This window comes from Salvelinus fontinalis, chromosome 6, assembly GCF_029448725.1.
Source record: "Salvelinus fontinalis isolate EN_2023a chromosome 6, ASM2944872v1, whole genome shotgun sequence".
NCBI lineage: Eukaryota > Metazoa > Chordata > Actinopteri > Salmoniformes > Salmonidae > Salvelinus > Salvelinus fontinalis.
The window spans coordinates 34,557,084-34,701,262 of NC_074670.1; the positions used below are offsets into that span (position 1 = coordinate 34,557,084).

General features: G+C 41.9%; 5 protein-coding genes, 1 long non-coding RNA gene and 1 pseudogene across 12 annotated transcripts; 5 read left to right on the forward strand and 2 right to left on the reverse strand.

Annotated features, from left to right (window-relative positions):
• Positions 1 to 3,711: 3,711 nt before the first annotated feature.
• Positions 3,712 to 38,024, forward strand: LOC129857727 (type II inositol 1,4,5-trisphosphate 5-phosphatase-like). Of its 3 annotated transcripts, XM_055926240.1 has the most exons (23): positions 3,712 to 4,065; positions 5,072 to 5,151; positions 5,257 to 5,354; positions 5,458 to 5,487; positions 5,577 to 5,687; positions 8,569 to 8,712; positions 18,503 to 18,599; positions 19,208 to 19,402; positions 20,618 to 20,719; positions 21,896 to 22,010; positions 28,103 to 28,219; positions 28,995 to 29,182; positions 29,749 to 29,860; positions 30,281 to 30,390; positions 30,767 to 30,902; positions 31,239 to 31,349; positions 32,127 to 32,292; positions 33,407 to 33,642; positions 34,733 to 34,840; positions 36,109 to 36,193; positions 36,435 to 36,562; positions 36,787 to 36,898; positions 37,488 to 38,024. In XM_055926240.1, the coding sequence occupies exons 1-23, from the start codon at positions 4,009 to 4,011 to the stop codon at positions 37,595 to 37,597; spliced, it is 2,748 nt and encodes a 915-aa protein (XP_055782215.1). In that variant the 5' UTR covers positions 3,712 to 4,008; the 3' UTR covers positions 37,598 to 38,024. The 3 variants fall into 3 exon arrangements, with proteins under 3 accessions (XP_055782215.1, XP_055782216.1, XP_055782217.1); XM_055926241.1 differs by lacking the exon at positions 34,733 to 34,840; XM_055926242.1 differs by lacking the exons at positions 3,712 to 4,065; positions 5,072 to 5,151; positions 5,257 to 5,354; ... (1 more) ...; positions 5,577 to 5,687; positions 8,569 to 8,712 and adding an exon at positions 9,650 to 9,782.
• A 102-nt stretch (positions 38,025 to 38,126) lies between these two features.
• Positions 38,127 to 62,826, forward strand: LOC129857728 (metal regulatory transcription factor 1-like). Of its 3 annotated transcripts, none has more exons than XM_055926243.1 (11): positions 38,127 to 38,251; positions 41,172 to 41,708; positions 45,303 to 45,541; positions 51,510 to 51,641; positions 52,047 to 52,120; positions 53,927 to 54,063; positions 54,484 to 54,561; positions 54,778 to 54,880; positions 54,983 to 55,617; positions 55,711 to 55,777; positions 57,188 to 62,826. In XM_055926243.1, exons 2-11 carry the CDS (start codon positions 41,238 to 41,240, stop codon positions 57,712 to 57,714), a joined length of 2,463 nt encoding a protein of 820 aa, XP_055782218.1. In that variant the 5' UTR covers positions 38,127 to 38,251; positions 41,172 to 41,237; the 3' UTR covers positions 57,715 to 62,826. The 3 variants fall into 3 exon arrangements, with proteins under 3 accessions (XP_055782218.1, XP_055782220.1, XP_055782219.1); XM_055926245.1 differs by having other exon boundaries at positions 54,784 to 54,880; XM_055926244.1 differs by having other exon boundaries at positions 38,127 to 41,708.
• Positions 62,827 to 62,891: 65 nt separating this feature from the next.
• Positions 62,892 to 66,146, reverse strand: LOC129857732 (uncharacterized). The gene is made up of 4 exons (XR_008759940.1): positions 66,087 to 66,146; positions 63,381 to 63,433; positions 63,078 to 63,179; positions 62,892 to 63,002 (listed from the first exon to the last, which is right to left on the reverse strand). It is a non-coding gene; the product is annotated as an uncharacterized LOC129857732 (long non-coding RNA).
• A 259-nt stretch (positions 66,147 to 66,405) lies between these two features.
• Positions 66,406 to 69,563, forward strand: LOC129857731 (threonylcarbamoyl-AMP synthase-like; annotated as a pseudogene).
• A 1,360-nt stretch (positions 69,564 to 70,923) lies between these two features.
• LOC129857729 (glycoprotein endo-alpha-1,2-mannosidase-like protein) lies at positions 70,924 to 96,625 on the reverse strand. The gene is made up of 4 exons (XM_055926246.1): positions 95,168 to 96,625; positions 91,212 to 91,321; positions 79,085 to 79,161; positions 70,924 to 72,028 (listed from the first exon to the last, which is right to left on the reverse strand). The coding sequence occupies exons 1-4, from the start codon at positions 95,661 to 95,663 to the stop codon at positions 71,392 to 71,394; spliced, it is 1,320 nt and encodes a 439-aa protein (XP_055782221.1). The 5' UTR covers positions 95,664 to 96,625; the 3' UTR covers positions 70,924 to 71,391.
• Positions 96,626 to 103,180: 6,555 nt separating this feature from the next.
• Positions 103,181 to 118,786, forward strand: LOC129858604 (protein lin-28 homolog A-like). The gene is made up of 4 exons (XM_055927924.1): positions 103,181 to 103,190; positions 104,424 to 104,596; positions 111,331 to 111,515; positions 117,205 to 118,786. Exons 1-4 carry the CDS (start codon positions 103,181 to 103,183, stop codon positions 117,422 to 117,424), a joined length of 588 nt encoding a protein of 195 aa, XP_055783899.1. The 3' UTR covers positions 117,425 to 118,786.
• A 7,792-nt stretch (positions 118,787 to 126,578) lies between these two features.
• mecr (mitochondrial trans-2-enoyl-CoA reductase) lies at positions 126,579 to 134,320 on the forward strand. Of its 3 annotated transcripts, none has more exons than XM_055926247.1 (10): positions 126,579 to 126,924; positions 127,075 to 127,172; positions 127,331 to 127,462; positions 129,912 to 130,055; positions 130,378 to 130,480; positions 131,009 to 131,111; positions 131,199 to 131,272; positions 131,390 to 131,450; positions 131,636 to 131,708; positions 131,996 to 134,320. In XM_055926247.1, exons 1-10 carry the CDS (start codon positions 126,674 to 126,676, stop codon positions 132,157 to 132,159), a joined length of 1,203 nt encoding a protein of 400 aa, XP_055782222.1. In that variant the 5' UTR covers positions 126,579 to 126,673; the 3' UTR covers positions 132,160 to 134,320. The 3 variants fall into 3 exon arrangements, with proteins under 3 accessions (XP_055782222.1, XP_055782224.1, XP_055782225.1); XM_055926249.1 differs by having other exon boundaries at positions 126,579 to 126,846; XM_055926250.1 differs by having other exon boundaries at positions 126,754 to 126,842.
• The last annotated feature ends 9,859 nt before the right edge of the window (positions 134,321 to 144,179 follow it).

Sequence of the window (144,179 nt, forward strand, 5' to 3'; positions counted from 1 at the left end):
ATTAAAAGATTTAAATTATGGCAAAACATTATGTATTCCGTGCCTCTATGCACCATGCATTATAATTTGATTACCATGGAGATGGCTGTTTAAACCACGTATAAATAAATCAATAAAAATTTGTAGCTGTGGCTAATACCATAGATATAAAACACTAATGGTATATTGTCTATGGTTATAGCAATATTGTTGAAATATCATTACAATTGTAAAGTTTGCATCATCTTACCAAGCATCAATGATGTCAATGATGTCAATGATGTCATAATGAAACATTATCACCAACATAAACAATTTAACACAATGAATTCAGAACAGACATCTTGCTCATGCAGTTGTGTGACTATGGATGCAACTATGAATGCAAATGATCACCCATCCTTTTCAACACCAGCCTTGCATCCCAATAGAACCCCTGGAGATCTTGTTAATAAGTTCATAGATGACTCCATTCCCTCCAACCCTGGTGTTGATGAGGATGACAATGATGTGATCCATTCAACCAACTTTGTGAACCACTTCTCGGGTAGGAGCTAATAAAAATCGAAGAAACTAAACAAATAATTCTACCATAGATAGAGATCTTTGCTAATCTGTTAATATTGGTAAATTATTTTTTCCGGTAGGTTCCTCCATTTTATTTTGATTCATGACATTATGATTGTTTATGAAATGACATTTTACAGGTCAATCATCCTTTTAATTTGTAGGCTTAAGTCATCAGAGTACCCCTGAAGATTTGCTTCAGTTTGTTGCATAATCAATTGTTGATGAGGATGTCAATTATGTCGTCATCTGCTTGGGAGAGTTATGGGCCAACCTCCTTCCTGGACATGTCTCAGGACAGCTTATCCAATAGAGACCAGTCCTCTCAGTCAGAAGACCTTGACTACCTAACAGGTGTCTAGTATGGTAGTTGATCTAATTTGCTGAATTTGGCATTGAATTGCTTTGTTTCGGTGTGTTGTTCCACTCTCTTTACCATCTTCCACTTTGTCCCTGTTGATCCACAGACCCACCCTGCTTCTGGAGACCCAGGTGGGGCCAAAGGAGCTCCAAAGTAGCTCAAACCAGCTCTCGGGTAAGATCTTACTCTACCATGCTGCTTAATCTGCTAAACTTTGATTATTGGTCAATTCATTTACCCGATCCACTCTTTACGAGCAACATTTTTTCCCTCTTGATCTACAGATTGGGGCATGCCTCATTCGAATGCCTGGAGCCAATCGTTTTAGTCTGGTTATGATTACTATGACAAGCCTGGCTACCTGTCAGTTACGAGTTCTACCTCTGTCTCGTGTGCTAGTTTGCCTAATTTGTCTAATTTGCTTGATTTTGCATTGGATTGTTTTGTTTGAGTATTGTTCAACTCTCTTTACCATCTGCCACATTGTCTGTGTTGATCCACAAAGCCACCCTGTGTCTGGACTCCTGACTCCAGCGGAGCAAGGAACCCTGAAGCAGCCGAACAGCCCCTGGGAGTCTCTTATCGCTTAACCAGAGGGTTTGGACTCCCCAGACAGTCTTTTTTACTCCTGAGGATGATGTGGTGTACATGTGAACAACCACCAGGTTCTTCCTGGAGTCCCGGGACATTCCCTGCCGCTCTGCAACTCATGTTGACGATGAAGAGGTTATGTACATTACAACAACCACCAGATCCGTCCTAGACGCCCAGGATATTTCGCCATACTCTGGCTCCACCCACAGCAAGCACTCTGAGAAAGCCACCTCAAATGCATGCTCTACTATTACTAAGGAGGAACTATGGAGTATGTGGATCTCAGATACACACACGTAAGGGGTCTTAGGGTGTAGTGTAGAATGATTTAGTTTATTATTATAGTGTCTTGCATCTTCAGGATGCCCAGCCCACATATGCTTATAAGACTCTGCAGTAGAAAATAATATCATATATGTACACAATAGGCCACATGCTGTCCATTCACATATAGTACTTTGTTTACAGATCATTACGTTTGTATACTGCTTCGTTTTCTTTGTTTTCATCATCTATCACTTTGTCCCTCTTGATCCTCAGCCCAGGACTTCAGACGGGCTTTGCCTTTCCAGTTGAGATCTCTGCATTCTTACAAGAGACCTCTGAAGGTTGAGTCTCAGTCCAACAATAGGAAGAGGTGCCACTGCCTGGGGTGTGACGCAGAGGACTGCCCTGTCAGCAAGAGAGCCAGGAATTAATCTCCAATTGGCTCTCATGGGGCCATGAGGCACATTAATAGAACACAAAATAGGCACCAGAATAGAGCTGTGCCACAGTACAACAAGACATTCATAATAAGATATTGTGACATTTTGTTCCTTAGATTTCTTCCTGAGAAATGCCATCCAATACAATAACTACAACACTTCAATCCAATGCAGTATTATCTTAATAAAAAGGTCCAGGGCCTATGTTTTTTCCTATTAAACTACAAAAATTATTGATGGCTAGACATGGCTACACAATACTGTCCAAATAATATAATAATGTAACTTTCTTTTGCCTGATGAATAAGGGTTTGATATGTGTGTGTATCAGGATTGGGGAGTACCGTAACTAATTTCATGTAATCCAGTTACATTTAATCTGATTACATTTTTTTTATACCTGTAATCAATTACATTAACAGCAAATAATATTGTAATCATATTAGAAACACTTTTGAAAAACTAGATGATTAGTACTTTTAAATTCAGAAAGGATGTTTGCGAACAAATACATTATAACACCTTTATGTTTTCTCAATGACATTCAATTTAGGATTGAAGAAAGGTGCAAGTTTGAGTTTGTTCCACCTTAGCCAATCTGACATCAAGTCAGAGACCACTACTATGATAACACACCAAATGCGTTCGATCATCCTTCTTGTCTTCTTCTAATGCCTCTTAAATGAAAGTAATCCAACAGCAACTGAAAGTAATGACATGACATTAGTGAATTTGGGTAATCCAAAAATGACATTACTAATTGCAATTTTGGACAGGTAACTAGTAGGTAATTTAACAGAACATTTAGAAAGTAACCTATCCAATCCTGGTGTGTATGAAGTAGATAGCACATCTACAATTTAATATTACACCTGCATCTGTCCGATTTAACAGTATTTATTCATGCTGCAATAGTTTATGTGTTGGGGGCTAGGGTCAGTCTGTTATATTTGGAGTATTTCTCCTGTATTATCTGGTGTCCTGTGTGAATTTAAGTATGCTCCCTCTAATTCTCTCTCTCTCCCTCTCCTCCCGGAGGACCTGAGCCCTGGGACCAGGCCTCGGGACTTTTTCTCTCTACCGCACCTGAAGTCTCTAACTCTGAATTCTCAGCTATGAAAGCCAATTGACATTTACTCCTGAGGTGCTGACCTGTTGCACCCTCTACAACCACTGTGATTATTATTATTTGACCCTGCTGGTCATCTATGAAAGTTTGAACATCTTGGCCATGTCCTGCTATAATATCCACCGGCAAAGCCAGAAGAGAACTGGCCAATCCACAGAGCCTGGTTCCTCTCTAGTTTTCTTCCTAGATTCCTGCCTTTCTTGGGAGTTTTTCCCAGCCATCGTGCTTCTACATCTGTATTGCTTGCTGTTTGGGGTTTTAGGCTGGGTTTCTGTATAGCACTTTGTGACATCGGCTGATGTACAAAAGGCTTTATAAATATATTTGATTGACTGAAACAGTGAGTAATCCGATTAATATTTCCTCGAACGACAGCCAAAACATGACGTCACTCTTATTCGCTGAAATCTCTGCGTGGCAGGTCCACAAGTATCTAAGGGAAAGGGAATAAGGACATCTAGAAGAATACGGAATCATGTCGGGAACACTGCAATACAGTTTTACGCACTGTGAAAGCAAAAATGTAGTCGGTTTTGTTGTTTTGTGTTCTCGATAAGTAGGTGGTCTAGCCCAACTTCGTAAGAGAGAAACGATTGGCCTGTGTCTATTCTCGCTTCAATCTGTATTTTGAGAGCGTGAGAGAGTTCGCACGAAAGTAACGGTTTTAAGTAATGGATCAATCCTTCGTAATTCAAGAGATTTTGGCAGAAGACGAACATTGCGTCATAGTATCCTTTATAGCATGTACTAAATGTTTTTTGTATCACTCGGATGTTACGAGTGCGTTATCTAAAGGCTGATGTTTGTCTTCCTTTGGAAGAAGAACACAATGTTTCATTCCGGCGTAGCCTACGGGCAGTTCACTAAAGGCGAGGCCGTGGAGTTTGTTTGTCAAGGCCTAATAGGCTATACTTGTGTGTACCTGAATGTAGTGATATTTTATATATATATTTAATTCAATAGTACAATTATTTGGATTTAATAGGCTTTGAGTGTGAAGAAGCAGAATGCAAGTTGCTCAATGAGGACATTTGTGCTGCTTTTCGACCGTAACACCAGTGTTACACTAGTATACGCCCTTATGTTATACTATGGACATTGTGTTTAAATAGCTAGGGCTAACAGCGAAGATGCGTGAAGAGCAGAATCAACGACCTCTGCATAAGAAGGTGTGAAAGTTCACAGTTAGCCAGTGTTATGTACATGACAACTGAAAAGTACCAGTGGCCTGGCTTCGGCTCCAAGCGAGAGCAGGTCCGCTGAAGCCATGGCCAATGAGACACGAGTGCCGGGGCTGCGTAGATGGAAACAGAAAAGTTTGAGCCTTTTGGGTGAAGCACTGGTGTAAATCCTGTATGGATATGGGTGTGACATGTAGAGGCTACTGTCCAATTTTTGCAATATGATAGGTCCTCCACTGGGTGGCAATCTTATACAAGCTACTCAAATAAATTTTATTTGTCACATACGCCTAATACAACGGCTGTAGATAGACCTTACCGTGAATACAAGCCCCTAACCGTAGGCTACTGTAGGTCTACATATTTCCCAGACGTTTGATTTTTTTTATAGCAATGACTAGGCCTCTCCTCTTTGAGGATACTTGATGCATAATGTTTTTCCCAATATAAAAAAAGCATTTCATTTTTATATCAACAATTTTGTAGACCTTTTTTCAAATGTAACATTGTGCAAAAATCTTTGCAATTCCCTTAACTAGATTGTTGTAAACATGCTGTTCAATGTCTTGTCTTGGTGGACAATGTCACTGAAAGCAGACTATTGGGTTTGGTGGAGCGCACCAAGGAACATGCGTGAGTTGAAATTGGTGCTATTCCACCAGACTTATGAAATATAAATGCTCTGAAAAAAATGCGTTACACCTGCCCATAGTAATGTCCTACCTTTGTATCCTATAGGCTGTTTGTTTTTACCCATAGAAGAATGGCGATAACTGGTGAAGATGTCACATTGGATGACATTTGTCCCATCTCAAATGACTTTGCAGTTGTGGAAGGTATGCAATAGTTAATGGATTGGTTTTAACTTGCTTATTATAATATGCATAATGGAGGTGGAGGCTTATAATGCATTGTAATAACATGTTATTCTTTCCTCAGTGTCCACGGCAGATGAACTTTCTGTTGTGGGTGAGTTTTCTTTTTTCCCTGGGTCAATTTCCCCCTGGTATGGTCATAGGGCCAAGTTATTAAATGTCTATTACATGATATTTATATAGGTGCAGACACTAGAGTGAGGCTGAACTTCCAGGATGGGGATCTGGAGGTGAGGCTCCCCTTTGGCTCGCACTCTCGCCTTTTCCTCAGTGAGGTCAACAAAGCCTGGAGGGGTAAGACATGGCCTACTTTTCCTTCAAATTATCACAAGTGTTGCATTCCAAATTATTTATCCTGAAGTGTACACCTGGTCGCTACTTACCACAAATCTATAAGCATTGGATCGGTGGAGGCATGGGCAAGAGGGGATGTCCACCATATTTCTTAAACCAGTCATTTCCTTTCATTGACATTCAATTCAGCATTGACAAAAAAAGTTTGTTCCACCAGAGCAAGTCTGACCACAAGTCAGAGACCACTATGATGACACACCAAATGTGTTTGATGGAGTGCGGGAAAAGAGCAGGAATAGGCTTTTATAGGCTACAGACTTAAAGGGGCAATCTGTAGTTGCTACATCCATTCTTGGATTTATAAATGATATATATACATATATATCCATTGATTCTTGAAGAATATAACTTATAAATGCCTCAAGAGCTTAGTTCAACTATCATACTCCTTGAGAACTCAAAATATATGTATGCCTGTTATTCTCAAATGTTTGTAAACATCGCAAATGTTAACAAACACTGTATACCCTCATAACATGGTTAAAACAATCATTTGGATTTCATGATTGGTCAGTCCTTGCATCCTTAGCACTGTCTATTAATCTGAGAGTGGTTACATATCTCCAGGCCCAACCCTCAGCTTTTTTACCAAAAGATCTGTGGATTTGCCCTTAAACAGCTACATATTATCAAGATATTAAAGTGTCACCAACAAAAAGGTAAACAATAGGCCTATAGCAAATGCAGCATATGGCATTCATTTTTCACATGTACTGTAAATAGCACTTTTCAGTAGTGCTCAAAGCATGCCATTCCATGAGTGTAGCATTTATTTTTCAACTCGATTCAATGAGCCCAATCAGTCCTACATGACAACAAAATCATAAACAACAGAGTAGGGCTGGCTAATAAGTCCTTAGTTTTGGGGTTATGCTCAGGTAAAATAATTTGACTAATCTATACTTTCATATTTCCAAGTCCTATTCTTGAAGATCGAGGGGTATAACATTTATTGGAATGACTGATATTCTGATAGACTTTGGTTTTTAATGTAAATATATAATTTAATCATATTATATGTAGTAGAAAGCGATGGATTAGAAGAAGCCTACATAACCAACCCATAGAGTAAAATTTAACATCCATATATTTTTTATTTTTTTATTTCACCTTTATTTAACCAGGTCGGCCTGTTGAGAACAAGTTCTCATTTACAACTGCGACCTGGCCAAGATAAAGCAAAGCAGTGCGACACAAACAACAACACAGGGTTACAGATGGAATAAACAAACATACAGTCAATAACATATGGCCAGCAATGTAAACTTTAACATTGATTTATCCTGCGATAGATGTTGTTCAATTGGTAACATACATTTTTGTCTTCTTCTAATGCCTCTTAAGGAGAAACTAATCTAAAAGTAACGGAATGTAATCAGATTACATAACTGAGTTTGGGTAATCCAAAAGTTACATTACTGATTACAATTTTGGACAGGTAACTAGTAACTGCAACGGATTAAATTTAGAAAGTAACCTACCCAACCCTGACAATCACATATTTTTGAACCATAAGTCTATTGTGTTCTGTATGAACTTGTTGCTACTCAGAAAAATGGCAGATGGTTCAGAAAATGTTCAGTTGACAACAATAGGATTAATTCAAGTTGGTAAAAGTACAAATGATGTAATAGATGAGCAAAGAAACAGTAGCTACTCACCACAAGTTACACAAAACTCTAAAAAGAGGGGAACCAGTTGTCACTTATAAGTCAACAGCCAAATATGATGCATACTTGAGAGAGAGAGATAGCAATAGAGAGAGAGAGAGAGAAATGGCATCAGAGAAAGAGAGAGAGTGAAAGAAGGAAAATAGACTGGGGAGGCGCATAGTTTTAGTGCTGTGTGCTCATCCTGAGTAGTTTATGTCTGTTGCTTAACTAAGCATTTGTAACTATGTAAGTGTAGGATAAATATAATATTTCCTTCCATCTGAATTATATATTTGAATTCGGCTTTTACGTGTTTTTTTCCTGTTTATCTCAATCGGATGAGCCACTGGATTCGTTGAGACACAGAGTCTACTTTGCTATGTATGTGTCATTTTTGGCATTAGCTCACTACTTTACACAATGGAGCTCTTAAATTTAAGATGTAGGACTAAAGTTCTTTTTTAAAAAGGGCCACACTCACTTTTACTCTGTGAGAGGAAACAGTGATGGAAAGGTTTGGTAACCTGGCAGGTTTTGTTGTGAACAGGAAGAATGTGAGAAACTCACAAGGTAAGCAGAAAAGTGACATCTTTGTACGAGCGTGTGGTCTTATTGAAAATAAAATAGCAGCATGAGTGATTTTGGTGCGGTAATATTCTCAAGGTAGCGCAAATGTACGTGTAATAGGAAGTGTGTGTTTGTGTGTGTGTTTGTGTGTGTGTGTGTGTGAACCATGTGAAAGAGGGAACATAACTGAATACCTTTTTCAGCCACACAGTAACAAAAGATTTTGATTCAACATACGAGGCAACTAGCTTGTGAGAATGTGAAGTAACCTGCCTCTGAATCACTTTCTACTTTGAGTACCTATTTGAATGAAGCAAATGCTGTGTCATTTTCAGTTCACTGTATTACTGATGATTATCCTCATTGTGTGTTCTGTGAATCACTGCTGAGGATCTCTTGGAATTGTTTCCTTGTCATTGATGCTCCTCCAGCTTTTCCACTTCCGTGGGATATTGGAGCAACAAATATAAACTATTTGAATAACAAATAGGCAACAATTGTGTTTATAGCCTACAATTGTGTGTTTATAGCCTACAATTGAAATGGCATGTTTTGGGATTTGTGTAAGTGCCTTTTTCATGTTTTCCTTTTTCCTCCTTCAGATGTTTGCAAGTCTCCCAAGGAAGCACCGAAGTTTGAGTGGCTCCACAAGTACCGCAAAGCCTCCAAAGGCCAAGGTGGCGTTAAACAGACCCTTGCACCTTTGGGAACGACACACACCAAGATCTGCCAGCATAAGAAAACAGGTAAGCCAACAGCCCTCTTCATGTCCCTCTCAGTCAGTACCCTTCCTGAACTGCTACCCTTATCACACAGAGACCATTGTGTGGTAATATCTAGCAAGTATGTGTAGCTGACAGCTGAATTAAATTACAGGTCTACACTAAGAAAGCACATGATTGATAATTAACCATGATTCTTGGATCATGATAACTGTATCTGATCCAAAGCCTAGGAGGTGCCCTCCAAAGTGACGTCACAAAGCTATGTCATTCCTTATGGTTTTGTGACATGTCTCTTGTTGATGTTAGTTGGTCTTGTTAAACTTTGGGGAGATTGACAACATTATCTTCCATATTGGCTTTAACTCTAGAAAAACTGTTTCACAATGGATCTATCTTCACACTGTGAGCAAACTATCGCACATGTGTGCCTGTCAGTGTCAGCCACTGCCAAAGGAAGCTATTTGCTCTGGCACTCCGATTGATAAGCAAAGTGCCCGAACCTGTACATCTAGATGCTATTTGCAATGTTGATTTGTTGTTGTTGATTTGTTGTTGTTGTTGTATCTTCTCAAATTTTCTCCTGCCACTGAAATATACTTTTCATTATTTCATGCAATTTCTTTATGCATGTACAATGCATATCAATTCACATTAGTTAAAAAAATGGTTGACATGGAAATAATTGTAAGACTGCATTTGGCGGACATAAACGCTTCATAGTTGTGTAAACATTTGTACTGACGTTTTTTTTTTTTTGCCACCTGCCAGAGACCGCCCAGTGTTTTCTTTTCTTTTACATTTTTTAAATGTATATTTTTTTTTTACCCCCTTTTTCTCCCCAATTTCGTGGTATCCAATTGTTAGTAGTTACTATCTTGTCTCATCGCTACAACTCCCGTACGGGCTCCGGAGAGACGAAGTGTTTTCTTGGTTGATTAGTTTGGTTTGTGACACCGCCGTCGTCACTTGCGCAAGTGCGGGTGAAAAAAACATGTATCAACATTCCTTGCACGAACAGGTCCTTGGACATTGCACTGCACATCATGCGTGGAAGCACTGCTTGGATATGTCTAGAGTGAATAAAGACACTGGTAGGGGGAAATGTTTATGATTTTCTGTTGTATTTAGATTGTCTATTTGCTAGCGCAGTCTGAAACGCAAGTAACTTTTTTTTCTGTGCATTAGTGCTTGTTCAAATTAGCTAGCTTTGCTAAGAATATAACTTCTACCTAGCTAAGTGGCTTTCTTTATTGGATGTTTTGAGCAGAGTAATGGTTTGGAACGAGCGCGCTAGTTAGGTAATTAGCTAACTATCCATATACAGCATGTCAATATTATGTTTTTTTTTAAGGTTCGCCATCTATATTTCTAAGATAGTCCATATTCTGTAGGTTTGCGACATTTCATCAGTCATTGTGTCCTGATTTGGGTTTGGTAATGCACCATGCAAACCTGACGTTCAGCAGCTTTGGGATTTTCACAGTTTTAGCTATCTCAGTATCTGTCAACTGAAGGTGTAAAGCTAGACAGGCAATTAGTAGCCACTCATTTCAATTGAAAATGGATGGACGCTGTAGTTTGATTGTCTTGGGTTCTCTTTATTTTTGTATCTTGGAAAATGTCCATATTAGTAGATTGCAGATAAGAACATATGTCTCTGCCCATTTTATTACTCCTAGATACAAATGGTTATTTTATGCAATGCTGAACTTTGTGATGAGCACGGACTTTTGTGCACCCACACTGTAGTATGCTACAGTAAAGTGGTTGACTCACACTTTTCTTTATTGAACCAAGACAGGGCAGCCTTTCATGTTTCTATTTTTAGACTGTAATTAGTGATGATCGCAATACTAACTTTGCCTTTACAGTGGACTGTTTTTTGGCGTAGCCTTTAACAGGTTTAACGAGCCTTACCATGACCACAGATTAATGTAAAACATGTAAAAGTCCTGCTAACAAGACACTTTATAGGCTAGCTCATCTTCTGTTCTCTGTGGACAGTAGGAGGGTAAAATGCTGTAAATCATTCTTCTGAAATAGGCCTACTGAAAGCCAATGTAGGCCTAGATGTTTACTTTCAATATTAAGTTAGGTCAGGGACTGGGAAGCTCCGTTGGGGTCTTGTGGTGTATTATTTAGGACTTAGGTGAAATGCAGTAAGTCATCCTTCGGAAATAGCTGAGATCCAATGTAGTCCTAGGTCTAGATGTTGACTTTCAACATGACTTTCAAAAATGGACAATTGCGCTACAGCCCCACTACGCTGTAATTGATACTGTCATTTTGTTTACTCAAAATAGCACTCTGGTTCTCCAATGCCCCTGTTTTGTACATCAGTATGCCTAAAGACAGCATTCAATAGCCTAGACTTCACCCTCCCTCTTGGTTAGCCTTTGAAACAATATATTTCATTCTTAATGCAGTCTTTATCAGGTTTTGTATCTGTGGTGAACTATTAGACTTTTTCTTTTGGGTAGCTGTAGCCTCTGATTATAAGCGATTCCATTGCACTACAGAAATGTGAGTTCTTCCTCTTGTATTGTTTTGCAATCGCTTTCCATAAACAATAGATAAAGCTAACATTTACCTTGACTGTCTTGTGAGAGTGTATAGTATGCAAGGAATATCCCCCGAGATGGTAAGAACTTGTGTGTGATGTGATTTGAAGTACATGCTGACCCGACCGGACACATTGCGTGCACGAGCGTTGCAAAATAAATGTAGAAATCCATGTTATTCAATTATTGCACACCAACGAGCGTCTGCGTTGCCACGGGCTAAAATAGAAGTCATTCCTATTTCTGACGCATATCGCGCTGCAAGTCCTGCCTCTCCCATCGGTTTATAGAAGCAGGTACCCACGTTCCATCTCCTCATTGGTTATACCAACGTGGGTGATTGAAAGACGAACTGTTTTGCCGGTCGTCGTGGTAATACTATGACAGTTTAGATGCCAATCACCATATAAGTTCAAAGATGAAAAAGCCTGGAAGGAGGAGAGATGACTAGAAACGATTCAGTTGACCGTTTTGTGTGTGGATTAATTGTCAGCGTAGAGGACCTTGTGTATTTCAGGTAAAATAACAACTCAATGTTTATATCCCAGGACAAATTAGCTAGCAACAGCAAGCTAGCTAAATAGGACAAATTAGCTAGCATGTGCAAGCTAACTAGCTAAATTGCATACATTTTTAATGCTTTTCGACCTGTCCCCAAATTAATGTAATTGGTTCAGAGTTTGTTTTGATATTTTAACCTGCGTGTCGTGATCGCGTTTCGTGTGGGGGGACAAAATACATTTATGCATGATGGCGCACGATGGCACACGCGCGCAGACGGTTTGGGTTCCGTGGTAGGCTTTGCTAAAGGATGAGCCTATGTTTACGTTGTATTAGCCTATGTTAACTTCTAACTGTTTTTCTCCCAAGTCCTGTCCAATTTGCAGTAAGCTATTGGTTCCTGAAGTTATCCCTGCCTAGTTCACGAAGCAACTCAATACATCTTGTGCTTAGCCTGGGGTGTAATCATTAGTCCAAACAGTTGCAAATGGAAAACATTTATCAACAAACAAGAGTTTCTATTGGATAAATTCAAGTATGTCTCCCCGTTATCATTCCGTTTGCTTCAGTTTCATTCCTAGTGAATACATCCCTGGTCCCAGATTGTTTTTTGCTATCTTGTCCTCATACTGGACAACAAATCTCAAAAGCTTGTAGGCCTAGGTCTATTGCATGAAAACCTGTTGGCTAATTTCTTGCACAGCTGCTTGTATTGAGTTGATTCTCTAAAACAGAATGCAATAAACGATGAACTCGCAATCAGATACTGCTACAGTATATGCTGGTTAAACAACAACAAAAACGATGCACCCTCAAAAGCAATTTCCTCTATTACACTTGCCATGTTCGTAGAGTTTGTTCTGCCAAGCAGTAGGAGACAGTGGCCATATTGTCTTAGACTCAGGCTTTGACTCTTCCATTGATTTGAACAACTTAAAATGCAATGTATTGTCTCGGGTATCTTGCAATAGAGAGTTGATGTCAATGAGATTAACCTGGATAAATAAAGGTTATGCCTGAACAACAATATACATGCAACAATTTCAAAGATTTTACTGAGTTACAGTTCAAATAACGAAATCAGTCAATTGAAATAAATTCATTAGGCCCTAATCTATGGATTTCACATGACTGGGAATACAGATATGCATCTGTTGGACACATACCTTAAAAAAAATAAAACCAGTCAGTATCTGGTGTGACAACCATTTGCCTCATGCAGTGCTACATCTCCTTCGCATAGAGTTGATCAGGCTGTTGATTGTTGCCTGTGGAATGTTGTTCCACTCCTCTTGAATGGCTGTGCAAAGTTGGTGGATATCGGCGGGAACTGGAACAAACTGTCGTACAGCGTGTTCCACATGCTCAATAGGTGACATGTCTGAGTATGCCGGCCATGGAAGAACTGGGACATTTTCAGCTTCCAGGAATTGTGTACAGATCCTTGCGACATGGGGCCAAGCATTATCATGCTGAAACATGAGGTGATGGCGGCGGATGACTGGCTCGACAATGGGCCTCAGAGCCTCGTCGTGGTAGCTCTGTGCATTTAAATTGCCCATGACAAAATGCAGTTGTGTTTGTTTTCCGTAGCTTATGCCTGCCCATACCATAACCCCACCCCCACCATGGGGTACTCTGTTCACAACGTTGACATCAGCAAACCGCTCGCCCACACAACACCATACACGCTGTCTGCCAAACCGCCATTTATCTGTAAAGCGCGCACTTCTCAAGTGTACCAGTGGCCATCAAAGGTGAGCATTCGCCCGCTGAAGGCGGTTACTACCCCGAACTGCAGTCCGGTCAATACCCTGGTGAGGATGACGAGCACGAAGATGAGCTTCCCTGAGTCGGTTTCTGACAGTTTGTGCAGAAATGATTTGATTGTGCAAACCTGCTGTTTCATCATCTGTCCGGGTGGCTGGTCTCAGAAGATCCCGCAGGTGAAGAAGCCAGATGTGGAGGTCCTGGGCTGGCGTGGTTACACGTGGTCTGCGGTTGTAAGGCCGGTTGGACGTACTGCCAAATTCTCTAAAACAATGTTTGGAGGTGGCTTATGGTAGAGAAATGAACATTCAATGCTCTGGTGGACATTCCTGCAGTCAGCATGTCATTTGCGCGTTCCCTCAACTTGAGACATCTGTGGCATGGTGTTGTGACACCTGCACATTTTAGTGGCCTTATATTGTCCCCAGCATGAGGTGCACCTGTGTAATGATCATGCTGTTTAATCAGCTTCTTGATGTGTCAAACTGTCAAGGGGTTGGATTATCCTGGCAAATAAGAAGTTCCAAATTAAGCAGCAGCAGCTGAAAAGATGAGCTCCTACAAATATTGAAATTTAAATGTTTTTTTAGAGTAAAGTACATCGAAAAAAAATCAAAAGAAAACTGCAGACTGAATAGGAGAGCAAACAAGCAGCAAACAAAGAAGAAAGGCTTTTGAAAAAGTAACAATTTTTTCATAAAATTATACCGTTTTCTTAGCTAGCTAAGTTGTTTACCTGTTGCTAGGCAGTTGCTAGGGACATTCCTGGAAGAAGCTAGCTAGCTAACAAGGAGTGTCTAGTTGGCAGAAGAGAAGAAGGGACAAAGAAGGGACAAAGTGGGACAAAATAAGGACAGAAGAAAAGGGAAAGGGGGGAAAGGGGACATTAAGGTGAAGCAGTCCTCTAAAGACACAAAAGACAATAATACAAGAAACAACACTTCTATTGCCTCTCCCTCTACGATACGCACTTCCGGGTTGGAGCGAGTAGTTGCATTCCGCTTTGCTCCACAGGTAGTATTACATTTCATTTCATTACAGTACAACAGTTTGATTTGTTTGATCTTAGCTGGCTACATAGCCGTCTTTGTATCCAAGATAATTGTGTAGTCTAGAGTAATTGTCGAGGTTACCTAGCGAGCTACACTTTCAAACAAAGTCAACAACGCAGCCACTGCTAGCTAGCCTATTTTCCAGCCAGCAGTACTATATCATTTTAGTCAATAAGATTTTTTGCAACGTAAGCTTAACTTTCTGAACATTCAAGACGTGTAGTCCACTTGTCATTCCAATCTCCTTTGCATTAGCGTAGCCTCTTCTGTAGCCTGTCAACTATGTGTCTGTCTATCCCTGTTCTCTCCTCTCTGCACAGACCATACAAACGCTTCACACCGCGTGGCCGCTGCTACTCTAACCTGGTGGTCCCAGCGCGCACGACCCACGTGGAGTTCCAGGTCTCAGGCAGCCTCTGGAACTGCCGATCTGCGGCCAACAAGGCAGAGTTCATCTCAGCCTATGCTTCCCTCCAGTCCCTCGACTTCTTGGCACTGACGGAAACATGGATTACCACTGATAACACTGCTACTCCTACTGCTCTCTCCTCGTCTGCCCACGTGTTCTCGCACACCCCGAGAGCTTCTGGTCAGCGGGGTGGTGGCACTGGGATCCTCATCTCTCCCAAGTGGACATTCTCTCTTTCTCCCCTGACCCATCTGTCTATCGCCTCCTTTGAATTCCATGCTGTCACAGTTACCAGCCCTTTCAAGCTTAACATCCTTATCATTTATCGCCCTCCAGGTTCCCTTGGAGAGTTCATCAATGAGCTTGACGCCCTGATAAGTTCCTTTCCTGAGGATGGCTCACCTCTCACAGTTCTGGGTGACTTTAACCTCCCCACGTCTACCTTTGACTCATTCCTCTCTGCCTCCTTCTTTCCACTCCTCTCCTCTTTTGACCTCACCCTCTCACCTTCCCCCCCTACTCACAAGGCAGGCAATACGCTTGACCTCATCTTTACTAGATGCTGTTCTTCCACTAATCTCATTGCAACTCTCCTCCAAGTCTCCGACCACTACCTTGTATCCTTTTCCCTCTCGCTCTCATCCAACACTTCCCACACTGCCCCTACTCGGATGGTATCGCGCCGTCCCAACCTTCGCTCTCTCTCCCCCGCTACTCTCTCCTCATCCATCCTATCATCTCTTCCCTCTGCTCAAACCTTCTCCAACCTATCTCCTGATTCTGCCTCCTCAACCCTCCTCTCCTCCCTTTCTGCATCCTTTGACTCTCTATGTCCCCTATCCTCCAGGCCGGCTCGGTCCTCCCCTCCTGCTCCGTGGCTCGACGACTCATTGCGAGCTCACAGAACAGGGCTCCGGGCAGCCGAGCGGAAATGGAGGAAAACTCGCCTCCCTGCGGACCTAGCATCCTTTCACTCCCTCCTCTCTACATTCTCCTCTTCTGTCTCTGCTGCTAAAGCCAATTTCTACCACTCTAAATTCCAAGCATCTGCCTCTAACCCTAGGAAGCTCTTTGCCACCTTCTCCTCCCTCCTGAATCCTCCTCCCCCTCCTCCCCCCTCCTCCCTCTCTGCTGATGACTTCGTCAACCATTTTGAAAAGAAGGTCGACGACATCCGATCCTCGTTTGCTAAGTCAAACGACACCGCTGGTTCTGCTCACACTGCCCTACCCTGTGCTTTGACCTCTTTCTCCCCTCTCTCTCCAGATGAAATCTCGCGTCTTGTGACGGCCGGCCGCCCAACAACCTGCCCGCTTGACCCTATTCCCTCCTCTCTTCTCCAGACCATTTCCGGAGACCTTCTCCCTTACCTCACCTCGCTCATCAACTCATCCTTGACCGCTGGCTACGTCCCTTCCGTCTTCAAGAGAGCGAGAGTTGCACCCCTTCTGAAAAAACCTACACTCGATCCCTCCGATGTCAACAACTACAGACCAGTATCCCTTCTTTCTTTTCTCTCCAAAACTCTTGAACGTGCCGTCCTTGGCCAGCTCTCCTGCTATCTCTCTCAGAATGACCTTCTTGATCCAAATCAGTCAGGTTTCAAGACTAGTCATTTAACTGAGACTGCTCTTCTCTGTGTCACGGAGGCGCTCCGCACTGCTAAAGCTAACTCTCTCTCCTCTGCTCTCATCCTTCTAGACCTATCGGCTGCCTTTGATACTGTGAACCATCAGATCCTCCTCTCCACCCTCTCCGAGCTGGGCATCTCCGGCGCGGCCCACGCTTGGATTGCGTCCTACCTGACAGGTCGCTCCTACCAGGTGGCGTGGCGAGAATCTGTCTCCGCACCACGTGCTCTCACCACTGGTGTCCCCCAGGGCTCTGTTCTAGGCCCTCTCCTATTCTCGCTATACACCAAGTCACTTGGCTCTGTCATATCCTCACATGGTCTCTCCTATCATTGCTATGCAGACGACACACAATTAATCTTCTCCTTTCCCCCCTCCGATAACCAGGTGGTGAATCGCATCTCTGCATGTCTGGCAGACATATCAGTGTGGATGACGGATCACCACCTCAAGCTGAACCTCGGCAAGACGGAGCTGCTCTTCCTCCCGGGGAAGGACTGCCCGTTCCATGATCTCGCCATCACGGTTGACAACTCCATTGTGTCCTCCTCCCAGAGTGCTAAGAACCTTGGCGTGATCCTGGACAACACCCTGTCGTTCTCAACTAACATCAAGGCGGTGACCCGTTCCTGTAGGTTCATGCTCTACAACATTCGCAGAGTACGACCCTGCCTCACGCAGGAAGCGGCGCAGGTCCTAATCCAGGCACTTGTCATCTCCCGTCTGGATTACTGCAACTCGCTGTTGGCTGGGCTCCCTGCCTGTGCCATTAAACCCCTACAACTCATCCAGAACGCCGCAGCCCGTCTGGTGTTCAACTTTCCCAAGTTCTCTCACGTCACCCCGCTCCTCCGCTCTCTCCACTGGCTTCCAGTTGAAGCTCGCATCCGCTACAAGACCATGGTGCTTGCCTACGGAGCTGTGAGGGGAACGGCACCTCCGTACCTTCAGGCTCTGATCAGGCCCTACACCCAAACAAGGGCACTGCGTTCATCCACCTCTGGCCTGCTCGCCTCCCTACCTCTGAGGAAGTACAGTTCCCGCTCAGCCCAGTCAAAACTGTTCGCTGCTCTGGCACCCCAATGGTGGAACAAACTCCCTCACGACGCCAGGACAGCGGAGTCAATCACCACCTTCCGGAGACACCTGAAACCCCACCTCTTTAAGGAATACCTAGGATAGGATAAAGTAATCCTTCTAACCCCCCCCCCCCCCCTTAAAAGAGTTAGATGCACTATTGTAAAGTGGTTGTTCCACTGGATATCATAAGGTGAATGCACCAATTTGTAAGTCGCTCTGGATAAGAGCGTCTGCTAAATGACTTAAATGTAATGTAAATGTAAGAAGTCCTCACTAACAGGAATGTAAACAAGTTTGTACACATTTGTGAGAAAATAAGCTTTTTGTGTGTTTGGAACATTTCAGGGATCTTTTATTTCAGCTCATGAAACATGGGACAAACACTTTACATGTTGTGTTTTCCTTTTGTTCACTATAGAATATAATACAATGCTATATCTAATGCAATGCTTTTGAAAACAGCCTCAGTCCATTTTCCGTACTTCCGAGTAAGCAAGGACCAAATCGACTTCACTATTGACTAGTGTGGTCAATTTCACTATTGACTAGTGTGGTCTATTGATTCTTCACAGGTGAAGCATTTGCATTGCTAGCTCCAGGGGCATTATAGGATTAGTGTTGGCACATGGCAATGTATTTACTTGGTTTACAACTCCTTTTGGCTCGCTCTTTCTCGCACTCTCTTTTGTTGTCTTTCTCTCTTTCAACTCCCTCCCGCTCTCTCATTCTTGCTTTGTCACTCACTCACTCACTCACTCACTCACTCACTCACTCACTCACTCACTCACTCACTCACTCACTCAACAGGGAACTCATTGAACGCAGCAAGCAGATCCCCAGTAGAAGGGAACAAGAGGGTGAACACTGGAGTGGAGCACCCCAGAGTGGAGTCCGGCACAGAGAGGTAAGTACTGAACACCACTCTCCTCTCTCTGACAGTGGTATGCAAATGGCTTGGTGCTTGAAGAAGGATAAAAGGACCAGTGTGCCATATTGGATTTCTCATCTCGCCCCTCTAACCCCTGTCCTGTATTGATGACGACATTGAAATGTTTGTGTTGTGGGTATATTAGGCCCTTGACTCTATTACAGAATCACTATATAATGTCTCTCACGGCATTAGCTTCCAGCCAGGCTAATGAACATCATGACTTAAGAAAAAAAACACCCACAACACACATCATCCTGGACATTAAATAATGATAGCCTAACTGTAGCTCTGCATAAGAACGAACTTGGTGCCAAGTGCAAACACACTCTTGTGATACCTTTAGTTGGTTTAGTCTGAAACGAGATATGTAGTGGGAGATGTTATACAGTAGTAAAGGGGTGTAACTACATTTCTGACACTCCTGTCCCCCCACCCCGACCATCTTATATACACACATTTGGTCCTTTAGAAGGTGTTCTTATCTAGAGCGACCTACCGTCAGTGCATTCAACCAAGGTAGCTGAAACCTCCACATAGCACAATCATTGCAACTAAAAACTTGGATCTTGTGGGCCCTGCAGCCAAGGGAAAGTGAAGCGTGAGGGCTGGGATGAGCTGAAGCGCGAGGGCAGGCATGACCTGGTACGCCAGTCCAGCCACACAGCATCCAACAAAGCCACAATGCTAGCCATGCCGCAGTTTGGCCTGCGCGACAACCTCATCCGCTGTGAGCTGCTCAAGAACGAGGACATCTACACCTACCTGGAGAATTTCAGGTAACCCCCCTGCCTCTGTCCCTATCAACATCACTGAACATGTATTCTTATATCCTTTTTATGTTGCTGAGCTATACTGTGCTGGGCTGGTTAGGCATCCACCATTGCTGGACCAGTGACTAGCCCGCTACTATATTGCTTGATTTACAAGCCAAGCCGACTTGTACTGTGCTGTTCTGTTTACACATCTGGAAAGGACCATGTTAATATAATTATCCCAGCTACCACAATTTGCTCTGGGTTGGCACAATAGTGTGAAAAGGGTATATTTCAGCAAAAAGGCCAGAGGGGGTGTGGTATATGTCCATTATACCACGGCTAATGGCTGTTCTTAGGCACTACGCAACGCTGTGGTATATTGGCCATATATCACAAACCCCTGAGATGCCTTATTGCTATTAAAAACTGATTACCAATGTAATTAGAGCAGTAATTTCTTTTTTAATTGTCGTACCTGTGGTATACGTTCTGATATCAAGACTGTTAGCCAATCAGCTTTCAGGGCTCGAACCACCCAGTTTTTGTATTTGTAGCAATCCAACTTGTACTATGCAAACTAACATCGATGACTCATCACAAATATCAAGAACAACAGTCAGTACCGCAAGCTACAGGGTTGACACATTTTGCATTAAACAGGATGTCAGTGTTGAGTTGTGAAAAAGCAAGTCATGGTTATAACTGACGAATTGTCCATTTCCATGTAATGTTGAAGGAAATTGTTGCTTTTGAATTACTACTATCCAACCTCATAGTAATTAATTTCTAATGCAGTTTTTAAGCAAAAGGGTTTTACAAATGTCTTGGTGATAACAAGCTTTGGTTCTGTCCCAATCTCTCCACCCACTTGTACAATTCCCTTCACGAACATGAAAGTAAATGATTGGTATATGGTAGTGAAAAAGTACACATTTCAGGAGGAAGAAAATATGATTAGGACGCAGAAGGTTTGTACAGAACATGGACAGTGTCATGGCGACAAGTGATTTATACTACAATGCCCTCTGGTGGTGGACACACACACAGCTCTGTGAAGTGTTTAGGTTCTTGCTGCCCATTGCACCATATGAAGGGGCTTGCTAAGGTCATGTCTGCCATACACCCGCACAGTTCACCAGTTACGCCTATATTAGGCAGTGTTAGGCTTTGCTCCCACTCTCTGACTTTGTACTTACCACTTCCCCCTCTCTCACTCTCTACCCCCCCATCTCTCAGTTTCTTCATAGGCACATACAATGTGAACGGCCAAACCCCCAAAGAAAGCCTCCGTCCCTGGCTGGGCTCCACATCCACTCCCCCTGACATGTACTGCGTGGGGTAAGTCCCATCCACCCAGGCATTACAAATCATTTCCCCTCTAAATCCATAGCCCACATAGACGGTACAGTCGGTGTCTGAGACCCCACAACAAGAGGATGAATTAAGTCATAGATTGTGTTGAGTGGGAAGACTGTCGTAGTTGCTACAGCAGCAACTGAGCCAATTCAGCCAAACCTCTATGAATCGCGTCTCCTTTCCAGTGTGCACGACTAGTCTTGTGGTGTTTCAGATGAAATAACATTTATCTAATCTGCGAATTAGGATCTTTAACACAAGGTTTTCAATTGTAGAAGAGTGCATTTGAATTTAAAATATTGATGGGAGACTGTTACAGAGGAGTGTAAATGTTGTTGTTTTTTAGGCTGGATTATATTGTTGTATGTTTTAATTCTGTAATGTATTGTTTTTTTGTTTTTTTATTTATTTTTTTATAAATTTTATCCCATTTTCTCCCCAATTTTCGTGGTATCCAATCGCTAGTAATTACTACCTTGTCGCATCGCTACAACTCCCGTACGGGCTCGGGAGAGACGAAGGTCGAAAGCCATGCGTCCTCCGAAGCACAACCCAACCAGCCGTACTGCTTCTTAACACAGCGCGCCTCCAACCCGGAAGCCAGCCGCACCAATGTGTCGGAGGAAACACCGTGTACCTGGCCCCCTTGGTTGGCGCGCACTGCGCCCGGCCCGCCACAGGAGTCGCTGGAGCGCGATGAGACAAGGATATCCCTACCGGCCAAACCCTCCCTACCCCGGACGACGCTATGCCAATTGTGCGTCGCCTCACGGACCTCCCGGTCGCGGCCGGCTGCGACAGAGCCTGGGCGCGAACCCAGAGACTCTGGTGGCGCAGTTAGCACTGCGATGCAGTGCCCTAGACCACTGCTCCACCCGGGAGGCCATGTATTGATTGTTGCTGCTGCCTTGGCCAGGTCTCCCTTGAAAAATATACTCTGGGTCTCAATGGGCTTTTCCTGGTTAAATAAAGGTTAAATAAATAAAGAGTCAGTTGAGAAGAGAGGACTTATGCTCTCCTTGATCGTGTTAATCAGGGTGCACTGTCGCAAAACGTTTAGCAACAGAAAACCAAAATGATTATCAATTGTTTACCTTCGGATAGTACCTCCCCGTTTTCTTCCGTTCCGTGCCTACTGAACATGACCCTGTGTTGCAGGTTCCAGGAGCTGGACCTGAGCAAGGAGGCCTTCTTCTTCAACGACACGCCCAAGGAGACCGAGTGGATGAGGGCTGTGTCTGAGGGGCTGCATCCAGACGCCAAGTACGCCTTAGTAAGAACCTCCCTCTCCTTCAGTTAACCACTGGCCACTTGTCATGCCCAGTCTTGCTACTGCCACAAGGTTGTGTGTCCTAATACTAATGTAAAAAATGTCTTGCTGTAGATGCCCTCATCTGCTAGTGGCTTAATGCTGACTCTACTTTAGTCTGACCCACTACAGGCGGTCCAGCAAGAACCAGGCAGATGTGGCCATATTCAGAGTTGTATTCTTTAGTTCACTACCACACACAAATTATCTTGTGGTTCTATGAAAGAAAGGAAATTAACAACGGGTAATATTGTCAGGTCTGTACATAGCGTAGCATTACACACACATTAGGCATGCTAACACAGTAGGCCTACTACAGGATACATATCAGAGAGGAGCTAATCATTGATGAGGCTAGCTGACAGTCAGGATTTATGGCCATGTCTCTCCAACCAGATAGAGATCTTCTCTGATTTTAAGGGGCACCTTTGCTTAATTACTAGGCCAAGGCTGTAAATCAAGTGAACATGCTTGGGTGCACCAGGCTTTCTAGACTCTTCCACAACTTTAGTTTGAATATAACATACTCTCTCACAGTAGTTGAAACATGCACTTAATACTTAATAGCCTCAAACATGCAATAGTTAGTGGCTGGCAGTTCTGTAATTAGACAACATGCAGGAGGTGATGTTACCAGCTGGCGACAGAACAAATGTACATATATAACAAGATAACCAACACTAGCAAGATTTCAGTAACATGCATTTAACATCGGCAAAAATATAAGGCCCCAACTTTCATTGTTGATGCATGCACAAACACTTCTAGAAAACACACTGTAAACTTGTTCCCCAGCCAAACTTGGCGTCCTCTTCGGCTGAAGATGATAACCACTCTGAGCTAGAGTGGGAGGGGCCAGAGTCCAAATGTCAAATCAAATTTGAATAGTCACATGTGCCGAATACAACAGGTGTAGACCTGCTTACTTACGAGCCCCTAGCCAACAATGCCGTTTAAAAAAATACGGATAAGAATAAGAAATTAAAGTAAGTAAAGAGCAGCAGTAAAATAACAATAGCGAGACTATATACAGGGGGTAACCGGTTTAGAGTCAATGTGTGGGGGAACCGGTTAGTTGAGGTAATATGAACATATAGGTAGAGTAATTAAAGTGACTGCATAGATGATAAGAGCGTAGCAGCGGTGTAAAGGGGTGGGCAATGCAAATAGTCTGGGGAGCCATTTGATTAGGTGTTCAGGAGTCTTATGGCTTGGGGGTAGAAGCTGTTTAGAAGCCTCTTGGACCTAGACTCGGTGCTCCGGTACCGCTTGCCGTGCGGTAGCAGAGAGAACAGTTTATGACTAGGGTGGCTGGAGTCTGACAATTTTTTGGGCCTTCCTCTGACACCGCCTGGCATAGAGCTCCTGGATGGCAGGAAGCTTGGCCCCAGTGATGTACTGGGCCGTTCGCACTACCCTCTGTAGTGCCTTGCGGTCGGAGGCCGAGCAGTTGCCTTACCAAGCAGTGATGCAACCTATCAGGATGCTCTCGATGGTGCAGCTGTTGAATCTTTTTTGAGGATCTGAGGACCCATGCCAAATCTTTTCAGTCTCCTGAGGGGGAATAGGTTTTGACATGCCCTCTGCACGACTGTCTTGCTGTGCTTGGACCATGTTATTGTGTTGGTGATGTGGACACCAAGGAACTTGAAGCTCTCAACCTGCTCCACTACAGCCCTGTCGATGAGAATGGGGGCGTGCTCGGGCCCTCTTTTTCCTGTCGTCCACAATCTTCTCCTTTGTCTTGATCACGTTGGGAGAGAGGTTGTTGTCCTGGCACCACACGGCCATGTCTCTGACCTTCTCCCTATAGGCTGTCTCGTCGTTGTTGGTGAACAGGCCTACCACTGTTGTGTCATTGGTGAACTTAATGATGGTGTTTGGAGTTGTGCCTGGCTGTGCAGTCATCAGTGAACAGGGAGTACAGGAGGGGACTGACCACGCACCCATGAGGGGCCCCTGTGTTGAGGATCAGCGTGGCGGATGTGTTGTTACCTACCTTTACCACCTGGGGGCGGCCCGTCAGGACATCCAGGATCCAGAGGGAGGTGTTTAGTCCCAGGGTCCTTAGCTTATTGATGAGCTTTGAGGGCACTATGGTGTTGAACGCTGAGCTGTAGTCAATGAATATCATTCTCACATCGGTGTTCCTTTTGTCCAGGTGAGAAAGGGCAGTGTGGAGTGCAATAGAGATTGCGTCATCTGTGGATTTGTAGGGGCGGTATGCATATTGGAGTGGGTCTAGGGTTTCTGGTATAATGGGGTTGATGTGATCCATGACCAGCCTTTCGAAGCACTTCATGGCTACAGATGTGAGTGCTACGTGTCGGTTGTCATTTAGGCAGGTTTCCATAGTGTTCTTGGGCACAGGCACTATGGTGGTCTGCTTAAAAAATGTTGGTATTACATACTTGGACAGGGAGAGTTGGTCTGCGCATGCTCGCATTGCACATCCTGGTAATCCGTCTGGCTCTGCGGCCTTGTGAATGTTGACCTGTTTAAAGGTCTTACATCGGCTGTGGAGAGCGTGATCACACAGTCTTCCAGAACAGCTGGTGCTCTCATGCATGTTTCAGTGTTATTTTCCTCGAAGCGAGCATAGAAGTAGTTAAGCTCGTCTGGTAGGCTTGTGTCACTGGGAAGCTCTCGGCTGTGCTTCCCTTTTGTAGTCTGTAATGGTTTGCAAGCCCTGCCACATCCGACGAACGTCGGAGCCTGTGTAGTACGATTCGATCTTAGTCCTGTATTGACACTTTGCCTGTTTGATGGCTTGTCGGAGGCCATAGTGTGATTTCTTATTAGCTTCCGGGTTAGAGTCCCGCTCCTTAAAAGCGGCAGCTCTACCCTTTAGCTCAGTGCGGATGTTGCCTGTAATCCATGGCTTCTGGTTGGGGTATGTACGTATGGTCACTGTGGGGACGACGTCATCAATGCACTTATTGATGAAGCCAATGACTGATGTGGTGTACTCCTCAATGCCATCGGAGGAATCCCGGAAGATATTCCAGTCTGTGCTAGCAAAACAGTCCTGTAGCTTAGCATCTGTTTCATCTGACTCTCACCTTTTTTTATTGATCTAGTCACTGGTGATTCCTGCTTTAATTTGAGCTTGTAAGCAGGAATCAGGAGGATAGAATTATGGTCAGATTTGCCAAATGAGGGCGAGGTCGAGTTTTCATAACAATCGGTAATTGGCCTTTTTGGATGCCGATTATGACCAATTACAATCCAATCCACGAGGAAACTGCGTGGCAGGCTGACCACCTGTTATGCGAGTGCAGCGTCAAAAGGACCTTGTGGCTGCTAGGAGCCAAGGTAAGTTGCTAGCTAGCGTTAAACTTCATTTTTTTATAAGATATCTTCACGTAATCACTAGTTAAGCTAGTAATATCATCAGCCATGTGTAGTTACGTAGTTTGTCCTGTGTTGCATATAATCAATGTTAATGTTAATGCCTGTTAATTTATCATCGATTCACAGCCTACTTCAACTTCGCCAAACGGGTGATGATTTCACAAAAGCACAATCATTTCACAAATGTACCTAACCATAAACATCAATGCCTTTCTTAAAATCAATACAGAGAAGTATATTTTTTTTAAACCTGCATATTTAGTTAAAAGAAATTCATGTTAGCAGGCAATATTAACTAGGGAAATTGTGTCACTTCTTTTGCGTTCAGTTTGGGCCACCTGACTCGTTGCGAACTGTTAACTAATTTGCCAGAATTTTACATAATTATGACATAACATTAAATATTGCTGTTACATTGCACAACCTTCAGACTTAGGGTTGCCACCCGTTCGATAAAATGCGGAACAGTTCCGTATTTCACTGAAAGAATAAACTTTTTGTTTTCAAAGTGATAGTTTCCGGATTTGACCATATTAATTACCAAAGGCTCGTATTTCTGTTTATTATAATTAAGTCTATGATTTTATAGAGAAGTCTGACTGACCGGTGGTAGGCAGCAGCAGGCTCGTAAGCATTCATTCAAACAGCGCTTTACTGCGTATGCCATTAGCTCTTAGCAATGGTTGAGGCACAGCTCTGTTTATGACTTCAAGCCTATCAACTCCCGAGATTAGGCTGGCAATACTAAAGTGCCTATAAGAACATCCAATAGTCAAAGGTATATGAAATACAAATGGTATAGAGAGAAGTAGTCGGCGCGTCATAATTCCTATAATAACTACAACCTAAAACCACCAGCTTTCATATGTTCTCATGTTCTGAGCAAGGAACTTAAACGTTAGCTTTTTTACATGGCACATATTGCACTTTTACTTTCTTCTCCAACACTGTGTTTTTGCATTATTTAAACCAAATTGAACATGTTTCATTATTTATTTGAGACTAAATAGATTTTATTTACGTATTATATTAAGTTAAAATACAAGTTTTCATTCAGTATTGTTGTAATTGTCATTATTACAAATATATATAAATAAATAAATTATTAATCGATATCGTTTTTTGGGGGGGTACACCAATAATCGGTATCGGCTTTGAAAAATCATAATCGGTTGACCTCTACTTTGTATGCGTCTCTGTGTGGAGTAAAGATAGTCCAGATTTTATTGTATTTTTTATGGTTGCACATTTAACATGCTGGTAGAAATTTGGTAAAACAGATTTAAGTTTCCCTGCATTAAAGTCCCCGGCACTAGGAGCGCCACTTCTGGGTGAGCGTTTTCTTGCTTATGGCGGAATACAGCTTATTCAATGCTGTCTTAGTGCCAGCCTCTGACTATGGTGGTATGTAAACAGCTACGAAAAATACAGATGAAAACACTCTAGGTAGGTAGTGTGGTCTACAGTTTATCATGAGATACTCTACCTCAGGCGAGACAATAGCTTGAGACTTAGATATCGTGCATCAGCTGTTATTTACAAAAATACATAGTCCGCCGCCCCTTGTCTTACCAGACGCCGCTGTTCTATCCTGCTGGTGCAGCGTATAACCAGCCAGCTGTATATTGATGGTGTCGTCGTTCAGCCACTTCTCCGTGAAGCATAAGAGATTACAGTTTTGAATAAGTCATTACAACATCATACCACTTTGCTTTGTCCATTCGGGCACACTGATTGGCTGAAACCCAGGAGGCTGTGATAGACAGCAGAGAAAGGGAGAAATCACCCTAAAGTGACTGTGGGGAAGGTTACATGCATGTTTCTTTTTTATAACTAAGGCCCTGTTTGAATACGCCAAAAACGCATCCTTCCTTCCTTTAAATAAAATAATAAAATAAACCGATATGGGAGGGTTGGATTGGTAAAAGAAGTGGGGTGCTAATATTCCTTTCACTTATCCGAGCACATGCATGTCAGTGATTACCTCAAGTCAGTGAGGAAGGAAGGATGCATGTAGTCACAGTTGGTACAATTGAGTGTCGCTGTACTACAGATGTTTCCAAAGCAAAGTGGTACAATGTTGTAATGACTTATTTGCTTCCCTTTATATTGTAAAGTCTGGATTTGTTAACCTGGTGAAAGCTTGTACATGAGCTTCTCTTTTTCAATCTTCTTTTTATCTAGACCTATTTCCCCTTTTTTATAAATTGCCGACTCAAGCTAAACTGCTTCTTCCTCTTTTAAAAGGCTTGTAAAGATTTTCTCCCTCAACCACCCAGTATTTGTCAGTCCTCTGTCACTGGTGTGAATTTAGCTCACTTGGTTGCTTTGTAATTGACATGGCATAGGGCAAGAATCTGTGAAATGGCTGGTTTCACATTAATATTAATATGGTAATGTTGGGTTATATCCTACTTCGGTTTATATCCTTGACAGGATTGAATGTGGAACAATCTGACTGCTAGCAATTTAGCATTTTTGCTCCTGCAGTATTGGCATGAACAATATTGCATTGTCCTGTATGCCACTTCACTGCGGTCCTCCTGACCAGATCTCTATTGTTTACCCCTTCCGCTAACACTACCTGAACAACCTTAGGTGTTTCGTAAACAGCACAAACACATCCAGGATCAGGCTAATAGCAAATGCTTGACCAGTGTATTGTTCTGTCTGTGACCTATGACCCCTGTGTATCCCTACAGGTGAAACTGGTTCGTCTGGTGGGCATCATGCTGCTGTTTTACGTGAGGAATGAGCACGCCAAGCACATCTCTGAGATGGAGGCAGAGACCGTGGGCACCGGCATCATGGGTAGAATGGTAGGTGGTGGTGTGTGTGTGTCCAGTGAGGGTATAGTAGGAGTACATATCCTTGGCCGCTAAGCGGGCTGAAATCAATTGCTTAGCAGTTTAGAGCAGGAGGTTGGCTGGCGTCCACTAGTTTCATTTAGCTTCCATTTTACAGTTGGACAAGGAGTTATATTGCACCCTTCCACCTCCAAACTCGGCTTTTACCAGGGTTTAGAAAACCAGTGTTTCTCACATTTGTAGCCTCAAATACACCAGACTTGGAACCCAGGTATGTTTGGAAAACACATTGGAATTCCTATTGTTCATAGAGCTATTTTTTTGTATACAAACAGATGTCAAGTTCGGGTGATGCGAGCGCATCCCGGTACCAACAGGCTCTGTAGCAGGATAGACGCTAAAGTCTGACCTTGACAAACTCAACAGTGAGTGAGTGATGACCGTGAAAACACACAAGACTGATGGCTATAGCTATGTTCTATAAGTTGATTATTCTTCTGGCTTTATCTAGCTTTATCTATTTGTGATATTTTACCTTGCCTCACAGGCTTGCTAGCTAACCAATCCTCTGACATCTGTAATGTTGTTGACAATAACCATCTGATTCCGTGTTTGTTAATAACTTGCACTAGTTGTATTTGAAGTTGCATGTGATCGTATCCACTGCTAGATAACAAAGCTTGTTCTGAAACCGTACTGCTTGTACTACTTTTCATGACGCAGCAGGGAAATGGTTTGTTCTATAAGGGCACATAATATAAAATGTTTTACAAACCTCTCTCCACAGGGAAACAAAGGTGCTGTGGCCATCCGCTTCCGCTTCCACAACTCTGACATCTGTGTGGTCAACTCCCACCTGGCCGCCCACATCGAGGAGTACGAAAGGCGCAACCAGGACTACAAGGACATCTGCAGTAGGCTGCTTTTCCGCCAGCACGACCCCGCGCTGGCCCCACTCACCATCATGAAGCACGAGTATGAACAAGTCTTTAATACAAAGCAGTATTTCCACTATTACAGGGTTGTGTTCATTAGGGCCAAAACATTTAAATGAGCGTTTCTTATTGGATATGTTTTGGGTCGTATTCATTAGGGCACACATTGATAATATTTTGCAAACGAAAACAAAAATGAGGTTCTTATTGGACGAGTCCAGATAATCCCTGCCTTTTCAGTCTGTTGTTTTTGTTTGTTATTTTGTGCCTAATGAACAGGACCCTGGATTTGGTAGTTGTGGTGGTACACCATGCTTTATATTTATTCCGGCATGGTGACATTTTCTCAAGGGAACAAAATAGCGAATGTATTATGTAAACCTTTGATCACAAGACCAGTGCACCTTGCCAATTTTACATAACTTTATAATGGCTTAGGTGAACATTTGAAATGAATGCAGTGTTTTGATGCAGTTGTAGAGTGGGATGAGTTCTAGAACCACATGCAAAGCCACCGTTTTCCGTATTGAAATATAATTATAGAAGAGTAGTTATATTTCTATGATTTTCCATATTCTCAATGCATCATCTTTTCCTTGCTTACAGTGTGGTCCTATGGCTGGGAGATCTCAACTACAGGCTAAGTGACCTTGACATCGACAATGTGAAGGACTTAATTGCCAAGAAGGATTTTGAAACGCTGCACAGTTATGACCAGGTAGGTAATCTCAAGCCGCTTAACTTCAAGCCATTTAAATGTCTACTTCTAGGGTGCGTTCAATAGGCAAATGTTGTAGAACATTGCAGATAGAAATGTTATGAATATAGCTGACATGATTCCTTACTCTACTTGTCAGACAGGCAGGTTTGTTCTTTGTAATATCTGAATGTTCCACAACATTGTTCCCATGGTCTTATTTATTAGGCTCCTAACTGAGGACAACTGATCTGAAACAGGGAGGTACTACCGTACCTGAAATTGTCCAATCACAAACACAAATTTTCCGTTGCAAAACGTTTTGCTACAATATGCCCTAATGAATAAGACTGCTAATCTCTGTGTTCAGTGCCAGTCACATTACACCCTGATGAGTGTGGTAATTGTCACGATGTCTTGTTGTGGCTCTGTGGTCCTCAGCTGAAGAGGCAGATCGATGAGGAGGCAGTTTTCGTGGGCTTTGTGGAGGGAGAAATCGGCTTCCTGCCCACTTACAAATACGACACTGGCTCTGACCAATGGGACACAAGGTAACTTCTCCTCTCTAAATGTCTAGTATTATCTATAAAGGTAATGGAGAAAACAATAACACTTTACTAAAAGCCTGCAGACATATTGCATTATAATGCCATTTATAATGCATCGTAAGAACATGTATGAACCCCTTATAATGTCTTATGGTTGTCGCATAATGAGCCTAAGACGTTTTGAGTTGGAATATTGATACATAGGGAGACAGAATATATTATAAGCCTGATTTATAATGCATTGCAAAGGCTCATACATTCTTATAATATGTTTTAAAGCGTTATAGCTGCAGAATAAAGTGTTACAAAACTCTTAAATATCTTATTGCGTGGAATCTGTCTCCGAAATGTCTTAAAGTTTCATGTTTCACGCCCTCAGTGAAAAGTGTCGCGTGCCGGCGTGGTGCGATCGGATCCTGTGGCGAGGCAAGAATGTGCGGCAGCTGCACTACCAGAGTCACATGGACCTGAAGACCAGCGACCACAAGCCAGTCAGCTCCCTGCTGGAGATGGGGGTGAGAATTAGTTTCCACCATCTGTCCTTTGACCTCTTAGAGACCATGAGGTTTTGGTTGGTTTAGCCTGGTGGTCATAACCAAAGATTCTTGTAGATAACCCAAGATTGTAAAAGGCCCATCTGAACAATCTTAGTCACACTATGGGGCAGAGCAAGCAAGGTGGTGTGAAGAGTTTCCTCTTGAGAATTTAATTTATCCATTCATGACAAGTATTTGGATTCTAATTCTAGATGTTCTGTTGCATGGCATTTTTTAAAATGTTAAACTAATGATATGCATCTAGTTTCCCCTATTCATCTGTGTTTTAACCTCCCTTCTCTGCTGTTTCTTCAGATCAAGCTGGTGAACGAAGAGTCTTACAAAAAGACATTTGAGGAAATTGTGCGCTCGCTGGACAAGATGGAGAACGAGTGCATTCCGTCCGTAACGCTGTCCAGGCGAGAGGTGAGTGGTCAAGAGTTCAGTGATTCTACTGTGAATTGTTATTGATGAAGAATATGTTAACATTTCTCTGGTCTTTCACAATGCACAATACAACATTATCAGTGAACATTGACAGCAGCAGAACCTTGTGAACAACGCTTATTACAACGCTTACGAACAGGAGTCAAATTGAGGGAAAACGTCTGTGCTACATGTACAAATTGACACTTTTTTCCTTAACATTTAAACTTCAAATGACGTGATTTCACAATTCAGATGTGGTTCTGTGTATAACCGCTAGGGGTAGGGGTCAATGCAGTTCAATCTGCTGCAGGCCTGGGATTCCTACATAATGGTCGTCACTAGTTACCACAGCCACAAAGTCATAAAGCATGCCTATTTCTACAATTGATCTTCTTAAAATGTGATTTTAAACCTAACCCTAACCACATTGCTAACCTTAGTCTAATCCTAACCAGACGGCGATGTATGACAGCGTGTTCATACATGTCCAACAATCTGTTGTTAATGCCACGTATGGTGTTTGAGAGCATGCGCTTTGTACTTGCACTTGCAGAGCAATTATTGTGCAATTTCTCCATCAGGGCCGTCACGGTTTTTCGACATGACATCTTATAGCCTGATCCTAGATATGCCATTTAGGATATTGAAGCCGACATCCCCTACCATTGACAATGGCTGCATATCAACTGTAATCATTTCTGTAATCAACGCTGTGATTTTCACACCCCTACTCCCTACCTGTGAAACCTAATCCAAATCACTCTCCCTCCCCAGTTTCACTTCAAAGATGTGAAGTTCATGCAGCACCAGGCAGAGACTCTGACCCTCCACAACGACGGGCAGGTCCCGTGCCAGTTTGAGTTCATCCAGAAGCTGGATGAGCCCACCTACTGCAAGCCCTGGCTCACCGCCAACCCGGCCAAGGGCTTCATCGCCCAGGGTGAGTATAGCAGGACTTATGGCCCTATTCTTTCTTCCGCGTTTTCTTGAGGTAAGCACTTGTATCAAGGTGTGTATCAAATATGTCAGAGTAGAAGTGCTCATCTAGGATCCGGTACCCCCCCTGTCCTTGTAATCCAATTCATTGTGATCTCAAATGTAAAACTGATCCTACATTATCACTCCTACTCTAAAACATCTGATACATACAGCCCCAGATCTAGAGTTTGGCTGGGTGAAAGCAAGGTTGCCACCCCATTACGTTCTTCAACCTAACTAATTCAGATCAGTGAGTACTTCAAGGAAGGTCGGAAGGCATTTCTGAAGTATTGGAACAGGGCCTAAGACTTATATTAAGGAATGGATATGAATTTATATAAACACCTGGCCTCCCCGCTATGTTAGACATAATGTCATGAGCTCTATGACATATGAAGCGAGAGACCACATCATAGCTCTGTTCTGAGTGAATGACAGATTTGAGTTTTCCCTGTGACTGCAATTGATAGAGGAATTTTCTCAACTCAGTGTTTGATGGAAGGGAAGCTATTTCAGATCTGTCTAGCACGAGAGACTTGTAAATAATGGCGATATCTCAAGGCTTAGGATGAAAGGAGTGGTGGATGTGCCTCAATGCTCTTTGCCTCGTTGCTGATAGTTTGTTTTTTACCGTTTGTCTCATTTAGTTCTGAGATTGTCAATGTAGTGATGCAGCTATAAATGAATAGGATTCCCTTCACACATTCACGTGCAGTTAGTAATGCTTAGTGTACAGTACATCCTTTGCTTGTGGTTCGTCAACACCGTTCCTCAACAAGTTTCCACACAGCATATTTACATAGAGCATGATCATGTTCATTAGGTCACGCAACAGAAAACATTTTCAAACGTTTTGAAACTGAATAATTTGTGTTTCTTATTGGACATGTCCAAGTAGTCCCTCCTTCAGTTTGTCAGTGGAGTTTTCTTTCATTTGATCCCAAATGAACACAACCCTGTTCTTCTGTGTCTCAGGGAATTGATAATCAGGAATTGGTGCTTTTCTGAAATGTTCCTCCATTCCTCCATATAATCATTGAAATATACCTGATCCCGTCCATGCATTGTTCACCAAGGCGGCAACGTGGACATCGACCTGGAGGTGTTTGTGAACCGCTCCACCGCCACGGAGCTCAACGCAGGCCGCCAGCAAATCGAGGACATCCTGGTGCTCCACCTGGAGCGGGGAAAGGACTACTTTCTCTCTGTGTCGGGCAACTACCTGCCCAGCTGCTTCGGCTCGTCCATCCATACCCTGTGCCAACTGAGGGACCCCATCCAGGAAATGCCCCTGGAGACCATCCGGGAGCTGGTGAGTTCAGTATAGCCAGCAAGAAGTGTGTTCATTATTGTATATATAGTTTGCACTGGAAAGCAAAAATGTGTGTTTCTTATTGAACAAATTCATGGTATGAGTGAATACGATCCAGGTGCAGTCTGACTCTGAAGGCTTCTCCACTTCTCCAAAAGTGTGCAGTGGTCTGGTACATTCTCCATCGTGGATTTAAAAGTATTATATTGGTGTAACCTAAGCATTGGCTGAAGGGAGTTTCCACCATTGTGAAATATGGAGTATGCAAGTGCACACGTTGGGAGAAGGGTGAAGAATCAGCTGACTGTGGCCTGGAAATGTCCCCCTCTTCAAGGCTGTTTCATATGAAAAGCCTTGCCAGAATAAAAACAATTAAAAGTGAAAGTGCTCTTGGGGGATTCTGTCCTGCTCATAATTTTTGTATGATTTTGTTTTCAGTTATCTAAAAATGACCAGGAAGTGCAAATCTTGAACTAGCTGCAGTCAAAATTCCCCCAATTCATTGAGACAAGAGACTAGACACATTTGCACTAAACATAGAAGCTAAAGTGAAATTCTGTTCGTAAGCTTTTCGCTATAGCCCCCACCATTTCCTTTTTGTCTTAAGAAGCCTACATCTTTTGTAAAAACAGAAACTGTTTTTTGCGCTGTGTGAACCAAATAGGAGATTTTGTGTCTGAAGTGGGTTTCCAAACATGGAATCAAATCACCCATTGGCCCAGAACACACTGTTGCCAGGGGGGAATATCCACAGGGTCATTAGTGTTGCAAAACAGCATGCTGTTGTGTACGCTAGAGCAACCCTCTCCAGAAACCTCTGCTTTTTTGTTTGATCTTCAATCAGTGTTATACTAAAATTGACCAGATGAAAAGATGATAGATTCTGAGAATAAAGAAGACCAAAGATGTCTCACCCTTTTAAAAATATTTGTATTTTTTTAAATCTATGGCTCGCTAGTTATTAATACAGGCAGCATAAATAGCTACAACACATTGTCCTCTAAGGACATGTTGTTCAAGAAAGGTTAGGTCCAGGATTTAAACCCATTTCACTAAAATGTCTTTTTTTGTTTTTGTCTTCTTTCTAAAGACGTCGTCAGGTGATGAGACCAGAAACTTAATCATCGATAAGCCCCTGGATATCCCTAAAGAGATATGGCAGATGGTGGACCACCTATATCGTAATGCTCCTAAACAGGTCAGGACTCACCGAAATCTTTTACCATTTTCGCACTACTGAGCCAAACCTAGAACAGCTAGGTGCGTCATTGGATGCTTTTTTTGCCCCTCACTTTATACACAGATCTCCGCTACACATTGAATCAAGCTGTTTATCTGTCTCTCTGTGACCGCCGATAATTTCAGAACGAAGTTGACTACAAATACAAAGTTGCCAATGTCTTTACAATTGAACAAGAAAAAGATAAAAAGATGCTTCAAATGAAAACTGAGATTGCATTAAATAATAAATAGGCCTACAGTAGACCTATAGGCTATATAGCCCTTAATATTTCAAACATATTGAAATCAATTGAATGTTCAGTCAATTGAGTTCTATTGATAGGCTACACTGCCTCAATATATTTCATGATTTGTAACGTGCGCAATGATGTGCCAAATGAATCTGTGATTATAGGGTAAGGATTAGAATATGCTGCCTCAATATTTGCAGCCATAAGGTGATATCTCTCTAGGAGCTGGTCTGTTGTCAGTATTGTGGAATAATTATAATGTTTAGGTAAGATTGAAGATTTACATGTAGGCCGTCATTTTAAATAAGAATTTGTTCTTAACTGACTTGCATAGTTAAATAAATAAATATAAAATATTGGGAAAATGGGCCCTGAGCTGTACTGGCCCTGAGCTGTACTATGCCTCCACAATAGTTGTTGCTGCCTGGGAGGGAGAATGTGAGAAGAAAAAAATCTGAACCAGTACAGCTCGGGTCGGAATCAGGGATTAGTTTCTTGACAATACACTAGTTTTCAAGGATGTTGGCTAGTACCTTTTTGTCTACTTACCTCCCCTTTCGCAGTTAGTTGCACAGCCTCAAAGAATTCAAAGTGAGTTGGGCAGCTTTTGGCATCCTCCCAGCTGTGTGCAGACATATGTCTCTTTCACCACAGCAATCCAGCGGATTGAAAATAGGAACGTTTGGAAACATTCTATTTGTCTCTAGCAACCACCAACAGGCTGGAATGACTCAACAGAACGGTTTTGTCTTTGATGCCCGGTTCACTTTTTTGTAAATACCTGGCTCTGTCTGAATGTTAAGGGTCAAATAAATATATGTATTAGTTGATTAATTAAAAAAGTGAAATGCATAATACGCTACAATATTGACATGAATACAGTTCTACTAAGCCCCGATCAGTTGAAATGCTGCTCCTTTTGCCAGCTACCTTTCTGTGTGCTTAGAAGTTGTGTTTACAGTACAACTCTATAACCTTTTGCCTCTATTTCTAGGGGGAACTATTTCAACAACCTGGGCTCCACAGTGAATTTGTGAAGATAAGGGATTGTCTTGACACTGGCATGCCAGACTTGCTCCGTATCCTTAACAACTGATATACACCTGGATTGTGTTCATTAGGCATTAAACGGAAGAAAAATGGCTTGAAACAGGGAAGGACTACCTGGACATGTCCAATAAGAAACGCTTATTTAATTTTCTTTTGTAAAAGTTTTCCATTTTGAGCCTTAATGGACACAACCCTGGATAAATTGAGACTTAGTGTCTACTTTGTATTTTTTTTAATGGTTGATGCCCCTTGACCCATGTTGACCCCTAGCTGGCAGTAACCACTCTGTGGCAGAAGCACTGCTCCTCTTCCTTGATGCCCTCCCTGAGCCTGTGGTCCCCTTCTCCCTGTACCAGCAGTGCCTGGAGTGCTGCTCCAACACCAGTCAGTGTAAAAAGGTCAGTACCAATTCAACTCACTCTTTAAAGTAGACATTACTTTTCTCAGTGCCCTATAGTAGGATATTCTGTATGTAATGATTGTCTACTGTACTAGGTCTTGTTCATTAGGCTTCAAATGTTCTGAAATAGGGAGGGACTAACAATTTTGGCTGTGACTTTCTATCATGTTGGGGTGTTTTAACTTGTCTATGGTATTGAGTGATGTTTTTCTTCACCCTCAGGTTGTGTTCTTGTTACCTCAGTGCCATAAAAACGTGTTTAACTATATAGCGGCTTTTCTCCGCGAGTTGTTGAAGCATTCTACACACAATAGCCTGGATGTCAATATTTTAGGTAAGGTGAAATGGAAAAATGTGTAACACATTTTGCATTCTTATCAAACACACAAACAATTGACTGAATGTGTTTTGAAAGGGTTAAAATTAAACGTCATGGTCTTCTTGACCAGTACCCAAGAGGTTCAATGTTTACAAAGTCGAGCAGTGCAAGTTTAAGATCAGAAGCCGTAACAAGCTTTCCTATTTGGTGGTTTCCATATGTGTCACAATATGCAATGAAGCAATAAAACAATAGGACCAGGGACTGTTGTGATAAAATGCCTGATTATTCCAAAGGCCATAATAGTCTTTCTGTGCTGTGATACTGTGCATATGTTTTTTTTACTTTTTCACCTTAGGGCAATCAGTTATCATTTATTTACTTAGTTGAAAATATAGCCTAGTAATACAATACTAGCTATAGCTACGATATTGGCTGTAATAATGCTGGGTCAGATTCTGGATTTGGTTCCTTTTTCAGTGTTCTATATTTTAATAAAAAATGTATGATGCATAATAAAAAAGCGAACCTATTTAATCTTACATCAAGTGCCAGTTAGTAATTATTATGTTATTGACATTGTGCCCTGTGTCATCCCTCACAGCCACCATTTTTGCTGCCTTGCTACTGAGGTCACCCATGAAGCAGGACCTTGCAGAGAAGAGGAAGACCCAAGAGTTCTTTCAGCATTTCCTGGTCCAGGACCTCTCCTGAATAGAAGAGGGTGCTCCTGCTGTGTCATTTAGACACTATTTTAGTTTAATGTACAGCTCAGTATTTGTAAACAGTTCCTATTCATATAGATGGCTCTTTGTATATATCCATTCAGTCAAATTGTTTAGGCCTACTCTCCTTTGATTTGAAATCAACTATGTTTTGACAAGCAATGTTTAACCTGTAAGCTGTTGATGCACAGCTAATATTCTGTCAGTAGCTGTAGTAAACTGACCATTTTTAATGTATGTATATTTACCAGTTTATTTAAAGAAAAGAAAACTGCTGTTTTGTGAAGGCAAAACAGTGGATCCTTTTATATATGAAAGTATTTCAAACAGTTGTGGTTTGGCGATTTCATGTTTCTTTCCCATTTAGCAAGCAAATGGAAAAAGTTTGTTTGGAATTTAATTACAAATCAAATGATTGCTTTTGTAGCTTTACATTATTCTAAATTGTATATTTAATTCAGTAGTTTCGATTTCATTATAGGGGTACTAGTGTACCTGGGAGGGGTATATTTCCCAGAATACAACACGAGGGGGAGGCTGAAATATGACGTTTCTATTTAATCATGGTATCACTAGGGAGGGGATGGGAAGAAAGTGCTAAGCTACCCGAAACATAAACCAAGTCGGCATTTGCGCTGCACGGGTAAATGTTTTCTGTCTTGTATATATGTTTCTAGTGGAGCCCTGTAACTTTTATTTCGTCAATGTATCTGTTTCGACGGGAGATTTATCGACAGACAGCCAGTCAAGCTAACGTTAGCTGGCTAGCTAGCACTACGTTAGTTCACAGATTTGTAGCTAGCTTTAACTACTAACGTTGCCTAACTAGTTAGCTAGTAACGTTAGATATCTAAGCATAAAATACCCTGCTTGTTTTACGCTGCATGCTTGGTAGCTGCTTATCATGGACGTGTTCATTAGTATTATAGCTAACGTTAGTCTGAAACGTTGATTAACGTTAGTTAGCTTGACATTTTCAACCCACACATTATCGTTAAAGCTAACGTTTGCGAAATACCGTTGCATTGTCAAAAAAAACTAGCTGTCATGTTTTCCTCTTAGTTAACATGCTATGTAAAAGTGTTCAACTAGCGAGACATTTACGTTTGCATATTAACGTTAGCTAACTAGCTAGTTAATTGAACTGTCATGTCGCTCGAAGTTAACGTTAACTATTGACAGTTGGCTGTTTTTTATTTAACTAACGTTACCTAGTTATTACGAACGTTATCAGGATGGAAGTTGGTTGTCCTTGCAACTCTAAAGTTAGCTGCCCACCCAACGTTGGCTACCTAGCCAAATAATTACAACTATTCACAAATGCACGAGCTAGCTATTAGTTATGTGGTCGCGCTGTATGGAGCCTTTAGTCAAAAGGCGAAATCACAGATGAGTGTGACATGACATCTTTAACTTGTTTCCTGAAAGTGTTTGTAAATAGCTTTGGTGTAATCCTAGCTAAGGTTAAAGAAATATGTATTTAACCAGGAAGGGCTCATTTAGATTTGGAATCTATTTTTCAAGAGCGTCCTGGCCAAGATGGGCAGCACCAAGTCATTACACAATTACAGACAGAGAAAATGAAAAACGACAGGTAATCTTGTAAAAAAAATAAAAACATAGAATTCATAAAACAGCACATTTTAAAACATTGACAGGTCAGGGAATCAGCCTCAAAATACTTAAATGATTTAAAAACACCAATCAGGACAAGTTCTACCAGTTAAAGTATTTTGTACTGCGTTCCAAGCAGATGGCACAGAGTTAATAAAAGCCATTTTTACCAAAATCAGTTCGGACATTTGGAACAGTTAAGTCCTGCGAATAAAATGGTAGTAAACCCAAAATAGCTTTGTAAATAAAAGTATACCAGTGACTGAGCCTACGATTGACTAGAGAAGGCCAGCCAACCCTGGTATATAAAAGTGCAGTGGTGCGTTTTGCAGTTTAAAATAAATCTCAATGCTTCATCGTAAAGGGTGTCAATTGATTTCAAACGTGCTTATTTTCCACGATAAATCACTGTGCTGTCAAACGAAATCAGAAAGTTCTAGAACTCCATGGGTGTCAAGATGGTTAGTGCCTAGGAACACAGACCATTCTACACCATTCAAATGAAACCAAATCAAATGTTATTTGTCACATGCTTCGTAAACAACAGGTAGACTAATGGTAAAATGCTTACTTACGAACCTTCCCAACAATGCAGAGCAGAAGTAATAACACGGAATAAATAAACAATGAGTAACGATAACTTGGCTATATACACAAGGTACCAGTCCCAAGTCCATGTGTGAGGTAATAGAAGGTATATATGTACAAATAGGTAGGGATAAAGTGACTAAGCAACAGGATAGATCATAAACTGTATCAGCAGCGTATGTGATGTCTAGAAAGTTAGTGCAAAAAGGGTCAATGCAGATACTGTTGGTAGCTATTTGGTTAACTATTTAACTAACTACAGTATTTAGCTGTCTTATGGATTGGGAGTAGAAGCTGTTCAGGATCTTGTTGCTTACATATGTTGTGCGTCGGTCCAGCTTCTCATGCGGTAGCAGAGAGAACAGTCTGACTTGGGTGTCTGGAGTCTGACAATTTTTAGTGCCTTCCTTACACTGCCTGGTATTGAGTTCCTGGTATAGAGGTCCATTCGGGTGTTATTGGATTTATTTGCTATTTGTTAGCCACTCTGACACATTTTTCTCCATAAAATGGGAGTAGCCTTTGCAGTTGAGCTGGCCGCTTAAAGGAAAGGACTCAAATCTTCCCATGTAACTGTCATACTCATGGAATTTGTTGCATGAATTAGCCTAAATCCATTTATAGCTACATCTAGACCTTACTCCAATGCATTGTAGAGAATAGAGGAGTTTTATAATTTCACTCCAGCGTTAGGGAATAGGTATAATGGTTATGGTGCTATGCATGGGATGTTTGAAGATGACGAGTAGCCTACACTACCACTTTTGTAACCAAACTTTAGGCTATAGATTTGGTGGCTTAACTGGCACCGCCAGAAAACTGTTCAGTTATCTTCTCTAGCTGCATTCTCAATATAGCCAGGTGTTGTCTTCAATAGCAAGTGTTCCACTCTTGTCTTTGGATTAAAAATAACTGCTCTGCATTGTCCCACTTACCTACCTTTGCAATACTCCACCAAATATATTTCCAAGTATTTGTATTCTGCTCTTGGAAGGTGGAAATATTAGCCTCAAGTGTCAAAGCGTTTTTGTTTTTCCCTTAAATCTCCTGTTTACAGTATTTGCTTGGGAGTCACGTAGGCCTTCCCCATTTAGCCAAATTAGCCCAGGTCACTGACTGAAACTAGGCTCTAGGTACTTTAATTGCAAGGAATCATAATTTGTTATCTTCTTTGCTTCAATGGGTCAAGATGTAGCAAGCAGAGATTGTTTCTGTTAACAGAATTGTTTTGAAATTCAGAGAAGGGTAGGTCAGCACTCACTTCCCTGTATTTAAAATGAACACAATGACTTTGAAGTGGCACAGCACGATTCATCAAAGCCACCACCCTCACACTTTCCTGTCTATCCTCCTCTGTGCAGGAACAAGTGAGCACGCCGTCCTCTGCGCACACTCACCCACCGGAGGCGGCCAGCCCAGCCGGGACCATGAGCGAGCGTGGCCCTCGAACGGAGGCCTCCATGTTTTTGGAGGTGGACCGCCTCGAGCGTGATGACAACGATGAAGACAAGATGGCGCACTACGACGACGACAAAGACGATGCCGACCTGATGTCGGCACCCTCGGGCTCCCGCGTCTACGACCGCACTACGGTGCTCATCGAGCAGGACCCCATCCGGCTGGACGAGGAGGGAGAGGAGGACCATGGACACTGTGTGGGGGACGACGACGGGGGCACTTTCCTAGTCGATGGGGACCTGGACGAGGAGGACGAGGAGGAGGGCTCTATGACCTTCATGGGCGACCAGGACGGCATGTCGCAGGGATACGTGCATCACACCATCTCGCCCGACCAGATCCAGTTCATCATCAACCCGGGGTCCATGGCCATGCCGCGCAACATCGAGGGGGCCACCCTCACTCTGCACTCCGAGTGTCCAGAAACCAAGCAAAGGGAGGTATGTTGGCTTACCACCACTGAAATGCATTATGTGACGCTGTGTGGAGGTCATACAGCATATTTGAGGGGATCAGTTTGGGCAAGGCAAGGCGCAGAATCACTCATTTTGATCACATAATGAGTAGTCATTTGGAATGCAAGGTGGTTTGTAGATCAGGGATTTTGCGCTCCCTGATTTTAAATGTACTTGATCTCAACCCACAATTAGCCTAGTGTGTTGTGTTAAGTAAAAAATAATAGAGACCCCAGGTTGAAAGGGAGCAACGTGAGGCATGAGCAGGGAGAGTAAATTCCCTGGATGAATGAAATGCTTTGATTTGCCTAGCGAGCTAGGTTCTCCTCAAGACCTTTCTGCTTCCACATGGTTTCAGAGTTGTAAAGTCCTTAAGTAAAAATACTTCAAAGTACTATTTAAGTAGTATTCGGGGGGGTATCTGTACATTACTTTACTATTTATATTTTTGATCAATTTTACTTTTACATCATTACATTTCTGAAGAAAATAATGTAATTTTTATTCCATACATTTTCCTTGACACCCAAAAGTACAAAAGTTACATTTTGAATCCTTAGCAGGACAGGAAAACGGTCTAATTCACGCACTTAAAGAGAACATCCCTGGTCATCCCTATTGCATCTGATCTGGTGGACTCATTAAACACAAATGCTTTGTTTGTAAATTCTATCTGAGTGTTGGAGTGTGCCTCGCTATCCATTTAAAAAAAATCATGCCATCTGTTTTGCTTAATATAAGGAATGTGATTTATTTTAAGAAAAAATTAATAAAATGATACTTAATTAAGTAAATATAGCAATTACATTTACTTTTGATACTGAAGTATATTTAAAACCAAACACTTTTTTACTGTTTTACTGCGTGACTTTTACTTGAGTATGACAATTGGTACTTTTTCCACCACTGCATTGTTTTATATGATAAATGTTTAACCCCTCCTCCCCTGTGTACAGAACAGCACACATAGTAAATGACTCATCTGAAGTTTGTGCAGTGTCATAATTTGTGTTGTACTTTATGATGCCAGGTCTAGTGGCTGCAGACTTTACGTCTAGCTCTTAATCATTGTGTAAGGCTTGCTGGTCTGCAAAAGAGCATTGTACAATGGAGCTTGTTGGAGGGTTGCACCTCCAGGTTATTTCTTCCTAGAATGCAAAGCAGCACCGTAACAACAGGCTACCTCAGGGTCACACCAGTGGTCAGTTCAACACTACTCCTGACCAATCATGATGAGTCCCGGCCAAATATTGCACCCTCAATGCAACAAGTTCCTGTTTGTTACCAGGGTCTCCCTCTGTCACCGTGTTGGCGACTTGGCCAGTGCCACTAGGGTACTTGTGCTGTCTTTGTGTTGAAGTGCTCTGCTGGAGCCCATCCAGTCCACTCTGCCCCCTCCTAGCCTAGCTACTTGCATGATGTCATTGAGGGAGAGAAAATGCATTTTGCTTACTTACAATTGGATTTATGAAATCTCATCTACAGACTCTGAGCCAAAGATGCAATCACCCCAAATGACTGTTCCTCTCAATTCATTTGGCATCTGTTCATGTTGCTTCTCCTTATTTCCTTTTGACGTTTTGTCGTAATTGCACATGTCGATTCCTAACATTGCAGATGTTAAGTTCAATGTTTCTCTAGCCTAGGTGTTCTAAATGTGTCAATGCAACACAAAGCAGTCCTTAGCATAGCAGTTCAGTAGGCTTTGCAGCATTCTTACATACCTTTTCAGTACACTTAGCAGCATCTAGTTGCATTAGACACTCTCTGTGTATCCTACTACTGGATTGCTCTTTCCCCACTGTGCATGTGGGAGGCGATGGCATGCCAATCTAGTAAACCTGTTTGATTTGAAGTGATGCTGCAGAAGTGGGAGAGTCAGTCGTGAAGTTGTGGGGGTTGAATAACAATACAGTACAGCTGATACGCTGTAGCAGCACCGCAGCCAGGCTCCTCACTGTGTGGGGTTCATACTTCTTACTTCCCTTCCTCCTCTCTTGTGTTAGAAATTATTTGTATTTTTTGCACTGTCTTTATGCACATTCACAGAACCCTACTCACGCACACTGACACTCCAACACACCCCCCTTACTCACTTAATTTGCTCACACACACATAACATGCACACACATTTATACTGATTCTACACGCACGCACACATTTATCATATATGCTGCTACCACTTTGTTTGTCATATGTCCTGATGCCTAGTCACCTTACCCCTATACATATCTACCTCTATCACTTCAGTACACTCCCTGCACATTGTAAATATGGTATTGGACTGATCCTGTTTATAGCTTCTTACATTCTCATGTTCTTATTTTTATTTCTTGTGTGTTTTTGCTCTACATTTTGTTATTTTTAACTACATTGATATTGATTACTGCATTGTTGGGTTTAGAGCTTGCAAGAAAGGCGTGTCACGGTACTTGTGCAGATGACATTGAAACTTGAATTAATAGCACAACCAGTCAGTCATTAGGCCTAGTATCACCAAGGGACGGGTTATGCTGGGTCGTATTCATTAGTGCACAATGTAGCAAAATGTTTTGTAACAGACAAGTTCAGGTAGTCCCTCTGTATTTCGGTCAGTTTTCTTCCGTTTGGTCCCTGATGAATAAGATCTCCGTGGGTTTTTTTCCCCATCTCCTCCTTTAACATAGGCCAACAGTTGTCTAAGCCATCTCCCGCTGCGTCTCTGTTAGGTTCCAGTAATTTGTAGTGTCATACGGAGACTGCAAGTGGACCAGTTGTCATGGCTGGAATCCATGCTTTTGGAGAAATAATAAAGGACCGCTAGCTCTATTAATAAAAAAAAATTGATTGGACAGGCTGCCTCACTATTGTGTCTAGTAGAGCCTCTCTGTGTGCAATGTGGCTATCCAGGAGTTACATAAGGGGATGTTAGCTGTTTTTCACTATTTATTAAGGGAAAAGAGTGTCATTTTAACGCGTTCAGGGCTGGTTGACTTTCTCTTGAAATTTGTGTAACAAAGCGTTAATTCTCCCCCCCCCCCCCCCCCCCCAGTCTACAAAAGGATCAAGGCATTAATTTATGGGGTATAACGCAAGGTCTGTAAATAGGGGGGTGGGAGATAAAGCTTGGATGGGAAGGCTTTGTGTTATGACAATGTAGGCTAGTGTGTTCTATGGGAATACAGAGGAGGGGAAAAGAAACGGCTTTATTCTCTCCTCGGGGCCTTTTGTGTGAGAACAGAACAGTGCCATAAGAGTGACTGACTGCTACGGCCGCTGAATGCGGAGACTGCTGAGTTGAAACACGGTGCACAGCAGAATCAGTCAGATGGAAATGGATGGGGGGGTCGAGTCACTGATGTCATGTGCACTTACTCATGCGCCGTGTCATTGTTACCTGTGCAAACATACCTCATTTGTTTCTCACTCTGGCTCTCATCCTATCGCCTCGCCTCCTTCTCAACCACATTGGAGAAGGTCCAAGGTCCCTCCCCTCTGACCTTATTATCCAAAGTCTTTTGATAGGCGAGAAGAGATGTCGCAAAGAATCAAGGAAAGATTAATTAAGAAAAAGTAATTATCTTCTTGTCTGTCACTCAGGTGAAGAGGTACCAGTGCATGTTTGAGGGCTGCACACGGACCTACAGCACGGCGGGCAACCTGCGCACACACCAGAAGACCCACCGGGGCGAGTACACGTTTGTGTGCAACCAGTTGGGCTGCGGCAAGGCCTTCCTCACCTCCTACAGCCTGAAGATCCACGTGCGCGTTCACACCAAGGAGAAGCCCTTTGAGTGCGACGTGCAGGGCTGCGAGAAGGCCTTCAACACCCTGTACAGGTGAGGCTCGACTAGCACAAAACTTACTAGCTGCATGTCGAAATATTCCCAGACATGCTGACTAATCAGATGACTGTATATCTACAGGTAACTGCCAAAATAAAGGAAACACCAAACATAAAGTGTCTTAATAGGGTGTTGGGCCATCACGAGCCAGAACAGCTTCAATGTACCTTGGCATAGTTTCTACAAGTGTTTGGAACTCTATTGGAGGGATGCCACATTATTCTTCCACAAGAAATTCCACCATTTGGTGTTTTGTTGATGGTGGTGGGAAATGCTGACTTAGGCTCCGCTCCAGAATCTCCCATAAGTGTGACTGAGACAGACACACACGCACACTCTTTAAGCTCTTTTGAGACCCCTATTTCAAAGTTACTGAGATCTCTTATTGTAGTCATGGTAGCCAAAATAATGGGCAACTGGGCATTTTCATGCATGATGGGGATGTTAATTGCTTAATTAACTCAGGAACCACACCTGTGTGGAAGCACTTGCTTTCAATATACATTGTATCCCTCATTTACTCAAGTGTTCCCTTTTATTTTGGCAGTTATCTGTATATGTAGGCCTATACTGAAGATGGATCGATAATATATGAAATAGACAGGTAATAAATTACATATAAAATAGATACAATATAAAAAATATCAAGTGACATCTAGCCTTCACGTAGGGCCTAAAATTTACTTTTTGGTCCACCATCCACAGCCACTCAGATTTTACCATAAGAAGAAAAGAAAAACACAAAACGGCAGATGACCATGCTTATTTCTTAAACAAGAAATGTATTAGAAGTAATGTGGTATATTGCTCAATTTCATTCCTTTATCCAAAATATCAGAGACAAAATGTTCAGCTGCCCTTTTAAGGCCGGGAGGTTACCGTGGTAATGGGGCTACTTGAGTAGTGTCAAGTGTGTCTGTGATTTGGGATCAGTATCAGTTGAGGCAGCAGACTCAACTAACGTTAAAAAAAACTGAGCTTGTGAACAAAACAAAACAATGTAAATAGCCAATAAACACGAGGACAAAGTCTCACTTTGTAGACTTTAGACTAAATTAGACACATTTTTACCCTCCAGTCCCAGTAAGCAAAATGCCGTATTTTCCAGACGTTGAAGTTACGTTCAAATTAGGTTCTGAATTAAATTTGAAAAGGTATTCTCCGTATGTTGAAAATACATATTTTCCGGATGTTGAAGTCAGGCAAATTTTTGGTTCTGATTGAAAGTTGAAAATAAGTAATTTATCGACATCTGTTTGGGCCAAATCAAGGCTGGTCTAGACCGTACAAAATCTGAACCAAACATAGACGGCGCTTATTTTTTTTGGCGCTCTGCCTCCAAAAAGTGGGCAGTGCTTATCAAAGGGCGGCATCAGCGCTCAGCTAAAAAGCCAATATGCCACTGGTTGAGAGAAATTGTCATTATTTTTGGGCAGAATTAAGTTAGGTTTTATGTGTTGTTGTTGGAGGTGCATCTTGGCTAGTTTGGCTCAGAAAATGCCGCCCTCGTCAATCTGCAGTCATAAGCAAACGCCTAATCCTGCCTAATGAGCGGGCTGGCCATGTGTGCGCAGTGCTTCCAAAAATGAATCGATCAGCACTTCACTCAGTGCACACAGCTCCCCTGCCAGGCAGTGTTGCTATGCGAGGTGGGATATAGGATTTGTAATTCTTTGTGCGATTAGTAGTTATGAAACAAAACAGCACAAATAATTTAAACGCTACTGCAGCATCTTTCTAACCAGCACGTGCTCATACTTGACTTTTTGACCTTTTATTTGCGAATGTAATACTCACTGTAGAGCTGTACAAATTGACCACCAATGTTGTTGGTGAAATAGACATTCTTACCTGCCAATATCTAAATCTACCTGCATGTGGCGGGTGTTAATTTTATTCCCTGCTTACATCCATTCAGAGGTATTCTTCCATAGTAGATTAGCAAACAATGTGTAGGCCTAGGGCTGTGACAGTCATGGACATTTGGTTGACTGATACACGGAACCCAAACCGGCTGTGCGTGCGCCATCGTGGATACATTTATTTTGTCCCCCCTACACCAAACGCAATCACGACACGCAGGTTAAAATATCAAAACAAACTCTGAACCAATGACATTCATTTGGAGACAGTTCGAAAAGCATTAAACATGTATGGAAATGTAGCTAGTTAGCTTGCACTTGCTATCTAATTTGTCCTCTTTAGCTAGCTTGCTGTTGCTAGCTAATTTGTCCAGGGATATAAACATTGAGTTATTTTACCTGAAATGCACAAGGTCCTCTACTCCGACAATTTATCCACACATAAAACGGCCAATCGAATCGTTTCTAGTCATCTCTCCTCCTTCCAGGCTTTTTCATCTTTGAACTGATATGGTGATTGGCATCTAAACTTTCATAGTATTACTACACCGACCGGCAACACAGTTCGTCTTTCAATCACCCACGTGGGTACCTGCTTCTATAAACCAATGAGGAGATGGGAGAGGCAGGACCTGCAGCGCGATCTGCGTCAGAAATTGAAAGGACTTCTATTTTAGCCCATGGCAACGCAGACGCTCGTGAGCAGTGTGGGTGCAATAATTGAATAACATAGATTCCTACATTTATTTTGCAACACTACGCGAGCGGTGTGGTCAGCCTGTTATTGGTCAGCTAATTTATTGAGGTCACGTTTATAACAGTTCTAAAAGCAAAACTTTGCCCATCTTCAGTCAGCTGTTCGTTCCACAACCCCCCCCCAGATATGAGTTAATTTATTTTTGATTGTCTTCATCCATTACCGTCAGTTATGCAGTTATATGGTAATTGTGCCAGCCCTAGGCCTAGTTTTTTCATTCAGTCTGACATTGCATAAAAAAAGGATGTATCAAAAAAGAGGATGTGCTTGCTTTTCTTATCTACAGCACAGTCTGTCTGTAGGTCCAATCGTTTTGTCAGTTCATTGTGATATAATATTGTTAGTATTTAGTTGTTTTTTCTCCCAAGTACTGAACAGTGCTTTTATGCATCGTTGGGTATTCTAGCCTAATTGGTAAGGACTTTGTTTTATCTCCCAATTTTAGTTTTCTAATTTGTTTTCTAAGTTGTTCTTGGTTTTATAGTATCTGCTGCATTTAGCTTCTTTGGTTTAGCACTCAATGAAGGCATTATGAAAGTAGACCCTCAGCCAGGCCAGTAGTAGGCTAGTCAGCCAGTGGCTCCAGTGTTGTGACATTGAACCGAAGACTACAGAGACAGGCGGTGGTGGAAGCGTGCCACCATCGACTCCCCTGTCAAGGTCAATTTATCACCACGGCCAAGCCAATGTGTTGTTTCCCCCTAATCACATTACTTTGCTCTCAGAACCATGCTGCTCTGTCCCCTCCTATAAGGGAAACGGTGGCACTATGTCTACTAGGCCACGGGTCCTGTTCATTAGGCACCAAACAGAAGAAAACAGACTGAAACAGGGAAGGATTATCTAGACTTGTCCAATAAGAATAGCGAAAGTTGGTTTTCCATTGCTTGCCCTAATCAACATGACCCTGGATTGTGTCCTTAAAGTTTAAAGCAAGATTAGGTTATTTCCCAATTTGGTGTCTTTCTCTTGGAGTGCCCCCACATCTTCTAGGCCCAAGTGTTTGCACATTAACAGTCTGCTGTGTTCTAAAGTGTACTCATGTTTATTTAATTCAAGATGGTGAGAACATTTTCAGACGCTAAATATTTTTGCTCTTGTTAAAAGAGCTACATTTCCACTTGGAATTAGGCCTACCATTTAAATGTCAATGATGTATTTATATATATTTGTAATAAAGGAATAAAATTCCCCGAAAGGAGTGCATCATTTTTCAAACACTGCTTAAAACCTGTCTAGGATCAGCGTGCCGCTAGCGGCACACCCCCCCCCCCCCCCCCCCCCACTGAAAAACCAGTGCCGCGAAATTCAAAACAAATATATTTTTTAAAATATTTAACTTTCACACATTAAAGTCCAATACAGCTAATGAAAGACACAGATCTTGTGAATCCAGTCAACATGTCCGATTTTTAAAATGTTTTACAGGGAAGACACAATATGTAAAGATGTACATCTATTACCTAAAAACACATTAGCATAATCCACCATCTTTTATTTGTCCACCAACACCAGTAGCCATCACCAATTCGGCTAAACTAAGATATTTATAGCCCCTAACCAACAAAAAAACTCATTAGATGACAGTCTGATAACATATTTATGGTATGGGATAGGTTTTGTTAGAAAAAAGTGCATATTTAGATGGAGATGGCATAGGTTACAATTGCACCCACCGTCACAAATGGAATAGAAAAACTACTTAGAGCAACGCGTTTACCTACTTACTAATCATCAAACATTTCGTAAAAATACACAGCATACACGAATCGAAAGACACAGATCCTGTGAATACAGACAATATTTCAGATTTTCTAAGTGTCTTACAGCGAAAACACAATAAATCGTTATATTAGCATAGCACATAGCACATAGCAGCCCAGCATTGATTCTAGCCAAAGTGAGCGATAACGTCAACATCGCCAAAAATATATTAATTTTTTCACTAACCTTCTCAGAATTCTTCAGATGACACTCCTGTAACATCATATTACACAATCCATATAGAGTTTGATCGAAAACGTTTATATTTAGCCACCAAAATCATGGTTAGACAATGTGAAATGTAGCTCAGCTGGTCAGAAAATGTCCTTGCGCCACTTAGACAGTGATCTACTCTTATACATAAATACTCATAAACGTGACTAAAAAATATAGGGTGGACAGGGATTGATAGACAATTTAATTCTTAATACAATTGCGGAATTACATTTTTTAATTTATCCTTACTTTTCAATACAGTTTGCGCCAAGCGAAGCTACGTCAAAAAACATGGCGTCCTAAGCCACTAAAATGTTTCGACAGAAACACGATTTATCATAATAAAAATGTCCTACTTTGAGCTGTTCTTCCATCAGTATCTTGGGCAAAGGATCCTTTCTTGGGAGTAATCGTCTTTTGGTGGAAAGCTGTCCTCTTGCCATGTGGAAATGCCAACTGCGTTCGGGATGAACTGAAAAGCGTGCCCAGCTATTCACATCGTTTCAAAAATAAATGTCCCAAAATCGCACTAAACGGATATAAATTGCTATAAAACGCTTTAAATTAACTACCTTATGATGTTTTTAACTCCTATAACGAGTGAAAAGATGACCGGAGAAATATAACAGGCTAAACTAACGCTTGGAACAGGGGCGGCTCGGTGTCCTCCACGCGCGTTACGCACCAAGAAAAGACTTGCTAGCTACAGGGTTTTTTAATTTATAGGGCCTGTGAACGCGCAATCGACCCCATTGGAATCGTCATCACGTAAAGGCATCCAGGGGAAGACGTAAGAAGTGTCCGTATAGTCATAGCAATAACAGTGCCCTTTTAACTGACTTCAGAACAGTGGCCAACATTTCTGAAATCTGACTCCATGTCAGGGAAATTGCTGTAGAATGGGCTCTGTTCCACTTAGAGACAAAATTTCAACTCCTATAGAAACTATAGACTGTTTTCTATCCAATAATAATAATAATATGCATATTGTACGATCAAGGATTTTGTGGGAAGCCGTTTCAAAAATTACCCAATTAGCATAAATAGTCTCAACAGCGCCCCCATCCTCAACAGGTTTTAACCCTTCAAATCAAAAACTTATACTGTAACTATCCACTCTGGCCCACTACTTCCTACTACACGACTGGCTCTCGTTTGCTGAGTTTGAAAACAAAAGATAGTACACAACTTCACACCCATACAACTTTTGGGGGGATTATGACATGGTTAGAAAGCAGTAATACGCTATCTCTAAGCCATATTCTTCAAAAACAAGGAAATTTAATTTATCCCCCAAACGTTACACATAGCTCCTTTAAATCTTCCCCGTGGTTGATTACTTGTAATTATCTCCTCTCGGCAGACTGAAAGCACACCAGAGACTGCACACGGGGAAGACGTTCAACTGTGAATCAGAGGGATGTACAAAGTACTTTACCACACTCAGTGACCTGAGGAAGCACATTCGCACTCATACTGGGGAGAAACCATTCCGGTGAGTTCTCCGACTCCACGCACCACTATGGTTTATGTTTCACAAGGGGAGGAAGACCGCTGCCTTGGATATAGGACATTATCTGCTAATGTTTGGATGCCCTTTTCTTGGTTTGAGATTTTCTATGCATATAAACAAATGTAGCCTAAAGGAGTGTGAAAAATGCACAGTGAGGGGATTATATCTTTCATCTGTACTGATTAGTTAGATATATGGTTTTGTATTGGAAGAATAGTGAAGGGCATGACACTGCTTTGTGGTGCACCAATTTTTCCTAATTTCTATGCACCGCCCTAATCTTCATTTTTTTTTTTCATTTATTCTTCATCAGCTTAATCTCCACATGTTTTTCTCTATTGCTGTTTGGCTTACATTGACAGATCATTTGTGTGATCTTCCCTCTAGGTGTGACCATGATGGTTGTGGCAAGGCGTTTGCTGCCAGCCATCACCTAAAGACGCATGTACGGACACACACAGGTACGCTTTACTTAGGCTACTTCTGTTTGGAAAATAAGTTCTCAGTCAAATTTCAGAGTGACAGTCAACCAATCATTCATCCATATTCCACACCTCAGAGACACCAAGTAGGGCTTAATATCTCAATTTTATTGTTATAATGGTGCCACAGAGAGGGTTGCCTCGCTTCTGTGTCATGGTCTACAGACAATCACGGACTACAAATGGAAAACTAGCCACGTCGTGGACACCGATGTCTTGCTTCCGGACAAGCTAAATGTCTTCTTCGCCCGCTTTGAGGATGACACAGTGACGTAAGACATTTAAGCGTGTTAACCCTCGCAAGGCTGCCGGCCCAGACGGCATCCCTAGCCGCGTCCTCAGAGCATGCGCAGACCAGCTGGCTGGTGTGTGTACGGACATATTTAATCTCTCCCTATCCCTGTCTGCTGTCCCCACATGCTTCAAGATGGCCACCATTGTTCCTGTACCCAAGAAAGCAAAGGTAACTGAACTAAATGACTATCGCCCCGTAGCACTCACTTCTGTCAACATGAAGTACTTTGAGAGACTAGTCAAGGATCTACCTTACCTGTCACCCTAGAGACCCACTTCAATTGACTTATCACCCCAATAGATCCACAGACGATGCAATGGCCATCACACTGCCCTATCCCATCTGGAGAAGAGGAATACCTATGTAAGAATGCTGTTCATTGACTATAGCTCAGTATTCAACACCATAGTACCCTCCTAGCTCATCATTAAGCTCGAGGCGCTGGGTCTGAGCCCCGCCCTGTGCAACTTTGTCCTGGACTTCCTGATGGGCCGCCCCCAGGTGGTAAAGGTAGGAAACAACACCTCCACTTCGCTGACCCTCAACACTGGGGCACTACAAGGGTGTGTGCTCAGCCCGCTGCTGTACTCCCTGTTCAACCATGACAGTGTGGCCAAGTACGCCTCCAATTCGATCATCAAGTTTGCAGACGACACAACAGTAGTAGGCTTGATTGCCAACAATGACGAGACAGCCTACATGGAGGTGGGCTCTGAGAGTGTGGTGCCAGGAAAATAACCTCTCACTCAACGTCAACAAAACAAAGGAGATGGTCGTGGGCTTCAGGAAACAGCAGAGGGAGCACCCCCCCTATCCACATTGATGGGACCGCGGTGGAGAAGGTGGAAAGCTTCAAGTTCCTCAGCGTACACATCACTGACAAACTGAAATGGTCCACCCACACAGACAGTGTGGTGAAGAAGGCGCAACAGCGCCTCTTCAACCTCAGGAGGCTGAAGAAATTTGGCTTGGCACCTAAAACCCTCACAAACTTTTACAGATGCGCAATTGAGAGCATCCTGTCGGGCTGTATCAGGGCTCTCCAGAGGGTGGTGCGGTCTGTAAATACCACGACTGTATATACTGTATTATATTCTACTTTATCTTAGTCTATGCCACTCTGACATTGCTTGTCCATATATTTATATATTCTTACTTTCTTTACTTAGATTTATGTATATTGGGTGTATGTTGTGAAATTGTTAGATATTACTGCACTGTCGGAACTAGAAACACAAGCATTTCACTACACCCGCAATAACATCTGATAAACACGTGTATGTGACCAATACAATTTTTTTTGAACTTTTTCCGATATTTTATATTAAGAAATGATCGTGTTTGATTTGACACAACTTTTCAATTGGAAAATGTTTGTCATGCAGACCAAATAGTAATTTCCCTTGGCATACAGTGAAGGTGCCCCTCTCCCTTCCTCCCATTCTCCCTTGTCTCGCCCCCCCTTCCCCCTCCATCCATCCTTCCCTCAGGGGAGAAGCCTTTCAACTGTCCCAGCGACGGCTGTGAGAAAGCATTCAGCAGCCAGTACAGTTTGAAGAGTCACGTCAGGGGCCATGGGGCTAAGGGCCAGCCCTTCAGTGTCACCCTCACCCACCCCTTGTCCGAGGTGAGCCATACATAAATCAAAGTAACTATTTTGCTAAGAGCGTTGCGCTAGCAACGCCATAGCTGTGGGTTCGATTCCCTTGTGGCCACCAATTTTTAAAAAAGTATGCACTCACTGTTGAATAAAAGTTGCTGAATAGAGTTTATTGTTAATATTATTAACATGGATTAAATAGCCTGTGAAGTCATTTTAAGGGTAAACTCATTTATTTGTACCTACAACATTGTGCCTGCTATCAGTATAGTCTGTTTTGATTGTTTTTATGATCTAACGTATTACATTCTATCCTTATGCATCTTTATGACTTCAGATAGCTTTTGCTCTAGAAAGGAAGGCTTCTTGGCTTCTCCCATGTCTCTTTCTGTTAATGTTCCTAGGCAGTGGAAGATGTAATTTGGGCCTATGCATCTCTAATTACAGGATGCAAATCATTCACTGTGCCTCAGTGACTTGAGCCTCATCTCGACTGACTCGGAGCTCAGAGAAAACATCCACAATGTGAGTGTGTGCGTTTTATTTCATCAGCCCTTATTTGACTATATAGGTCCATTCTGCTTTTGTCCATGTATGAACAATTTATTTTGTGGTGGGTTACTATGACAGCAAAAACAACCATATTTATTTTGTTTCTGTATAATGGATCAATAAAGAATCAAGATGTATTGTAAGACAGACATGTACTATCGTGTTAATGCTTGGTTACATCTGTGTTAGTCTCAGAACTTGGACTTGAGCAGTGTTACCCCCGTGAGGATCTTCGAGCTCATGTTCCAGAGTCCGGAGAACAGTGTTAGTCAAGACGATGCACATCCTCACGGCAAGTACCCATCACATTCTATAAACTGTAACTTGGGTTTAATTCAGTGTATTTTCATACTAACTTTTGCTCTTTGTATATATATTTTTTCATATTTTTCAGAGCGCCTTGTTGAAGCCTTTGGCCAGGAGACTGGCCAGTCCACCATGGGCGATGGATCCACCCCCATCTCCTTCTCGTTCTCCCTCGTCCCTTCCTCCTCATCCTCCTGTTCCCACTCCCACCCTCACTCCCACACCACCACCACCACTGTCCTTGAGGCTTCCTCCCAGATCCCTCTAAGCCAAACCCCCTCTTCCCAGACTCCAGCACCTCCTGCCCCCATTAGTAATATTACCACAGTCAGCTCTACCCAGCACCCTGCCACCTTCGTACCCTTACCCACTGCCCTGCAGACGCCAGATGTGCCTGCCCCCTACGTGGCACTGCCCGCCCAGATTGCTCCAATAGTGCCCTCTACTGTGCCAGTAGTGGTGCCAGGCCCAGCCCTGGCCAACGCGGCTCTGGGCGCTGTAGTCGCCACCACAGAGACTGTGCCGCTGCCGGCCGTGGCTCACACTCACACCGTGCCTTTGGCCAGCAACACCAACCCTGCCCTGGTGCCCCCAGCCTCTGCCCCCACTTTCACCCCAAGCCACACCCAGAGCCTGCTGCAGCCCAGCATCGTCATGTCCGACCAGAACCTGCAGTGGATCCTTAACACCGCAGCCAACAACCAGCAGAACCCAGAGCAAGCGGTAAAAGTGCCGGTTTGACATTGAATTAATAGTTTGGTTGAGTGGTGATGAATTTGTGTGGACATCAATGCTGTCAATGTTGTTTGTTTCCAGGCACACAGAGGTCCAAAAGTAGAGAAGGTCTTCTTTACCACAGCCATACCCGTGGGAGGAAATCCAGGTGAGATTTGTCCCCTACTTTTACCAGTGTGATTATTAACAGCAATAATGCTGCACTGACCCACATGAAAAAATAATATAGTATACTGAAGCAATAAGCCCCAAGGTGTTGTGGTATATGGCCAATATACCACGGCTAAGGGCTGTTCTTAAGCAGAACGCAACGCTTAGTCGTGGTATATTGGCCATATATCAGAACCCCACGAGGGGCCTTATTACTATTATAAACTGGTTACCAACATAATTAGAGGAGTAAAAATAAATGTTTTGTCATACCCATGGTATACGGTCTGATATACCACAGCTTTCAGACAATCAGCATTCAGGGCTCTAACCACCCAGTTTATAATATGTTATACATACTATAGTATTTACTGTAATGTTTTGCTGAATTTATTGTAGTATTCACTGTAGTGTTCTTTTTAGTATTTACATAAAGTGAGAGCTTTCTCCTTGAGGAAACCTACTGAACAAATACTTAAACAGCACATTTTCCATAACCTGTAGTTAGGTAGGACTGGGGTCTGAACAGATAGTTCAGAACTTCTGCTCTTTTCTAAAAACTGAAGGAAACACAATATTTGTAGGTCTCATGGGTGGCACAAATTTGGATATGGGGAAGGGGAACGGACAGAGTATGTGGAAATTAAATATAGTAGTATTGCTATAGTTAAAGACGTGTTTTTGCAAACTGTAGTGTTTTTGCGGACATTACTTAAGTGTTTACTATAGTGTTTTATCATATACTACAAAATGATATAGTAAGTACTGTACATGATCAAGGGATACTACAGTGTGTAGTATATTATTCTACATTATAAACTGGGTGGTCCGAGCTGAATTCTGATTGGCTGACATGGGTATGACAAAACATGTATTTTTATTGCTCTAATTAAATTGGTTACTAGTTTATAATAGCAATAAGGCACCTCAGCGGTTTGCGGTATATGGCCAATATACCACGACTAAGGGCTGTGTCCAGGCACTCTGTGTTGCAGAGCGTGTAGGATATTATTCTACAGCATTCTATAGTAAGTACTGTAGTATTCTATAGTAAACTGTAGTATTTTTTCATGTGGGGTAGCCTACCAATGTTGAAATTAATCAGGATATTTAAAAAGCACAAACTCAAGTCAGTAACGTAGAAAACTCATCCATGTTGAATGTATTTACTTGGCACAAATTAATTTGATGTTCCCTAGTAGCATTTGAATGGAATTTGAGTTACAAAAGATAGGATGTAATTTTTGGACAGCTGGCTTGGTCTGTAGTCATGCTGTAGCTCCGGTTTGTCTTCATTAGGGTACATTGTGTTTCAAAGTGTTGTGCAAAAGAGAGTTCGCTCTGTTTTGCATTTTCTTCCCTTTCGTGCCTAATGAAATTACAACCCTTGTTTTGTAATGTGTTACAGGCAACTCTGTCCAGCAGATCGGCCTCAGCCTTCCCGTCATCATCATCAAACAGGAGGAGTCATGCCAGTGTCAGTGTGCCTGCAGGGACTCTGCTAAAGACAAGACCTCCAACAAGAGCAGCAACGCCTCGGCAGCACCACAACAGCCCGCAGTGCCCCCCACTCCTCCACCTGCCCCCGCTCCCGTAGCACTGCCCTTTCCCCCCGTACTCCCCCCGGCGCCCTCTTTCCCCTTGTGCTCCCTCCCACCACTCACCTCAGAAGTGAACGAGTCCCTGCCTCTTCCCCAAACAGGTGCAGTACTAGGACCGGGTAGCCCCTCGACCTCTGTACATACGTTCTCCACAGGGGTGGCCACGGCGACCACCAACCCCCCTCCTATCACGGATGGTTTGGCCACCATGGACGTGTCGGACTTCCTGTCCCTGCAGAGCCCCGAGAGCACGGCCAACATCGAGGCTCTGCTACTGGTGACCAGCAGTGACGACTTCACTATGGCTGGCGCTAGCACCACCATCAACCCCTAGTGGACACTCAGGCTTTGTCCCTATTCTCCACCCTTCTCTTGCATACTCCCAGTCATGGATTTAAAAGCATTGAGTTGGTGTAAGCGTTGGACAGAGGGAGTTTCTACCATTGTTAAATTTAAGGGAGTGTGCAAATGCACACTTTAAGAGAAGGATGTAGAATCAGGACGCAGCTGCACTTTCCGATTTACCCACTACACGTCCGCTTTTCCAGTATTGTAAGTGAAACTTAATGAGTGGGCTTGTTTTGGAAAAGCAGCAAAATGCATGCCAGTCTAGAAAAGTGTTCTTAATTGGCTGGCTCTCCATCAAACAAGACACTGTCTTGAAAGGCCCTAAGAACAATTGTCGGCTTCTAATATGGCGTGAAGCTGATTCCTGAGAGGAGCAAAACAAAACATTGTTGTCTATATCCATGTACTGTACATTAGTTCCTAACTGTAACTAATACGATTAGTTGGTAAGTGATTGACCAGAATGCACTGCATGTGAAGTGAATTGGAATTTCATCAACTATATTTCCTACAAGGAATTTGTGGCAGTTTGCCATTCCCTTAAAAGCAATGTATTGCTTATGCCATAATGTGAAGAGTAATTTCCAGTGTTTTATATAAATTAGCTAGTGTAGTCCAGGTTTTTGTTTTGTCTTTCGTCTCGCTTTGTTAGTTTTTGTCTTTCTTTACAGGTACCCATTGAAAAAGAAATTGCCTGTGACACAATTTGCTTGACTTTTAAATATAATTTAGAAGTCAATACATTAGTAATAATACTTTTAATTATTGGAGATAAAAAATCAAAATCTCTGACCTTAGACTGTCATCAAGTCTCAGCTTATTGATCATCATTGTTAAGTTATTCCACTTTTCGCCTAAGGTTTCTTTTTTAGTCCCCCTTCTGTTGTTACTGATTTTTGTTTTATGGAGCCCTGCTCAATCTAAGTTTTCAGAAAGCCGTTTTAACACTGCACCTTATTGCAATTAATTGTACATCGAGGTTGTCAAAAAAAGGTCCTCAATGGTATTTTTGGTCTGCAAAACCTCTTCACAATGAAATCATGGATCAAGGATGAAAAAAATTGCTGTCAACCGTGTTTCTCTATGAATTACAACCCACTCAGGGATGCATCATGGCATATCTAATTTATACAACTTGAGATTTTCCTTTATTTAATAAGAGATTGTCCATTTTAGACATTTTAGCAGTCAACTGCCCGGATGCCCGTCGATTGTAGTAGCCCCCTTTTTCGGCTGCACTCTCACCTCTTTGTGCACTGTCTAATATGACCAGTTATCTGCGTTATTACTATGACACTATTTGAATACCACTGCGGTCAGAAGTGGTTTGTATTTGAAGGGTGTTGATGGTGTAAATACGGTACATTTAAATATGAACACTTATTCCTTCAGATTGTTTTAGAATGTATTTGTTTTGTATATCATTTTGAATATGTAGACTTGAACCTTGGCGACTGAAGACGATACCCCAATGCGCTGCCCTTTGTCTTTGCATTCTGCGCCCATGCAGATGCTCACACATCTTATGCAGAACAGTTTAAAATGAAGCCTTATAATGGTTAGTTTTAGGGCCATTGGCTTCTGTGCAGTCAACATAGTATTTATTTTCAAATGCAAGCATAAGTAACTTTCTTGGAATATATGACGATATTGTTTCACATGGGACATAATGCAATGATTACAAAATTGGAGAGAAGGCATTATGCCCTAATATCATGTGTAGAGCAACCTAGCCTTACTACAGGATATCTCACTTGCTGTGGCTTACTGAGCTGGCTCCTTGCCTTGTCAATCTTTGCCAATGGCTTGATTTGGACACGCTGCCTGACTACTTCCTCTTGTTAATCTAGTCTTGTTCAATGCCTTTTTAGCAGCTGTCTACAAGTGGACAACAGTACATTAAAAAGAAATACGTCATTGTTTGTTTGAAGATTTAACAGATATTGTGCCAACAAATCAAATGATCCCCCGATTATTATTTTTCTATTGTAATTTTTTATGTGAAGATGTTACTGCAGAAATGTACTGTAGATGGAAATTGTTTTGTTTTTTTGTTTTTTTTGTACTGTATTGTAGACTTAATACTTTATTTTACAGATCAATACATCAATGTTGTAGTCGGAAATTGTAATTACATCAACAGTTTGAATTGGTACTTCACAGGCATTGATTGACAGCAGCTATCATGTTCTATTATTTAGCATGGAAAGAGGGACTGAGATCCAACCTAAGTGTCGTCATGTATCATAGGATAACAGAGTATGCAGGAAATCTTTGTCTGGCAGACCTGAATAGGGGAAATGTTTAAACTAACATGGGCTTTGCCCTTTTCCTGTTTTGAGATTTAACCAATACCAAAAACCTGGTGATATCCTGCAATACCAGTTAATGTATTTGGCACTTAAAATTTAATATAAAATGTGAATTATCAAATGTTAAATAATTTTTATTATTGCTATTTATACTTAAGAAAAATATTAGTGACAATTTGAAAGATTTTACTGAGTTACAGTTCAGAAAAAGAAATCAGAAAGGCCCTAATCTATGGATTTCACATGACTGGACAGCGGCACAGCCATGGGTGTGCCTGGGAGGGCATAGGCCCACCCACTGGGGAGCCAGGCTCAGACAATCAGAATGTGTTTTTCCCCCAACAATAGGGCTTTATTACAGACAGAAATAATCATCAGCTGTCTGGGTGGCCGGTCTCGGACACTCCCGCAGGTGAAGAAGTTGGATGTGGAGGTCCTGGGCTTGCGTGGTAACACGTGGTTTGGATGTACTGCCAAATTCTCTAAAACGACATTGATGTCCACCATAACAACAGCTCTGGTGGACATTTCTGCAGTCAGCATGCCAATGGCACGCTCCCTCAACTTGACATGTGCCCAGCATAAGGTGCACCTGTGTAATGGTAATGCTGTTTAGTCAACTTTTTGATATGCCACACCTGTCCAGTGTATGGATTATATTGGCAGAGGAGAAATGCTCACTAACAAGGATGTTAACAAATTTGAGAGAGGCATTTTGTACGTATAGAACATTTCTAGGATTTTTTTTATTTTTTATGAAACATGGGAACAACACTTTATGTTGCATTCATATTTTTGTTCAGTATAGGTATTCCCCCTCACAATGCTGGTCAATAACTTGATGTATTACAAATATGAACCCTGACCACCCTCAACATGTTCACCTCCCAATTCAATGCATACTTTTTAAGAAAATATCTATGCAATGATTTGAGTGCAGTATTCCTTAAAGTACAAAATGCAACAAATAATCATGACCAACCTTTTACATCAATGTCTTGGGCCAAGTAATTCAGTTAAATCAATATTCAGTTTTGCTAATGTCAACTTTGAAGGCTCAACTTTCTCATTTGCAAAACTCCATATACGTAACCATTTTTGCTCAAAATTCTTTCAGTATTCAACTTAGCGGTATAACCAACTTGACATCCTATTTTGATCACCATAATCATCCATTTTATGTGAAGGTTCAAGTTATTACGTGTGATGTATCATGTTTGAGGTGGGGCTGTAAGCCTGGGCATTGAAATGTTTGTCTTTTTTCCCATTGCTTTCCAGTGAATATTGAATCATTAGTTCTTTACATATACCTATTTAAAAGCTAACTGGATTTGTGGGGGGGGGGGATTATGATTCTGTTGTAAGAATTATTTGGGTCAAATGTTGTATGCTGCATCTTTAAGTTTTGGGTGAATAACAATCATTGTGTTCTCATACTGTATGTGCTATTTTTACTCAAATCATCTCAATTAACTTTACGTTAATCTGTAAGGGTGATACAAGTCGGGTCCAAAGTTGTTAGAATTGAAAGTGCTGGTTCTAACTTTGCTAGAAGATACTGACCCTACTGTTATGCTTGTTTACACTGAGCTCAAAACGCCTTCATGGTTATATTAAGACACTAGAGCCGGCGCGAGATATGGGTGGGAAAAGTTACCTCAATGCAGGGACGGGATATGCCACTGTACTCCAAAAAACTGCCCTTTCTGTCCTGTTAGCTAGCAGTAGCCACAGCAGCCATTAGGGAATGGCACAGTTATCCACTAGTAACCACAAAGTCAAAATTGGCATGAAACAAGCTTTCTTAAAGGGTTAGGCATAAGATTAGCAGTGCTGTTAAGGCTAGGTTTAAAATCACATTTGGAGAGAAATGTGGGGTTTGACTGAATTCATGAAAACAAAAATGAGCTTTTCTAAATTTAAGGTAGGCAGTGTGATTAGGTTTAAAATCACATTTTGAGAAGAGAAATGGCAGGGTCTGTCTGTGGTAGCTAGTGATCAAGGGCACGTCACAAAGAAGCTGATTGGCTGACACTCAAATGGCTGCGGTGAATACTGCTAGCTAGCAGGAGCACAAAAATGACAGTTTTGAGGGATGGATGTGTTAAGGTAAAATATAGTACAGTAGAATAGCCCAGAGGTACGTTTTCTGACCCATATCTCACGCCGGCTCCACGGTGTCCAGGGCAGCAGGTAGCCTAGTGGTTAAGGGTGTTGGGCCAGTAACCGAAAGTTCGCTGAATCGAATCCCCATGCCTGCCAGGTGAAAAATCTGTCTGTGCCCTTGAGCAAGGCATAATTGCTATTGTAAGTCGCTCTGGATATGAGTGTCTGCTAAATGACACCATGGTTCTGACCCCAGTAGATCTGTGAACAAGGGTTGAATCTTCTGGCAAGTTCAGCCTTTATTATATACACTTAACCACTTACCTTTAGGTTAAATTGTCAGTTGAATAACGGCTCAAATGGGGATTTTTGTCCTTTTTTATAGCCAATGGTCAGATGCTTGGAATGGTGAGTGCATAGGTGCAAAACACTGGCGGCAGTTGAGGTTTTGAAAAAGTGCCACTTTGAAGAAAGCAGTTAGTATTTTGGAATTCTGTTCACTTGAACACTCAATGGGTAAAACGAGGGGGAAACGTAATGCTTCCAAAGGAATGTCTTCAACACCCAAAGAATTAAGTTGTAAAGGATTTCTATTTTTAAAAGAATGTATCATGTGAAATTGGTTTGCTTATGCTTGTTTTGTATAAAGTAGTATTGCATAATAAAGTAATTATTTTGAATTGAGAGCAATATAATACTAATGAAACCTTATGACGGGTCTCCCATTTTTGCCCAAGCGAAGAAGTTGTGATTCATGATAGTTTATTTATTGACATACAAAATGATTCACATTTCCACCATGAGTAAAAATCAGTCACTTCGGCGCAGGGAATGATCCATCGCTAAGGTTCTTCTCCTGTGGAGTTCAGAGAAGATACTTCAGTTTGGTGGTTGACACATTTTTCAGAGCTTGAAGCATGGAGAAGCATACCCTTAAAATACCCCGCAGGTCCACCAAGTCCTTCAGAACAGTGTTGCATAGATCCATCTGTTCCTTCAGGGAGACCAACTGGTCTTGGAGGTCTTCAAGTAGCTGTGCTGACCAAAACAAGGATGAGTTGACTTTGGTAAAAGTTAAGTCACCGTACTAACCAGAGACCGATAGAAGTTAAAACCTCTTAATTCACTAAAGCACATGACCATAAATAAGGTTAACTACATTTATGTCTGGATACCTTCAGTTTGCTACCTCTAATCTTCAAAAAGTACTTCAAATTAAAGTCCCATTGCTGACCTGTGTGTTTGAAGAGTCTGTCCCATCATTTTGGGTAGCTGGAGCCTTCAGATCTACAATAAAAACACATTTTATTTGTCACATGTTGTATTTGGCACATGTTGTATTTGGCACAGGTGTAGACCTTAAAGAGAAATGCTTACTTAAAAAGGCCCTTAACCTACAATGCAGTTAAGAAAATACCTAAAACATTAAAATAATGAAAGAGCAGCAGTAAAATAATAGCGAGGCTATATACAGGGGGTACCGGTGTCGAGGGAATATGTACACGTAGGTAGAGTTATTAAAAAGTGACTATGCATAGATAAGAGTAGCAGCAGTGTAAAAGGGGGGTGCAAATAGTCTAGGCAGCCATTTGATTAGGTGTTCAGAAGTCTTATGGCTTGGGAGTAGAAGCTGTTTAGAAGCCTCTTGGACCTATACTTGGCACTCCGGTACTGCTTGCCGTGCAGTAGCAGAGAGAACACCGACTAGGGTGGCTGGAGTCTGACAATTTTTAGGGCCTTCCTCTGACACCACCTGATATAGAGGTCCTGGATGGCAGGAAGCTTGGCCCCAGTGATGTACTGGGTCATACACACTACCCTCTGTAGTGCCTTGTGGTTCGAGGCCGAGTAGTTGCCATACCAGGGAGTGATTCAACCAGTCAGGATGCTCTTGATGGTGCAGCTGTAGAACCTTTTGAGGATATGAGGACCCATGCCAAATTTTTTCAGTCTCCTGAGGGGGAATAGGTTTTGTTGTACCCTTTTCACGACTGTCTTGGTGTGCTTGGACCATGTTAGTTTGTTGGTGATGTGGACACCAAGGAACTTGAAGCTCTCAACCTGCTTCACTACAGCCCTGTCGATGAAAATGGGGGCGTGCTCGGTCCTCCTTTTCCTGTAGTCCACAATCATCTCCTTTGTCTTGGTCACATTGAGGGAGAGGTTGTTGTCCTTGCGCCACACGGTCAGATCTCGGACCTCCTCCCTATAGGTGGCCTCATCGTTGTCGGTGATCAGGCCTACCGCTGTTGTGTCATCGACAAACTTGGTGTTGGAGTCCTGCCTGGCCATGCAGTCATGAGTGAACAGGGAGGACTGAGTGCGCACCCCTGAGGGGCCCCATTGTTGAGGATCAGCGTGGCGGATGGGTTGTTACCTACCCTTACCAGCTGGGTGTAGCCTGTCAGGAAGTCCAGGATCCAGTTGCAGAGGGAGGTGTTTAGTTCCAGTGTCCTTAGCTTAGGGATGAGCTTTGAGGGCACTATGGTGTTGAACGCTGAGCTGTAGTCAATGAATAGCATTCTCACATAGGTGTTCCTTTTGTCCAGGTGTGAAAGGACATTGTTGAGTGCAATAGAGATTGCATCATCTGTGGATCTGTTGTAGCGGTACACAAATTGGAGTGGGTCTAGGGTTTCTGGGATAATGGTGATGATGTGAACCATGACCAGCCTTTCAAAGCACGTCATGGCTACAGACGTGAGTGCTGCAGGTCAGTAGTCATTTAGGCAGGTTACCTTAGTCCCTGTGCCCAAAAACACTATGGTGGTCTGCTTGAAATATGTTGGTATTACATACTCAGACAGGGAGAGATTGAAAAATGTCAGTAAAGACACTTGCCAGTTGGTCAGCGCATGCTCGGAGTACATGTCCTGGTAAATGTTGACCTGTTTAAAGATCTTACTCACGTCATCTGCAGAGAGCGTGATCCCACAGTCGTCTGGAAACAGCTGATGTGCTCATGCATGTTTGTGTTACTTGCCTCGAAGCGAGCATAGAAGTTATTTAGCTTGTCTGGTAGGCTCGTGTCACTGGGCAGCTCTCGGCTGTGCTTCCTTTTGTAGTCTGTAATAGTTAGCAAGCCTTGCCACATCCAACGAATGTCGGAGCCTGTGTAGTACGATTCGATCTTAGTCCTGTATTGACGCTTTGCCTGTTTGATGGTTCGGAGGGCATAGCGGGATTTCTTATAAGCTTCCGTGTTAGAGTCCCGCTCCTTGAAAGCGGCAACTCTACCCTTTAGCTCAGTGCGGATGTTGCCTGTAATCCATGGCATCTGGTTGGGGTATGCACGTACAGTCACTGTGGGGACGACGTCGTCGATGCACTTATTGTTGAAGCCAGGGACTGATGTGGTGTACTCCTCAATGCCATCAGAAGAACCCCAGAACATATTCAAGTCTGTGCTAGTAAAACAGTCCTGTAGTTTAGCATCTACTTCATCTGATCACTGGTGCTTCCTGCTTTAATTTTAGCTTGTAAGCAGGAGGATAGAATTATGGTCAGATTTCCAAATGGAGGGCGAGGGAGAGCTTTGTACACGTCTCTGTGTGTGGAGTAAAGGTAGTCTAGAGATTTTTCCCTCTGGTTGCACATTTAATATGCTGATAGAAAACTGATTTAAGTTTCCCTACATTAAAGTCCCCGGCCAATAGGAACACTGCCTCTGGATGAGCATTTTTCTGTTTTCTTATGGCGGTATACAGCTCATTGAGTGTGGTCTTAGTGCCAGCGTCAGTCTGTGATGGTATGTAGACAGCTATGAAAAATACAGATGAAAACTCTAGGTAGATCGAGTATGTCATGATAAACTGTAGACCACACAATCTCAGGTGAGCAAAACCTTGAGACTTCCTTAGATATCGTGCACAATAGAAATGGCATTACAATTAAACAACCACTAATGAACAGATATATAGGCAATTGTGTAGTATGTTACCTGGAACCGACGCCATTTTTGTTTCCCTAGAAAATCACCTGCTCTGTACTCTTGTGGGTTACACATGTGATATAGTTTTACTAATTGGTAATTGATTGGAGGCATGGTACAAGTTGAATAACCGAAGGTATCCTTGTTCATTTGATGTAATGGGCATGTACTATTTTGTTATTAGTTTGGATCAATATCACTTGTTATGCAAATTACAAAGCACATTTTGACCTTGTTTATACTAATTTAACTGGAATTTTATAAACGTTTTGCGAAGCTGTGTGCTTTCACTTTAAGGAAATGTGTGTCATTGTTTTGAGGGCGTTACCCGGGAAGACAGTCAATGTTATTTCATCAGCCGACACAGCATGTAGCACCAACACTTTCTATGAATACCTTTTTTAAGTTTATTTCTTACTTCATGATATTAAGACGCGTTTATAATTCTAGTGACCCGAGACCGAAGAACTAGGTGCAAAGAACAGAAGACAAAAATGATGCGCTTGTCACCCCAGTCTGTCATAAATGGACCATCTGCCCGGTGCAAGACTGCAAGGTAGGTCCATTATGTCACCATTCAAACTCAAACGGCAAGGTTCTACAATTAAAATAAATTCTAAGTTGAATAAAGGTCCTGATTGTCCATAAGAGAAGCTAATAGTTGTTAGCTAGATATATAATTCTCATGGTTTCAAGTGCACGTGTTAGGGCTCCCGAGAGGCGCAGCAGTCTAAGGCACTACATCTCAGTGCTAGAGGCATCCCTACAGTCCCTGGTTCGAATCCAGCCTGAATTACACCCAGCCGTGATTGGGAGTCCCATAGGGCGGGGCACAATTGGCCCAGCGTCGTCCGGGTTTGGCCGAGGTAGGCAGTCATTTAAAATAAGAATTTGTTCTTAACTTACTTGTCTAGTTAAATAAAGGTTACATATTAAAAAAAATATGTATTCTGCAATAACATGTCTCAAACTAAATAAATCTTAGGCTTTTTGTCAAATGCTTTGCATTAGTCACGTTCTGTTGTGGGGGAGATTGTTGAATGTCTACTCGTGATGACATGCAATCATACATCAATCAATGTAAGCTGTTTGCATAAGACCATTCATTCCTAATGGTTTGCTTTTGAAGTGTAGATGGTGCAGAAGTCCTGAATTCAACAGTGAATGCTCTAAAGGATGGGCAAGTTGTGGCTGTGTCAACGGACACAATATATGGGCTGGCTTGCTTGGCTCAGAATTCCAATGCCATCAAAAAGGTGTATGACATCAAAGGACGTAATGGTCAGAAACCGCTGGCCATTTGTGTTGGAGAAATCAAAGACATTTACAAGTAAGCGTGCATTGATGGTGTTCGTATCATTGTTCTTGTGGCTCAATGTCTTGCAACATGCCTAACTCACACTATAGGGCTGAGCTGGACTGCCTGGCCTTGTTACGCATCTAACGTAGTTGCAAAAATCTTCCTTGCTGGAAAGGACACAATGAAAATATCGGTGCCAGCACAGTACGGTTTGCATCAGCCCTATAATGTGAATCAGGCAATATTGAAGCCTAGCCTCAATGTTGTTTTTTACCCTTGTGGTGGCAGGTACTGGAAGGTGTCAGTCAAGAAAGAGCTGATAGGGGACCTGTTGCCTGGCCCTGTCACTCTGGTTCTGGAATGAGCTGAAGTACTCAACACTGACCTCAATCCCTTCACTCCGGTTAGACTTCCATAGACACGGACAATTCACTGCCCCTAAAAGATGACAAATTATACTATAATTCATAAACCACTCAATTTGAAAATGTGTGTTGCTTTTCTGCATGCTAGATTTTGGACTGGCATTTAGTAAGTTATTTATTACATGTATTGGGCTGTTGGTGATGAGGTGTTTACCTTTTACTTCCAGTTAGTAGGAGTGCGCATCCCGGACCAGGCCTTCATGAGACGCCTCTGCCAGATGTGTCGGGAACCTCTTGCCAACATCAGCTCACACTCCAGCACTGTGGCTGTACATGTATGTTGAGACAAGCCACCATGTGTGAGAACTGTTTTTATTCCATGACCTGGAGTGGAGGTGGGACTACATCATCTACAACTAACCAAGGTTTATCAGTGCATCATTTTTCACTGATACTTAAAAGGACTTTGGCAAAATAGTAGTTATACCGGGATTTTCTCTACAGGAGTTCCAGGATCTGTGGCCTCAGCTAGCAGCAGTGGTGGTGGATTGCAGGCCAATAAAAGACAAGAGTCGGTTGGGGTCAACAGTGGTCGACCTATCGGTGTTCGGCAAATACAGCATCATCAGACCTGGCTGGTGAGTAGTGATACTGGCCTGCTCAGCAGATTACAGGCCATTTCAATCAAGCTAGTTATGTTCAGGTAATTCCATTTAGTTAATTTATCCAGGTTAAAAGTACACGAGCACATTTTGTGAGTAGTAGTTTAAACATACAGTATAGTGAAAATGACCTGTGGAAGTGATAACGCCCCTGCTCTTTTCTGTTCTTTCAGCGCCTTCTCTTCCACAGTTCATGTGCTAGAGCACAAATATGGACTGTCAGAAGACACGGTTTGTGAGGTTTGCCCCCTTCAAATTCATACCACATGCTGAAATGTACAACCAGCAAGAACCTGTACTTACCGTGGCCAAATACAACTCTGAATGATGGCAATGCCTGCAACGCTGAGGCGAGTGATGATATCAAAATCACTCATCTTTCTAAAGGAAGGACGGTCCTTTTGCACATTGCATGCTATTGTGGAACGCTCTGGGTTTCCTGTGAAACTTAAGGGATTTGTTTTTGTCTTTCTGGGTTATTAGCTGTCCAAGCGTTGTTGTTTCTATGGGAAAGCCCTGGGCATTTAACTCAGTCTTTGCTTTACAAATGTACTTTATTGTGTGGTAACTAGGTTGTTTTACTTAAGCATGCTTACACCCAACAGAAGACCCCACTCTTGCCTCCTCTCTAGTGGGTCAAAATGGCAGACTTGGCACAGAGTAACGGCTGGCGTTCTACCCTGTTACTGTCTTTTTTTTAAAGTTATGACTAGGTTAAGCAAAGATACTATTTAATTGTAATAACTACTATTTAATTGTAATAATAAGTCCTGTGGTCTTTATGAACTGATCTTTGGGTTTCAGGGATGTGAACATTGTGTGAATGCATTTTATTTTCATGGAGAATTTATTTCACCAATTTCGGACTGTAAAGCTGCATTTACACAGGCAGCCCAATATTTTTTTCACTAATTGGTCTTTTGACCAATCAGATCAGCTCTGAAAAATATCTGATGAGAATTGATCTGATGTGATTGGTCAGACCAATTGGTGGGGGGGGGGTATATCAGGATTGGGCTGCCTGTGTAAACGCAGCCTATGAGCTGTGATCCTAGTGTATTATTGCTCAACGGTTGTGAGTACCTGATTACTGGTTTGTATAATAGACCAATGAGCGTATGTTGTTGACAATAAATGGCATGCATTATGCAGATCATGATGGCTGTGTTGGTTTTCTCTCCTCGCCTGTAGTACTGGGTGAATATCAGTGTGGTGGATGAACTACTGCAGAAGCTCCTGTCCACAGAACACTCTCAATGACTTTTTTATGGTAAGTGTCTTCTCACATGTTGGGAATGTAGATGGTCAGTATTCAGCAATGCATATACATTAATTAAGGAGTTAGCCTAGCGGTTAAGAGCGTTGGGTCAGTAACCTGCCCTTGAGCAAGGCAGTTAACCCCCAAAATAAACTGCCCCCCGGGCGCCAAGGACGTGGATGTCGATTAAGGCAGCCCCCCGGTACACCTCTAATTCAGAGGGGTTGGATTAAATGTGGAAGATGCAATTTGGTTGAATGCATTTAGTTGTGCAACTGAGTTGGTATTCCCTTCACTAATAGTTTCTGCTAGTTTGTTAGAGAATGACTAACAGTGACTGAGTGGACTGCCAAGCTGGATCAGGTGACAGAGTTAACACGCAATGGCTCACACAACACTGCAGCTCTAAGTAGTTTTTTTTCTTCTCACAGAATGGATAGTCTTTGTTTTAAAAGATAAGTCAGAGGGCTTTTTATTCCTAAAATATCTGTTTCATTTTAGTAATGGACAGCAAGATTTTAGTAAGGTACAAATAGGTCATACACACTGCATTTATCGTTCATATTCCAGTACCCAGCCTGACCTGACTATACATTTACATTGCCTGCACACGAGAGTGACTGTTTATTTCTATAAAAAGTCCAATTATTTTAACGGACAATGTCCCAACTGTAATGTTGAATGAATCTGAAAAACTTGTTTTGAACAGATTGCATTTATTAAAACTGGTAGTTGTGCTAGACTTGGTTGTTTTCTGTCTTTAGATAAAAGGAAACTGCTGTATACATGGCGTTTCCCCTTGGCTGAATTGGTCTGGCTGCAATCACATGCTCTGATACCCCCAACATCTCTGTGGAGCCCTCAGACTCTCCCTGGTGCACTGACATTAAACCATTTGGTCAACCATGGCGTTTTCCCTTGCACATTGGTTTGACTCCGGGCTGAAGTTTCCCTAGGTACCGATTTAGGATCAGCTCCCCCACACCTTAACCATTAGTGGGGGAAATGTAAAACTGACCCTAGATCAGCGCCTAGGGGCAACTTCACCCTACATCTTTGAGCTCCACATCCTTGTTAAGCCACACAGGAAATACCCCTTTACTTGGCAATGACCACACTTGCTTTGAGTGAAGAGAAAAGGCTAGACTTAATGAAGAGAAAATATAATCGTACAGTTCCACTAGCCCTCTCTCTCTCTCTCTCCTGTCCTTTATTCTCTCATACTTTCGAAGAAAGAGATGGCTTGTGGATGAAAGTCAAATCCTAGATATGTCACCTGGTCTATTTTATTGGTATTATCATTTTCAAACTTAAAAGGATTTTGCAGAAAGAAAAGTCATGCCAGGGTGCATTGTATCAAACGGATGGTTACATTGGGCAGTGGTTTGTCAAAAGTAGGACAGAGTGTACTGTGTACAGTATATTAGACTATTGATGTGTCCATCCATGCTTGTAGCGAGGATGGGGGTTGTCTGGAGGTTATCAGGAGGCAAGATCCAGGGCAGAGATATGGCAAGCAGGACGGGGAGCTTTCTGTTGCACATAAGAGTCAACTGTAGAATATCCCAAATATACCACATAATGCAATTTCCCCCCCCAAAAAAAGTTAAAATGAGGATTTCTGTTCTCTTTTTTTTTCAGTCCAATTCCCACGCACTTGTCTCTCACACATTCATAAACCTCTACAGTCACTCATGCTTTTTATCTCTCTTTCACACACAGTGCCAGTTCACATGAGCCATGTCTCTTTCTCCTTGTTGAACTGCTCTGCCCACCTCCTGGTGAGCTCCAGGTAGTGCTCAGGTTGGTGTGGCTGGTAATCCAAATACAGCCTGGTCACCGTCTTTTTTGGCACAGCCATCTCAATCTGCGTGCCCTCGTGCCACTCGTTGAACGACGTTATCGTGACGATCTCGGGCCGCACGTTCAGCGCCGCCTGCAAGGCCGTCTCGTAGTAGCGGCCGTTGACGCGGTTGCGCGTGTTGTGGTTGTTCCACGGTCTGACCGCGGTGTCGATGTAGCCCGGCCCGGCGCTAGGTATAAATAACAGGTTGTTACCGTCGCAGAACGCCTTGACCGCCTTCCAGTTCTGGTGGGATGAACCAAAAGAGAACCCGTTGGAGGCGAAGTACGTGTACATGCCATCGAAACCACCGGCAAGAATGTCATGCTTGTGGCGCTCCTCCACGATGAGGGCGATGAAGACACTGTCATACGGCGTGCCGCGCAGGCTGTGGGAGCCCGTGGGGTGGAGCAGGTCGGACCAGTTCTCGGGCGGCGTCAGATACGAGTCATAAATGTAGAACAGAGGCAGGATATTCCCCGTGCTAGAGGTGAACTTGTAGAAGGCTCCGTGGTCCCCGTACCTTCAAACACAAATAAATGGACAAGAGATTATTGATACAGATTTTGATATTTGCATGGAAGGAGAAATAACCTAGAAGTATCCTAATAAAATATGAAGCACATTGTAGAGTTCTTTACATGTAATCTAGCATTCAGGAGACAGCAGAGGGAGCACGGCCCCAGCCAAATCAACGGGGCCACAGTGGAGAAAGTTAAAAGCTTCAAGTTCCTCGGCATACACATCACTGTGTGGTGAAGAAGGTGCAACAGTGTCTCTTTTAAACCTCAGGAGGCTGAATAAATTCGACTTCGTCCCTAAGACCCTCACAAACTTTTACAGATGGACCATTGAGAGCATCCTGTCAGGCTGTATCACCGCCTGGTACGACAACTGCACCGTCCGCAACCGCAGGACTCTCCAGTGGGTGGTGCGGTCAGCCCAACGCATCACCGTAGCCACACTGCCTGCCCTTCAGGACATCTACAGCACCCGATGTCACAGGAAGACCAAGAAGATCAAAGCTGGGACCGAGAGACTGCAACTGTTGGACTAATGATTACACCCTATATCAGCAAGATGCAGGCAAGTGTGCGCAAGGTGGTCACTTTGATTACAAATGTGTCTCTCGACATGTGTGCACCTACGTTGTAAACTTTCATTCATAGGCTAGGTTGTAGCAACCTCATGATGCGTTTAGGGAAAATTTGAGTATCATGTAGTAGCTAAACCTGTTGCTGTTACATTGAACTGGGTGAATGGAATATGAATGATAGTCATCCAATATGCTGTAATAGAAATAAGGCCATGCTCTTTAAAATATTTGATGTATAGACGCCACTGGTCTGTACATCCCATCGTGTGTGTGTGTGTGTGTGTGTGTGTGTGTGTGTGTGTGTGTGTATACACACATACACAGTGCCTTCTGAAAGTATTCAGACACCTTTCTTTCACATTTTGTTAGGTTACAACCTTATTCTAAAATTGATTAAATAGTTTTTTTCCCTCATCAATCTACACACAATACCCCATAATCAGAAAGTAAAAACAGTTTTTTTGCAAATTCATTAAACATTTATATAACATCACATTTAAACATCACATTTACATAAGTATTCAGCCCCTTACCTCAGTACTTTGTTAAAGCACCTTTGGCAGCAATCGAGTCTTCTTGGGTTTGACGCTACAAGCTTGGCACACCTGTATTTGGGGAGTTTCTCCCATTCTTCTCTGCAGATCCTCTCAAGCTCTGTCAGGTTGGATGGGGAGTGTTGCTGCACAGCTATTTTCAGGTCTCTCCAGAGAAGTTCGATCGGGTTCATGGCTGGGCCACTCAAGGATATACACTTGTCCCGAAGCCACTCCTGCGTTGTCCAGATGGAAGGTGAACGTTTGCCCCAGTCTGAGATCCTGAACTCTCTGGAGCAGGTTTTCATCAAGGATCTCTCTGTATTTTGCTCTGTTCATCTTTCCCTCGATTCTGATTAGTCTCCCAGTCCCTGCCGCTGAAAAACATCCCCACAGCATGATGCTGCCACCACCATGCTTCACCGTAGGGATGGTGCCAGGTTTCCTCGGGACGTGACACTTGGCATTCAGGACAAAGAGTTCAATCTTGGTTTCAACAAACCAGAGAATCTTGTTTCTCATGGTCTGAGAGTCTTTAGGTGGCTTTTGGCAAATTACAAGCGGGCTGTCATGTGCCTTTTACTGAGGAGTGGCTTCCGTCTGGCCACTCTACCATAAAGGTCTGATTGGAGTGCTGCAGAGATGGTTGTCCTTCTGTAAGGTTCTCCCATCTCCACAGAGGAACTCTAGAGCTCTGTCAGTGACCATTGGGTTCTTGGTCACCTCCCTGACCAAGGCCCTTCTCCCCCGATTGCTCAGTTTGGCCGGGATGGCCAGCTCTAGGAAGAGTCTTGGTGGTTACAAACTTCTTCCATTTAAGAATGATGGAGGCCACTGTGTTTTAGGGGACGTTCAATGCTGTAGAAATGTTTTGGTACCCTTCCCCAGATCTGTGCCTAGACACAATCCTGTCTCGGAGCTCTACGGACAGTTCCTTTGACCTCATGGCTTGTTTTTTGCTCTGACATTCACTGTCAACTGTGGGACCTTTTATATAGAAGGATGTGTGCCTTTCCAACTCATATCCAATCTATTGAATTTACCACAGGTGGACTCCTTTTAAGTTGTACAAACATCTCAAGGATGATCAATGGAAACAGGATGCACCTGACCTCAATTTCTTTTATCATAACAAAGGGTCTGAATACATATGTAAATAAGGTATCTGTTTTTAATATTTAATACATTTGAAAAAATGTCAACCTGTTTTCGCTTCGTCATTATGGGGTATTGTGTTGAGATTGCTGAGGATTTGTTTGAAATTTCATCCATTTTAGAATAAGTCTAATGTAACAATGTGGAAAAAGTCAAGGAGTGTGAATACTTTCCTAAGGCACTGGTGTGTGTACAGTTGATGTCGGAAGTTTACATACACTTAGGTTGTCATTACACTTAGGAGTCATTAAAACTCGTTTTTCAACCACTCCACATATTTCTTGTTAACAAACTATAGTTTTGGCAAGTTGGTTAGGACATCTACTTTGTGCATGACATGAGTAATTTTTCCAACAATTGTTTACAGACAGATTATTTCACTTATAATTTGCTGTATCACAATTCTAGTGGGTCAGAAGTTTACATACACTAAGTTGACTGTGCCTTTGAGCAGCTTGGAAAATAGCAGAAAATGACTTCATGGCTTTAGAAGCTTCTGATAGGCTAATTGACATCATTCGAGTCAATTGGAGGTGTACCTGTGGATGTATTTCAAGGCCTACCTTCAAACTCAGTACTTGACATCATGGGAAAATCAAAAGAAATCAGCCAAGACATCAGAAAAAGAGCTGTAGACCTCCACAAGTCTGGTTCATCCTTTGGAGCAATTTCCAAACGCCTGAAGGTACCACGTTCATCTGTACCAACAATAGTACGCAAGTATAAACACCATGGGACCACGCAGCTGTCTTACCGCTCAGGAAGGAGACGCGTTCTGTCTCCTAGAGATGATCGTACTTTGGTGCGAAAAGTGCTAATCAATCCCAGAACAGCAGCAAAGGACCTTGTGAAGATGCTGGAGGAAACGGGTACAAAAGTATCTATATCCACAATAAAACTAGTCCTATATCGACATAACCTGAAAGGCCGCTCAGCAAGGAAGAAGCCACTGCTCCAAAACCACCATAAAAAAACAAAGACTACGTTTTGCAAATGCACATGGGGACAAAGATGGGACTTTTTGGAGAAATGTACTCTGGTCTGACGAAACAAAAATAAATCTGTTTGACCATAATGACAATCGTTATGTTTTGAGGAAAACGGGGGAGGCTTGCAAGCCGAAGAACACCATCCCAACCGTGAAGCACTTGGGTGGCAGCATCATGTTGTGTGGGTGCTTTGCTGCAGGAGGGACTGGTGCACTTCACAAAATAGAAGGCATCATGAGGGAGGAAAAGTGTGGATATATTGAAGCAACATCTCAAGACATCAGTCAGGAAGTTTAAGCTTGGTCACAAATGGGTCTTCCAAATGGACAATGACCCCAAGCATACTTCCAAAGTTGTGGCACAATGGCTTAAGGACAACAAAGTCAAGGTATTGGAGTGGTCATCACAAAGCCCTGACCTCAATCCCATAAAAAATGTGTGGGCAGAACTGAACAAACCTGACTCAGTTACACCAGCTCTGTCAGGAGGAATGGGCTAAAATTCACCCAACTTATTGTGGGAAGCTTGTGGAAGGCTACCCAAAACATTTGACCCAAGTAAAAAAATGTAAAGGCCATGCTACCAAATACCAATTGAGTGTATGTAAACTTCTGACCCACTGGGAATGTGATGAAAGAAATAAAAGCTGAAAGAAATAATTTTCTCTGCTATTATTCTGACATTTCACATTCTTAAATTAAAGTGGTGATACTAACTGACCTAAAACAGGGAATTTTTACTGGGATTAAATGTCAGGAATTGTGAAAAAAGTGAGTTTAAATGTATTTGGCTAAGGTGTATGTAAACTTACAACTTCAACTGTATGTATATATAGTACCAGTCAAAATGTTGCACACACCTACTCATTCAAGGGTTTTTCTTTATTTTTACTATTTTCTGCATTGTAGAATAATGAAGACATAACTATGAAATAACACATATGGAATCATGTTGTAACCAAAGAATTGTTAAACAAATCAAAATATATTTTATATTTGAGATTCTTCATAGAAGCCATCCTTTGCCTTGATGACAGCTTTGCACACTCTTGGCATTCTCTCAACCAGCTTCAATTAACAGATGTGCCTTGTTAATTTGTGTAATTTTTTTCCTTAATGTGTTTGAGCCAATTAGTTGTGTTGTGACAAGGTAGGGCTGGTATACAGAAGATAGCCCTATTTGGTAAAAGACCACATCCATATTATGGCAAGAACAGCTAAAATAAGCAAAGAGAAAGGACAGTCTATTAAGACAGTGGTTCCCAAACTTTTATAGTCCCGTACCCCTTCAAACATTCAACCTCCAGCTGCGTACACCCTCTATCATCAGGGTCAGCGCACTCTCAAATGTTGTTTTTTGCCATCATTGTATGCCTGCCACACACACACACTATACGATACATTTATTAAACATAAGAATGAGTGAGTTTGTCACAACCTGGCTCGTGGGAAGTGACAAACAGCTCTTACAGGATCATCCTGCAGTGCCTGATCCTATTTGGTCTTGGCCATAGTGGAGTTTGGAGTGTGACTGTTTGAGGTTGTGGACAGGTGTCTTTTATACTGATAACAAGTTCAAACAGGTGCCATTAATACAGGTAGTGAGTGGAGGACAGAGGAGCCTCTTAAAGAAGAAGTTACAGGTCTGTAAGAGCCAGAAATCTTGCTTATTTGTAGGTGACCAAATACTTATTTTCCACCATAATTTGCAAATAAATTCATTAAAAATCCTACCATGTGATTTTCTGGATTATTTCTTAATTTTGTCTGTCATAGTTGAAGTGTACCTATGATGAAAATTACAGGCCTCTCATCTTTTTAAGTGGGAGAACTTGCACAATTGGTGGCTGTCTAAATACTTTTTTGCCCCACTGTATATATATATATATACACACTGCTCAAAAAAAATAAAGGGGACACTAAAATAACACATCCTAGATCTGAATGAATGAAATATTCTTATTAAATACTTTTTTCTTTACATAGTTGAATGTGCTGACAACAAAATCACACAAAAATTATCAATGGAAATCAAATTTATCAACCCATGGAGGTCTGGATTTGCAGTCACACTCAAAATTAAAGTGGAAAACCACACTACAGGCTGATCCAACTTTGCTGTAATGTCCTTAAAACAAGTCAAAATTAGGCTCAGTAGTGTGTGTGGCCTCCACGTGCCTGTATGACCTCCCTACAACGCCTGGGCATGCTCCTGATGAGGTGGCGGATGGTCTCCTGAGGGATCTCCTCCCAGACCTGGACTAAAGCATCCGCCAACTCCTGGACAGTCTGTGGTGTGGCGTTGGTGGATGGAGTGAGACATGATGTCCCAGATGTGCTCAATTGGATTCAGGTCTGGGGAACGGGCGGGCCAGTCCATAGCATCAATGCCTTCCTCTTGCAGGAACTGCTAACACAATCCAGCCACATGAGGTCTAGCATTGTCTTGCATTAGGAGGTACCCGGGGCCAACCGCACCAGCATATGGTCTCACAAGGGGTCGGAGGATCTCATCTCGGTACCTAACGGCAGTCAGGCTACCTCTGGCGAGCACATGGAGGGCTGTGCGGCCCCCCAAAGAAATGCCACCCCACACCATGACTGACCCACCGCCAAACCGGTCATGCTGGAGGATGTTGCAGGCAGCAGAACGTTCTCCACGGCGTCTCCAGACTCTGTCACATGTGCGTGTGAACCTGCTTTCGTCTGTGAAGAGCACAGGGCACCAGTGGCGAATTTGCCAATCTTGGTGTTCTCTGGCAAATGCCAAACGTCCTGCACGGTGTTGGGCTGTAAGCACAACCCCCACCTGTGGACGTTGGGCCCTCATACCACCCTCATGGAGTCTGTTTCTGACCGTTTGAGCAGACACATGCACATTTGTGGCCTACTGGAGGTCATTTTGCAGGGCTCTGGCAGTGCTCCTCCTTGCACAAAGGCGGAGGTAGCGGTCCTGCTGTTGGGTTGTTGCCCTCCTACGGCATCCTCCACGTCTCCTGATGTACTGGCCTGTCTCCTGGTAGCACCTCCATGCTCTGGACACTACGCTGACAGACCCAGCAAACCTTCTTGCCACAGCTCACATTGATGTGCCATCCTGGATGAGCTGCACTACCTGAGCCACTTGTGTGGGTTGTAGACTCCGTCTCATGCTACCACTAGAGTGAGAGCACCGCCAGCATTCAAAAGTGACCAAAACATCAGCCAGGAAGCATAGGAACTGAGAAGTGGTCTGTGGTCACCACCTGCAGAACCATTCCTTTATTGGGGGTGTCTTGCTAATTGCCTATAATTTCCACCTGTTGTCTATTCCATTTGCACAACAGCATGTGACATTTATTGTCAATCAGTGTTGCTTCCTAAGTGGACAGTTTGATTTCACAGAAGTGTGATTGACTTGGAGTTACATTGTGTTGTTTAAGCGTTCCCTTTATTTTTTTGAGCAGTGTATATATATATATATATATATATATATATATATATATATACACACACACTCCGGACTCCGACATTGCTCGTATTAATATTTCTATATTTTTTAAGTCCATTCTTTTACTTTTAGTTTTGTGTGTACTGTTAGATATTACTGCACTGTTGGAGCTAGGAACACAAGCATTTCGCTACACCCGCAATAACATCTGCTAAACATGTGTAAACGACCAATAGAATTTGATTTGAAGTGAACTGTCTCTCAGTACTTTAAAAGGGTCTATGTTGACTGAAAACTGTTTCAACAGGAAAGTTCAACAATGTTTTACTTTGTGTCCACTTCAATTTGAAGTTATTCTAAACAAAGACAACACCTACCTGTCGATGATATACTTGATGTTGTCATGGACACTGTGGTCGCTCCGCCCTCTGTAAGGCTGGAGGTGAAAGGCAACCTGGGAAGAAAATTAAAAAACATCTTAGTCCACGGCTTTCCATTCATTGCATTGTTGTCACATATTTGTAAGTGCGTCCATGCAGCCAACCCAACCATCTAAGGTGATGAGTTAGTATTGACTCAAACTCTTGAGAATATTCACATTTGGAAAGGTGACAGGAGCTGGGCTGTGTTCAGCTGCCCCTTGGGTCTAATTGAGAGCTATTCAAAGCCTAAGGACGCAGCAGGCGCAATACATCCATTATTATGCAGCCATTATAATAAGCAGTTGTTACAACAATGACCAAAATGGCTTCAAGTGTTGTGTCCAAATACTGGTGGAGTCAACTCATAAAAGAATCTGACCAGAGAGGTCCAGGACCTGAAGAACAGTTTGCAGTTCTCCTAGGGTCTGCTCGATGAGTTTAATCGGGAAACGGCGAGATGACGACAATCTGTAAGCCTTTGAGAGAGGACATTAGTTCTGTATGTGAATCCATGATAACACTGACAGAGAAATCAGATTATCTCGAAGGACAGTCAAGGCCTGACAACATTGTTGTAGACGCAATTGCAGAATCTCCACATGACCTGGATGGAGTCTGAGGACAAAGTGAGTGAAATGATCTCGGAGAAACTGAAGTTGGACCACAGGAAGACTGAGTTGGAGCACGCCAACGGGACATGAAAACCCACCTCCAGCCCAGGCCGATAGTCGTCAAGTTCCTGAGGTTCAAGGACAAGGTAACGGTTCTGGAAAGAGCCATGAACTTGAGAGGAACTTACATCTTCCGTAACGAGGACTATCCTGAAGCTGTGCGCCAGATGAGAAAATAACTTATCCCGGGCCATGAAAGCTGCCAGAGTGCGTGGGGACATTGCTTACATCCAATATGACAGGCACATTGTCCAGCCTCCCTCCCAAAAGCCTGGAAAGGATGAGAGAGCCAAGCCTATGGATTCGTAGCTTCAACCCCTCAGCACACACACACACACACACACACACACACTTACACACACCAACTGATTAATGGACTGCTAAATGTATGTTTTTTTCTCTTGCTTTGTTTGTTCTTTTGTAGCCTTCGAAATATGGTTCATGAAATCAGTAACTTGCTAACATCAGATAACGTCCATATATTAGTCAATTCTGAGACTCACTTAGATAATTCCTTTGATGATACAGCAGTAGCAGCAATACAAGGATATAACATCTATAGAAAAGACAGGAATGCTTATGGAGGAGGTGTTGCTATATACAGTACCAGTCAAAAGTTTGGACACACTTACTCAATCAAGGGTTTTTCTTTATTTTTACTAATCTCTATATTGTAGAATAATAGTGAAGACATCAAAACTATGAAATAACACAAATGGTATCATGTAGTAACCAAAAAAGTGTCAAATATATTTGAGATTTGAGATTCTTCAAAGTAGCCACAACCAAGTTGCATACTTTTGGCATTCTCACAACCAGCTCTTTTTCCCTCATCCTTCACTGTAGAAGCATCAAACAACGTTCTAAAGACTGTTGACATCTAGTGGAAGCCTTAGGAAGTGCAATATAACCCCATAGACACTGTATATTGGATAGGAATTCCTACAAACCTCAGATTTCCCACTTCCTGGTTAAATTTTTCTCAGGTTTTCGCCTGCCATATGAGTTCTGTTATACTCACAGACATCATTCAAACAGTTTTAGAAACTTCAGAGTGTTTTCTATCCAAATCTACTAATACTATGCATATACTAGCTTCTGAGCCTGAGTAGCAGGAGGTTTACTCTGGGCACGCTTTTCATCCGAACGTGAAAATACTGCCCCATATCTCAAACAGGCTTTAGGATCACCACTTTATTTTAAGAATGAGAAATGTCAGAATAATAGCAGAGAGAATGATTTATTTCAGCTTTTATTTATTTCATCACATTCCCAGTGGGTCAGAAGTTTGCATACACTCAATTAGTATTTCGTAGCATTGCCTTTAAATTGGGTCAAACGTTTTGGGAAGCCTTCCACAAGCTTCCCACCATAAGTTGGGTGAATTTTGGCCCATTCCTCCTGACAGAGGTGGTGTAACTGAGTCAGGTTTGTAGGCCTTGCTCGCACACGCTTTTTCAGTTCTTCCCACAAATTATTTATGGGATTGAGGTCAGGGCTTTGTGATGGCCACTCCAATACCTTGACTTTGTTGTCCTTAAGCCTTTTCCACAACTTTGGAAGTATGCTTGGGGTCATTATCCATTTGGAAGGCCCATTTGCGACCAAGCTTGAACTTCCTGACTGATGTCTTGAGATGTTGCTTCAATATATCCACATAATTTTCTTCCCTCATGATGCCATCTATTTTGTGAAGTACACCAGTCCCTCCTGCAGCAAAGCACCCCCCACAACATGATGCTGCTACCCCCATGCTCCACAGTTTGGATGGTGTTCTTCGGCTTGCAAGCCTCCCTCTTTTTCCTCCAAACATAACAATGGTCATTATGGCCAAACAGTTATATTTTTGTTTCATCAGACCAGAGGACATTTCTCCAAAAAGTACGATCTTTGTCCCCATGTGCAGTTGCAAACCGTAGTCTGGCTTTTTTAATGCCGGTTTTGGAGCAGTGGATTCTTCCTTGCTGAGCGGCCTTTCAGGTTATGTTGATATAGGACTCGTTTTACTGTGGATATAGATAAGTTTGTACCTGTTTTCTCCAGCATCTTCACAAGGTCCTTTGCTGTTGTTCAGGGATTGATTAGCACTTTTCACACCAAAGTACGTTCATCTCTAGGAGACAGAACGCGTCTCCTTCCTGAGTGGTATGACGGCTGCGTGGGTCCATGGTGTTTATACTTGCATACTATTGTTTGTACAGATGAACTATTCAGGCCTCCCAAGGATAAACCAGACTTGTGGAGTTCTACAAAAAAAATTCTGAGGTCTTGGCTGATTTCTTTTGATTTCCCCATAATGTCAAGCAAAGAGGCACTGAGTTTGAAGGTAGGCCTTGAAATACATCCACAGGTACACCTCCAATTGACTCAAATGATGTCAATTAGCCTATCAGAAGCTTCTAAAGCCATGACAATATTTTCTAGAATGTTCCAAGCTGTTTAAAGGCACAGTCAACTTAGTGTATGTAAACTTCTGACCCACTGGAATTGTGATACAGTGACTTATAAGTGACATAATCTGTCTGTAAACAATTGTTGGAAAAATAACTTGTGTCATGCACAAAGTAGATGTCCTAACCAACTTGCCAAAACTATGGTTTGTGAACAAGAAATGTGTGGAGTGGTTGAAAAACGAGTTTTTATGACTCCAACCTAAGTGTGTGTAAACTTCCGACTTCGACTCTACATGTCAACATCCACAGCTAATGAAGTCACTGAAACCCTTAACAAGGAGTTGCAGTCAGTTTTGGAATGCGTGGCCAGTAATAAACTGGTCCTGAACATCTCTAAAACTCAGAGCATTGTATTTGGTACAAATCATTCCCTAAGCTCTAGACCTCAGCTAAATCTGGTAATGAATGCTGTGGCTGTTGGACTAGTTGAGGATACTAAATTACTTGGTGTTACCTAAGATTACAAACTGTCATGGTGAAAACATATAGGTTCAATGGTTGTAAAGATGGGGAGAGGTCTGTCTGTCTGATAAAGAGATGTTCAGATTTTTTGACACCACACTCCACAAAGCAAGTCCTACAGGCTCTAGTTTTGTCTTATCTTGATTATTGCCCAGTCATGTGGTCAAGTGCTGCTAAAAATGACCTAGTTAAGCTGCAGCTGGTCCAGAACAGAGCGGCACATCTTGCTCTTCATTGTAATCAGAGGGCAAATATAAATACTATGCATGCCAGTCTCTCTTGGCTAAGAGTTGAGGAGAGACTGACTGCATTACTTCTTGTTTTTATAAGAAACATTAATGTGTTGAAAATTCCAAATTGTTTGCATAGTCAACTCACGCACAGCTCTGACACACATTACACTTACCCCACCAGACATGCCACCAGGGGTCTTTTCACAGTCCCCAAATCCAGAACAAACTCAAGAAAGTGTACAGTATTATATAGATCCATTATTGCATGGCACTCCCTTCATCTCATATTGCTCAAATGAACAGCAAACCTTATTTCAAAAAACAGATAAAGCAACACCTCCCGGCACAACGCCTCTCCCCTATTGGACCGAGATATTTTGTGTGTATGTATTGATACCCTATGTAGGCTATGTGCCATTTTTAAATGTAGGTAGTTCTATCCTTGAACTGTTCTTGTCTATTCATGTTCTGTATTATGCCATGTTTCAGGTTCTGTGTTGACCCCAGAAAGAGTGGCTGCGGATCCTAATAAAATTCCCCCCCGACCCCCAAAATACAGTCACAGCTAATTACATCTAAATGAAAGTAACACTACCCCTTCTCCCCCGCTCTACTTATCATCGAAAGTTGAACCACAAATTGTGGCTGATATTTGAACCCCAGCTCTCAAGCATGTATAACTGCAACAGTCATATTTCTCGGCCAACAAAAGTGGACGAAGTGGGTGCCCAGAAATGTCCTCATACGATATTAACACATAAGTGTTAATATGTTGATCAATCTTTACAGACTGTGTTAAAGGATTGTCTCAGACGATGACTGTTTCAGCACTGGTGTTATGCCATGACAAATAACCTGACACATCTATCCCAAGGTCATTCGTCATCCACTAAAGCCCAGGGAATCATAGTTCTATTCCAGCTGACTATTCCTCAATGAGGAACAGAGTGGCTGAACACACGATGGATCAGCTATGAAACAAATACAAAACATTTTAGCTTGAATTTTTTAAGAGTAAGAGTGGAGAATTTCACTATTTTGAATTATATATGATCAAAGTGGACCACTTTTCTTCTCTCACAACGGGTTCCGCAGGGGCCCAGCATGAAAGAAGCTGGATGGATAGAGCCATACGCAGAATGGAAGCAGCAACACCTCGCCAGTTTGCTAACATAAGTCTGCTGCTTTTGATGTAGATCCATCATTCTCACCTGACGCTTGATTGAATTCCTGTCTGAGCTCCGCCTCGCCACTCCCTGGTTCTGTCTGCCAAGACTTGCTTTATCTTGGCCTGGTCACAGTTGTAAACGAGAACTTGTTCTCAACTAGCTTACCTGGTTAAATAAAGGTGAAATACATGTTTTTTTTTTAAACTAGCACTATCCTATAAAATACTTTGTTGTCGTTATGGGGTTTGCTAGTGTTTACCGTGGGCTGTGGAGATTAAAGTGCTAAACATGTTATAGGTTTAGCATGTTGTGCATTTTTCATGACTGGGAATTGTCTTTTATGCTATAAAAAGACTTGTCATTATGGGGTTAGTATACCATTCACTATGGAGAATAAACTTCTAAACATTTTTCACGTTGTTAGGCTATGCATGTTTTGTATTTTTCATGAGTGGGAATAGTCTTTGTCTTATTATGGCGAGGAACTGTAGCCAAGTATAGTGCCTTCGATTAAGATAGGTTGGAGTAGGGGGTATGGCAGTATTGAAATTAAAGTGAGTGGCTACTGGGCCTTCCTAACCAGTTGCCATGGTAATTTAACTCTTGGTGACACCAAGGGCTCAAAGTGTCACCATGACATTGGGACAGAAGTGCGCTAATGGATTGGAGTGATGCAGGCTAGGGATGGGAGGCAAGGCGGTTTTAAACTGTTGTCCTGTATAGTTAAATGTAGACATGGGGAGAAAATCGTTGTTGTCGCTAATGGTGGCAGCTAAGTGCTTCAGTGTCAGATGAAAATATATTTGAAATTTGGAGCCCTCGTGGCAGGGTAGCTCACTATGGCTGTGTAGGCCACTCGTCTGAAATCAGTGTCGAAGGCGAGGAACAACTCTCCGTAATCTGATTGACGTCTCGAGGCAAGGTATCATTAGAGGGAAAGTTACAACTATTTCTGTGCTAATAACTTCGATTAAAAGCTGAGTGACTCGGCTGGGGAAAAAAATCATTCGAGTTTTTAAAGCCTGCCGTTTCACTGACTGTCAAATTATTTCTCCCTAAGCGAAAGAGCTGTCACCATCTCAACTTCCGCTCGCCGCAGATGACTGCCACCGTTGGAATAGCCCGCTCATGTTCCACCCGAGACACATCAGGCCATTACACAGCAGCAATTTAGACTTACATGAGAGACCCAAGCAAACCAAGAGCTTTTCTCACAGACTGACCCAGCCCTATCACCATCACCAGAGCAAAGAATTGTCTGAATCGAGTAGAATACAACCTAATGCACTGTAACAGGCCCTTAGGAGGGGATTTCAACCATCCGTTAAACTACCCAGACAGCATTTTATAACAGTCAACACCATACAGTATTGAACGTATCATGAGATGTTGCCGCTTCGTACTTCCAATAATGTTTAGGTTATATTAGTTCAATTCAGTAGGGTTCCACACGCTAAGTTGTCAACTTCTCAATAACATCAACGTCTCGCAGGCACACCAACTATGCACCCCAAATGGCACCCTAGTCCCTATGTAGTGCACTACTTTTGACCAGGGCCCGCAACTAGTGCACTATGAATGGAATAGGGTGCCATTTGGGACGCATCCAAGTCATGGAAGATGGTAGATGCATGCTGTGCTGGGCATCTGGAGATGGGGAAGTGTGCCTGACAGCATGGCCTGCCCACACATGGGCCTCTCTGCACTGCTGCTGCTGTGCAACATGCCCTACTTTCCTGCCCCTTGGGGCCCGGATTGTTCAGGGAGGAAAACTGAGTCATGGGACCGTCACCCCCGCCTATCCCGATTCCCCCCCCCCCCCCCCCCCCCCCCCCGAGCCCACGCACAGCCCCTCAAGGGCCAAAGAGGAGTTTCAGCCTGAGCTACTCTCCAAGCAAGCAGTGTGACCACGATTGTTCAACTCAGTGGAGCTCTAGAGCCTTCAACCGCAAGAGGATCTGCTCTTAAACTCCAACCGTACATACATAATACAAAAGCTGTGTGGGTGCCCATACTTGATTTAGTCGCTTTTTCCAATGCTATTCTTATATAAACAAAACAGTCTGTTTTCTGCAGTGTCATCTAGTGTAAGGTCCTAGATTTGGGAGTCTAAGTCAGTGCCATAGTAGTATTGCCTGGCTACCCAGACTCCTCGCTCCGACCAAACGCTACGCCACACCCACCATAGAGGTTACTTTATTTTCCGTAATGAGTCTGGATCTGAGTACCTCCTCAATCCTTCACCGAATGTGAACACTCGGGCCGTCTGATTGGTCCAGAAACTGATGGGTTGGGCCAGAGCCAGAACACATGTGGGTTTGATACTCTGATTGGTTTGAGACGATCCAATCGCTGATGACTTTGTTTTGTACAACACCTCTTGTGCCCTCCGTCACCACAAACGACCCCAACCCTGGTAGACTAGTCTAGACCTGTTCTGGCCTGTGTTTCTAAGGCTTTTTCAGACTGTGAAGATTCAGCATGTCTGTCTCGGGACTGTCTGCTGTTATTCCGATCACATCACACACAGAGCTCCCTTAGATTGCTCTGTTAAGTGGCAAGTTATAAAGGCTCTGTAGCCTCCACTCATTGTGATCACCTCAGCTCAGACTGTAAAGAGAAGTTCCGTCACGACAGATCTGACAGGAGAGGGATGACAAGACTGATAAACAGAGAGATGGACTGACTGAGCATGTACCATGTAAGACGTTCACCTGCAACAGTGACAAACACGTCATGCTGTTGCCACCTAAAGACTTTCTCTTCTAGTCTCTTTCTTTGACAACATTGTTTGTGTCCATGAAAAATAACATAATTTATCTTTCATGTACTGCATTCACATTTCCTTTGAAGAGGCTACACACATTGGGACCTCAAATAAATGATTGCTCACTTTTGCTCCTAAGGATCCCTCAGAAGGAGTACAATAGAATGTACTGTACATGCAAGTCAAAGAGCCCTATGATGAAGTGAAATGCTGGGATGGTGGGATGCTGCCACTGAGAATAAAGGTCCGAATCCTACCTTGAAGTCCATATGCTTAACATGTTTTTGCATAAGTCATGCATTGATAACAATGGGTCAAGTTATGCCCATGGATCTTATGTTAGGACTCAACCAAGAACGATTATGCATTCTACTGCTCATCCCCCATCTTACATATTGGTGTGAAAGAGGAGGCACAATTATACATTTTAATTTGCCTTGTCTTTGCAGAAAATTCCAGGAAGATTGTAATGCAAGAGGGCCTCTTTTGCATTAGAAAAATAAATGTTTGCGTCGCAGCTCAAAATTATGAGAGACCCAAGACATTTTTCTACGGTCAGCAGTTTGTGAAGATTTTTCACTAAAGGCACTCCAACAATAAATGTCCTTATGTGCAGTGGTGGAGGGAGAATGTGGTCATGAGCAAGTGGGCACTTGAACAGGATACTGATGCAGAGTACCACTCTAAATATGCTATAACAAGGTTATTAAAGGGTCAATCTGGGATTGGTACATCCATTTTTGGACTTTTAAAATAATGATAAACTACATGGCCAAAGGTATGTGGACACCTGCTCATCGAACATCTCATTCCAAAATTATGGGCATTAATATGGAGTTGGTCCCCCTTTGCTGCTATAACAGCCTCCAATCTTCTGGGAAGGCTTTCCACCAGATGTTGGAACATTTCTGCTGGGGCTTCCACTGATGTTTGGCGATTAGGCCTGGCTTGCAGTCGGTGTTCCAATTCATCCCAAAGGTGTTCGTTGGGGTTGAGGTCAGAGCTCTGTGCAGACCAGTCAAGTTCTTCCTCACCGATCTTGACAAACCATTTCTGTATGGACCTCGCTTTGTGCACAGGGGCATTGTCATGCTGAAACAGGAAAGGGCCTTCCCCAAACTTTTGCCACAAAGTTGGAAGCACGGAATCATCTAGAATGTCATTGTATGCTGTAGCGTTAAGATTTCCCTTCACTGGAACTAAGGGGCCTAGCCTGAACCATGAAAAACAGCCCCAGACCATTATTCCTCCTCTACCAAACTTTACAGTTGGCACTATGCATTTGGGAAGGTAGCATTCTCCTGGCATCCATTACATGAAGCTGCAGACAAACAGTTTTTGTGCTGATGTTGCTTCCTGAGGCAGTTTGGAACTCGGTAGTGAGTGTTGCAACCGAGGACAGATGATTTTTACACGCTACGTGCTTCAGTACTCGGTGGTCCCATTCTGTGAGCTTGTGTGGCCTACCACTTCACGGCTGAGCCGTTGTTGCTCCTAGACGTTTCCACTTCACAATAACAGCACTTACAGTTGACTGGGGCAGCTCTAGGAGGGCAGACATTTGACGAACTGACTTATTGGAAAGGTGGCATCCTATGATGGTGCCACATTGAAAGTCACTGAGCTCTTCAGTACGGGCCATTCTACTGCCAATGTTTGTCTATGGAGATTGCATGGCTGTGTGTCCGATGTTATCCACCTGTCAGCCAAGGGTGTGGCTGAAATCGTCAAATCCACTAATTTGAAGGAGTGTCCACATACAGTGTTTATAGTGTAAATAGGCCCCATCCCTTAGATGTTTACAAAAAAGTGGCAACAACTTGGTTGTTGTTTGTTAAAGTTATCTTTCCCTACTTTGGCTTTATTTTTCTTTACTGCTCTCTCTTATCAGTAAAACTGCACTTTTTTGGTGGAAAAAATATAGGCAATTCTGAATCCTCCAGAATTAACTAGAACCTCTGTACTGTAACGTCCCGCTTTTTGTTGGATTACTTATGCTTATAAGGACTGAGGTCGGGGAGTTTGATATAGTTTAGTTGAACTTTACTCAGAGTACGCCGGCATTACAGGGTTATTCACAAGGCTTCCTAGCACATCAATCGGTCCCGTGTAAAACATGGAACTGGACTTTTCTGTACAAATACACGGACTGGATTACGTAATAACGTTCACAACATTACATGTACAACAGACATTTATTTTCTGTACTTGTGCTCTTATAAATATTCATTTTGAATATCGGCCTGCATTATTTGCATGATTTTCTATGTAGCAGAGATTCTCATGCAATCACAAAAACGAATCCGCTCTCAATTGTCTTTAAATGCGACCGTGTGTTGAGCAAACACAGCGTGTGTATTATTGATGCAACACAGCTGGAGAAAGGGGCTCTAGCTTAAGCCTGTCTCTCTTGTCACACTGCACTTGGTCCGCATTCATTCACACAGGCACGAGGCTCGCAATGCCCCTAAGAAGTCTTTAAAGGCCCAGTGCAGTCAAACACGTGATTTCCTGTGTTTTATATATATTTCAATACTTTATGGTTGGAATAATATTGTGAAATCGTGAAAATCATAATAATGCCATTTTAGTGTAAGACCTGTTTGAAAAGACCGCCTGAAATGTCAGCCTGTTGCGGCAGGATGGAGTTTTAGCCTGCCCGGTGACATCACCAGGCTCCCGAGTGGCGCAGCGGTCTAAGGCACTGCATCTCAATGCTAGAAGCGTGTATCACTGCAGACCCTGGTTCGATTCCAAGCTGTATCACAACCAGCCGTGATTGGGAGTCCCATAGGGCGGTGCACAATTGGCCCAGCATCGTCCGGGTTAGGGTTTGGCCGGGGTAGGCTGTCATTAGAAATAAGAATTTGTTCTTAACTGGCTTGCCTAGTTTAATAAAGGTTAAATTTAAAAATAAAAATAAATCACCAGTCGGTAAATTTGTTAGTAGACCAATAGGAAAAAGTTCCAAACCTCTGCCAATAACAGGTAGTTTATGGTTTTCCACCTCCCTACTCAGACCACTCCTAGACAGTCCAAGCAAAATTCTTACTTGAGAAATTGCTCTTTGCTAAGAAACTATTTTAGTTTCTTTTTGACCATTTTAATTGAAAACAATCACAGTAATGTGATTTTAAATGAGATAAAAACGTCTCCATTGGACCTTTAAAACAAACACACACACAAATGCAAGTCATCCTGCCGCACAGCTGTCTACTGACACACAGATACACACCCAGAGGTGTCCTGCCCATACAGGCCACAAGGGCACATGCCCCCTCAGATTTGTCCTGTTTTTTATTTTTCAGATGTTAAATGAATTACTCAACTTAATTTTTAAGCCCACGCTTGATCATAACTATTTATAAAATTATCTGTCGGCGCTATTTTGCAGAGGGGCACACACATAAAGAGGTATGCTTAGATAACGCATATAGAAAAATATACATTGTTTTTACATAGAATTAGGCATAATGATTATTGCTCTAGATTGCTGGAAAATGCTGTTTCGGGTGTTTGAAAAATTCCCCCCTGGATATACCACCCAAAGGGCTATATACCGAAATGCAGCATGCGTAACGTACACCACTTAAACTGCCTTAAAGGGTCTTAGACACATTCTCACACACTTCCAACCGCTCAGGGTGAATGGATACACACCACTCAAACGGCTGTGTGGCTGTTTTTATATATCGGTTATGTCATCAAAGATTCTGCCGGATCAAGCCAGTACAGCTCACTTTGGAGTATCTTTTTTCCTTTCAGCATCCTTGAACAGCTACTACGTCTCTGCTGCATCTGATGTGCATCTACCATCTGATGTTACACGTATCGAATTACGAAGAAGGGGCCCTCTAAAAGTTTCACGAGCTTCAATGCAGTCCGTGACAGCAGGCAGAGGGGACTCGACGAGTCGACGTTGATGCAGTCGTTATCTCTGGGATGGCATTTTTCGACCTAATTGGCAATAGGTCATGTAGTTCCCTGATGTGTTTCCCTGCTCATCCAGTCCCATAAACAACAGTTCCCGCCAGAAGCTTTTTTATGTCCCCTCTGCTCTTAGTTAGAGATGTCCTCATCGTCCCTCCCCCGCTGCCTACTCAAAGTCATGTCACACTTGGCTATCAACTTTTTTGAAGTAATGGTATACTATTGTGTATTACAATAGTATTGTACCGTATTAAGATCTGTTTACCATTTGGTTGTGTAAATTTGTTCTTTGGAAGATTCCTTACCAAAGCACACATTCTTATCTAGAACTCATGAATCCCAAACACTGATTCCAAAGCAAAGTGTCTGTTTGTCTCTCTGTCTGTCTGTTCCTTACCTTGAGGTTGTGTCTGTGAGCAGCGTCTAGGACGGCCGGCACCAGGTCCTCTGTGGGGTCCCCATTGTCATCGGCCAGGCCTGGAGGATACCAGGACAGCACCAGCACCCCTAGACCACACAGGACAAGTCTCTCTCAGTCTCCATACAGGACATTTCTAGAATGGGGAAAGCCCCTCATAGCATGGCAATTTTACAATACACTCAATATGGCTGCTGGTCCACCTATCACAAAACATTGACTTCAATATCCATTCTAGTCATTCTATTTCAATGACCACACATCTCTGATACCCAATCCTGAACCTCATGATGTCCCTGTTACACCATTTTAAGTCGTATTGGTCAGTGTGATGTTGACGTTGATATATATGATCGTTACCTACATCTCCTAAGGGTTCCGGATTGGCTTGAAGGACTTATTGATGTGATTGCTGCCGTATGCATGCAGCTAATTGATCAAGATGTCCATTTTGGTCACTAGCTGTTTGGAATATTTGATTACAATATCTAAAAAGTCCTGGCCGCATGTATTAAAACGTTATGTCCGCACTATTCATTTTATTATGGGCTCTTCGCGTAGTGGTATCAGTCACCACTGCCAGCAGGATGCTATTTGGAATTTTTGATGGGTCTTTGTGCCAGTGGCTTTAATTAAATGGACTCTTTTTAACTAAGCAAATCCAGTTGCCCTTTCTGTGTTCCATCTGTCACAGTGTTCGGTTTCGGGGGAAGGGAGGGGAAAGAAAGATCATTTCCCGGATGGTGTACAATAACCAGTTCAGCCGAAGGCAGACAACATTAGCATGGCTCGATTGGCTGTCCCATCAGTCGTTTTTGAAAACTTGTTTTCACACCCAACTCCAAGGCCTCATCAATCCCATTTTGGTCAATAAAAGTAGCGTACATTTTTTCATTTAAAACATAGGCTACTTATTTCAGACAATGTGCATGCCACTTCCGATTATGGTTTGTTTCACGTTCATTTTGTTCACGTTCAAGGTTGCTTGGAAATGGATGTCAAGATAAACACAGTTCTAAAACGACTGTGAGAAAAGGCTGCTGGTGGACTGACGTGAGCGTGCGGAGCTGTCCACTACATGAGTGCTGAAATAAACCGGCAAAGCGCAGGATAAGTGAAAAAAATGAATAGTGCGGCCATAACTTTTTAATACACGCGACCATGGCTTTTTAGATATTGTAATCAAATATTCCACACAGCTTGTGGACATGGCTTGATCAATTAGCTGCATGCATACTGTGTGTGCCAGTGGCCTGCTGTGCTGGCTGCTTGACAGAACAGTTTTTGATATTCCCCTCTATCAGGGTGTGGACAAGAATTTATCTGGCTGCAACATAGACATTTATGAGCTGTCACTTCACGTGTGTGCTGAAGGATACTCACTATTACGATTGAAACAGAGTGTCTAAAGTGTCACTGCATGTAGGAAGGCAAATTTCATCACTCAGATATGAGGCATCACTTATGCTGTCTAAAGATACAGTAGAATGGTTGTCTGTTGGAATAAGGAAGACAGACAGCACGAGCAATGTGCAACGCAAGCAATGTATTCCAAATGAACCATAACAGTATACATCTGGCAGGAAATATAGACTTTATGTGTCAAAGTGAGTCATTCAAGTCAGTGGAACTCTTGAGTGATGTTGGCACATATACAGTTTAAGTCAAGAAGTTTACATACACTTAGGTTGGAGTCATTAAAACTCGTTTTTCAACCATTCCACAAATTTCTTGTTAACAAGCTCTAGTTTTGGCAAGTCGGTTAGGACATCTGCTTTATGCATGACACAAGTCATTTTTCCAACAATTGTTTACAGACAGATTATGTCACTTATAATTCACTGTATCACAATTCCAGTGGGTCAGAAGTTTACATACACTAAGTTGACTGTGCCTTTAAACAGCTTGGAACATTCTAGAAAATATTGTCATGGCTTTAGAAGCTTCTGATAGGCTAATTGACATCATTTGAGTCAATTTGAGGTGTACCTGTGGATGTATTTCAAGGCCTACCTTCAAACTCAGTGCCTCTTTGCTTGACATCATGGGAAAATCTAAATAAATCAAATTGTAGACCTCCACAAGTCTGGTTTATCCTTGGGAGCAATTTCCAAATGCCTGAAGGTACCACATTCATCTGTACAAACAATAGTACGCAAGTATAAACACCATGGGACCACGCAGCCGTCATTCCGCTCAAGAAGGAGACGCGTTCTGTCTCCTAGAGATGAACGTACTTTGGTGCAAAAAAGGGCAAATCAATCACTGAACAACAGCAAAGGACCTTGTGAAGATGCTGGAGGAAACAGATACAAACGTATCTATATCCACAGTAAAACGAGTCCTATATCGACATAACCTGAAAGGCCGCTCAGCAAGGAAGAAGCCACTGCTCCAAAACCGGCATTAAAAAAGCCAGACTACGGTTTGCAACTGCACATGTATACAAAGATCGGACTTTTTGGAGAAATGTCCTCTGGTCTTATGAAACAAAAATAGAACTGTTTGGCCATAATGACCATCATTATGTTTGGAGGAAAAAGGGGGAGGCTTGCAAGCCGAAGAACCCCATCCCAACCGTGAAGCACAGGTGTCACGGCTCTCGTCGTAATGAGGATCGGACCAAAGCCCAGCGTGGTAAGTGTTCATGATTTTTATTAACCAAAACACTTTAACAAAATAACGACGTGAAGAAACCGAAACAGTTCTGTAAGGTGCATAAACTATACAGAAAACAACTACCCACAAAACACAGGTGGGAAAAAGGCTGCCTAAGTATGATTCCCAATCAGAGACAACGATAGACAGGTGCCTCTGATTGGGAACCACACTCAGCCAAAAACAAAGACATAGAAAACACAGAAATAAAGAAACTAGAATGCCCACCCTATTCACACCCTGGCATATCCAAAATAGAGAATAAAAGCCTCTCTATGGCCAGGGCGTGACAACGGAGGTGGCAGCATCATGCTGTGGGGGTGCTTTGCTGCAGGAGGGACTGGTGCACTTCACAAAATAGATGGCATAATGAGGCAGGAACATTATGTGGATATATTGAAGCAACATCTCAAGACATCAGTCAGGAAGTTATAGCTATATAGCAAATGGGTCTTCCAAATAGACATGACCCCAAGCATACTTCCAAAGTTGTGACAAAATGGCTTAAGGACAACAATGTCAAGGTATTGGAGTGGCCATCACAAAGCCCTGACCTCAATCCCATAGAAAATTTGTGGGCAGAACTTAAAAGGCATGTGCGAGCAAGGAGGCCTACAAACCTGACTCAGTTACACCAGCTCTGACAGGAGGAATGGGTCAAAATTCACCCAACTCACTGTGGGAAGCTTGTGGATGGCTATTTATTTATTTATTTTAATTTTATTTATTTCACCTTTATTTAACCAGGTAGGCAAGTTGAGAACACGTTCTCATTTACAATTGCGACCTGGCCAAAATAAAGCAAAGCAGTTCGACACATATAACAACACATAGTTACACATGCTACCCGAAACGTTTGACCCAAGTTAAACAATTTAAAGGCAAAGCTACCAAATACTAATTTAGTGTATGTAAACTTCTGACCCACTGAGAATGTGATGAAAGAAATAAACGCTGAAATAAATCATTCTCTCTACTATTATTCTGACATTTCACATTCTTAAAAGTGGTGATCCTAACTGACCTAAGACAGGGAATTTTTTACTAGGATTTAATGTCAGGAATTGTGAAAAACTGAGTTTAAATGCATTTGGGTAAGGTGTCTGTAAACTTCCGACTTCAACTGTAGATCCTATTGTAGCTGTGCTCAAAGTAGAACAAATTGTTAAAACTTGAAAGTTAACTGGACAGGCACTGCAGCAGCAAAACTAATGCGAATGTTAAAACTTGTTTTGTATGTTTCAGTATAGAATAACCACTGCACCTTTGCACTCTACCTGCAGCAGCTGCTCCAATCTGCTCCATGTGGGACTCCAATACATCCGGATCTCTCGAGCTGTACGGACCGAGCTCAGGGTAGAAACTGGAGCCGATGTCCTCCGGCGGCATATGCCTCCCTTTAGGGTAACTGGCGGCGATTTTGGGGTCCCAATGTGGCACGAGGACATGGTCCCAGTGCATGTATTTCCCATCCATCGACGGGTTCCCGTACCACACGCTGTAAAATATGTGGACGTCGTAAAATATGGTTCCATCAGGTCCAGAGTTTGATAAAACTACTTTGGCGCGCACCTGCCCGGTGGAGGAGACGGCGTCTTGGGACACCGAGCGCCGGTCCATCCTTCCTCCAATCATCGGCATGTGGCCCAACCCCGGGGCCAGGTCCGAGAACCCATCGCTGGGCTTCAGAGGTCTCAAACCCATCATGGTTCCGAAAACGAAAAGTGTAAATAAGAACAGGGCTATGCACGTTTTCTTCCGCAGCCTGGCCATTGCGGATAGATTGTCTCGTAGAGGCGATTCCTGCTGGAGTGAACCGGGTTTCCTGGTCGGCTGAAGTCAGCCGTGTGAATAAGACTTGCTTTTCTCCAAACGTCGTATAGCCTATTGGCAGTATACTATAACAGTTAGCCTATCTTACAAGTTCACCTACTGAACTCTAGGAAAGTATACAATGCAGGCCTTCATATAGAGTATTCATAAATGCAGTCGCTGTCGGAACGCAGAAAATGTAAAACTTTATGATTAATAGCCGAACTATTAGCCTACATGATTGCGGATGAAGCCTAATGGTCGCGTTGCATGACGCAGTGGAATCTGTCATTGCATTTAGATCTCAGTGATTTGAAATGATTTGTCCCTTTATCAGGTTCTCATGCGGAGCTAACTTGCTCACTTCAACCAGTTAACAGAATATCGATGTCTTAAGGAGCTCGCTTTACCTTGTTCTAGTGGAGAATGTGAAATAAGGATGCATGACACATTTGGATTAGTGTTCCCCAATTGCAATGATAAAGGCTATACCACCATCTGATTATATGAGCTCTTGGAGAATATGTGCACATTTCGAGTTAAGAATAGCCTCCATGTCAAGTGATCAAATCTCTCTGATATATTTCTATCGTGTATAGGCTACAGTCAGATGTTGGCTCCTGATGGCTGAATTGCCGTCACCATGTTACACTATTTCGCTTTTCGCTGCTACGCTATTTCGCTTTTCGCTGCTGGCTCGATATATCTCCTACACAATACTTTACATTAGGCTCGCAAGTAAACCCACGTAGCGACAGCAACGAAAACGTTCTAAATTCAATGCAACAAGATCCTGGACGTGCACGCTTCGTGGTCGCTGTCCTTGGTATTCGCCATAAGCGATGGCTGCTTTTTACCGTCCATGTTTTGCTACATGGAGGCGGAGCTTTTGCCGGCCGGGTGTTATACTGAGATTTGTTTGGCGCAAGGGGACTGATGGATGGCAACTATAGGCTATGCATGTACCTATACAAAGTAGGATATCGGAGCCTTATTGATGATGATAATAGACTGTAAGACACATACACAATAAAGCCACGGTTGCAAAGTTGCAGTGTAGCCTACAGGATGAAAATGCTGTCAAATGAACAATGAAGCCATCCAGTCTTTAACTCATAACGTGAGGTGGTCATCTGTGAAAGTGGTATTGCCTTAACCCATAACAGTCTAAGCCCTGTCTAAGCCAGGGGGTCTACTAAGCTATATGGAATTGTTTTAAGAAGGTCATTTAAGAAGGTCATACCAAGGACAATTTAGCTATTTGATTTTGAATGTTAAGACCCCTTGAAGTATAACAAAAATATATTTAAAAAATATTTGATACAAAATTATTTTTGGCCTAACTTCTATTAGACCACATAAACGCATTGAATAACAGATTCACTACACGGGACAACAGATAGTCCACAAAAAATAATCTAAAAGAAGTTTGTTCTGAAGTGGTTGTCCTATATCTGAAAAAGATATAAGAAAGATCAGGAAACATATATATATATATATATATATATATATATATATATATATATATATATATATATATATATATACACTACGGTCAAAAGTTTTAGAACACCTACTCATTCAAGGGTTTTTCTTTATTTTTACTATTTTCTATATTTTGGAATAATAGTGAAGACATCAAAACTATGAAATAACACATATGGAATCATGTAGTAGCCAAAAACGTTTTAAACAAATCAAAATATATTTCATATTTGAGATTCTTCCAATAGCCACCCTTTGCCTTGATGACAGCTTTGCACACTCTTGGCATTCTCTCAACCAGCTTCACCTGGAATGCTTTTCCAACAGTCTTGAGGGAATTCCCACATATCCTGAGCACTTGTTGGCTGCTTTTCCTTCACTCTGCAGTCCGACTCATCCCAAAACATCTCAATTTGGTTGAGGTCGGGGGATTGTGGAGGCCAGGTCATCTGATGCAGTACTCCATCACTCTCCTTGGGTGCCTATTTGAAGAATCTCAAATCTGAAATATATTTAGATTTGTTTTTTAAAAAATTGGTTACTACATGATTCCATATGTGTTATTTCATCGTTTTGATGTCTTCACTATTATTCTACAATGTAGAAAATAGTCGAAATAAAGAAAAACTCTTGAATGAGTAGGTGTTCTAAAACTTTTGACCAGCAGTGTATATTTTTTACATGTATTTAACCCTTTATTTTTTTGCCACTAAACAGACTCCATATATACTTCCATTAATTTTTTCAACTGGTACCGGGAACCTTCTGATTAGTTTTGTGATGCCTTTGGGCATAGTTTGTAGGCCAAACTGTTTGGACTGTACAGGTGATTTTTGGGGGGGGTGTCTCATCATCTGACAAACATAGCACTAGTTCTGTCACCTTTCACCACAGATGCAGAAGTGCGACATCGGCGGATGTGGTGGATTGAGAAGCATCCAATGCAAAAAAGATATCTCCATCTTAAAATGACAGATTTTTATAGGGATTTTTTTATTATGCTAATTAGATATCCGCAGCGGCGTGGACATTGACTCTAGGGTTTTAATAAGCTCTCACACACTCACACACACACAGTATGAACTCATTAGTTCATTGGCATATTTCTAACCTTCGTGAAAGGGAAAAAGCTCCAGGGTGTCCGTCACATCGTTTCAACATCCTCATCAGCGGCCGTATGTCTACCTGCAACGGATGAACCGCAGCGCAGAGGTCAGCATCAGTACGTCAGGTGTCAAATGAAGGCACATGAGAGAAGGCATAGGAAGCAAGGGCTGTGGATAACTCATAAGGACTGATTCTTGTTTGTTTGCCTTGGTTCGTTGGTTTGCAAAACTTCAAAAGCATCATCACAACTTGACTTTCCTGAACTATTTGTGTATGGACATGGTAAAAAAGCAGAGCTAGGACTACTGTATTCTATTGCGTAAAGCCAACTGTCGAACATTTTTACAAGACTGATGTGTTTATTAAATAAGCTGCACTCTTAGGTGGGGGGGTTTCAAAAGGGGTTCTTTAAAGGGGTGGCAGAGCCGAAGAACCCTTTTAGGTTTTATATAACACCTTTTTCTCTTGGAGTGTAATCTCTCGTGGGAGAATTTTACTTCTGGGTAACCGAGATTAGAACATAAGCATTTCGCTACACCCGCAATAACATCTGCTAAATATGTGTATTTTATTTGGTTTTGAGATTACTGAGTGTACTACAAACTGCATGACATTATTTCAGTCTTCGGGTTTTGATCATCCCCAAATGAATCTCATCAAGCATCATAGTAGGCTATTCCTTCCCAGTGCATCTGATCATTTTGGAAAGTCAAACCTGCACACTGTTTGCGTTTTAACGGTAGGGGGCGGCCTACTGTATTACCAACATGTATTGTGTTGCAATTAGCATATTATTTCAACAATTCCACATGGCAAACCTTATCTGTATTGTAGCAGAACTACAGTGGCCTCTAGTGGTAGATTATATTTGGCTCACTGTGTGTGAACATCCTGTGTGTATGCTCAACTCTAAAAACTCTAAACCAACTCAAGGATGAAATCTTCACTCTCCTTTATACTGGGGCATACTATGCCTTGGTAGGCCTGTGTATGTGTACGTTTGGCTTTGTCAGTAGCCTACACCAGGTTTTCCCAAACTCGGTCCTGATGGCTCTGCATATCGTTGTAGCCTATTTGTTCGGATATGATCATCAATCTATGTGAATGTGCTAAAAACGTGCATATGTGTATTTGGTGGGAAGTGCATGGTTGAGACCCAAATCAGAATAGTACCTTTTCAACTTCAGTTGATATATAAAATACACAATAATGCAACTATGTCTTCATACTCTTGATGTAGATATAGGCATAATGCCTTTGTGTCCTATTTATATATACACTACATGTATATTTATACTGTATATACACTACATGGCCAAAGGTATGTGGAGACCCCTTTCAATAAGTGGATTCTGTTATTTCAGCCACACCCTTGGTGACAGGTGTATAAAATCGAGCACACAGCCATGCAATCTCCATAGACAAACATTGCCAGTAGAATGGCCTATACTGAAGAGCTCAGTGACTTTCAACATGGCACCATCATGGGATGCCACCTTTCCAACAAGTCAGTTCATCAAATGTCTGCCCTGTTAGAGCTGCCCAGCTGTAAGTGCTGTTATTGTGAGGTGGAACGTCTAGGAGCAACAACGGCTCAGCCGCGAAGTGGTAGGCCACACAAGCTCACAGAACGGACCCCTGAATGCATAGTGCGTAAGAACTGTCTGTCCTCGGTTGCAACACTCACTACCGAGTTCCAAACTTCCTCTGTAAGTAACATCGGCACAATAACTGTTCGTCAGGAGCTTAATGAAATGGTTTTCCATGGCAGAGCAGCCACACACAAGCCTATGATCACCATGCGCAATGGCAAGCGTCGGGTGGAGTGGTGTAAAGTTTGCCGTCATTGGACTCTGGAGAAGTGGAAAAGGGTTCTCTGGAGTGATGAATCACACTTCACCATCTGGCAGTCCAATTGACGAATCTGGGTTTGGCAGATGCCAGGAGAACACTACCTGCCCCAATGCATTGTGCCAACTGTAAAGTTTGGTGGAGGGGAAATAATGGTCTGGGGCTGTTTTTCATGGTTCGGGCTAGGCCCCTTAGTTCTAGTGAAAGGAAATCTTAACGCTACAGCATATAATGACATTCTAGACGATTCTGTGCTTTCAACTTGTGGCAACAGTTTGGGGAACGCCCTTTCCTGTTTCAGCATGACAATGCCCCTGTGCACAAAGTGAGGTCCATACAGAAATGGTTTGTCAAGATCGGTGTGGAAGAACTTGACTGGTCTGCACAGAGCCCTGACCTCAACCCCATCGAACACCTTTGGGATGAACGCAGACTGCGAGCCAGGCCTAATTGCCCAACATCATTGCTCAACCTCACTAATACTCTTGTTGCTGAATCGAAGACAGTCCCCGCAGAAATGTTCCAACATCTAGTGGAAAGCCTTCCCAGAAGAGTGGAGGCTGTTATAGCAGCAAAGGGGGGACCAACTCCATATTAATGCTCATGATTTTGGAATGAGATGTTCGATGAGCTGGTGTCCACATACCTTTGGCCATGTGTATTTTTTTTATATCCATAAGGGATCAATAACAGATAACAAAAGCATTTGATGAAACACTGTCTTATATGCCTATGAATGATGGTCATTCCTTTTTTGGGGGCAGGGCATATTATTTTTGACCATATTGGCAAATGACAGCATGTCTTATCCATGGTTTGAAATAATAAATCATTATTTTTGATGTGTTACACAGGCAGCACAATTCTGACCTTTAGTATTTTGACCAATCAGATCAGATTTTTTGCGAATAGTTAGGCAAAGGATTAGAATTGGTCTGCCTGTGTAACCGCAGTTTTAGTTGAGCAACAGGTTGTGAACCAGTTCAATGTGTGCAGCTTATGTGCAACTGTGCTAATTATGAACTCTTACTGATGTGTGGAGCCTTATACAGCCGTTTGTTTACAGTAAAGATTTAACATACGCACTTTGTAGCCTATAGGTTAAAATAAAATAAAAAGTGTTTTGTTTTTAGAATTAAAACTTTGCAGAAATTACGGTGTCCCCTTAATCCCACTGGAAGCAATTGCCATCGTTCTCTTCAACTACATTTTATGAGTCAATTCGTAATTTTATGATGCAACCTAATCAAGCTATTCAATTATTTCGAACAAGAAACAGCACATTGTACAATAAACAAGACAATTAAGTTTATATGGATGACACAGGACCTACTGACAACTAGAATTAAAGTTATAAACAGAACCATCCATACAAAAACCATTGGCCTACATAAGAAAACTATCTCAGGTCCAGTAATCAAGAATACATTAAAAAGTGTATTGCATTCTGTGAACCTCAACCTCTCTCCTTCGTTTAAACCACTTGTCTTGGCTTTCTTTTCAACCACGTTGTTTCAAATACCCACAAGGGGTCGTGGTGATAAGGATATCTAACACAACTTTGAATCTAAAAATGGTTTATCTCTTCCTGAAACGTTTCCCTGTCACTATTATGTTTTTAACACGATTGTAGAAAAAGTTAGCAAATTAACAATGCAGGGCTTATCTTAACAGCATAACTTCATTATAATAAAGTATTATGTCATTTTCGTTCATACCATTGGTATATTAATTAAATAATGGGCAGATATATAATAAATACAATGATAATAATACAAATAATTATTGTTGTATTATTATATTTGTACTATATTTTAAGCATCATAATTAGTATTATTATATAACTACTAGGCCTATACCACCTCAGAGCGAGGTCAATGAGAGCGTTAAATAAGGGAAGTAATTTGGTTTATTTTTGCTTCATTAATCATTCTACAAGGAAAACAGTCAACAAGAACTTAACATTCGTGATCAATCATCATCGATCTGGGAATTCGTTTGACCAGATAGGCCTGTCCTTTCATGCCGCAATTCCAGAAGAGGTGTAATGCTGAAGGCAATTGTTTCGTTTGCGTCGTTGCGGTTTTATTTCTTAGGCTACTCTTCGAACTTCCTGCTGAAGATGTGGCTATGAATTGAGGCGAAATCCACTGGCTACATCAAAATGCAGTGATGTGATGATGACCGAGCCAAACCTCTTCGTGGCCGTCCAGTCCCATTCCCCTCCCCCTACGATGCGTCACCTCAAATGAACCACAACTGATTTACTTACCTCTCCAAACCAACTTTTTGCATCCATCAGCAACATTGCGACAGCAGCAAAGTGACTGATTACTATGGAACACATTGACTATTCAATATTAATAACCCAACCACGTTACACTTCATTTCGTCACCCAATTTCGAAAGCGAAATAGGCCTAGTTATAACATGGAGTTGTTTCGAATAACCTATTATACCCTCTATTATTTAAGGGATATTTATTCAACATAAATTACGCACACATTTGATTTATACATTCTTAATTCAACATCTCCCATATATGGGCAATGTTCGGATGTAATGTTGTCTGGTGGGTTTGCAGTTGCCTCTGACCATTTGCGCTGTGTTTTATTAGGCTGTGTGGGGTCGATGGCTGCTAAATTCGCACTCAGGACAGAGAGAGATGGAGGGGGTGGGGGCTCGGGGCTCGGGGCTAGCGCCGATAAGCAGTGGTGCGGTGGTCTCTCTGCATAAGCAACTGTGCGGTGGTCTCTCTGAATTGTGATTGGTCACTCGACATATGTGGGGCCCTCCAATATCAGGAACGTGCAATTAATCATGTAGGCTAATTGGGAATCACGTGGACACGACCGAGAGGGTTGATTGGTGGTAGGAAGAAGATGCTCCCTGGTCCTTTCTATATTGACCAAGTGTGAAAACTGACCAGGGGAGGAATAAAGACGTGATCCAACGCGGAGCGGGGCCCGAGACGTCCAGCCCAAAACACAGGGGGGACAGGGACTGATATAGGCTAAAGACAAGCGGGACCGAACATGGCAGAAGGTAGGCAATAATTTGGACTAAAACACTTTGATTGGTTATTTGCTTTGACGCTATGAAGCCAAGGAGTCTCTCTGATGGCCATAGATGAATAGGTTTAGGGGGCTGGGTTACCTTGCATTGTCTTTTAGATCTTGGGTAATTCTTCTACAAATTCTTCCCTGTGACCCCCACCCCTCATTGTTTGGGGCAATACGTTGGCAGATCCTTTTGTTTATTTCGCCCTCCCACTTTCCCCCCGAAGTTGAGCTTTTGCTTTTCAGCGCATTTGGCATGAAAGTGGGAACCCGTGGACATTACGCTGCTCGGAAGGGGAAAAGGATATCCTACATTAACTTGGGTGCTTCCTTTTACTCAAGGCGTGAATTAGCAAGATGGGTTCTGTCTCTAACCAGGAATTCCCAGGTTGAGTAAAACTCTGACGATATATTGTGTTTAGTGTAGTCGCTGTCTCTAAAGAGATATAGAATGAATATCAGCGTACGAATGTACAATTGTGTACAGTATGGAACTATTTTCCTTTTTAAATTGCCTAGTCAATACCAAAACATGCTTTATTTTGTTCCCAATGGACTAACCCGACTTAAGTTCTCGTGTTGTTGACAAAGTAGGCACTTGATAAATGTAAATGTTTATTTTTGTAGACGAATTTACAAATGTAGTATTGTAAATTAAAATTAATTTGTTTTATTTTTACAAGTAACTTTTTTCTGTCGCACAAACGCAGCTACAAGAGGTCCATAAAATTCAGTGCAACATAGACTAGCCATTTTAGTGATATATTAGGTTTCGTAATTCGTTTCGTGTTGGCCTGTGTTGTTTCTTCACATACGAGTACACTTAATATATACTCACTATGAGTGTGAAATATATAGATCCTAAGTGTGAAAGATTTAAATATAAGATGGGAGAATAACAAATCCTTCTAGCCAGAGTTAGACCTATAAATAATTGTCATTATGGACCCATACAATATTGTTGTTTATGTATTGAAATGATTTGTAGATAGGTCTATATTTAGGCCTATGGATATGATTGGTTACTGATCAAATTAAATCGTAACATATCGATCGGTTTTACAACGATTTCTCCCCGTTTTCTACCTAAGGGTTATGGATGCGCGAGGAAAAACAATTAAAGAACGAAGCTGAATGGCAATTTTACGCGCACACTCCTTTCTTGTGTTCTGGTAAATAGTAAAACGAACATTGTTTAACATATTGTTCGAAATTACAGGAGTCTGCAAGACCGAAGAGGATGAAGGACCAAGCACCGAGGAGGACTCGGAATCTTTCCACGGTGTTGGCGTATGTAAATGGTTCAACGTGCGCATGGGCTTTGGGTTTTTGTCTATGACCAACAGAGAGGGGGTCCCGCTCGAGTCACCGGTCGATGTGTTCGTCCATCAGGTAAGAGGGGCGCCTTGGTTTTCAAATGAACTGATTTACCGTCTTCTTCTCACACCAAATATGTGGTGAATGGTGGTCCACTATACCTTGACACAGAATAACATCTTCAGGCACTTTTCCTTCTCAAACGAGCATGCGTTGCTGGCTTACAATGTGACCTCGTGGTCATGTACAGTGGGGTCCAAAATCATGGACACCCTTGATAAAGATGAGCAATAATGACTGTATAAAATAAATGATGCAAAAAAAGAAAACGGAAAGTATGTTATTTTATTCTAATACAATTGCTCTGAGAAATATATATTATTTGTTATTGACCGAATTGGTGTGGGTGAAGGCAAGGTAGCACTGTGGTTAGCGCATAGGGCCAGTAATCAAAAAGTTGCTAGATCGAATCACCGAGCTGCCAATAACTTGTTCTTAACTGACTTGCCTAATAAAATATCGATGGTTTTGCAACAATTTCTGATGTTTTCTACCTAAGGGTTATTAATGTTTGAGGAAAAACAAGGAAAGGGCTAAGCTGAGTGGCACAGCAGTCTAAGGCACTGCATCTCATTGCTAGAGGGGTCACTACAGACACCCTGGTTCAAATCCAGGCTGTATTACAACTGGCTGTGATTGGGAGTCCATAGGCAGCACACAATTGGCCCAGCATCATCTGGGTTTGGCAGGTTTAGGCCGTCATTGTAAATAAGCACCTTGCCTAAAGGTAAAAATAAGTTTTGTTTAACAAGTCAAAATAATTGACACCCCTAAAGATTCTTATAAATAACGTAGTCAAAGGATTAGTATTTGTCCCCATATCCCTAGCACTCAATGACTACATCAATCTTGTGACTCTACAAACTTGTTGGATGCATTTGCAGTTCATTTTGGTTGTGTTTCAGAGGGTCAAAGATCATACCCCCAAGACATTCTAACCTCCCCTGTTATTGGTAATAGTGAGAGGTTATCATGTCTTGGGGTTATGATCTTTGACCCTCTGTAACTTTCTCACTCATCATTATTCACAATTCATTCAAGAGCCATTTTTTGGCTTTCAGTTAGTTATTTTTTGGCAACCAATCCCATGAGAGTGAATGTCATTCCAGTTCATCTGAATGTCATTTTAGTGCACTGCTTGCTTTGAATTATATCGGATGGTGTTTGCATGTTTAGGTAAAAAGACAAATAATGTCCGTTTGGCACACTGCCAAGTAGAGATATTTGCTCGATCTGATTGGGTGGGCTTGGCTCCCCATTGGGTCGGCCTAGGCACACCTTTGCCTTACATGGCTGGGTTTAACGTTTAACTTGACCAAATTCACATAGAAATGTGAGATAAAGATCTGTCATTTTCATTATAAGCAAGTCTAAGAAGCGGTAGATCAGTTCTATGTGCACTATTTCTAATCTTCCCATGTTTTTGCGTCATTTACTTTCAGTTTTGTACACAAGCTTCAAACAGCTGAAATACAATATTTTGGGTTATGGAAAATATATTTCACAGTGGTTTACATGGTACAATGATTCGCTACACTATATAGTGCATTCGTAAAGTATTCACACCCCTTGACTTTCCACATTTTGTTAATTACAGGCTTATTCTAATATTGATTTAATAAACATTTTCCTCATCAATCTACACACAACACCCAATAATGACAAAGCAAAGACAGGTTTTTAGAAATGTTTGCTAATTTATAAAAAAAATATAATAAAAATTGCAAATGTATTAATGTTTTTAGATTTTTTTGTGTGCAAATGTATTAAAAGATTATTTTAAAAAAACAAACAAAAAAACAGAAATACTATATTTACATAAGTATTCAGACCTGTTGCTATGAGACTCGAAATTGAGCTCAGGTGCATCCTGTTTCCATTGATCATCCTTGAGATGTTTCTACAACTTGATTGGAGTCCACCTGTGGTAAATTCAAATGATTGGACATGATTTTAATAGGCGCACACCTGTCTATATAAGGTCCCACAGTTGACAGTGCATGTTAGAGCAAAAACCCATCCCTGAGGTCAATGGAATTGCACGTAGATCTCCGAGACAGGATTGTGTTGAGACACAGATCTGGGGAAGGGTAACAAAAAAATGTCTGCAGCATTGAAGGTTCCCATGAACACAGTGGCCTTCATCATTCTTAAATGGAAGAAGTTTGGAACCACCAAGACTCTTCCTAGAGCTGGCCACCCGGCCAAACTGAGCAATCGGGGGAGAAGGGCCTTGGTCAGGGAGATGACCAAGAACCTGATGGTCACTCTGACAGAGCTCCAGAGTTCCTCTGTGGAGATGGGAGAACCTTCCAGAAGGACAACCATCTCTGCAACATTCCACCAATCAGGCCTTTATGGTAGAGTGGCCAGACAGAAGCCACTCCTCAGTAAAAGGCACATGACAGCCCGCTTGGAATTTGCCAAAAGGCACCTAAAGACTCTCAGACCAGGAGAACAAGATTCTGTGGTCTGATGAAACCAAGATTGAACTCTTTGGCCTGAATGCCAAGCGTCACGTCTAGAGGAAACCTGGCACCATCCCAAAAAGATGAAAACCTGCTCCTGAGGACCTCAGGCTGGGGCGAAGGTTCACCTTCCAACAGGACAACAACCCTAAGCACAAAGCCAAGACAATGCAGGTGTGGCTTCGGGACAAGTTTCTGAATATCCTTGATTGGCCCATCCAGAGCCCGGAATTGAACCTGATCAAAAATCTCTGGAGAAACCTGAAAATAGCTGTGCAGGGACACTCCCCATCCAACCTGACAGAGCTTGAGAGGATCTGCAGAGAATAATGGGAGAAACTCCCCAAATACAAGTGTGCCAAGCTTGTAGCGTCGTACCCAAGAAGACTTAAGGCTGTAATCACTGCCAAAGGTGCTTCAACAAGGTAATGAGTAACATTTCCAAACATTTCTAAAAACCTGTTTTCACTTTGTCATTATGGGGTATTGTGTGTAGATTAATGAGAGAGAAAAAAGTATTAAATCTGTTTTAGAATGTTGTAACGTAACAAATGTGGTAAAAGTCAAGGGTTCTGAATACTTTCTGAATCCACTGTATATACATTTGTGCGTACACATTTTTAGAAGGTGATGCAAACGGTTCTCCGCCAGTTCTGTTTGTTTAGACTGTCTAGAGCCCTTAAGGCTCGCACACATTGCGTTGAAAGTGGATCTAGCTTTTGTCTGCCGATAGCACGCAGTGTTTTAGGAACCACCAGCTGTAGACCTCTGACTGACAATGTTTTTCATCCGATTCTACATGTAAAATCAGTGCACACTCGCTTCACAAATTACGTTCAGAAGTGCTAAGTACTCTTGGCCAGCAAACGCTATTGGTGTACCTGAGCCATTACATGTAATTATAACTATTTCCTCCTTTTCAGAACCGCTGCTTTTTAGACCATTTATTTGAGCTTTTGATCTGTTGAAATGGCCAGGACTACAATCACACCCCAAATGAATGATTTCTTCCTGAAAACCTTTCTTTACTATTAATCTATTTCTCAATAAGTTTCTCAATTTGTATGACTAAATACTTATTTCATTCTTCCCAGAATGCAGACATCCCTCTTCTAGTGCCGGCACTCTAGATTCCAAGCCTTTAAAAGCATATGTTTGAATAAGTGAACAATATCTGTTAACGATGTAACTGGGACAATGTCCTCCTGAACTCTGTCCTTTGACATCTTACATAGTGACTTCTCCACTGATTTCCTCCCCTAGCCATCAGGGTTCGGGTCAATCACATTTCATTTGAATTCAGGAAGCAAGCTGAAATTCCAATTCCAATTTTCCTCAATGCTTGAAAAATTCGTAATTAGAATTACAGTTTACTTTTTTTATTGAAATGGAAGTGACCCCAACCCTGCTAGCCATTGTTAGGAAGGCAAGATCATGTGTGTTCAATGTTCATCCATGATGGATGGATGGGCGTTATGGCTACGGTGCATTGTGGCAATGGGTCTTTGGCCCCGAAATGAGTCGCTGCATGTCAGGGAGAGAACATGACGTCCCGGGGCCTTCTGGCCATTGTGTGCAGGTGAACAATAGGACCACGTATCCCAATGAAGCATGCTCCTCTCGGCCGTGACCGAGCCCCTCAGCCCCACTTTGTCCTAGCAGCAATCCCTTCCCATTGTCCTCTTTCTCTCTCTCCTCGTATGTCTTCATTCATCTACCCCACTCTGTTTTCTTCAAGCTAGTATGGACATAGCCTACAGTAGAGCTTCATATCGCCCTCCAATGCACTTCACCAGGTTGGTAGGGTTTAAGACCATACTAGGAGTCTCCTTTCTCTTTCCACATGGTATGTTCTCTGTGTTGGGGGTGGGTATGGATGGACCTGGAGCGGGGGAGGTCACATGTGTGAGGGGAAGTGAGTTAACGTTCACTGGGGCCAATGTTCAATGGAGCAGCTTTTCAACTCGGCACTTTAGTCACCCAAATTGAGTTATGGATGACCCCTCGTGTGTCTCAGATCTGCTTGTAACTTCACAGCCGATGCTAATCAGTGACCATTAGAGTATTAAGGAACGGTTCACTTTAATATAATGCTAGATGCTATTGCATTGCTAATTTTCATTACACAATAGATGCAGTTCTTTGTAGGCCATGTGGCTTGTATCTGAATTAGTGTCCTGGTTAAAATACAATCTATGGCACATACTTTTTAATGCTTTTCTTTTCAAGCTAGCCTAATTGTAACTGTTTAAAACTTCCCATCAATGCAACTGCACAGCTACACACACAGTGTTGTTGATATTTGAAGCAATATGCAGAGAAGGCTGTCAATGAAGGATAAATCAGATAGTGGCAGTTTCCCATTCACAGATGAATCCTAGTCCTGATTGAGCTTGCTTTTTAGTCCAGGACTAGGCTCAATCTGGGTCTGGGAATCCACCCCCTGGTCTTTAAATATATCCTTAAGATTTCCTCAAATAATATAAGATCGTCCCAGCCTGACAATGGCAGCCATTGACGTTTCTGGAGAGGAAATCCTCTGTGGTGAGCATGGCTGATGTCTTTCCGCTCCTAAATTGGGTCCAGGAACCTAGACAAATGGCAATAGGAAATAGCTAAATGAGGTGGTATAGCCATCAGTCTTGTCCTGACACTGACCTAAACATGAGAGAAATAATTGGGTTTTTGGCTCTACAATTGTGGAATTCTGTTTGCAGCACAATATTGATCACCCTATAATGGTGAAATTCTCAAAGGTTAGTTGAAACTTCATTGCTAATCATATCAAAATCAACGATATCTGCTGCCTGGTTGCAGATATCCCATACCACCAATCCAAAAGCTATTTTGGAGGGTTCTTGTTTTACCCAGGCTGCCTCTGGCATGCCCCCTTAATGCACAGCACATTCCCCTTTTTTTTTCATAGCCTCCCCTTTCCTCCCTCCATTTTTTCATCCCTTCCTCCCTCATTTTCCCCTTCGCCAAGGCTGTTTTTATCTCATGGCTGAACTTCTCTCTGCTGAACAGCGCTGCCTGGGTCACCTGAGGTGAAGGCAGCAGAATGGGATCAGAAAAAAGAGTCTGTAGCTAAAGTACTGGGTCGTCTTAATTTGTCACCAATGAAACAGAATGGGACTATTTTAGTTTTCCACTTCATAACGTTTAAGACATTTTCTGTTGTGTGCCCTTAGGAACACGAACCTGGTTTGATGTTAGCATAGTCTTTAGCGTTAATCGTAGGATTATGGTGCTGATTGTGTCCCTACTCTTGAGCTGTTGAATGCTGTCAGGCTTTGAGATTATATTGATTCCATTCTGAATGTATCACATTTTAGTAAAACCATCAATCAATTATTAAATCAAAGCATGCAGGTACCTATCATTTGGAGTGAGAATGTGTTAATTCTCAACTTATCTGCGTATCTCTCTGCCAAACAACCATCCAAGGAATGTCTCCCTGACTACCCCACCCTACTCCACCCCCAACCCTATCCCTCCCAGCAAGAATCCTGCAGTGGTGGTTAGTGTGTTAGTGGTCCTTTGTGATGTAGTTGGGAAGAGAGGTTGGGGGTAGGGGACGTAGTTGTGTGGAATGCTGGTCCTTTGGCAGAGGGGGATGGGTGAAGTATATCACATCAGGTTTACCACTCAAACACAGGAGACTCACAGGCCACTGTGGCCAGTGTTGGGCAACAGACCAATGCAGACTAGTGGGGGAGGACAAATAGTCTGTCTGACAATAAGAGGCTTTGTAGTTGTTGTTTATTTATGAGGTGAGACAGAATGATCAACAGTCGCGAGACTTAGGACAGATGCCAGATAGCTCCTATCTCTGTCAGAAAAGTTTGAAGATAGCATAGTGTTCACAGGGGTCACTGCTCAGCGTCTCCCTTGGCTGACTATTAGTTGATTTGTTAGCTGATGCTGTAAGGTTTTTGGGATTGCGTCATCATTGATTTGGAACATATCATGCACACAAGACGACTAAACAATCCTCCAAGATATGTTTGAAATGCCCGGTGGAAAGTGTTCAAAATGTGATATTTGATATGACGTCTAAAAGGTTACAGGGCCATGTTCACAAGAGTCTCAAAGTAGGACTGCTAATAAAGGATCAGTTTTTCCTTTTAGATCATAATGAATAGAATTATATGGATAGGGGGAGCTGATCCTAGATCAGCACTCCTACTCTGAGATTCATTTGGAAAGGGCACAGGAATGAAGGTGAAACTGCTAACACTATTCTGACGTTTCTTTCTCCTGTCTTTCTCTCCTATCCAGAGTAAGCTGCACATGGAGGGCTTCCGCAGCTTGAAGGAGGGCGAGGCGGTAGAGTTCACTTTCAAGAAGTCAGCCAAAGGCCTGGAGTCCCAGAGAGTCACTGGGCCGGAGGGAACACACTGTGTGGGCAGCGAGAGGAGACCCAAAGGCAAGAGCGTCCAGAAACGCCGCTCCAAAGGAGATAGGTGAGTGCCTGCCTTGTATGCACATGCTGTCTGTACATCGAATGGGGACAAGGTATACACTAAACCAGACATGGGCAAACTACGGCCCGCGGGCCACATACGGCCCGTTAGGCTTTTTAATCCGGCCCGCCGAACTTGTCCAAATTATAGTAAAAACCTCCTTTTTTCCCCTTTCCCTGCAATGCCCACGTTTCCCCAATAGATGGCGCACTCAAAACACATTGACCGTTGTTGGAGTGGCGCGTATTTCTCTTTATTTCACTTTAATTTTCACTTCGTTTCACGTCACCATTAAGCCCTTCTGTGAAAATGAGCGGACCAAAGAGAAGGAAAGTGGACAGCGAATGCCGAGTGTTTAATAAGGAGTGGACAACAAAATACTTCTTCACTGAAGTCCGATCAACGGCTGTATGTCTGATATGCCAAGAAGCTGTTGCGGTTTTCAGAGTACAATATCAGCCGTCACTTTGCCACGAAGCATGCAAACTATGCTAGCAAGCAGTCAACACAAGAACGGGCGGCTACTGCTCAGAGGTTGGCAGCTAATTTACAGAGTCAACAGAACTTTTTGATCTGCACAGAGAATTTTGCCGTCGGTTCTGTGATTTTGAAAAAATTGACAAGTCACTTCAACTGGTGTCCTGTCCCCTGTCACAAGACCCCGAATCAGCACCGCAGGAGCTGCAATTGGAACTGATCGATCTTCAGTCTGACTCCGTCTCAAAGGAGAAGTTCAAGTCTCTTAAACTGAATGACTTTTACGCTTCACTTAACGAGACCGCGTTTCCAAACCTCCGGAGAACGGCGCAGAAGATGCTGGTGTTTGGCTCGACCTACGTGTGTGAGCAGACGTTTAGCGTCATGAAAATCAACAAAGCCCATCACAGATCCAAGTTAACTGACCAACACCTCAGATCTGTCCTGAGAATTGCCACAACAAAACTAACTCCAGACTTTGATGCACTGGCAAAAAAGGGAGACCAACAACACTGTTCCCACTGAAATGGTGAGTTTTTCTGCTGTGTTATGAAAAAATGCATATGGAAAGTTTGGAAGTGCGTCTTTTAATTAAGAGCAATGCGCATTTACGCACAGCAGCGGTACAGTAGCTTTATTAACACACCGCACATCGCTCTTAATTTAAATTTAAATTTTCAGCTGCAGGTAGGATATTTAATACAGCCTATGTCTGTGTGCTTGGCAACGATACACGTGTACTGTTTGCGCGTGAAGGCGAGGGCGTCCGTGGCGAGTTTGTAGAGCGCACGGTCAGGACAATCCATCCATGATTTTGCGGAGTTTAACACAAGTAGATATTATTGAGCTTGAGTATTTCCTTGTGTAATAATATGTTTTGAATGTTGAAAGTGATTCCATTTTTCAATAAATGTTGATTTCTTTAACTTTGCACCTTCGATTGAAACTTATTAAAAACAGACGCAATCTTGATAAATCACAGTGCATATGTTATTTTAATCTATTTACATTTCCTCATCCCGGTATCTGCGAAATAGTATGTAAATGCCATATCTTGCATATTCCTTGAGACAAATTTATTAACTGATAAGGGCTATTTTTCACATTTGAAAGACAGTTAATAAATTGGGTTGTAGTGTTCTTACTGTGCTATGAGGTTTGCACACACTACATTTAATGCTTTAGTATATCCGGCCCAAACACTCCCTCCAAATGCTCCTGGCCCGGCCCCTCTGTCAAATTTTAGAACCCATTGTGGCCCTCGAGTCAAAAAGTTTGCCCACCCCTGCACTAAACTGTACACACTAAAACAGAAAATTTTGATCAGATAAGCAACAATGTATATATTCATCTTACACACATACCACATCTATGTATACCATAGTAGGGGTCTAACATACTCAAAAGATGGTGGCCCAAAGTATTTTCTTTATTATGGTTGGATCTCACATCTGCAATGGTCCATCCATTTTGGATATGATTCAAAATGGTGTTTCAGTTTTATCCTGTTCTGTCCCCTTCTTCTTTTCCTTGACCCCCACCCCTGGCCGAGGTTAGGGTCACACAGGCAGGCTTGACGTGTGACCTGGATCAATAGCTGTTTAATTCTTGACGTCCCTTGTGGAGTTACACCCAGTGGTTCTCTCTTGGAAAACCTTTTCCAAACCTCTTCCACAGAATGTGTTTTTGTGGTGGTGACCTGAACTGGTAACATGAATGTTTCTGAATCACTTTAGATGTGGATTATAATTAGCCTGTCATTACAGTTTAGAACTAGTAAAATATGAAATAATTAATTCTAGGTGTTTTTATTGATAAAAAAAAAGCTTTATTTAAGTTGGCAAGTGTTTGATGTCGAAATATTACTAATGTTTGTTATAAGACCAATTTACAAAAATACGTGTTGTTTGGACTTGTCCTTGTAAAATAACCCTTAATGGTTCTAGGTAGAACCATTTTACCCATAAAGAACCTTACTTGAAGCCTTTTTTTCCATTGAGAAGGTTCCGAAGAACCCTTTTGCATGAAAAAAGGTTCCATACCCCACTACTTGCATAATGCATTCCATTTAAAATGCAGAAATCCCTTCACTTTTTCTCACCGTAAAGTAAAAGTGAGAGGCGGGCCAACATTGTGGGTCCTTTGTCCATTGTGGATATTGTGATGGGTTAGAGAGGGATATCAATGTGGCCTCCTGTCAGTTGTGATTAGGCCCAGAGTATAGTCAGGGTGAGAATGGAGATTGTTACGGCCTCAAAGAGTCCCGGGAGGCCTGTGGCGCATGATTCACTCTCCCAAGACTATGCTGGTTCTTATAAGAGGAATCATATGGGGCCAACTCCAACATTTTCAACGGAGAGTAAGATAAACTGTTTTATATCTTGAAGAGTAGTCAGTACATAGGTCTACGATTCTAAAGGATTTTTGTCAATGACTTTTGTCAATGGCATATTTAACATTCTTTATTAGGTGGCGGTTTTTGCGTGGGATTAGAAACATGCCCTGGCACTCGTTTCACCAGTGTTATCTGGACTCTCCATATTTCTTAAAATATGGCCAAAATCAGCCACAATTTATTTTCTGATTCCACCTTAAGGCTTCCGAGCCGAAACAGTTCGGAAGAGTTCGTGCATATATTATGACGACATTTTGTGACGTTTTTTGTTCATTTTGGACTTCGGTAAGGTTTTTTTCGGTTGTTCGGACATACGAAATGTTTTCTTGAGACAAGATGAAGTCAGTAGCCGAAGTCTACGCCCCTTCATCGGTGATTGGTCAACAGTAAGGATTCATCAGTAAAGCCTTTGTTGTCATTCAACGAGAGACGACTCGTTTTCATGCACATTGTTTTGTTTGAGAAATACTGTACCAAACACCTTAGTTAGATGTAAAATTGCACGAATAATGTCTCCTCGGCAAAAACGTCAAATTCAATGACAGATTTCTTGCATTATCTTTGATTAATTCTGACTATTTTGAGGAAGTGTACTGACTACGGTGTCTCAAAATGGACAAACAGTACTAATGCCATTAAATGTTTTTCAAGCGAAGGTATTTCAAGGTAGTATGCGAGCACACGTGTTCGGTTCGCCAAGCCGACTTCGGCCAGTTGCCAGCCGAACTGAAGCATGCTGACGCATTTAGTAGGTATATATGACGCAGGGAGGGGGGGGGGAAACCCTGTCCATTTAATTGATAACAGATGTAGGAGCCCGGGAGGGGGTTAGAGGTCGTGGTAACCATGGCAACCGCATACGACTAAAATATAGGGGGTTGGGGTGCGGGGGTTAGAGAGGACCGTGGGGGTCAGAGTTGGGAGATCATTGCTGCGGCTTTTTAGACAAAGGACCACTTCCCTTTTCCTGCACGCGCTCCATAATCGATGTTGAGACAGTTGGGCCTTGACACCAACCCAACGGCCAGTGGTACAAAGAAGCAACTGACCTCCTTGAGCCTCCCCTGACCAAGCCTCATCTACATCATTGGAGGAAGGGGGTCCTTAATAGCTCCTCAGTGGCACAGCAGCGGTGACAGCCCCACTGCCCATCTGTCAGCCACCCCTGGACGCGTGGCTATTCTATAGGTCCTGTTTAAACCAAAGCTATCAAAGGAAGGTTACTCATAAGGCTACCATTGACCCTAACCCTTCTGCATGGACTGTGATACTCTGTGTATGTTCTATGGAGAAGGAATATAATTGATGTAGCTCATTGCAGCAAAGTACTGTGGACAAACAATGAAAAGGGTGGTTCATTTGTAGATGGGAGGCCATTTAAAGTAACAAATAGCCTACTGAAACATACAGAGAGAACGTGCTTTTATAAATAGCGTACATCCTGTAGAAAAGAGTTGCATGCTGTTATGTTCAATTTGCATTTGCACATGGGGTAGAACAAAGATCATTTGCACTTTTAAACCCACTTTTAACCCTGTTCACATGAAAAGGATGGTCATAGGCAGTGCTAGAGGCGTCACTAAAGACCCCGGTTTGATTCCAGGCTGTATCATGATTGGGAGTCCCATAGAGCGGTGCACAATTGGCCCAGCGTCGTTAGGGTTTAGCCGGGGTAGGCCGTCGTTGTAAATAAGAATTTGTTCTTAACTGACTTGCGTAGTTAAATAAAGGTTCAATAAATACAATGAATAAATAAGGCCACTGCATGGAACTGGCCAGAGTTCTCATTTGGCTGCTGCAGCACTAGCCTAACTGGCATATGCTCCCCTCTTGTGGATTGCAGGTGACGGCGCATCTCACTCAATACAAGATCAGGGGCCATATGTAGGGAAAGGAGGGATACCTAGTCAGGTACAACTGAATGCATTCAACTGAAATGTGTCTTAACGCATTTAACTCAACCCCTCTGAATCAGAGAGGTGCAGCGGGGGCTGCCTTAATCGATAGCCACGTCATCGGTGCCCGGGGAGCAATTGTTGTTGGGGGTTAACTGCCATGCTCAGGGGCAGAACGACAGATTTTTACCTTGATCCACTAACCCTTCGGTTACTGGCCCAACGCTCCTATCAAATGTAGGATGCAAGGGCTCCTGAATGGCGCAGCGGCCTAATGCACTGCAACTCAGTACAAGAGGTGTTGCTACAGTCTCTGGTTCAAAGCCAGCCTGTATCACATTTGGACATGATTGGGAGTCCCAAAAGGTGGCACACAATTGTCCCAGTGTTGTCTGGGGTAGGCAGTCATTGTAAATAAAAATTTGTTCTCAACTGATTTGCCTAGTTAAATATTAAAAAGGTGTATTACAATTACTGGACATTTTTGTAGGTGTTGATATACATTTCTCTTAAGGAAAAATCAAAGTCTGAAATTTCAAACTGGAAATGACATCAGAAGCCTTTTTAAACCTCAAATACACAATACAGTTTTTTACATTGCAGGAAAGTTCTCCTGTAACAGTGAGATCAAATGAAGATCCTACATCTGTAGGATCAGGTCCTCACTGTCCATACAATCCTATTCATTGTGATATAAATGCTAAGCTGATCCTAAATCAGCACCCCTACTCTGCAACGCTTGATACATTTGGCCCAGTCCTACATTTATCACCTTGGTTGAGGGGATCAGTTTGAGCAAGGCGAGGTTCAGAATTGCTGACCTTCATCACATAATGAGTAGTTATTTGAGATGCAAGGTGATTTGTAGATCAGTGATTCTGTGCAGTGTCTTCAATTTCAAACACGCCGTCTTGTTTTTTAGGTGCTACAACTGCGGAGGCCTGGACCACCATGCCAAGGAGTGCAAGTTGCCACCCCAGCCTAAGAAGTGCCATTTCTGCCAGAGCATTGCCCACATGGTCGCCAACTGCCCAATCAAAGCACAGCAGTCCTCGCCACGTTCTCAGGGAAAGCCCTCCTCCTTGAAAGGAGACGAGGAGGAACACGGCCACTCGCCCCCGTCCCCCGTGAGCTCCGATTGAACGAGGAGACGCCGGATGGAAGCTGGGTGAAGCACAGAAGCCAATCAAACTGCTTTACTGGAAAGATGGCCGCTAAGTTTCCTTTCAACTATATAAGATGCTTTTGGAACTACCTCAGGTTTTTGTAAACAAAACGATCATGAAGAAAGAATGTACTGAAGTTAATATTTTTTTGGTGTAACACTCACAAATACAGCTGTATTATTATAGCACTCAGGAAATATTTGTAAAAATGTATGGAACCGCTAATGAGGGGTTTAAACTTGTAATAAGTTATGGCACATCACATATTACTTTGATGTCTTTATAGAATAGAAAGTTGTTTATTTTTTACAGAGCAGATAATGAGAAACCATGCCACTCACACTGGCATGCTACTATACTAAACTCACCAGGAAGCTTAAAATCACAGTGTCAAGTAGATAGCTAAACACTTTTGCTGCCTTACAACTTCTTGACTTTCCTGATTGTTTACACCCCACTATATCCGACAAAGACAGAGTTGTGACACTACACCTCTGCAAATGAATGTTAGTCTCATGGGTGGTAATGGGTGGGTACATATGAATCAACAGGACGGGGTATTGGGTAATAGCTGGAGGCAATGTATTGGTGGCTGCCAATATTGTAAGTGACCATCCAGATGTCCTGGGGACAAATGAATGTCAAACCAAAAAGTATGGTTGTTGTTGTTGCGTAATTTCTTTATGTTGGGCAGGCACAATGCTGTCTCTTAGGTGCTCAGTCTCCCTCGTGGTACATGTCTGATCTGCTGCTGCTACATTACAACCAGACACTTGGACCCTGCAGATGTAGGATCTTAATTTGATCACTCTGTTGTTGCTGAGAATTTTCCAGCACAGCAGGAAATGCAACTTGTAGTGTATTCAAGGCTTCTAAAGTTTGTAATTTCCACTTGTAAATTTCAGACTTCATTTGCCCTAAAGAAAAATGTATCAACCCTTACAAAAAATTCCCATTAATTATAATCCACATAATAAATCACATTTCCTGTTGCTGCAGGATTATTTTCCTGCAGTAGAAAACTGCCTTAAATTAAGATCTTACATCTGTATAATCAACTTGATCATCCTCTGCTTAGACTACATACATCAGCATTTGGAATTGAGTCACTGACTCCAGTAATCACACCAATACCTATGAAATGTATCAAACATAAGTAATTTACCATGTAGAAATCAGATGCAAGATTTGAATGGATTCTTGAGGTTGATTCAGGAATCTACATAATCATACTTGTCTTGTTTATACTTGACAGTCATAGCAGCAGCAGCATCAGGCGTTGTCTGCTGTCTTAGAAAAAAAAGTTCTGCTTAGAACCATAAGGGTTCTTCGAGTGAAAAAGGCTTCATGTAGAACCCTATCCCACCACAAAGAACCCTTTTGAGAACCCTTTTTTATTCAGTGTCGTTCAACTACTAGGTACAAGTAGTTATTCAACTACTAGGTACTTATTTAAGACATTGTCTCCAAGCAGCTTGTGGGGACTATACAGGAACACCCAGTGGTGGGCCGTCAGGGCCAGCAAGGCATTCTCTGCTGGCCTAAACATCATCAGAATATAATTTTTTTTAAATATATTTTCCCACAAATAAGTATTAAATTATTCCCCAGAGTAAGAGTTATACTCTTCATTTCATAGCTTTCCTCTTGGTTGCACTGCTTCCAGCCCCAGGTTGAGATTTGGAGGGCTGGTCTTTATGTTAAATCTTTTATCCAATCATATTCAGCCATCATGTGTTGCCAGGGGTCTAAAATCTGCCCTCAGGCCTTCAGAATCACCAGTGCGGGCGCTTGTAGCTTAAAGTGAATGGAAATTAAAATTTAGTGTCAACCAATCAGCTTTAGAGTTGGCTATTGTACGCCTGCTGGCTGGCTCCAGTGTTACACAGGAGCCAGCTAGCAGGCGTAGTGCGTGCACGTCTTTTGACTGGATTACCAATATTGAGAGGCAGGTCCTATGGGCAGGTCTATGCTGAACTAGGAAACTGAATTTGATAAACGAATTAATTCGCGTACTACTAAGCTGTTTTTTCAATCCACAATGGCGGAAGGAGGAGAAGATATCGATTTGGTCGAGGATATAATTATAACGCCATTCTCAAGACGAACTTTTCAAGAAAAGTTAGACATTGTAAGGAGAGGTCGCCCAACGCCGACATCTAAATGTATAGTGTCTAGAGCCATGGCATCATAATGATGGTAATAAGAGGTGGATTAATTCGGGTGGGACTGTGTAGGACCTCACTGAAGGCCCCAGGCCCACGGCACGCCACTGGGAAATCCACAGTTGTAGTCACAAGGCACCAAAACGGAAGAAAACGGACTGAAACAAGGAGGGACTACCAGAATTTGTCCAATAAGAAACACTTGTTTTTGTTTGTTGCGAATCATTTCTGCTACCGTGTGCACTAATGAATATCGACCCAGCCCTGCATGGAGGTGCATTTAGAACTAGCTACGCCATTCAGCCGTACTCCCGTTTTACAGGAGAAGCTGAAAGACAGACCTCTAACATCCAATTAATATATATTTAGAATTATTAAGAAGCCTTTTTAAAATAGTCCTTGTTATTTATTTGTTTCTAAATTGCGCCGCAGCTTCTCCTCATATTCAGGTTTAGGTCACTCTGTGATAGCCTGGTCCCAGCTCTGTTTGTGCTGTCTTGCCAACTCCTATTGTCATTGTTACGCCAAACAAATACAGATCTAGGACCAGGTTAACTGTGATGGGTTTTCCATTACATACCAGACATCAGATATCTTAGCCACTCATGTCTGCCTTTATCTTGTTCAATGCTGTTTGAGTTTAAAGGGACGTAAACACCCAAAATCTAAGTTTGTCAGATACCTCAAAGGGGTCTTCTGTTGAGATAAGTCCATGTCCCAGGCAAGTTTTGTATCCAGCTTTGCCATAATCCAAAATGGAATTGCAGTGCTTATCTTTTCCATTAATTTGGGGTTAAGGCATATTAGCTGGATCTACACCACCAATGGCAAAGGATGTGCATTCATCTTGACAGAAGATTACTTTTGTGGTCTAAAAATATCGGGACAAATTTTATGACCTTTTTAATAATTATTTTGTTCTCTTTACTTTGCCTTGTATGATTTACTGCTATGCACAATTAGCTTTCCAGTGTTGTGAATATTCTCTTTTTATCTATGCCAAAACCAATGCAAATGTCACTCTGCACTAATCATGTAGGAGATGCATTATTGTATTCTATTCTATTCAGTTTAATCTTATGAATATGTGTTCCATATTTTTACATTTTGATTTACAAGATACTTTTGTATGTAGGTGGTGAACGAAACGTATATATAACCTCCACTCAGGCTTGTCTCTCAGGAATCACAAATCTGAAAACTCAGGGAATACTTCAGATTTTTTCAAAGGTTTGGAAGGGGCTATGGATGGGATTGGGGTGCAATGTTTCTCTATATTAGTTGTATGTGTGCAGTGAAAGACAAGGGAGTGTTCTGGTGCCAAATCAAAATGCATGACAATAAAATGGTAGAGGGCCCCTGGGTCCAGTTTTGAATGTCTCGACATAACAGTAAAACTCTCTTTTCTCTAATCCGCACAAAATGCTTTAAAATGCCAGTTAATCATGAAGAATAAAACAAATTCTTAGAGTATCCTTAAAACTAGTCTTAAAATGTTTTGACATGTGAGACTATATGAGTTATTACACACAATATTATATACTCATACCTTGTCAACATATCTAATACCACACCTGCTGATGTTCTCGATTATTTTGCCCTACATAATAAGAATATGCCATGGTAGGCCTGTAATATTCCTCTATTATTGTATTTTTCCCTTTATAATTGTTGTTGATGGGGAATTTAGGAGAATATTGTTACCATATTAAGGGATTGGGGCTAGTAGTATTACACACATTGGGATTGTCTCGTCTCAATACGTGGCTAAAACATGGTATTTTAGACTATCAATGACTAATGTGACTATCCCAGATTGTTGTTATTGGGTAATGGGATATATTATTTTCCAAGTCACACTGTTTAAGTAAGTGATACATGTTTTAACTCAGGATTTTGTCACGTAAAAAAATGTGGTGAAAGCACATGGCCATTGATTCAGTCATGTGTGGCTATAACGCACATAGAACATCTGTGTATAATAAGAGTCAAGTTTTTTAAATGAACATTTGTACTTGCCTGGTTTAGAAAATGTTGCAGTATGAATGTGAATGAATGCTGATTGCTACTGATGACCTACCTACATGTATACTCTTCCCGTTAAAAAAGAGACACACACCCACGTGTATTTTGCTCATCTCTGGTTAGTAAGCCATCTGATGATTAAATTACATCAGAGTTGTTTCACAATGTATCACTCTCTACTATCTCTCAAATTCTCCACTGTGGACTGATGAAAAGTAATATTACTCATTTCTGCAGAGGTCATTGCTTAGATCATAACACTGTTTCACTGTTCTGGACTAGTAGAAATAAGCAATGCAAGTGCCAAACTGAATGAATATAATGTAAACAAAACTATGTTGTACCTCAATAACTACATCAGCTAAATTAGTATCTTGTATGGCACAGCTAAAGTTTTTTTTGAACCATGTGTGTTTGAGCAAAACTGTTTTAGCTCAACCTATTTGGACTCCCCATTGATGTGTTGTTGTCACATTGTGATTTGATTGTTGGTTGTTAGATGGGTTAGATGTATCTTAAAAGGCAAAGTACTGAGTATATTATTATGTCCTCGGGGTTACATGGAAACCACAGAAAAACATATAGGCTACTGCATACACAAGTGACCCGTGTGTCATGTTTATGCTTTTTGTGCCATTACATCAGTTGTGATCATAGGCCATTTGATGCAGTGGTGTGGTATCTATGGGGGATGTTGCCTGTCATTTCCAAAGAATGTGCATTTATTATACTGAGGAATGTATCAATGTTTACTGCCATAAACCTTTGGCTCTTGGACCATATAATCTTATGCTCGGGTATTTCAAGCACCTCAGGAAACTGGGGTGATTGGTTGGATTTGTTATTCACTTCCTCAATTCGTGAAATGGTGTGAAGCATGCATTCCAAAAAAAAACTGTGACTAACAGTTTACTGATTTGTGAAGATACGATTTCCTACTAGTTAATAATAAACATCTGCCACTATTCAATGTGTTTCCTGTTGTAGTTTTTTCTCCCAATGTATATGTTGTTAACACATTCTTTAGAATAAAAGTTTTGTCCAGCCTCTGATTATTTGCATTAAATGGTTGAAAACTGTTCCGCATTCATCCGCTACGGGCAGTCTACTCTTGTTTATACTCTGACCAGAGTATGTCAGCAGAGCGATAGAAAAAAGGTCAGCTCTGCTCTACTTTATGCAAGTTGTACGCAGCCACAGCCGCGGTTAACCAATTAGGTGAGGAGCAGGTGTTTGTTTGAAAATCTTACTTTCACGAAACATAGTTCCGCCTGTCATTAATTCCGGGCAAACACAACCAAAAGAAGATGGAGGAAAGCCAGTCATCGCTGTGTCTGGTTTTCCAATTCTATATGATTTTGCTTTGCTAGAATACAGAGACAATATCAGAAGGTCAATGGTATGGAGGAGGATTGCAGAGATTGTTGGTGTTGATGCTGGGTGAAGAGAGATTTGCACAACATTGTTTGCTTGTGCTGCTAGCTAGCTATGACCATCAAGCAACCTAAACCTCAAAACTGTGATCAAATCCACCATTTGTGAATGTGTTGAGTAAATGAAATTGTGAAATGTGCCCACCAAAGGATAGAAATCAGCAGTAACATGTATTATAACATTGTAAATGATACACTAAGCATTAATTTCCCATGTAATATGCTACTAATTGGATTATGGTATTTTAACATTATGATTCTCATATAAACTCAGCAAAAAAAGGATTGTCCCTTTTTCATGACCCTGTCTTTCAAAGATAATTAGTAAAAATCCAAATAACTTCAGATCTTCATTGTAAAGGGTTTAAACACTGTTTCCCATGCTTGTTCAATTAACCATAAACAATTAATGAACATGCAACTGTGGAACGGTCCTTAAGACACTAACAGCTTACAGACGGTAGTTCAATTAAGGTCACAGTTATGACAACTTAGGACACAAAAAAAGGCCTTTCTACTGACTCTGAAAAACACCAGAGGAAAGATGCCCAGGGTCCTTGCTCATCTGCGTGAATGTGCCTTAGGCATGCTGCAAGGAGGCATGAGGACTACAGATGTGGCCCGGGCAATAAATTGCAATGTCCGTACTGTGAGACGCCTAAGACAGCGCTACAGGGAGACAGGACGGACAGCTGATCGTCCTCGCAGTGGAAGACCACGTGTAACAACACCTGCACAAGATCGGTACATCCGAACATCACACCTACGGGACAGGTACAGGATGGCAACAACAACTGCCCGATTTACACCAGGAACGCACAATCCCTCCATCAGTGCTCAGACTGTCCGCAATAGGCTAAGAGAGGCTGGACTGAGGGCTTGTAGGCCTGTTGTAAGGCAGGTCCTCACCAGACATCACTAGCAACAACGTTGCCTATGGGCACAAACCCACCGTCGCTGGACCAGACAGGACTGGCAAAAAGTGCTTTTCACTGACGAGTCGCAGTTTTGTCTCACCAGGCGTGATGGTCGGATTCGCGATTATCGTCGAAGGAATGAGCGTTACACTGAGGCCTGTACTCTGGAGCGGGATCGATTTGGAGGTGGAGGGTCCGTCATGGTCTGGGGCAGTGTGTCACAACATCATTATTGGACTGAGCTTGTTGTCATTGCAGGCAATCTCAATGCAGTGCGTTACAGGGAAGACATCCTCCTCCCTCATGTGGTACCCTTGCTGCAGGCTCATCCTGACATGACCCTCCAGCATGACAATGCCACCAGCCATACTGCTCGTTCTGTGAGTGATTTCCAGATACTGGTGTGGCCTGTTACTTTTTATTTTGACCCCCCCCCCCCCCACGTGTCTGTGGAACTTGTTCAGTTTATGTCTCAGTTGTTGAGTCTTGTTATGTTCATACAAATATTTACACATGTTAAGTTTGCTGAAAATAAACGCAGTTTATTTATTTATTATAGGTTATTGCTCTTTCATTATGCTTGTGTCATGACTTATGGTTATAGCTCACTTCCTGTAAAATACACAGGCCTACTTGCACACGAATGGGTACTTTGGGTAAAGGATATTAAGGCTTTGCAAATATATTTTTACCCACCATCAACATCTCTGCAATCCTCCTCCATGTCACTGAGCTGATTTTGTCTCTGTATTCTAAAATCCATAGATAGCAAGCCTCACCAGACAGCTTCAGTCCATATCGAATGTACAGGATGAAGTTAAGGGTCTGCAAGGACATGCGATTTCTAAGTTTGCTTTTTACCACACTCATCTGGCTGAATACTCTCTCGACTTCAGCATTCGAGTGTGGCAAGGACAACACAGACACAGCAGCCATGGCAGTTATGTGAACCCATTTAGCAGCTTATCATAATGATAGAGGAAAGCACATAAAATCGTCAGACTCCAGTCACCCAAGTCATAGACTGTTTTCTCTGCTACCGCATGGCAAGTGTTACCGGAGCGCTAACTCTATGACCAAAAGGCTCCTTAACAGCTTCTACCCCCAAGCCATAAGAATGCTGAACAATTAATCAAATGGCCACCGGACTATTACATTGACCCCCCCTTCATTTGTTTTGTACACTGCTGCTTCTCGTTGTTTATTATCTATGCATAATCACTTCACCCCTGCCTACATATACAAATTACCTCAACTAACCTGTACCCCTGCACACTGACTCGGTACCGGTACCCCCTGTATATAGCCTTGTTATTGTTATGTTATTATGTTGCTTTTTATTACTTTACATTTTTTACTTTAGTTTAACGCTTCTTGAACGGCACTGTTGGTTAAGGGCTTGTTAGTAAGCATTTCACTGTAAGGTCTACACTTGTTGTATTCGGCGCATGTGACAAATAAAGTTTGATTTGATATGCATCACCAATGCAGCCATAGGCCTACAGTATGATGGCATATCTGGCCTAATGGGCATGTGCAATCAATGTGCCCCTTGTCATTGTACATCTGAAGCAGAGAATAGCTAAACTCACACATCATTTGCATATTGATGAGCTAGCTATATGTTCTCCATTTAAAATGATAGAAGTAGCTCATGTATATGAGGCTAACCATAAACCAGATTTTCTCCATGATTTTTCTGACATTAAATTGTTTATGCAAATCCAACCCTTATATTCTAGGTATGGTACTGTACCTGAAAATAAGGAGCTGGCAATTTATAGTTCAAGGAAAAATATCAAAAAGGGAAATAATGTGGCGTGGGGAGTGTTGTAATTCTACCTTGTTCATTTGCAGAGAATGATTTTAGAATACAGAGACCAAATCAGAAGGTCAGTGGCATAGAGGAGGATTGCAGAGATATTGGTGTTGATGGCCACAATTTACCCAGAGTAACCATTCATGTGCATGTGATGTAGGCCTATGTATTTTACAGGAAGTGAGCTATAACCATCAGTCATGACACAAGTATAATGAAAGAGCAATAAAGTATAATATATGAGAATCATAATGTTAAGATACCATAATTCAATTGATAGCATATTTACATGGGAAATGCATGCTTACTGTATCATTTACAATGTTATAATGTGTGTTTTCTGATTTCTGTCCATTGGTGGGCACATTTCACAATTTAATTTACTCAACACATTCATAAACGGTGGCTTTGATCACAGTGTTGAGGTTTAGGTTGTTTGATGTTCACTGCGAGCTAGCAGCACAAGCAAACATTGTGCAAATCTCTCTTCACCCAGCATCAACACCAACAATCTCCGCCATGCCATTGACCTTGTGATATTGTGTCTGTATTCTAGCAAAGCAAAATCACATAGAATTGGAAAACCAGACATAGCGATGATTTGCTTTGATCCATCTTTTCTAGTTGCGCTTGCCCATAACTAACGACAGGCGGAACTGTGTTACATGAGGAATCTTCTGCTACTCACCTGCTTGGTTAACCGCAGCGGTAGCAGCGTGAAATGTACATAACGTCGAGCAGAGCGCCGCTCTTGCGCATTGCTCTTCTTGCTCCTGTTGAAAATTAATGGGGGCGGTACTTTGTCTGGCGAATTCGGAAGTGGTGGGACCACTGCTTGACTCTGGCATGCCAAGGGTTAATCCAAGATGGCCGGGTTTACGGGTTCATGCTTTTTGTGTTTCAAAATGAAGGTGTCACGTATCGCATCGTTATTATGTAAAAGAACCGAGGTGAGGAGGCATACAGTATGTAGAACATTCACCAGTGGATCCACCACCCGACAACAACAGCTATCAACCCCGAGGGGTAGTATTTGTAGGTATTCAACTGAATCTTCAATCAATGGTTGTACGGCCCTGTTGTACAGAAACCACGGCGACCCGTCTCAAGTTGTTCAGTAAGAATGTTAGCTATGTTAAAATATTGAGTACTGTGTACCATTGAGTCTGGGTGTAAGTGCAATGCTGCCGTGGCGTGCTGTCGTAGTAGCAGATGTATCTGAAGAGAGAATCCAGAGGCTTCAAATGTGTCTTGTGTGTTTTTACAGGTTGGAGAGCATGGAGCTTCCCTCTGTTGGTGCTAAGAGTGTCCTTGTAAAATTGTTGGCAGCCCCCATCAACCCTTCTGACATAAACATGATCCAAGGTAAAAAGGAAAGGGGAAAAAAACAACACTGGTGAAAGGTACACACATAATTATATTTATTGTTGAGTTCCTATCATGAGTTAACTGGATCGAGATCAAATTGATCCTAACTATAGTTGTTTTATATCTAAAGCCAATGTCAATATTTGGTCCTGCAGGTTCCTATGCCATCCTACCTGACCTTCCAGCAGTAGGAGGAAATGAGGGGGTGGCCCAGATCCTGGAAGTGGGCAGCCAGGTGAAAGCACTCAGACCAGGGGACTGGGTGATCCCAAGAGATGCTGGATTAGGTAAATTAGTACTTTAATGCTCATGAGATACTACTGAGCTGAAATATCTATCTAGGTTTACATTCAAGCCCTTTCAATGGCCCTTCATGCTTTAGAGTCCAGGGGCCTCATTTATAAACCATGTGAATCTACTAAATAGACCACAAAGCACGCATGCTCCAGCTTTCATGCTAAAGCTGCCATTTATTAAACCTGAACTAGATGTGAAAATGTGTTCACCTTCCTGCAAACTTTAGACCGTACGTACGCGCAGTTTCTAGTGGTTGAAGAGTTGTGTTGTAAGTAGATTCAAATTTTGTGCAAATGGGAGATATGAGGGACAGACTTATTTATAACAATAAACAGGTTAAAAAGAGAGAAAATATATTTTGTTTCTTTGCATTTTAAAATAATTAGAAATAGGTATCCATTTCCTAGGCCATTATTTATTTAATTTCCATTATCATTTTATAATAAATTCTTCACCTTTTCTGTGATGGTTTTATACTTACTAGGTAGCATAGGCCTACAACAAGGATACCATTCGTCCCATTTCATTTAATTGGACCCACTTCACAGTAGTAAAACAGATAAGGTAATTTAAATATTTTGCTGTATGCCATCCGGTCCGGAGCACAGTTTATTAATGGTGGAACAGACAGTTGTAGATTACTTCTGTAGCTTACGTCTGAATACTGTAATTTCACATTTCTTGAGTAGACAATATCATGCGCATCTCTCATTTAATTGGGCCTATACTAACGAGCGTTAGTGAGGTTTGGGCACTGATGTTGGGCGATTTAGACCTGGATCAACCCCATCTAACAACTTTCATTCCAGATGTCCCTTCACTGGAACTAAGGGGCCTATCCCGAACCATGAAAAAACAGCCCCAGACCATTAATATATCCTCCACCAAACTTTACATTTGGCACTATGCTTTCAGGCAGGTAGCGTTCACCTGGCATCCGCCAAACCCAGATTCATCCGTCGGACTGCCAGATGGTGAAGTGTGATTCATCATTCCAGAGAACATGTTTCCACTGCTCCGGAGTCCAATGGCAGCGAGCTTTACACCACTCCAGCCGATGCTTGTCATTGCGCATTGGTGGTTTTAGGCTGGTGTGCGGCTGCTTGGCCATGGAAACCCGTTTCATGAAGCTCCCGACAAATAGTTATTGTGCTGCCATTGCTTCGAGGCAGTTTGGAACTCGGTAGGGAGTGTTGCAACCAAGAACAGATCATTTTTACGCGCTTCAGCACTCAGCGTTCCTGCTCTGTGAGTTTGTGGCCGACCACTTTGCGGCTGAGCTGTTGTTGCTCCTAGACGTTTCCACTTCACAATAACAGCACTTACAGCTGACCGGGGCAGCTCCAGCAGGGCAGATATTTGACGAACTGACTTGTTGGAAAGGTGACATCCTATGACGGTGCCACGTTGAAAGTGACTGAGCTCTTCAGTAAGGCCATTCTACTACCAATATTTGTATATGGAGATTGCATGGCTGTGTGCTAGATTTTATACACCTGTCAGCAACTGTTGTCGCTGAAATAGCTGAATCCACTAATTTGAAGGGGTGTCCACATACTTTTGTATATATATATATATATATATATATATATATATATAGTGTATGATTTATGTTTATATGAAATTGTCTACGCAATAAATTTCACATTACAGTACTCAGGCGTAGCCTACAAACGTCAATAGAAAATGTGAACCGTCTGTTCTACCGTTAAACTGCGTTTCAGATTGTATCGCACTATTTACTACTGTGAAGTGGGTCCAATTAAATTATGGGACAAATGGTTGTCTATCCTAACTTGTGTGTAGGTCTATAGGCTATCTTGCGAATAGTCTATGAAACCGTCAGTCACAGAAGGTGAGGACTTTATTCTGTATTGATAATGGAAATGAAAAAAAGCATAGAATATACAGTGTGCCTACTTGTAATTATTTTAGCGTGCAAAGATAAATTGGTTTACACTCTTCTCACTAACCGCAAATGATTGCATCGTGTTACTATATTTCGCTAGGCCTACCTGTTTTTTTTTGTGATGAATAAGAGTGTCATCATATTACGCATTTGCACAAGGCTACTACTAGGCTACTCATGCCTTCTTGCAATGCAATACTTTAACCACTAGAAACTGTGCATATGCATGGTCTAAAGTTTGCAGGAGGATGAGTACATTTTCATGTGAAGTTCAGTTTTTATAAATGCCAACTTTTGCGTGAACTGGCGCACTTATGTTTTGGGACATATTTTGTGCCCACGCAATGTTTATAAATTAGGCCCCAGGGCCTTATTCATTAGGGTGGGGCACACATTATTAAAACGTTTTCCAAAGGAAAATGGAAACAAGTACTTGGACAAGTTTAGGTGGTCCCTCCCTGTTTCAGTCCGTTTTCTTCTATTTGGTTCCTAATGAATACGACCTCGTCCTTTTCTCTCTCTCTGAACAGGGACGTGGAGGACAGCAGCGGTTTTAGCTGAAGACGATGTGATCTCTCTGCCCAATGACATCCCCCTGTTCTCTGCAGCCACACTGGGGGTTAACCCCTGCACTGCCTTTAGGATGCTCTCTGACTTTGAGGAGCTGAAACCAGGTGTGCTAAGTTCACCATTTCAACAAGTTGATGCCAAGCTAGCTGTTACCCCCCCCCTCCCCCCTTATACCCTTCCAATACCTTTTTCACGCTACTGCGCTAAGCCGAACAGTGCTATATGATTCTGGCCTTGTTAATCATCATCCACCTAAGTTGCTGGAAAGGAACATGTGAAACTAAATTGTCAGGTTCGGGTTGGCCCAATAGTGTTAAAAGGATACAAGTGAGCTTCAGTCTTTTAAACAGAACCTAACTTTCCTTCATCACACTACACTGTATAATATGTTTATTGCACTGCCTTTTGCATGCGAGTTCATTCCAGGTGACACAGTGATCCAGAATGCAGCCAACAGTGGTGTGGGCCAGGCTGTCATACAGATCGCTGCTGCAAGGGGGATCCAAACCATCAACGTGGTCAGAGACAGGTAAATCCAAACGGCCAGTTTCGTATTCATCAGGGCACGCAACTATAAATCTTTTGCAACAGAAAATTTGTGTTTCTTATGGGGTCAAGTCCAGGTAGTCGCTCGACTCCCTCCCTGTTTCAGTCTGATTTCTTCGCTTTGGTGCCAAATGAATAGAGCCAATGCATACTGCACTAAGCTACATTTCAAAAAGGGAACATCTGTGAATTAGTGACTGATTAAGAATTTGACCTTTCAGCAGCTGAAGTAAAACCATTTGAGGGGGGGGGGGGGGGGGGGGGGTTTCAGCTCTAATGATAACATGGGGTTATCAGCTGGAAATAATGAAAAGAGTACTTGTACTAGACCAGGGTTGTTGTAAGTAACTCACTGTCATAATATAGCCTACTGCCCTAATAAAGTGATGTGTATGTGCGAGAGAGACTGATATAGAAAATTCCGTAGAGCAGTGATTATATTAAGCAAGGGTGCGTATTCAAGAAGGCCCGTGTTGAAGAACTGCATGTACTTGTGTGTCCCTTTTCACAGGCCAGACCTCACACAGCTTATTGACAGGCTGAAGGCTATGGGCGCCAGTCATGTGATCAAAGAGGAGACCCTGAGGCGGCATGAAATGAAGGAACTTTTCAAGGTCTGTGGATATCAACACTGCTCTGAGGGCCAAATTCTGATAATGATTTTTCCTTGGATGTAAATTCACTATTTAACTTCCTTATAGACCTGTCCAAGGCCTAAGCTGGCACTGAACGGAGTTGGGGGGAAAAGTGCAACAGAACTCCTCCGTCACTTACAGTAAGTATTCAGGTGACTGAATTGAACCTTCTTTGTTGCCATAGCTTGGATGTTTTGAGATTCAAGTGGATTTGATATCTGATCAAGTAAATAGCCCACCCCCACAAACTTTTTCAGGGTTGGAGGGTCGATGGTGACGTATGGAGGGATGGCCAAGCAGCCAGTCACTGTTCCTGTGGTAAGACTGCTACTTCCTGTAATACTACCCTTTTTCTACCATGTTCCTCTAGGAACTAGTTCAACAGACTGTTTTCTCTCTCCCTCTCACAAACATGGCGATAGTTTTTAAATGCTAATACCTATGGAAACCACTTGTGAGTTGTACATACTTACAAGAAATATGATTGTCTGTCCTCTCCCCAGAGTGCCCTGATCTTCAAAAATGTGAAAGTCAAAGGGTTCTGGGTCACCCAGTGGAAGAGAACCCACTCTCAGGGTGAGCCAGATACAGTACACACACACAAAATATGTAGGAGGCTGGAGAGACAGATCTTTGCTCTGCATTTCTCACATGCCATTATAGTGGGTCCAAGCTATGAGTGAGTCACATGGTACCTTTCATTTTGTCCCTCTGAATGTCAAGTATTAAATGTTACTTTCAATAGCCTGCCGGTATGATGCTTTATAACCTGTTATATGGATGAGTTTGCATGTACGAGCTTCTATAATGTCTTTATAATAAGGCTTATAATATGTTATGTCTGTATATTTCTGTCTCCCCAGAGGAGGGGGCCTTACGGGGAATGCTGGATGAGCTCTGCTCCCTGATCCGCCAGGGAAAGCTGACCGCACCTGCCTGTTCCGAGGTAGGCCTCCAAGACTTCCGGAAAGCACTGGACACTGCCATGCAGCCGTTCACCTCAGCCAAACAGGTCCTGGTCGTGTGACCCCTCTTTTGACCAGCCCCAGCCGTTCTCAGGGTCATGTTCATTAGGTACAACATGGAAGAAAACGGACAGAAACTTAAGGGACTACCTGGACTTGTCCAATAAGAAAGTGTTTTGCACTGGGTGTCCAATTGAATACGACTCTGCATACAAAACGAAGTCTCGGCACGTTCAACGGGTGCATGCCCAAGGCTGCTGCTTCATCGTTGTCGGAAATGCGTTACTCAAGCACACGTTCAATAAATGTGTGTTTGCCGTTATGCGGCTCAAAGTCCACTATATATGTTATCAGCACCACTTTAAGTCATCTTTCCTGACAACAGTTAATGGAAATGATTTCAGAATGGTCATTGATTCCTTGACAACTTGGGTATTGTCTACATGTTTATTTCTCCTGAATGGTAACGTTGTTATATCCTGGTCCCAGATTGGTTTGTGCTGTCTTGGCAACTCCTATGGTTATTACTCTGCAAGACGGCACAAACGGATCTGGGACCAGGCTAATGTGGTTATGCAACACATGGTGTTTCTGGTAAAACACTAAACATTTGGCAAAGATTAAGTTATTTTTAAAGAGTTCAAATTACTTGTTGTATGGACACGAGCAAATACCATCATGATGCGTATTAGACAGGTTTATTGCTTTAAAAACAATAGTGCAGGGTCCAACTAGAGCTGTTACACTGACCTTGTTAAATTCCATGTGAACATTAAGTCGCGGTAACTACTAGGCTTCTCTAAGGTCTGATGTTGCTGATGGTCATTAGTAGTCTACCAAACTTGCTAACTGCCTGGTACTTAGCATTCCATTGTTCCTTTAATCACTCTGACATTGATAAAAATGTGTCAAATCAAACACTTCATAAGAGCCCATGAGCTCATTTTGAGCAACATTTCTATAGGCTATGAAATGGTGTGAGAAAAGAGTTTTGATGGCCTCTAATAAAAAGAGGATCCCATCAGCTTTCTATAGGCTAGGCCTACTATATTTATCAACTTTCCTAATATTAAGCACATTGCTTCGCTTTACAACAGGATTATAGCCTACCTGGCTGGCATGAAAATGAACCACAGGCAAAGCGTCCTCAATTCGCTATTTAAGTGCATAGATGACGTGTATTCTTTTCCCCCCGTGCCTCTGTTGCGAGACAGGTGTATGGTAATGGTCCATTCTATACTGAACAAAATTATAAATGCAACAATTTCAATGATTTACGGAGTTACAGTTCATATAAGGAAGTCAGTCAATTTAAATAAATTAGGCCCCAATCTATGGATTTGACTGGGCAGGAGTGCAGCCATGGGTGGGCATAGATCCACCCACTTGGAAGCCAATCCCACCCACTGGGGAGTTAGGCCCAGCCAATCCGAATGAGTTTTTCCCCACAAAAGGGCTTTATTACAGACAATGTGGCTGGTCTCAGACGATCCCGCAGGTGAAGAAGCGTGAAGTGGAGGTCCTAGGCTGGCGTGGTTACACGTGGTCTGCGGTTGTGAGCCCAGTTGGACATACTGCCAAATTCTCTTAAATGACATTGGAGGTGGCTTATTGTAGAGAAATTAACATGACATTTTCAGGCAACGGCTCCGGTGGACATTCCTGCAGTCAGCATGCTAATTGCACGCTCCCTCAACTTGAGACATCTTTGGCATTGTGTTGTGTAACATTTGTGAGAAATAAGGTTTTTGTGCGTATGGAACATTTCTGGGAGCTTTCATTTCAGCTCAATGAAACTTGGGACTAACACTTCGCATGTTGTGTTTTATATTTTTGTTCAGTGTAAATCAAAACTAGTTTAACACATTATTTAGTATATTTAAAGACAACATTAAGAATAGTCTGATGGGTGACAATATTAGCTTATCACTTGTGAATGGTGTATTAACAATTGTGAATGATGCTCAGAATGTGCAGTAAAGCAAGAAACAGCACACCTCATGTAGCCTAGCCCATAGGCCAATGTGTTTTGATCAGATTTGTATCACAACTAAAGTGGCCAAATAACTTCTTTAATACTAAGCACATTAATTCGCTTTACAACCGATGTAGAGCCTAACTGGCATACATGCTGTAAGTAGGTGGTGCATGAGTTTCAAGTTTGGGGAACATAATTTTCCCCATTAAAAAATGCAACTATATAATAAAGCATTACACACAATAGCATTTGCTTTCATTTTTGAGAAGTGTTTTCCCGCTGATTGATTGCATTTAGGAACATTTGTGCTTACAGCCTACTGCCATGTGTGCATTGCTGCACTTATAATGTGAAGAAATAGCCTAATAGTTTATCAACATTTTAAGCTACACGTTCTAATGTGTTGCATCAGCCTCATTGCTTTTAAAAGTTTTGTTTGATGTGAGGGGTTGTATTAATTTGTGATATATTGCATCCCACAACTGTCCCAGAGTAGCCTATGTTTGGAATATTTATTTATTGCAGAGAAAGACAAGTTGACCAATAGAATAGGTCAACTTTTGTAGTATGTGGTATAGTAGAGACCGTGCATTCGGAAATATGAAATATGACATTTACATACAGTTGAAGTCATTAAAACTCATCACCACCATACTACACCGTAGGGATGGTGCCAGGTTTCCTCCAGACGTGACGCTTGGTATTCAGGCCAAATAGTTCAATCTTGGGTTCATCAGACCAGAGTATCTTGTTTCTCATGGTCTGAGAGTCTTTTAGGTGCCTTTTACTGAGGAGTGGCTTCTGTCTGGCCACTCTACCATAAAGGTCTGATTGGTGGAGTGCTGCAGAGATGGTTGTCCTTCTGGAAGGTTCTCCCATCTCCACGAGGAACTCTTGAGCACCGTCAGAGTTACCATCGGGTTCTTGGTCACCCCCCTGACCAAGGCCCTTCTCCCCCAATTGCTCAGTTTGGCCGGGCGGCCAGCTCTAGGAAGAGTCTTGGTGGTTCCAAACTTCTTTCATTTAAGAATGATGGAGACCACTGTGTTTTTGGGGACTTTCGATGCTGCATACATTGTTTGGTACCCTTCCCCAGATCTGTGCCTCGATACAATCTCGTCTCGGAGCGCTATGGACATTTCCTTCGACCTCATGGCTTGGTTTTAGCTCTGACATACACTGTATATAGACAGATGTGTATCAAATCAGAACAACAGTTCAGTTAATTTTTGACAAGCATTAACTCTGTGATAAATTATTACTTTTACCAATTATTCTTAATACCAATGTCTAAACATATGTCAAAGAGAATAACACATACTATTTTTTCAAATTGGCTTATACTCTCCATCATACTGTCAACTTCATCGCAGAGCCACAGGAACAGGAAGTTAGACCTATAACCCAACGGGAAAAATCCTAACAATCCAGCAGACCTAATCGGGTGAGATTTGTATCAGAACAATCACAACAATACACTCCTTCACATATCACTCAACTTCAATCCAAAACCTCAGAGGACTGTTACCTCCCCCATTTTGACACGTAACTCCCCATGTGAGTAATGTGTATAAAAAAAAATAAAAAAACACTACTACTGGTCAAAATAAAATCATTTCAAATGACAAAATCGAATTAGAATCACTACCCTGAACTTCATAAAGAAAAATAATTGTATCATAGGAAAAAGGCAATCCCCTTTCCTTCACATTTGTCCAAATCACAAATATGGCTAAGAACTATAAATGTCATAATTGTCAATATTACAAATTACCTTAAAATCAATATCCAAATGGATTTCCAGTGAGGGTGATCAAACCACACTGGAAGGTCAGGACAGAGGTCAGAGGTCATACAAACCCTTCAAAGAAGTTGTTCTTACTATATTAGACAAATTAATGAAAAACAGTCAAACATTTCATACATGTCATATTCCAGGAAGTTTCCAGTACATTTCTTATCAAAATAATTCACATGTTTAATTATAACTCAGAAAAACTTCAGAAGATTCCGAAATAGAACACAAAAAAATCATAGTATTTTAAAAACACCAACAAATAGTCATAAGTGTGTTGTGTGTGGGTATTTGCAAACCTTAAGGTAAAAACAAACAAAAATGGCCAGGCCTTATTAAAAAAAAAAAAAAAAAAATTTTATTTTTTTGGGGGGGTGGATCAGCTTAATATTGCGGAAAGAATGTTGCTTCCAATGTAATTGTCTGCATCATTTCCAATCCCCCATATTTTTTGGGGTAAATATATATATCCATTCACGTATGCATACATATACACATATATACATACACATACCTACATAGACATACATACTTTTTTTAAAGAGTATACCTTTATTATTATTCCCCGCAAACCCTACCACCGATCCCCCAATTGGAGTAAACTGATAAACATTTCTGTTTTTACCTTCAATTTATACATCTTATACACATTTTACAGACACAGTCTACTTTATAATAGTTCTCTCTTGTTTGTTCTTAGTCCTTCCTCTATTTCTGTTGTCCATCCAGTTTGATTTCCACTTGTAACTGTGCTATTTCACAATAGCTCCGCACCTATACACATTTCACAGATCCCGTATGCCCTACATTGTTTATCTTGTCATTAGTCCCACCCTTCAGCTCCACTCAACCTTTCCCATCTATCTTCCAACATCATCCATTTCGGATTTTTATTTGCCATATATTTTTCAACAGTGCTGTGATGCTTCACAAAAGATTTGAATCTTCCTATTCTCATAGCTTCCAGGGATTGTAAATTAAAAATAAACATTTTTGCTAAAATAATTATTATATTATTGATTGATTGACTATGGCTTTTCAAATCCCCCAGTATTGCTATCTGTAGCGTTAGTTCTATGCAAATGTTGCGATTCTTCAACCATTCCTGGACCTTTGACCAAAAACGAGCTACATGCGGACAATACCAAAATAAATGGTCTAATGACTCTGCCTCCTCACAGCAGAATCTACAGAGCTGGGAAGATTGTATCCCCCATATATATAACATTCTAATAGTTGCAAGAATTTTGTACAATAATTTAAATTGAAAAATTTGAAGTTTTGAATCCGGCGTTGTTTTGCGTATCAATTCATAAACCATGTGCCGTGGAATGGGTACATCGAAAATCTCTTCCCAACTATTTTGCAATTTATATGGCACAGCTGTAAGTTTTTTGGTCCTTAAGTGAAATTGGTATATGTTTTTATTTATCACACTTTTCTTTAACCATTTATGTTCTTTAATATAAGGCCGACATACAAGTTCCTTACTTTTATCCCCTTCCACCTGCCTCTTCCATTTTTGTGGTAATGCTGCAATTAATTGGTTATAATGTTGGGTAGAGCAGACATTTCCATATGTCTGTGTTAGCTGCATGTGTGACATTACTCCACCAGTCCTATTTATGATATCATTCACAAAAATTATACCTTTTTTAAACATTTCTTCGATAAATACAGTTTTTTTTATCAATTACTATATTTGAATTTAACCACAAGATTTGTTGTACTATTTGTTCCGTCCTTTCAGGTGGATTAAACTGAAATTGCAACCAACTTTCTAAGGCTTGTTTAAAAAATAAAGATATTTTGGAGATTATTTCCTTGTCAAACAACCGAAAGTGAGCAGGTGTAATCTGAATAAAGGGAAAAAGGCCCTTCTTGAACATAGGATGAGACATTCGTACCAATCTACTAGAGAACCAGTTTGGATTTAAGTATAACTTTTGTATGACTGATGCCTTTAGTGAGAGGTCTAATGCTTTAATATTTAATAATTTCTGCCCTCCGAATTCATATTCGTTATATAAATAGGCCCTTTTAATTTTATCTGGCTTGCCGTTCCAAATAAAATTGAATATTTTTTGTTCATATAATTTAAAAAGCAGGTCACTAGGTGTAGGCAAAACCATAAGCAAATAGGTAAACTGTGATATGATTAAAGAGTTAATCAGGGTGATTTTCCCACAAATAGACAGGTATTGTCCTTTCCATGGTAGCAAGATCTTATCTATTTTTGCTAACTTTCTATAAAAATTGATTGGAGTGAGATCATTTCTTTCTTTTGGGATTTGTATACCGAGTATGTCCACATCACTGTCAGACCATTTAATTGGTAAACTACATGGCAATGTAAAATGTGTATTTTTTAGTGATCCAATACGTAATATGGTACATTTATCATAATTTGGTTTTAATCCAGAGAGAATAGCAAATGTATCTAGATCCTCTAAGAGGCCGTGGAGAGATTCTAGTTGTGGTTTTAAAAGAAAACATGAATCATCAGCGTACAATGACACCTTAGTTTTTAGGCCCTGGATTTCTAATCCCGTAATATTAATGTTTGATCTAATTTTAACAGCTAACATTTCGATGGCAATAATAAATAGATATGCCGATAGTGGACAACCTTGTTTTACTCCTCTAGATAGTTTAAAACTTTCTGAGATGTAGCCATTATTTACTATTTTACACCTAGGGTACTATACATAATTTTTACCCATTTTATAAGAGATTCCCAAAAATTGAAATATTCTAGGCATTTATATATAAACTCCAGTCGTACTTTATCAAAAGCCTTTTCAAAATCAGCTATGAAAACCAGGCCTGGTGTCCCCGATATTTCATAGTGTTCTATTGTTTCCAGTACTTGCCTTATATTATCTCCAATGTATCGTCCATGTAAAAAACCTGTCTGATTAGGATGAATAATATCTGACAAAAAAAAATTTATTCTATGCGCCAAGCATTTTGCTAGGATTTTTGCATCACAACACTGAAGTGTAAGAGGTCTCCAATTTTTTAAATGGACTGGATCTTTATATATACCACTTGGGTCCTGTTTCAGTAATAATGATATCACACCTTCTTGTTGCGTGTCTGATAATCTATCATTTATATTGGAGTGGTTAAAACAAGCTAATAATGGTCCTTTGAGTATATCAAAAAAATGTTTGTATACTTCCACTGGTATGCCATCCAGTCCTGGAGTTTTCCCATCCTTAAAGGCCCCAATTGCATCAAGTAGTTCCTCCTCTGTAATTAGGCCTTCACATGAGTCTTTCTGTACAGATGTTAATTTTACATTATTATTAGGGAAAAAATCCATACAATTAGTTTCAGTTAGTGGAGATGGAGGAGCCTGAAACGAAAATATATTCTTAAAGTACTTTACTTCCTCTTTCAAAATATCATTTGGTGAATCATGCGTGACTCCATCATTTGTAACAAGTTTTAATACGTTTTTTTTGGTAGCATTTCTATATTGAAGATTGAAAAAGAATTTGGTGCATTTTTCCCCATATTCCATCCAGTTCGCTTTATTTTTGTAATATATTACACTGGATCTTTCTTGAATAAGTTCCTCCATTTCTTTTTGTTTTTCCTCTAACTTATTCTGTGCCTCTATGGTACCGTTTTTATTGTTATCTAACTGTACTGTTAGTCCTTCAATTTCCTTTGTTAATATGGACTCTTTTGATCGAAATTGCTTTTGTTTTATAGATGCGTACTGAATTGCATGGCCTCTAAAGGCACACTTAAAAGTGTCCCATACAATATGGGGATCTGCTGTACCTATGTTATGTCTAAAAAAGTCAGTTATAAATTCTTCTGTCCTAGTTCTAAACAATTTATCATCTAGTAGGCTTTGATTAAATTTCCAATATCCTCGCCCACGTGGAAATTCTGTAAGAGTAATATATATGCCAATTATGTGATGGTCCGACCGCATTCTGTCCCCTATCAAACACTTTTTAACTTTTGGTGCCAGAGAGAATGATATAAGAAAGTAGTCAAGGCGACTAGCTTGATTAAGCCTCCGCCATGTATATCTCACTAGGTCAGGGTATTTAAGTCTCCATATATCCACTAATTCCAATATATCCATGACATTCCTGATTTCCTTAAGTGCCTGAGGGTGATAGTTTGTAGTGTGATTTCCTTTCCGGTCCATAGAGGTATTTAAAACCGTATTAAAATCTCCCACTATAATAATAGAGTCTAGTATTGCTTGTCGAGTTGATACATTCTTATATATATTGTCAAAGAAGCTTGGATCATCATTATTCGGACCGTATAGGTTAATAAGCCATATATGTTTATTGTCCAATAACATATTTAAAATAATCCATCTACCTTGAGGATCTGTTTGGACAAGTTGCACATTTGGATCAAAGTTATTATTAATTAAAACCATCACCCCTTTTGAATTTCTTTGCCCATGGGAGAAATATATTTTGCCCCCCCAGTTCTTTTTCCACAAAACTTCATCTAAAACTGTCGAATGGGTTTCCTGTAAACAGTAGATATTATAATCCTTCTCTTTTAGCCAGGTAAATACTGATCGTCTTTTCTTATTATCTGCTAAGCCATTACAATTGTAACTGGCTATACTTATTTCACCACTTACCATAATGAGACACACCTTTCAATTATTTTTATCAAAATATATGTTTGTAAACGTCCTATTAAAAAGTAACATAATGATTGAGTGTCTATGTAGTTGTATCATGACATTTGCATCTCCACTAAGCAAACCTCCAATTGGTCCCCACTATTCCACCCGCCAAAAGCCCCCATCTCGAGTTGGGTTGTCATCCCAGGCCTTATTTAATTTGGTAGTTTACAGCCTTAACCTCACTCTCGCTTTTCCCAAAACCACAGCCCCGGGAAACATTTTAAAGAGAGACAATAAAAATCCCTTTTTACCGGAAAAAAACAATATTTCGTTAGCATTCACTATACTACACTGATTTAGCAACACAAAAGTTTGAACTACAAACAAAACCTGATAATACTGATAAGTTCACTGTACTCCCTCAAATCATTAATTGTTTGTTTTAATCTACCCCAACATTTATGTACGCTTAATTTAGAATGTGCTATCCGTAGACACAGCAACATGCATCTCGCCACCGAGTCTAACAATTCACTCACATATTTTATTTATTTTATTTATTTTACCATTATTTTACCAGGTAAGTTGACTGAGAACACGTTCTCATTTGCAGCAACGACCTGGGGAATAGTTACAGGGGAGAGGAGGGGGATGAATGAGCCAATTGTAAACTGGGGATTATTAGGTGACCATGATGGTTTGAGGGCCAGATTGGGAATTAACCAGGACACCGGGGTTAACACCCCTACTCTTACGATAAGTGCCATAGGATCTTTAATGACCTCAGAGAGTCAGGACACCCGTTTAACGTCCCATCCGAAAGACGGCACCCTACACAGGGCAGTGTCCCCAATCACTGCCCTGGGGCATTGGGATATATATTTTTTTTTAGACCAGATGAAAGAGTGCCTCCTACTGGCCCTCCAACACCACTTCCAGCACATTATATGACTGGTCTCTTTTCCATAACCATATAAAATTATCCTAGTATCGTTACTAGACCAATGTCCAACAAGATAAGTAATAGCGGTTTCTCCTTAGATGTTCCTGTTACCCCTCTAAATGTAACACTTTTTTTTCTGTCACAAATGTAGTCAATTTCTCAGAGTAAGGAATCGATGATATTTGATCCCAGGCATTTAATAAAAAGTTGTTTGAGATGTGATCTCCTACGTTTCCCTTAACATACAAACCGTAGGGAACTTCCATCAATCACAGAAGGAAGAATCCTACTCAAAACTCATCAGATAATACAGTGTTTCATTAAGTGAAATCGACACCTAAAATAAAACAAACCCATAACCCCTTTCCAGTAATCTAATAATTTCAACCTGTTGCATTAATGTAGTAAACATATAAACCTGTTGTTTAACAAATCTAGAACCTTTAAAAAGTTGGTGCTGTCTCATCAGCGTAATAGTCAAAACTAACCTGTAATCCACTTTAATGACTGGACACTTCCACGTAATGGAAACAGATTATAATGTTAGAATACATAAGCTTCTGCTCAAATTCACTGGTATTACCTAAACTATAAAACCCAGCAATAGTAATCAGAAATTATCACAGAACGTTTCCATTCAACTATTCAGAGCTCTACTGCAAATGTTCCACTGAATCCCTTACAGCCCGATATAGCCCAGCGAGCACGACTAACTAACTTCTATTCTTACCAGTAGGAAAAACTATATATAATCCATTCTCAATCAACGTTCTGCGCTTACCTCTGTCGGCAGGTTAAAAACAAACTTGACAATTATCTTTTCTCTTTCGGCTCACTACTTATGAAATGTCCAAGACTAAAAGTAACAACGTGCCAAATTTATAAAATCAGTCAATCCATAGGAAGAAGAAAACATTTGTGGGCACAGCTCTATCGCAATTACCTATCCGCTATTATTAGAATTCATTAGATTTAGTTAACTGTGTCACGTTGGTATAATGGGATCGGGAGACAGGCGCAGGAATGCTTAGGTTTTTTTTATTGACCCAAATTACAGCGTGCAATGTAAAGGCACGTGGACAAAGACAAAACAAACACGTATACAAAACACAGGGTTGAGACCCCCCAAAAAAGAGCGAGGAGTACCTCGAATAAATACATAAGCGAACAATGATACCACACTGGACGAGACCCGTAATCATCTGCGCAATCGATCAAGACCCGACGGTTGTGGTGGCATCAGACGGGCCAGTTGCAGCTGCTGAAGTTGCGTCGTCGGACGGACCTGTTGTGGCGACGTCGGATGGCCCAGTTGCAGCTGCTGAAGTTGCGTCGTCGGACGGACCAGTTGTGGCGACGTCGGACGGCCCAGTTGCAGCATCATGGGACGGGCCAATCCCGCCGTCTTCTTTAAGGACACTCTTATCAACTCAACTCAGTCCTGCTAGTTACCCCAGCTGTGGCCCTCTTAAGGAAGACCTAACTCTGAGTATACCCTCAACAGGCGCATTTGTTATTTTTTATATTGTATTTCTTCTTATCTTTTCATCACTTAAATGTTCAGTTAGTCTAATATGTACTATTCATTCTGTGCACTTTCAAGTTCAATTATTGAAAGAAACCCAATCCAATTCTGTTCAAAATGATGTATTCATTCAGCTGACGCTCCCAGCCAGGTGGGGATCTGATCTGCTCCAAATAGTGGAGAGTGGCTTTCCCCTGGTTGCATCTAATGCAACTCCCTGTGCACGGTTAACCTGAGTTTCACTGGGAACAATCAGAAAGATTGTTTATCATCCCATCCTCATCACCAAAATTGTACTACAATTATTGTAATCAAAAGGAGAGACTTTTAGATTTCTTCAAAACAATCAAACTTTATTATTTAATTACTGCAGTAATGGAGCTGGTCGGTAATCACCCCTGGAGGTGATCACTGAGAACTCAACGAGCTGGTTTGAGCCACAGCATTTTATAGCAAAGTCCATCCTCCTTCAGTCTACATGACACACAACAGATGCATGGACTGGGTCACAAGGTTAAGATTTGTATGAAAGATACTTAGAATTCACAGCAGACAGTTTCTGCTGTAAAAACAGTTTATTGTGTAGAGACCAGTGTCTGGCCCCTCTATACTGCAGCCATCTCCGCCTGGTACCCCAGTACAGAAACATTAACTCATGCTCTGGAATGCGGTATTCCCAAAGACATCGTAAATCTCCTGTCAGTGTTATCTCCCAGAGGCATGTCCTCTGCAACAGGGGACACACCCTTTTCACGCCAATTCAATAAAAAGTGACTTTCGTCGCAGGTTAGGACAGCATCCGGCATAACCCGAAGATGCGTGTTGGCTTCAAGGAAGCGGAACATGTCATGTGACAGGCAAGGGAGAAAGAAGGTGGAGAGCACACTTGTTTGAAATTTAAAAGTGTTGCGGTAGCTTTAGATAAATATTAACATCAAGACGAAGCAGCTGCGTTATAAGTGGGATGTACTGTTAAGCGTTACATCCCGACGGGTTCGTGCTGATTGTACGGAGATTGTGACAGCCAGTTAAATGGGGTCCCTTGAGAAAGCAAGAACAAGATATACAGTGGGGAGAACAAGTATTTGATACAATGCCGATTTTGCAGGTTTTCCTACTTACAAAGCATGTAGAGGTCTGTCATTTTTTATCATAGGTACACTTCAACTGTGAGAGACAGAAGCTAAAACAAAAATCCAGAAAATCACATTGTATGATTTTTA

Excerpts from the sequence above, each read along its gene's own strand:
- LOC129857727 (XM_055926240.1), top strand. The coding sequence starts at position 4,009 with ATGGATCAATCCTTCGTAATTCAAGAGATTTTGGCAGAAGACGAACAT. Across the intron at positions 8,713-18,502 it reads CTGCCAGCATAAGAAAACAG|GGAACTCATTGAACGCAGCA; the intron begins GTAAGCCAACAG and ends CTCACTCAACAG. Across the intron at positions 31,350-32,126 it reads TAACGCTGTCCAGGCGAGAG|TTTCACTTCAAAGATGTGAA; the intron begins GTGAGTGGTCAA and ends CTCCCTCCCCAG.
- LOC129857728 (XM_055926244.1), top strand. The coding sequence starts at position 41,238 with ATGAGCGAGCGTGGCCCTCGAACGGAGGCCTCCATGTTTTTGGAGGTG. Across the intron at positions 54,064-54,483 it reads TCACCCACCCCTTGTCCGAG|GATGCAAATCATTCACTGTG; the intron begins GTGAGCCATACA and ends CTCTAATTACAG. Across the intron at positions 55,778-57,187 it reads ACCCGTGGGAGGAAATCCAG|GCAACTCTGTCCAGCAGATC; the intron begins GTGAGATTTGTC and ends AATGTGTTACAG.
- LOC129857729 (XM_055926246.1), bottom strand. The coding sequence starts at position 95,663 with ATGGCCAGGCTGCGGAAGAAAACGTGCATAGCCCTGTTCTTATTTACA. Across the intron at positions 79,162-91,211 it reads CTCACAGACACAACCTCAAG|GTTGCCTTTCACCTCCAGCC; the intron begins GTAAGGAACAGA and ends TTTTCTTCCCAG. Across the intron at positions 72,029-79,084 it reads ATCAAGTATATCATCGACAG|GTACGGGGACCACGGAGCCT; the intron begins GTAGGTGTTGTC and ends TTGTGTTTGAAG.
- LOC129858604 (XM_055927924.1), top strand. Across the intron at positions 104,597-111,330 it reads TCGATGTGTTCGTCCATCAG|AGTAAGCTGCACATGGAGGG; the intron begins GTAAGAGGGGCG and ends TCTCCTATCCAG. Across the intron at positions 111,516-117,204 it reads CGCCGCTCCAAAGGAGATAG|GTGCTACAACTGCGGAGGCC; the intron begins GTGAGTGCCTGC and ends CTTGTTTTTTAG.
- mecr (XM_055926247.1), top strand. The coding sequence starts at position 126,674 with ATGGCCGGGTTTACGGGTTCATGCTTTTTGTGTTTCAAAATGAAGGTG. Across the intron at positions 130,056-130,377 it reads CTTTGAGGAGCTGAAACCAG|GTGACACAGTGATCCAGAAT; the intron begins GTGTGCTAAGTT and ends AGTTCATTCCAG. Across the intron at positions 131,451-131,635 it reads AGCCAGTCACTGTTCCTGTG|AGTGCCCTGATCTTCAAAAA; the intron begins GTAAGACTGCTA and ends TCCTCTCCCCAG.